Source organism: Dreissena polymorpha, chromosome 1 (genome assembly GCF_020536995.1).
Source record: "Dreissena polymorpha isolate Duluth1 chromosome 1, UMN_Dpol_1.0, whole genome shotgun sequence".
NCBI lineage: Eukaryota > Metazoa > Mollusca > Bivalvia > Myida > Dreissenidae > Dreissena > Dreissena polymorpha.
This window is the reverse complement of record NC_068355.1, coordinates 127161967-127306145: the sequence shown is the minus strand read 5'-3', so window position 1 is coordinate 127306145 and position 144179 is coordinate 127161967. Positions and strand designations below refer to the sequence as shown.

General features: G+C 34.6%; 5 protein-coding genes and 1 non-coding gene across 7 annotated transcripts; 2 read left to right on the top strand and 4 right to left on the bottom strand.

Annotated features, from left to right (window-relative positions):
• Positions 1-3670: 3670 nt before the first annotated feature.
• On the bottom strand, positions 3671-11277 carry LOC127867032 (C-type lectin domain family 4 member E-like). The gene is made up of 5 exons (XM_052407962.1): positions 11175-11277; positions 10911-10999; positions 6983-7085; positions 4541-4680; positions 3671-4105 (listed from the first exon to the last, which is right to left on the bottom strand). The coding sequence occupies exons 1-5, from the start codon at positions 11215-11217 to the stop codon at positions 4022-4024; spliced, it is 459 nt and encodes a 152-aa protein (XP_052263922.1). The 5' UTR covers positions 11218-11277; the 3' UTR covers positions 3671-4021.
• A 23923-nt stretch (positions 11278-35200) lies between these two features.
• LOC127867025 (perlucin-like) lies at positions 35201-41550 on the bottom strand. The gene is made up of 6 exons (XM_052407959.1): positions 41417-41550; positions 40330-40418; positions 39873-39969; positions 37643-37785; positions 37059-37135; positions 35201-35317 (listed from the first exon to the last, which is right to left on the bottom strand). The coding sequence occupies exons 1-6, from the start codon at positions 41457-41459 to the stop codon at positions 35293-35295; spliced, it is 474 nt and encodes a 157-aa protein (XP_052263919.1). The 5' UTR covers positions 41460-41550; the 3' UTR covers positions 35201-35292.
• A 5169-nt stretch (positions 41551-46719) lies between these two features.
• Positions 46720-104152, bottom strand: LOC127850433 (phospholipase D1-like). The gene is made up of 21 exons (XM_052383497.1): positions 104033-104152; positions 93946-93956; positions 92010-92162; positions 87827-87910; positions 87457-87538; positions 86356-86466; positions 84206-84351; positions 80450-80620; positions 79254-79543; positions 78486-78731; positions 72832-72998; positions 66882-67113; positions 66018-66136; positions 64643-64864; positions 63579-63670; positions 61924-62087; positions 59767-59834; positions 57750-57967; positions 57325-57445; positions 51257-54313; positions 46720-50584 (listed from the first exon to the last, which is right to left on the bottom strand). Exons 1-20 carry the CDS (start codon positions 104150-104152, stop codon positions 54086-54088), a joined length of 3045 nt encoding a protein of 1014 aa, XP_052239457.1. The 3' UTR covers positions 46720-50584; positions 51257-54085.
• LOC127850493 (putative proline-rich protein 21) lies at positions 49977-51344 on the top strand. Its single transcript, XM_052383617.1, has one exon. It carries the CDS (start codon positions 49977-49979, stop codon positions 51342-51344), a length of 1368 nt encoding a protein of 455 aa, XP_052239577.1.
• Positions 104153-112410: 8258 nt separating the features above from the next.
• Positions 112411-112492, top strand: Trnaf-aaa (transfer RNA phenylalanine (anticodon AAA)). The gene has a single exon. It is a non-coding gene; the product is annotated as a tRNA-Phe (tRNA).
• Positions 112493-122178: 9686 nt separating this feature from the next.
• On the bottom strand, positions 122179-128350 carry LOC127867017 (C-type lectin domain family 6 member A-like). Of its 2 annotated transcripts, none has more exons than XM_052407946.1 (5): positions 128316-128350; positions 127971-128059; positions 125961-126063; positions 124169-124311; positions 122179-123103 (listed from the first exon to the last, which is right to left on the bottom strand). In XM_052407946.1, the coding sequence occupies exons 1-5, from the start codon at positions 128344-128346 to the stop codon at positions 123020-123022; spliced, it is 450 nt and encodes a 149-aa protein (XP_052263906.1). In that variant the 5' UTR covers positions 128347-128350; the 3' UTR covers positions 122179-123019. The 2 variants fall into 2 exon arrangements, with proteins under 2 accessions (XP_052263906.1, XP_052263898.1); XM_052407938.1 differs by having other exon boundaries at positions 128221-128317.
• Between the last annotated feature and the right edge of the window lie 15829 nt (positions 128351-144179).

Sequence of the window (144179 nt, the reverse complement as noted above, 5' to 3'; positions counted from 1 at the left end):
ATTTTTCAAAATCAATCGCAAGTTTGAAATGAACACACGCCATTCAACTTAATAAAGTGTGTGGCATAGCGCACGGGTCGATTTTTGTGTGCACTTTTAATCATCCTGAATATTTCATAGAAATAACTTAGACAAAATAAAAACAACATGATTTTTGGACGTTCTGAAAGCATAGAAAGTATGATGAAAATGGTAATGAGAACTTAATATAAAGAAAATTTGCAGTCACCATCATATTAAAGGAATATTTTTTCTAATATCAAATAACTATCTCACCAAAAATATAAATTCATAATGAAAGCTCCGTGTACAAAACTTTTGATTTTTGACACCATATACAAATTCAAAATATACAATAATCTTCATATCTTGTATACGGAGGAATAAAAGTATATAAACATTGCTGTTTATGCTTTAACTTGTTACCCGAGTAGTTCACACGGTGTCAACAACGCTGACATAAACATAGGTATAGAGCACTAATGCGCTTTTAGGCGTAGCTGTTTTACTCAGTTTTCATCTTAGTGACTTTTACATAACGCCAACAGACACGCATGAATATTTTCAAATATTTAATAAGCTGATTCGAGATACAACCTGTAAATGTTTGCTACATCACTGCGTATGTGTTCAATTCAAAGGAAGTAGCACTGTTTAGTGTAAGGAATTCCGGACTACTCTGTGTATGCTCAAACGACACAAATTGTGGCCCTGTTACAATTACGCGTTAGAATCCATCTCGCAGAATTTCACTTTCGCCTCCAAGATGAGAAAACAATCATTAGCGAAATAGTATAGTGTCACGATAAGGGAACATCGTTTAATTATCATTCCACAATGTTTGCCGTACTTGGTCAGCATGTCTGGAAATCATTCCTTAATGTATGGTTAGGCTGCCATAATTAACAATTTTGCTATTTTGAATTCAATTTTGTATCAAAGGGCATTGTTCTTAAATGTGGCATTTTCAATTCGCAATGAGATTTGAAATGACCCTCGTAATGCGAAAATGGGTCTTATTCCATATGCGCCCATCATATAAATAGCCCACTCAGCTATCTCTCCTTCTGGTAAGGAGAAACATCACATATTGAGTGATTTTATAGCGAACAGCATCGCCTATGGCATGACTGCGCAAAAGCACATGTTGGGTTTAACAAACGCTTGCCGAAACGCATAAGACCCATTTTCGCATGAAGGCGCTATTGACGTGTGATTTAAATGTGTCGAAAGAAAACTGCGTTTAAATCAAATATCAGCATACGATATATTTCGATAGTGAAGAAAGATACTCATAACAAGGCATATGAGGACACATATGAAGTGCTCTCCCGTAGTATATTTTTTATCTACTCACACTAATGTGTGGTTTGACAATGCTTACACACATTTCATGCGGTGAATATGCAACTTACAAGTGAAAAACACAACACAAAACTTTAACTTTTGTTTAATTGTATTTATTTATTTAGAAAAGTAAATTGCAAACTTTATTTCAAAGTCAGCGTATACACCGACTACATTTTTAAAAGATATTTATTGTTATAAATATATTTAATATAATCTATTTGTTGTTTTCGGTTTTAAGGATTATAAAGCATTTTCGAGGTTTCCTATAGTATGCCTGTAGTAATTGATGAACTCATATCCAACTGTCTATGTATTGAAAACTGTGAATATAAACAAGCTAAACCTTCTACTAACCTTCTACTATTGCGTTGCTAGCACCCGTAAATACAAAAGATCGCCGCTATCTGTTGAGAACCAAAGAACGTTTTCCAGAAATACCCGCTGTAGTAGCATGAACGAGGTTACGAAACAGGTCATTCGTATTATTATTATACATTGTTTGTTATATTCGGGTTAAGCGATTATGAAACAGTTTTTTGGTTTTGTCTATCGTATCGCTGAAGTTATTGTTGAACTTATGTTTAACGTTTTATAAATTGAGAATAAAAATACGCGTTAACTTTTTCCCGAATCTATTAATAGCCTCAATTTACGACCTGTACTACGTCATTGAGGTGTATGTGAGAGCGTAACCTATTGTGTTGTTATCGCCCGTGGACTTTCCTTTGTTTATCGACAGGCGCATCTATAAATAGCCTCATATTATGAATGGACTGAGCAAAAATTCTACGTCATGAAGACGCTGCAGAAAGTAGACTATTTTATTCATTCATAAACAATCTCCTCCGCGACACGTACAATACGATCATTGTTTATTGATTCTTTTCTATAAAAGCACCGTTTGAAACTATTGCATTTAACACGATATTAATATCATGTTTCCATTTGTGAATGAATATAATTGGAGAACTCAAACCTCTTGCATAAATTATACAACTCTTTCTCGCGCGGAAACGCGTAGTAAGCGGGTATTGGGCTCCTAGTAGCTAAGGCGTATCGACCTGAACTTTAGACTAACCACCCTAGACGGTCGCTAAGCGACCATCTAAAAATCGCCTTAAGAGTTGGTTACAGTGGCGATAACAATGTTAGACTCGTAAGAAAACACTGGACCGTTAAATGATTTGGCGACACTTTCTGAAATCGGTCGTTTACACGTTTAGATTTGTAAAGATGTTTTTTTCGGGGCGATAGATTTTAATTAAACTTGTATTATACATTACCCATGTGTTTAAGTAAAGAACCTATTTTCATATACTTTAGTGTGAAAACATTCATACATTTAGTAAAATAAAATATTCGTCACACTAATCTTTTAACGCTTTGAAATTTGAAACATTCACATAATTTGTAATGCCATACACAAAAATCAACAAATAAATAACCTTATTACTGGGCTCCGATACAAACTTTATGCAATGTTTTCAACATGAAAATGGCATTACAGTAAAGAATTAAAGTGTTGAAGCCTGTTGAAGCTTGGTTCAGTTCCGATTTTATAGTAAACGGGCCATCAGTGTCGCCGAATTGATCGCTGCAGTTGGCTTTGATGTGTAAACGCCCTTGGCAGACGAAAGATTCTGGCTGCTATAATGCTTTTTTGTTTTTAATCACATTATTCGTAAAGATTAAGTTTTTAAAATATGTCTTAAAATATGAATACTGATTAAAGAGTAGATCTTTTAAATCTGTTGAACTATATGTAGAATTAAAGCAACCATTCACCTCAAGTAATATTACATGTTTAAAGAGAGAACTTGTTATACACACCTGTGGGTCTGTTTTAAATTTATTATCTGATTGCGAATACATAGCAGTAAAATACATACCGCTTAATGTAAATTATAACGTCAATGTGTTTATGTCTGATTATAAACAAAAGTGGTGCGTTTTTCGAATTTACAGGCAGTGAAATATCTGGAAAAAAACGTTTTTTTGAAACGTAAAATCGTGCGTTGATGCGTGTTTATATTCGCCACAAAGGATTTGATGTAAATCGTGGGTCTGTTACATGTATGTTCGTTCTCAAATCTAATCAAAATAGTCAGACATGCTAGTTGAGTATTAAAAGTACAATATATTTCACATGTTTGCTAAAATGCAACTTCCGCTGTTTAATCATCACTATACAACAACAAACACTGGATACATGCATTTAATATATATTGTGGTCAACAAACAAAAGTAAATTTAGAGGATGATTTTTATTTATATTGAAAAAAAGGAAAACAAATTTTTTTATGACAGTACATATCTCGTTTATATAATATAGCAAAGCAAATGTAATATAGTCTCCTTAAATGTCATCCTTATATCGAGCTGAAAATTCCGTTAAATTTCTTACATCCTTGCGTTATTTTTTGAAATGTATAAACATTATCATCAAAAGTATGTGCTCAAATTGTTTAGGACTCTTGATATAGTATGAAATATTTCGCTTAATTTGTATAATTATGTATCCATTGGATGAAACTGTGACATTATGTTATAAGTATATGAACACATGGTCTTCTAAAAGAATAAACAGAAATTAAGATTATAAAATAACACATGAACGTATGTTTCCTTGACGGAATCAGGTGTTGTCATACCGTGTATTTTAAACACTTGCTTAATTTGCTGGAGTCTCGCAGATAAAATAATAGAGACTGTTACAGGGTGCGTCGTTCCAACAATTTGATGTAGATACCCCTTGCTTAAAAATAAGAAAATAACCGATCTCATAAAACTAGAACAAACTTTATAACGATTCACCAATAGAAAGACTACAATTTGGGTCGCCAACCTCATTAAAGTCATGGTTACGCGAACACATCCCAAAAAGGGAAAAAAGAAGCTCTGCATACGTTATCATGTAATAGCTGACCGAATTTGATTCCATAAAACTCTAGGAAATATAACGGTATCACTGTCAAATTGTCAATTTTAAATCCTGTTTCCTAAATCGGCGTTTAAACAACAAACGCAAACGTTATAACAGATTACTAAAAGCTCTTAAAAACCTTGTTTCATGCTAACCTTTTATGATAATTTACTAGAGAATGTATCTTACGATAAGCTTTGAAAATTTGGCAATTTACAGTATAATCAAAATAATAACAAGGAAATATAAAACTCGCCAGATTTCTACCAGTATATTCATGCAGTGTTCCGGCCCTCGGCTAGGTTGTCCAGGTATCCAGTGACTACTAGAAGCGCTTACTACTTTTCCCGAGAGCCATCGGTACATTCCAGCAATCTGCAAGTCCGAGGCTCCTACCCAGTAATCTTCTGGAAGTATTTACATTCTACATGTACATAACAAATACTTTTTATAACCAATTCGACCCACACATCGGTATTAACTAATATTTAACACTTTTGGGTAGTGCACCTTTGTTTGTCATAGTTCTTGCAACAGTTTGACAAAATAATAGCAGCATATACTTTGCGATGTGTTGAAAGATATACAACGATCAATATTGCTTGTGATGCAGTTTGTGTTTTATAAATTGGAGGAAATGTAAAACATGTCTTTTACAATCAGAACGATAACCTTGTCCAAATCGAATAGCCAAATAACGTGTTATCACAAATACTGCTAACACATTTTTGAAATTATAACTATGTTTAATACTACCAATCGTTTAAAGAAAACTGTTGAATCATTTTACTGAATGTTAAAACGTAAAGATTGTACGCGTTGTTGGTTAGAAGATAATTTAAAATGATTTATTCAAGATTCAGTTGTGTATGCTTATATCAAGCCCGTTGGAGCAGTATTTAAACATTTATCAATCATCAATATGCTTTTAATAGCTAATAAACAAAGTGTGCGTAAGGCTCACAATGGCAATTGTGTTTTCTTTTTTGAACGGCCCACCTCAATTAGTAAAACATAGATGCTTAATCATAAACACGAAAACTGGTTAAAATTCATTTTTCGCTGACAAGTAATAGAACAAGATCACTGCCTACGCTGGGCTGCGGTTGCAGTTTTGAATATATAAAAGCTTGTCAGAAGAATATTAGAGGTCACCGTGACCTTGAACTTTGACCTTGTGACCCCAACATGGGTGTGGCGTGTAGAACTCATCAAGGGGCAGCTACATATTAAGTTTCAATGTTGTAGGTGGAAGCACTTTGATTTAAGAGCCAATGTTAAGGTTTTAGCACGACGCGGACGGTTGACTGCAGACGCCAGACGACGGACGCCGGACGGCAGACGACGAGCTTGCTATGACAATACCTCGGGTTTTCTCCGAAAACAGCCCAGCTAAAAATGAAATGTGTCATATCGAGTAGCACAAGTGATATTAACATATGTTAAGTACTGATTTGTAAACAGACGCTGACATTGATAAAAAAGTAAACAAATACAACATAATACGTATCGACAGTTAGGCTAACACAAAAACATACTTAAATACAGATATTTTCCTTTATTCAATGCTCATGTTTTTGTATGAAATAACGACATATATAAACATTGTTTTCAAGGAATTATTGTCCAGGTGTTAACCAGTGTTATTGTAATGTCAGTAGTATTTTCTGAAAGAAATATTCAGGAATTTCCACACAAAAAGGTTTCATATAAACATCCATGCAACTGTATGCTAAAGATTAACTTGCATGTTTTTTATGGTATTTTTTTTATATCTATTGATATAATCTGAGTAACTTTCTGTTCAGCCGTGCTGCCCTGTAGTCACTTAATTGCAGACTGTATTTTATTCTTTGTCCTTTTTATCGTCTGTTTCTATTTATAATTTTTAAAGAAGTTGTTTTGTTTACCTAGTTCAGTTTTTGTTGTTCTGAGAACATCCACAATCCGAACATAATTATTAAACATGTATGGTATTATTTACGTAAATGCCCATTTGTTTGGTCTTGCATGTGCATGGCTAATTAGATTTTAACGCTGTCGCCAGTCCAAACCTATGGGGAAGGAAAGCTCCAAACAAACTTCATAAAACGCGTTATTGGCAAAGCTAAGTCATGTCAATATTGGACAAAAGGGCGACATTTGTTGTTGGAAAACGGTTCAAAAGCACCAACACGCGTCAAAACGTAAGCGCACGTTAATGGATAACAACATTATAAAAAAAGATGGCCAATCTTGTATAAAGCTTTGATTCGGCTAACCAGTGATTAATTAACACTTTTGGAGTTAAGGATCTTTAACAAATCAAACAGACAGCATTTCAAGTAATTTAACATGAGTCGTTCAAGACGACATAGCTTTACAAATGATAAAAATGACATTCGACGTTGCATTTTTTTGGTTTTTAAAATAAATCTATCTAATAAGATTGACATCATTAAATTTGCCAAATAATGTTTTAAGACCGTTTTAGCAAACGTCCAAGAATATGGCGCTATTAATAAACAAAAACAATGTAATTAAAGGTGTGGTTTTTTGTATTTTATGTTATTTATTTAAGTAATTATATGTTCATTTAAGAAGTACGAATTAAAAAAAAACACTAAATAAACACAATATACAAAAAAATGCAGGGAATACAATTCAAAATTGTATGTTCGATAGCATTGTCGATCAAATGAAAAACCTTTTCCACATAACCCTCCTTACTTTGAGTTGCCTTAGCTTGTTGATACAGGAAATGGTTCTCTTCCTGGTCATTGATTTCCACAAGATTCGCTTTTGTTGGAAAAAATGCCTGGTTGCATGCTACCTGTAATATAGAGATGGAAGTTACCAGGTCGTTTAAGTTTTCATTGGTGACTTGGACATAAGCTGCTCGAAATGATTAGGCAAGTGTTTGTGTTCGCGGTTCACACGGGGCTATAGACTTTATACACTTCCACAATATTAACGTTATATTTGTACGGTATTTTTATTGACAAAATGCAGACTTACGAACTTGGCGACGGCGTCCGCGTAAAGCATATTTAAGCTTTAAGTGTAACATCACTGTTTTTAGTACAGGTAATCAATTGTAACGTCTTAAATGTGTTTTATGCACTTAGCACACTTTGTTTTATGCTCCCGAGCAACAACTCAATTTCTCTATATTTAGTACAGATATTGAAGTAAACGTTATCCACATGTTCAGACCCTTTTGTACATTCACTTACCAATGCCTCTAAAGATGACAATTTTTGCTGCATGATTTTATAGGGCATGCGTGACAGTTGAAAATAAGGATGAAGTTTGCCTTCAACAAGTACATATGTCTGTAACTTGGGAAAAATTAGTGAATAAAACCAATAGTTCGGATCTGTAAAAAGCATAATTATGCCCTTTTGTAATTGGAAAAGGCCTGTTTATATTTGCGTGCATCAATTTCATATCCATATGTGTACTACAGATATTGGAATAAATTAAATAAATGTATATATTTGTTCAGGGTCTTTATAAACAATCACAGACCAAGATCTATATCTTTGACCAGCATTTCAGCATTATATCCCGCTTTATGCTTAATTAAGTTATGTTACATTTGCGGGCAAGTAAAAATTCAAGTTTGTGTTTGTAACCATATATATATACTAAATTGAACTTGTCTTTGGTAAGATCATGTGAGGTCATCGACGAAGGAAGATAAGTCTGAGCTGCATTTAAGCTGATTTATACCCATTTTCGTACTGTTGTACTTTAAAAATTAAGTCACCGCTTGCGAGCAAAAATTCCTATCTCTAACGACCATGCAGACCTATCATGGTGTTGTACTGTGGGAGAGTTGGGTTTCTATATACAAAGTTTTCGTTATATACATTCAGTTAGGATGGCAGTTTCAAGAAACTTTCACAAAGACCAGTCAGCCCAAGGCAGACGCTGACAGGAACCACCTCACCGAGATTGCTGCAGTCCTGAACAGGTTGACTAAACAACTGCAGTCACCTCTACAACTATCCCATTACACCAGACCCAAGTCCCCTTCAGAATGATCCCAGACCAGAAGATGACAACGAAATTTCGTCCATTCTATAGGGAGCGCTGCGGGAGGCAATGTGCAGTCTGAAAACAGGAAAATCTCCAGGAGTAGACAACGTCTCTTCTTAAGTGATTAAACACGGAGGAAATGCAACGACGGCACTATGCCAGAAGATCTGGGAGTAGCAGACGTTGCCCAATGAGTGGACCCAATGTCTGGTCACCCCCTACATAAAAAAGGTAACTTCAAGCTGTCCGAAAATTACCTCAACATCAGCCTCATCATCCATCCCAGCAAAGTAATGCAACGCATCATCCTCAAACGAAAGAAAAGAGAGGCCGAGAAACTGCTTGCAGAAGAGCAGGATGGATTAATAAGAATGGCGGGGCACAGTGGAACAGATTGTCAACTGCAGAGTAATCATTGAGAAACACCTGCAACACCAACTTCAGCTCCTCCACAACTTGATCTTCTTCAAGAAAGCTTTCGACCGCGTGTGGCATGATGGTTAATGGCGGGTTCTGAGAGGGTTCAACATTGACGAAGGGCCGGTGCAAGTCATTCAATAACTCTACGGAAACGCCAGCTACTCAGAACATCTAAATGAAGGGATGGATGACTTTGTTATGACATTAGTATGCGTCGGTCAGAACTGTCACCTCTCCCCCGTCCTGTTTAATCATTTAATTGAGAGGATTATGGGGGGGAGACTCTCCAGAACCACCACACCTCCATCTCCACCGGTGAACCATACGGACGCATCTCCAACTGTAAATTTGGTGATGACATTGGCCCCATGGGTAGTACCAGCAGTGAACTGCAAGGCCTCGCCACCAAGCTCCACGAAAGATCAGGAGCATACGGGATTGAGATTAACACGGAGCAGTCGAATAACACCACAAGCGCAGACATCACTATGAAACTTCAAGTACTAAATAAAAGAGCAACCCTATCCAAGGATGGTAACAGGACCGCCGAGGGCAGCGATTGCAAGACTAAGCAGATATTTAACAAGCAACTCCGTCATCTTCCCCACCAAGTACAGGATCCAAAAGTCCTTAAAAGTGTAAATTTTACTATACGGCTGCGACACCTAAAGGCTTCACGCGGTCACAGAACGCAGGATACGAACATTTTAACACGAGTGCATGCGAAGATTGCTCCCCATATACTACCTGAAGCACATGACAAACAAGTACGTACGAAAAGACCGAAGCACTTATTGGCCCACAATCACCCCTATGAGAGACTCTCAAACGACGAAAGCTTGCTTGGATTTTACACATCATCAGAAACGACTCACTGTGCAAGACTATGTTAAATGGAATCCTAGAAGGAGGTCGCTATCGAGGCCGTAGGAAGAAAAGCTGGATGGAAAATGTAAAAGATTAGACTTTCCTTCCCATGTATGAGCTACCCATAGCAGCCCACAAATGTTCTGACTGGCAGAGGATCTCTGTGTCGTCGTCTCTCATTTCCACCCCACGGCAAGACCAGTCTAGGGATGATGATGATGAGGAGTGTGGAGATCACATACTGAAATTGTGTGTGTTGTTAGCTTAAAGATTGATCTAGTAAATGATTGCGTTTAAGATCAGTTGGATAATATTTTCTCTCTCTAAAAGTAAAATAGGTACCGCTTAATTAATTTAGTTATGATTGAGCTGTATTCTGTTATTGTGTTTGTAGTAAGTTTTAATGCAGACGTATGTTGTGATTGCATTTAAGACCAGAGAAAGCATTGTCACCCTTACAACAAAAATCCGCTGTATAACTTTATATTGGATGAAGTTTTGTTAAAAGGTGTGACTTAAAATAGTCAAATTGGTCAATTACTTAAGGTTTGATGGAGGAAGGGAGTTGTTATTATGTGTGCATGTTGTTTACATGTAGACCTTGTGTCAAACTTAATTCAAATCTACTGAAACATTTTGTAATCATACTAACACAGTGGAAGAATGGTCGAGCGCGCTGTTTTAAGACAGCTCTTGTTTGTCAATGAAATGTATTGACATTATAACATTTGTAATATATTAACCGCATAATTGATGGTTATTTGATATATAGAGAGTAACAGGTCACTGCCCCATCGTTTTTGAATATATCAGGCAAGGCTTAGAATAATATAACGGCAAGAACCGTTTTTTATTCGTGCCGAAACTGATATATTACAAAAAGATCAGGCAGTAACCTGTTTTTCTCCTTATCATACCTCTACGTCCACGATTTAAAAGAAATAATGAAAAAATCGCTAAAAACCTAAAAAGTTTTATCGGGAAAGAATATGACTTTTGTCGTTTGACTTGTTAATAATGACGTCTTGATCACGCGCGCTTAATATATGTAAAAAAAATGTTTTTCTAATGTTTCATGTTGTGTTTAAAAATATTACATCTTTGTATCAAATTGTTTGTTTGTTGAATTTGATTCGATTTTACTTAAAAGTATTACTTTATATTGATTCCGAGTAATATGACCTACCATCGACTGATTTAAGAACTTCATGTTGACCGTGATATAAAAAAATATCAGGCAACGTTATATCAGGCAGATATCAATGTGGTGGTATGATATCAATTCAAAATTGTACTTTCAATACTGAACGAATTAATCACAACTTACCTGCGAGCCTATCCAGGTTCCAACGTCGTGGCTAAAGTAGTAACAGGATAGCCCGAACGTCACAAAGCCGTCTGGACAACGGCCACTTGCTGCAAACATAGAAACTGTATTGCATATCGGATAGCGTATCCGTTTTATTATTAATATTTTATTAAATGAAGTTCGAATACACACAGTCTTATGCATATTTCAACATTTGTTTCTTATTTGACAATACAATTTTCTTAAATTTCGCTATTCCAACTTGTAAACATATCAACATACCGCTCGAAAACAAAAGACACCCAATTAATAAAATAAAATTCATTTTAAAAGGTCCATAATGTGTGAAATGTTGCAAACTATGAGCACTCACGATGTTTATATATTCTTGCAACCACAATCTTATACTCTTGACAAACAGGCGTGTTACACGAAGCAGTGATTGGTTCAACGTTTCTTACATTTAAGCTGTCCCGTGATATCACGCCATTTAAAAATAGGTATCATATTTTAGGATGAAGGAAATATTTAGCAAATTTACAATTCTGTTTACCTAAATTACGCAATTAATGTGGATTTTTTTCCTTATATCAAACTTTTTATCAACGGGAACATCAATTAAATCCCACATTCTAATACCAAATGATTCAAGCGTAAATGTGCTGGTACTGAAAAATATTATTTTGCCTACGGCTGAAATATGTTTGTTTCTTTTCAAATGAAACTCATGTATAATTAGACAAGTGGTAATGCTTTAAGATGGGGAAGTTTACTAATGCTTTCATGGTTCATATATCTATGACAAATATATGTGTCGAAAAACATCTACCGACATCGATTAAACATTTCATCAAAGCGTTGGTTTAAATTAGAAAAAAAAATACAAAATCAGATTTCATACAATTATGAAAGACAGTACACACTATATTTAAACAATCGGAATGGCACTCGTGACTTAAACAATATATTAAATATCGCTTATTCCATGAATAATCACAAATCGAAAAAGATGAATTGCACAGCGTTTGTAACTCTTTTCATCAGTAATTCTGGATATTTGTTTTTAAACATATACACTACGATGTTCAATTCCCTCATCAGCTGTGGCTTCAAAATTCCACCTTGGTTCGAATCCCATTAAATTGTGTTCTTGGTATAATAATTCAAATGGTGTTTATAATGAATTATAAAGTTTTATCACTCTAGCATGTATACTTTTCGAGATATATGCCGCTAGTTATTTTGACTGCGCTTTAGACAAACACATAAATTTCATCAAAAGAACTGTCTTCAATTTTTCGAGAGTCTAGCCTTTTGGACTTGATGAAACGATGCTGCTTCGTGTAATAAATGGGTTTGTGCGTTTAGTTACAAGAGGGATTACGCAAGAAAATATGCAAGTTCAAAACAACAGGTACTCACGTGTATGGAGTTTGCATGTCAAAATAAATTGTACATAATAATGACAATTACATATGCTATTGTTCAATCACATCATTTAGCAACAATTAAAATTACAACAGTTATCACAGTTGGTTTAATATGTTCATATTAGAATAGGGAATGAGTATTTAACGTTTAAAATGAACGTATGTGAACGAGTCCTGATATATCAGAGGAAGATTGACTTACATATATATCTATGTATTTCTCTTACGAAACACTTGTGTATTCAGAAACAGAATAACAACGCATTTTGAAAGAACAGGCCAAGACACTCATTTTCATGAAAAAAATAGGACAACAGAGCAAAGACAAAAAGCACTCAATTTGGAGATCCGTAAACGTCAATGCCGCTGAAATCCAGACAAAACATTAAACGATAAAGAAAGTATTCCATATACGATTTATTACAAATAACTTCCCACTGTTTTATATACCAATGACAAACTATTGCGACGTTTCAGAATAAAAAAAAACTATTTTCTATTTTATGAGTAAATATTTTCCTTTATTTATGCTGAGATAGTTGTTTGTCTATAAACAAAGGATAAGGAAGTCAATCAAAATAAAACATGAAAAAAGACCTAGCAAATGCATGTGTATGTACATGTCTGTTGTTCAACAAGAATGACAGACATAAAAAAGGACGATTTTATGTGGACGAAAATGTCAATTTATGCTGTTGTATTAAATGCAAAAAGTGAGCATTAATTGTAACAAGTTTACGATTGTTTGTTGTGGTCGAAGAGGTTATAAAAGATCCAAACAGTAGTCAAACAAGAGCACGTAGATTAATGTTTGCTCGCTAAATTTGGTTAATCGCTTTCAATGTTATTGACGCTACGTTTCCTATTTTGACAAATTAACTTAATCGTCATCCAAAAAACGTGTATGGATGATATATTGTTTTAACATTTTATTTAATAATCAATAAATCAGGTATTACAAGCGTAATATTTACAAGTAAAGAGTTAACATGAAAATGATATTAAATTAGCCTTTTACATGCAACTTATATATGAAAAAAAAATGGTTTAACTTTGACGATGTTGATGTACTTTCTCTATTACATACGCTTTGGTCAGATATATTCACTTGAATATATTTTATAATCGATTATATAATTGTTTGTATTAGTCCCTGTCTGCATTAATATAAACGTACTAGTTCTCCTTGAGTATCATCTTTTTCTCTTTTGAAAATATGGTTTGAAATGATTCTCTACAAAGTTTATGCAGTATATGAAATGTTTCTTTGAATATAACACAATGTAGTTCAACTGCTGTTAATAAACGGTGCACATGCATGAACTATACTTTCCTTTAAACTACTGGAAGATTTGATAACTGTTATCCGCATTTCTGATTTTTTTACCCTTATACACTTACAAAACTGTCATCTTTAGAATTAAAAAAAATGACAAGGACAAAGACAAAGACAGCAGATAAATTGAATTTCGCGCTAACATTTAATGACGGACAGACTTCGAACGGTAGTACAATTTTATGACAGGGAATATCCGCCAGTCCATTCATGTTGTCAAATGACAATTACATATTGCTAAATGACAAGTGCATTTTGCTTTATTTTATTTGTTACAAAATAACTGCGTTTTCCTTGCGTCTTTATGATTGTTTTTATCAGTTAGTGAAATATTGCTTGCATACTTCGTTTAAATGTTTACTCGATGTATGTAAATCAAGTATTATTTCGAGTAAATGACAAATAAATTATTTTGTAAAAATGTTCATGTGGTTATCTTCTTGTTGCTGAACTATTATCATTTCAATACTTAGTAATGCTAGGAAAGGCATATTTAGTTTAAATTCTACTAAGCGAAATGAATAAGCAAAAGGCATCAGCTCACATGAAGCAAGCCGAATGCCGAATGCATTTAGACGAATGCATCAGTAATACTGAATTCATAAACGACGGAGAACCAGAGTTTTCTGTAGTTTTCGGTAGTTTTCGTAAAAGGTTAACATTAAGAACGGTGTTGTATTATATATCTACCAGATAAATTACCCTACCGCGTTGTTTCGAACGTATTTTCCACTGTTCTTATTCAGGTAAAGTGTACTTGTTTATTAGGTAAATTGCATACGATTTTATTCCCCATTTCGAACGTTGAGTTGTCATTTGGTTTGTGATTAAGGTCTATTTGAAGTTCATGGACGTAATCTTGTTTTCATTCACACGTCAAACGTACCACTGTCAAAACGTCCCATAGTATAATTGTGACGAAGGTGAGTTACGATGATCAAAACGTCTATCTGTTGGCTTGTTTAAATTGAACTATTAATTCTATACTGTTTTCATCGCCTGTTTTCGTAACACTGTCTTTATCTAATCAAATCGTACCTAGGTTGGTAACATCGTATCTTTATCAAATTATTCATTTAATTGTTTAACTAGTTTATCATCAATACGGCATAGACATTCATATATAATTAAAATGGAAAGCAATGTGAGAAAATAAGTATGCGCAGTTTCCTCATTTACGAACAAAATTAAGTTGGTTTCTCGGAATTTAATGGTTTCTCTTTGTCATTTCAAATGTTTAATATTTCTGATACTGTTTTATACTATTATCAATGTATGTTGACCATTTTACACCTATTTCTGTATATTGGGTACGAGATGACGTTGGATAGGTACCAGTTGACCAAAAAAAGGACTGGTATAAATTGACCAATATGGGTTAGAGATGACAACAGTACGGGTTAAACAGTCACCTAGCAGATGCCTTCAAACAGACACATTGTGATGAAGATTTCTCTTTTATAGACTTAAATGATAGATCGATCTTGTTTGTCTTCGCCTTTATAGACCCTTTCATTTATTCACATTTACTAGTGTAAGAGTTGTGTCCCTTAGCAGGATGTGACGTAATAAGATGATACAAAATCCGCTAGAGAGAAAAGTGTACAGTGTTGCTGATAATATCAACGTTTCTTGCACTATATTTGCTTAAAATGCACAAATATTTCATTTTGTAATATATTGATGCATATTAAAGCTATCGCGTTTCGCATATTTCATTTTAGTACGTTGAAGCGTGAAAATACATAAAACATTCCGTTCAATAACCCTGTGTGTCGCAAGACAAATCCCGTAATGTTACAACTAAACTTTAAACGTAAATATTGAATTAAAATGCCAAATATTGAAAAAAAAGCGCCGAACTTTTATATTTTAATGGTATTGGTCATTGGAATATGATATGAGCTCTTGTTTACCACTTGGGAACATGACCGTTACCATTGAAAATGGGAATTGAAGTGTCAATTCACCCCACCTGCAAAGTTTAGACGCCGCCCATTGGTTGGCAAAAAGAGATGGAATTCATATAAGCGCATATAGGGAAGGTTGACAAAATCATAGTTTTTAATGTTAATCATGCAAAATATCAAATACAATTTTACTAATTATGTCTGAATAAAAAATTTGCATCAAGGAAATGCATTTTTGAAATGATTATATTGTTGTAATTATTTGTTTTTACTAACAACGTACGCGGAAGGAGAACACAATGCAAGAGTATGTGGTTACGACAAAAATCTCCATACTTGGCACTTCTTCGCGACCATTTTTTGGTGATTTTTTTTCCATAAATTGAGCTTATTTCAGAATAAATTGAATTTAACGAACGAAAACAAAAAATGATAACAACAACAAATAGATCGATTTTATGTACCAGAGGGGGTTATCACGTGATGATCTAAACGGAATCAAGATGGCGACGACCACGCCGAAATATGTATTTTTTGCTGTTTTCTGCCCTTTGTTGACGGATTTTATTTTTTTAAGGCTACCCACTTTCCAGCCACATTGCTAAGAAGGGTATTAGCGTTTATTTTGCGTTGAAAATCGATCTAAAACTCGACTTTACTCGGTGCATAATTTTTAAGCGAGGACTGTTCGCCGTTTGTTTTGTGATCTTTGCTGGGTTTCACAATAGAAAATTCGCCCTCGTGATGAAAATATAGCAATTGCAATATAAAAATCTTGTTTCGAGTGTTTAGTAAATGTTAATTTATGCGTATGGTTAGTTAGGGGCATTTTAACATCGTTTGCACGCTAACAATAATGTATGATCTAAAGGGGTCCCGCATTTTTCATGATCTAAGAGGGGTCCCGTTTTATGTTAAAAACAGAATCTCCACGGAAAACGTAAACAAAGTTAAACAATTGTCGTTTCACGTAAGCACACAAAAACAGCTACCAATTATGTTTTATTTCATAGCAGATAATATAGATAATACACTTTTTAGAGTCATTTTTGTCACAATATATATAGTTACCGTTTATGCATATTCGTGTGTTTTCAATGCTACTATGCAATATGACACTGTTGTGAAACGTGTTCGTTCAAATGTTAATAATATGCCATATATTAATCATCGACTGAAAATTTTAAAAGTATCGAACATAAATATGAAATTATACAACATATATTTGTTATGCAATACATATATCGGATATATATATTTATGAATTTATACAACATTAATATGCAATTATACCACACAAAAATGGAAATATACAACAAATATATACAAATATACCACATACATATGGAAACATTGAATTTTGCAACGTTTGACACGCCATATATTCGATTGATAATTTCTTTCTTATTAAATTCTATTTTGTTTAATGAAATTGATACTCGCCTTTATTTTTTGTTTGTAAACTGTATCGTCATCGTTTGTTTTGGGCGGTAATGGTTTGGCAATTTTTTTTACCTATCTAAAACACTTGTACGTATGGATAGTTATCGTATGTGGTTACTGCTTAAGCAACCGGGTTTATCTTTGTACGTCACAAATTAAAGCTCAAACAAAATACTTTTCGGTTTAATGTTGTGGTCAATTTGTTACATTAAAGACAATCTACTGCTACGTAACGTCGGATTATTACGTCATTGATTTTTATTGTACACTGCTTCGTTAACAACAGTTTTTAGCAGTACTTAGACAATAGCACACGGCAAAACTGGGCCGGACGGCTTAATCGTCCCGAGGGCCATTATGCGGCTAGGGCCGATTTTAGACGTCCGGCCCAGCTCTGCCGTGTGTTATCGTTTATCGTTTATATCACATATACTATTTTGGTTCTGCACTAAAATGTATACAGAACCAGCTTTCCGTACTCTTATTTTTATTCAATTGATTGCGCAATTTATGACGTACCTCATGTTACGTAATTTCAATGACGAAACTACCTAGACTCTCTGGATTTTAGGACAACAATTCGGACGTGAAGGGTTTTTATTTAAAAGTTAAATATTTTTTAAGCATCGAACGATTCCAAAACGTGCATAATTGGGAGCTTCGATTGAAATAAAATTATTGTAATCGCTTCGACATTCGATTTCGTAAATCGTGTTTATGGTGATAGTGTTAAGCATTCGATTCAATCGTTTAAAAAGTGTGATTTAAAATCAAAATAGATAAACGGATTGAATAACAGAAAACAGAATAACAAATCTTTGTTATTTTATTATTATAAGAACCGGATTTAAGTTGTCATCGAGGTATGTGTGTCTTTTTCTATAAATTTTGCTGTTTCAGTGTTTGGCGAATCTTGTTATCTTAAAGCACAAATAGAAGCATCAATGTTATGTACAGATGAGTTTCAGTTTGAATCGATATAATTGTATTATCCAAATTGTGTGCAACGTGTCATGATAATTATGTTCGATTCTTTCGTTGAGGTGTGGCTTAATTTTATTGATCACCGTTGGCTAAGACTGAATGTGGACGCCATTTTGTTCAGTATAACGAGTATAAGCCGCGCGATCCCATTCTTTTCTGACATGAAAAATCGGCCCGGCTAGATACGAATAACGGCCCGCTCGCGTCGTCATTTTGTTACTATTTATAGTAACGATATGTGATTTATAAGATACAAGTATTTTACGTCATGTAGTGGTGTAGAAGAGTATGCCATAATAATGTGATCATTGTAAACACAGTATAACTTATAAGACATAAAACGCTTGTTTGTTTCTACAAACTAGTTTTTGCGCATGAACTTGTTTGTCATTCAGAACAAACAAATCTGTTATTGTCGATTCCTCTCGGTACACTTAGTGAGCTTGACAACTTTAATATGCAGAAAAGGAATAAGGTACTTCTAAAGAAGTTTTTTTTATATAGAGTTCCCTTGATGAAGCCGTAAATAACTTGTATATATTGCAGTGAAAGAAGTTAAATGTACAAACATTAGCCCACCTACATACCGACATTTTGTTCGCTTAATTTGGTTTACAAAAGGGCTGTCAGCGGAATTTTACAATCAACCATTTTGATGTTAACGAAATTATTGTTAACAGGTTTGAAGTCCAAGGTATCTGTAGTGTTAAAAATGAGACGAAATACACAATGTACGAATTACAAGGTACTTTATTAAACATGTAAACAATTACACGTGTTCTCATCAGTCGCTGTTCTAGGTATTCTAATTTTTTTACTGGTGACGAGTTGATACATAGTATTGCATATTTCTAACATATACCTTTGGTAGTATTACGGTTATATTTAACATGTTAAGTATTGTTTATATCTCTTTGAAAAAAATAAACATCGTACAGAGCAACCGAAAAACAGCAGAATGTTTTGTACAGAGTTGCTTAAAATCAGACGGGCGATAGGAACAAACAAATTAATAAGCAACCCTAAAGTATTTTTTACTCCTTAATAAACAGTTAGATGTCCTAGATAAAGCATAGGCACGCATCAAATATTCGTTTTACATGCAAGCTATACATTTCACCAATAGCTTTTTATGTAACAAAACCACAATTGATATTCTTAAATAAAATAATGATCGATCAAATTGCTTCTAAATATAATAACATGGAAGCAGTATATAAGTAATAGGCCAACCTTATTATCAAGACTTTCAATCAGAATTAAATAATATACTGTCCAGAACGTTGCTACTGAATGCCCATTCGTTTGGTTGGTAGCATTTTGCTTTTTCCCACCGCACCCCAAGCGCCCCTTTCTGTTCAGCATTTCTTTCCGTCGCGACGTGGTCAACCTTCTTTCGGCCTGTCAGTCGCCTCCTTCCAGGCAAATCGAAAGCGTGGTCGCTGTAAAATTAAGTAAAGATTTGATAAATGGAGGGGAACAATCAATGAATGTCGATAGAAACTGCATGGCTTTAATCACTGAATGTTTTGAACGATAAATGATCAAGATATCACAAAAAGTGTGTTTGTTTTAATCAAATCCTGAACATTTGCCCATTATCATCATGGTTTCAACAACTGGTCCGTATATGGTATGCAAATTTAGCCGTTTTGGTACCTTATTCAATTCCGCTTATGTTCGACTTATAAAAACGGGACCACTCTTAGATCATGAAAAATGTGGGACCCCTTTAGATCATAAATTATTTTAAGCGTGCATACATTAAAACGATTTTCAAATGCTCCTTACTAACTATACGCATAAAAACATTCACTTAACACTTGAAACAAGATTTTTATTTTGCAATTGCTATATTTTCATCACGAGGGCAAATTTTCCATTCTGAAACCCAGCAAAGATCACAAACTTAACTAAGAACAGTCCTCGCTTGAAAATTTTGCACCAAGTAAAGTCAAGTTTTAGATCGATTTTCAACACAAAATAAACGCTAATACCCTTCTTCGCATTGTGGCTGGAAAGTGGGCAGCTTTAAAAAGTTAAATTCTGTCAACAAAGGGTAGAAAACAGCAACAAATACCTATTTCGGCATGGTCGTCGCCATCTTGATTCCGTTTAGATCATCACGTGATTACCCCCTCTGTGCACGCAACATATTGTACCTACTTTGAACCTATATTTGTCTGAAAAAAAAACTTACCTCGTTAAACATAAAATAAATTCTCTTGATTAATGTAATTGTTTGATTTAATTGTTCACACCAATATTGACACTCTTTGTTGCAGCATTTTTATCACGGTGTTTTATTGCACCTTTGTTCATCACAACCCGATTATCTCGTTATGATCTGATACTGTCCAGACATTTAAAAAAAAACAAGTTGTCATAAACCGGTCCTATACTTGGGTTCCTGCATAAACCACATGTTGCAGCCTAGTGTCTGGTAATTAAACACAATTTATGATACCCCCATGTCATCCTTCCTTGGCATATTAAGCAGTCTCTGGTGGAAAGTGTTGTCCCTGATAAGCCTGTGCTGACGGTACAGGCTAATCTGAGACAACATTTTGAGCACATGCATTAAGTCCAAGTTTCCTAGAGCCACAAAAAAACAAGATGCAAGTATGTTTCCAAAACAACAACACAATTCGAGGTTCATGTAAAGGCTATACACACTAGATGATAAATTAAACTGGTATTTAATATAAACAATACCAAACTAAAAAAGCATATACAGTTCTCACTATTCCATTCATAGCAATTCATATTTGACTTAACAACAACTAACATAAACAACATTCCCATTTATATCTTTTGAAAGGTATATGTATTTCAAAATGCTTTTTCAAAACACAACATATCACGGAAATAATTGACTTTTGCATTGTAGCGGGCACTGCCATGTAAAGCTCTGTCTTAAATTACACGATTTTTGGTAATCAAGATAGAAAATTACGGTACCTCTTTGACTCCTTTAAAATATTTTGATACATACAAAATAAACACAAACTCATACTGATGTAACAACCGGTGACGCACAGTCTGATGTCTGGTTATCTGCTGAAACACCCTTCTTATTGTGTGAAAATTACATCAAAATATTATTTTATCTTAAGACATTTCTGGTTGAACATAAGCTTGTTATAACACAAACAAAACATATTCCACCAGGTAAATATCAACAATAATATTTTAAGTTATATCTAAAAAAAGGTTGGGTTTGTTTTACAAAATAATTACCTCAAGTATAAAAAATCTTGTATAATTTATATAAAAATTCATTTTAAAATCATTTATCAAATTTCTTGAAGCATAAATTTACAATAGTTTGCTTATAAGCGTTCATTCGTGTATTCACATGATTTTTAGAATATACATTTAGGAAATAATAATAGTACAAAATGATGTTATTTATCATGTATTCTGCTTGTTCTAATCTTGCAATAATTTACAAGCAGACGAAAAGTATTTTCCACCAAACCCGTGATTAGTTATGATGCGGTAAATCTGATGAGAAAGAGACCCATATGGTGTCGGTGACTTCACTGCCCGTACTGCGTTTTGTCGTGCGAAATGGGTCTTATAATCTAACTTCAACAGATGCGACCAGAAAAGCTGCCGACCAGCCTGCGCATATGCCTACCTGTCTGCCATAAAGTCACGCAAGGTTTCGTGGTCACATAAGCGGACATTATGACTCCTTATCAGAGTGTGCGGATGGCAGAGGCATATCTGCAGCAATTCGCTGATATGACATAAGACACATTTTTGCATGAGCTTCTAAAGTACGATTACACAGGTGACCAGAGATCTTCACACAATGCCGCATTGTCATAATAAAACCCCATAAACTTTAAAAACAAACACAGATTCAAGATATGAACTCAAATTTGTCATAAAGGGTGTCCCGAATTTACCATTGTTGTGATTGCTGGATGGAGCCCTCTAAACGACACCGGGGCATTGGTGTAACATTTCAGAAGATCAGCATCTTCCTGAACGCATGTTTAGAACCTTGGCAAGCAACATTGGATACAGCCCGGACCTGCAATAACACATCAGATATATGTTTTTGATGGCATTCAAACTTAAGCGAGAAAATAAATAATTTACTCATCTCTTCAAAGTCTTTTAGTCATGTTAAAGGGACAAAGAAACAATACTTGACTGGTTTACTCACTTTATCTACCTGTTCAAATTTAAACATGTGGTATAGTTCCTCGTTTTTTCAATCTAAAATAGCAAATGAACTGAGTATACTCCACACAATAGGAACCATAAGCTTATTATGTATGCTTCTTGACAGTTTGAATACTTATGTAGAATCAGGAATTAGCCATAGATCATTTTATTTCACATGATTAGCCAGCTTATTTATTAATTTTGACATAAGTTATCCAACCTTATACTAATAAATCTCTGTTTTGCCACCTGGAAACCTAACCAGTAGGCCCTGGTTAGGTATCCAGGTGCAGTCTGTGCTACATGGCTGCCTTTCATACTGGAAATCGGGTTTTGCAGTTAGCAGAGATGAAGATGTTGTCCCGCTCATCACGGATTTTGAACCAAAAACTTTCGTTTCCCGAGGCAGCGATAATTTCCTTGGACCATCGTTTTACCCAAGTAATTGATCTTAGACTAGTTGTATAATGATAAGGATCTGCCTCCATCACCAATGAGCGGATTGCAATATAACTGAACTACACTTTACAATAAAATTTCTTTAGCTTGAGGCAATAAATCCATCGTCCTTTGGTTTTCTATGCATTGTGCTTTATGCAGCAACCTACGGCGACACAGATCTTTTATTTGCATTACTTGCTCCTCCTCGTCACTGAAAAGAAAATGATAAAGATAGAATGTTACAAAAACATCATACAGCTACAATTCTATACTTGTATGGAGATGTTAGGTTATTTTCGACATTTATGTTCAGTAATATTGCTGCATTAGTTTATTTAGTCCCGATCTCTGAATTGCCAACCACTACAAGGCTAGGGAAGTGTTTCTGCCCGGGAACATTCCGTTAAAACCACACTTCTATGCAATACAAAATATGGTAACTCAAACACATACCATTTATGCAAACAAAGTGATGTGAGAATAAATAAATGAGCCTCATTCTGAGGAAAACACGGCTTAATGCATGTGTGTAATGTGTTCCCAGATAAGCCTGTGTAGTCTGCACAGGCTTATTAGGGTGACACTTTCCGCTTTTATGTTTTTCTCGTTTAAAGAAAGTATTTTCTTACAAAAATTCATTAGGCGGAAAGTGTCGTTCCTGCTTAGCCTCATTAATTTACGCATTTGACCAAGTTTTCTCATAACAATATCAATATGGCCACAACAAAGTGATATGTTACTGCATAATCAAATGTTGAATATTGCATTTGTATATTTACTTTTTGACTATTAACTATGGAAATTATTATAAATTAATATCAATTGGTATGTACTTAAAAACCAAAGTAGAGAAATGATAAAGGATATCATTCATTAAATAGGGTGTGTCAAATTGTGAAATAAATTATCCATCTTTATACTATCACTCTCTATTCTGCCACCTGGATACCTAACCAGTAGGCCTACTTGTGTCTGATGTTTATTTACGCATTGTATGTCAGTGATGTTACGATTGAACCACCAATCCAAATGTCTAAGAATCGATTTCCGGTCAGGGCATTGGGTTTATCAGAGACAATTTCCATGTTTCCAACCCAACTAGAGGTGAACTTGTATGAAAACCAGAGGGTAGCCCATGAATCTGTGCTTTACACAGAGCATGATAAAGAACAAAGAAAGTTCATTTCATAGAAAGAGCTAGGGTATCGCACCCTGATATCCATTTGTGACTCTAATCTATATATGCCATTTTATGTTGATCTTAAAATATATCTGTGCTACATACCGGTAGCTGTCTGAAATAATTGAAAAAAGGTGATGGCAGTAATAAGAGATAAATAGGCTGCCCCAATCTTAACGGGGCTCGAACCAAAAACTTTCGTATCTTGAGGCTATATCCCTGGACTACCGTCCTACCCAAGTAATTGTTTTGGTTGTTCAGGCTTGGGGCCTTCCTCTATCACTAATGAGCCGGACATCGCAATATAAATGAACTACTGACGCGATGTAAAATTCAAACCAAATCAAATCCCATTCGATACATGTTACAACAGAGACACGTTCGTCTTTAAAGTTCCTGTTATATCGTAAAAAAATCACAAAAAAATAGAACTTACCTTGGCATCATTGTTCTCAAAGCGATAACAACAGGAATAAGGTGTCGAGAGTGTGATTTTAAAAACATTCCAAGCAAAACAATAGGCATGATTACGATGGGTAAGTTTGTTACTCCCTCTCCGCCTTTTACGGAGGATTCCAGAGATAGTCGATATATCACGATTGATACCGGAGAATTTGATTTGATGTTTATAGTGATATCCCGGCAATAGTAATTTACGCTAGAATTTGCGATGGAATTGGGTTTTTAATTACTGGTTCCCCTTTTTGCAACGTGTACTATTTATAATGGCGGTGTATGCAAAGCCGAAGACTTATTCTAAATCAGAGACGCACTAGCAATCGGCTTAAGAAGTAATATAGGTCCACAAAGATATTAACAGCTAGTTAAATTCGGTGGCATCATAGCGAAATGCACACTGTAAAACAAAGAACGCCGTTAGAATAAGCATTAATACAAATTCCAAAAGTTTAACTGCAGTTATCAATAACACACACGCAGTAAAGATATATATGAAGAAATGATAAACTTATCATTATGCGAGAATTGGATGAAATACTTGCACAGCAAAATGTAACTATGCAAAATGCAACTGCAATGTATCAGAAAGCATATTACATTAGTCAAGATAAGAATGTCATTTAACAGCATGCATGCACTGGCAGAAATTCCCTTCCACACAATGTTTGGCTGAATTTACAGTGAAAATCGTTACAAATAATGTATTATTGTCCAGTGAAAAAAACGCACATACATTTTTGTTTCAAATATGTAGTGAGCAATGTTATATTTCTTTATTGAAAATGATGTACACATTCTTTTTACATCTATAAATAATTATTTTGAAAATTGTCATTTTACCAAACAGCTAACAATTAAAAATAATTTGTTTAACTATTATTCACAATAAAACAACAACAAAATTACTAGTATCATATTTATTCCTTCAGATAAATTACTAAAAACTTTCAAAAGATTCAAGTTATATTTTTCGCCTGAGCTCTACGCTCGAAATACTTTTGTAAATAATATTTATTTTACATGTATTTATGTTTTGTTAAAACTATTTTACAAACTTCGTTAACATTTGAAACATGATTCGTTTAGTAAAAACAAGTAATCCGAAAGAAATATGCGTATTTTAAAATTTGACTCATTTTGCTAACGACCGAAACATGGGCACGGATCGCGCTTTAAATATGATAACTGTTTATGTAAGACAAAAAAGAGCACGCCTTTCTGTGTGACGGATTTTGGTTGAATCAATTGGCCGAACAAGTGTTCAGGTAACATATAAAAAAAACATATACTTATAAATGTAATCCGCCATGTAAGACGTCATTCACAGTCAGTGAAAATGATGCATTTTAATGTTTTATTTTAATTGACTCTCGTATCGTTTCTTTTTCGACAAACAACTATCGCCGCATAAATCAGGAACAAAAAATACGTCATCTTGAAACGTCAGAATACATGTAGTTTTCACTGTGTCTTCGGGTATTTTGATCATACATGAGAAAATAATTTTGCACAAAACGTCCGGAATATTTTCCGTATTGTTTTGTCACATGTTCACGAAGTTATTGTGTGTTTAATACATGTGCAATGGTAAATTTAGTAATTAAGCAGAATAACAATAAAAAAAGTCCTACATCAACATCATTTAGGACGTGTATAGGCTAACATGGCCAGCTCAAACGAACACGTTGCAGGTTTAGTGGTCTGAGTGAACAGTATTATATCAGTCAATATTTAAACGCAGCAAATTTTATGTTGATCGTGGCGCAAATGGTAACGTTTCATATTAAAATTCTGGCAAGGTAAACGCTTAGTATGGAAAATAGCTGAAACTTATAAGAGTCAATGTCCTGCATTTCAATAAATTCAACAATATGTGATTTTGATTCCGGTTTTTTTGTCATACGGGCTAGATTGAAAATTCTTGATAAACATGCCTTTTTGCATGTGCGATCGAGGTTCATTTGATTTATTTTATAGTTTAAAGTAAATGCATATATTTTCAAAAAAAATATCATTTTGGCCTTATATGACTCTAAATGTATACATGCTTCAGTGTTAACACATTGTATTCATATTAAAAAACATGGGGATTATTATAATGCAGATAATAAAACAAATAAAAGTAATATAAACTAAATTGATTATTTAATAAAATGTTGACCCAATATATCATAATTAAACTATTTTTATGGATGATTATTAAGTTAATTTGTCACAATAGAACACGAAGCGTCGATAACATTTAAGTTTTAACGTGATTAACCAAATTTAGCGTGCGTACATTAGTCTACGTGCTCTTGTTTGACTACTGTTTCGATCTTGTAAAACTTCTTCTACCACAGTTAAATTGGGAACAAACAACTGTAAACTTGTATCAACTAATGCTCATTTTTGGACTTTGGTGTGGTATTTCATATAACAAAGAAAAACAACTGTCGTATCAGATGTTCGAATGACATTTTCGTCCTCATAAAAGCGTATTTTTATGTCAGCGATTCTCTTTGACCAACAGACATGTACATACAAAAGCATTTGCTACGTTTTTTTAATGTTTTATTTCAATTGATTTCCTTATCTTTTGTTGATAGCCAAACAACTATCTCAGCATAAATAAGGAAAATATTTACTCATAGGAAAGATTGTTTTCAAACAGTGGGAAATTATTTTAAATAAAACGAATAGGGAATAATTTCCGTATCGTTTAATACATGTCACGAATATGTTGAGAGTTTAAAGCATTGTAATACACTAAATAACTTATGAAACTTATACACGTCTTAGATCACCATCATGTAGTACGTGCATGGACCTGTACATAATTAGACAATTTCCATTATGTATTCACGTATTAGTTGTATTGCTATGGTCCGTATTACAAAAACACCGTACAAGAAAACTGGTTGTTTAGACCACACAATATCTACATTCAAGAAGAGTTCAAAAGTCAAATGTTTACTTCTTAACAATTATCAATTAAACCAGACGCATTAAGTCTTTCTCTTTTTATGTCCATTGCTTTCGAACGAAAAGACAAATGGTCGAGGCATGTTTCTTTTCATTACGAGCTAAATTGACCAGCTGAAAATAACAAAATACAGATTAAGTGCTTTCAGTTACAAGTAAAATCTTATTTAATATTTACCTCAGTAATCTAATGGTTATCGTGGCTTATCTGGGAACGTGTTGGATTACAATTCAGGCAAGGAAAACACTTATTTAAGATAACAGCTGGCTCTTACAAGAGATACGTTCTTACATTTTATTTTTACAGTTGGTTAACTTTTAGTATCATTTTAGAGAAATGTTGAGTGATTCCGTATTGGGTAAGCAAACATATAAAACGAATGCGCTTGAATTTTAAACTGAACACTCGACATGCGCAGCTTTGTGGGAATCGAACTTATGAATAATGTACATTTGCATAAGAGGTATGTTTTCTAACAATGTAACTGTTTAAGAGAGCTGAGTACAATTGTTCGAGCTATATTTTAAGCCATCTCAAACAATCAGCTTTATATCAATTTTTACTAATGAAATAAGACAAAACTATTTTAGATTTCAAAGAGTCATGTTCATGCTAAAAAAGGGAGTTATTTTATGATCAGTAAATAAACATACTTTAAATAATCGCCACAGAAGAACGTGTTTCGTTCGTTTTAAGCCTCATGCTTTTTTCCATCGAAGCAAGTTATTTGTACAACAAAATTGTAGTTCTTTATAATTGATTTTCACTGGGAGTAAGATTATTTATGCTAAAATGACTAACTTACTAGTACGGATGTAATAAGCATTAAAACACCAATATGAAAGTTATACTCATCAGCATTAAATTAATTGATAAACTGCCACGGGCTTTATTGACCATTAAATGTTTGGTTTATTAACTTACCTAAGCATGAGTCAGAGTAATGTTAAATTGTAAATACAATAAACATGTGCTACCAAGTACTTACTGAAATGATATCTTACTGTTCGTTGTAATATACAAATCTGGGAATCGTATGATTTCCCAACAATAAACACGAAATTCCGAGCACTAGAAACCTAAGGGAGTTAAATAGGACTTGTTTGTAATTGTTGCTTGGGCGTGTTACTGTTCGCTTATTTATTATATGTTTAGTTACCACAGTATAGACACGTAAGAACACAAACGAATAAACGTTACGCATAGAGGACAAATATAAAATATGTATCATGTTATTACATACGATTATTATCAGTGTTAAATGATAAATGGGTTTGATAGTTTGGTATACACTATAAAAAAATACCGAAAACAAAGGTAATACCTTGTTATGTTTGGCTTTTTGTCCATTTTAACATCTCCGGATATCGTTCCACTTTTGAAAAAGCCAGCGATCACGACAACACTTAGGATACATAGAGCCTTGGATAATATGACTATTTCCAATAAATATTGTGCAAAGAAACGCAGTTGAGCGCACAGCCCCGAAAGAAGACGTATTCACTCGACCACACTAAATGAAGACTAACGTTGGAGTTTATATGAAGAACACTTCCTTTTAAACAGATGACCTTACCTTCTCTGAAACGGGTTTATATTTTGTTTCCATTTACGTCTTTCTATTTCTTGCTGATGACAATTCAGTATTTTCGGGACTCCCTTTTTTTCTTTCTTTTATTTCGTTACTCTGTTCTTCTATTTTCTTTTTCATGAAAATGAGTGTTTCGGCCTGTTCTTTTAAAATGCGCTGAAAATCTGTTTTTGAATACACAAGTGTTTTGTAATAGAAATAGATAGATATATTTGTCAGTCAATCTTCCTCTGATATATCAAGGACTCGTTCACATATGTTTTTTAGCAATGTCATTATACATATCGATGATGTCTTGTACTAATGTTTTAAACTCAAAAATATTGCAAAGTGTTTGGTCGAAGCGTTCAAACTTAGAGGTGAGAGTTTAAATAGTATTGCAGTTGTATAAGTACATGCTAACAAACATAATTGTATTTGATAGTCACAAATATAATTTGTTATGATTGTCATATTTGGTCATCTTTAATGTGTATTATTACACGTAGGAATCATTATTCATAATTACAAGTATTAGAAGTATCATAACTTTAAATCGAGCAGTAAAATAAGTTTATCACAGATCGTGCAAAATAGAACTTGTTTTGCAATTATGTATTTCCAATCAAAATATATTTAAGTTAGACTTTAGTTACTAGTATGATATAGTTTAGAAGTCGTTTTCTTATTTTTTTATTGTATAATTTACGCCCAGGATTGTCTTAATTCAATGAGATAATTACATTTAGAGAAGGACTTGGTTTAATTGTTTTAAATCATTACACCAGGTAGTAGCTAAATATTTCGCCTGTTGTCTTCTGGTTCATTATGGAGGCCCACAAGCTGACTTCAAGTTTGGCAGAATAAGGTCCGTTTTCATATTTATAATATTCAGAGTAAGCTTAGTGTTCAGGTGTAAACATGTTTTTACTACAAGTTATATTCGCGCGTCTGTTTGCGTGTATCGATTTAATATTTTTCCCCATGTATATGTTTTTTTGAACGATTTCATCAATAAAACATTGTTATCAGATACAAAGCTGCTTAAAAATTGGAACTATGCATTTTTATAAATATATATTATATTTACATAAGATGTCATCGATCTCCTTTATGCCAGTTTGTTCTTCTAAATGTTATGAACAACGATTGCTATCTCTTCATTTTGTGCTTTTCAGAGGCATTTCGGATTACAGTGGTAAAAGAAAATTCAATATCAGTAAAACAATTACATTTAATATATTTTTGACTGCGATGAAAGTCAATGAATATATCAATTATATATATCTACCAGCGTCTCATACTTTTCCATTCCCATGGCCATTCTTTTATATTAATTATGTGTTTTCTGTAGATATTGCAACAAAACAATACTAAAACATCTACAACAACGCACATATAAGATCACTATTTCGAACCTATTCCCTTTCGATGTTTCAAGCACACATTTTGTTGATATCACAAACATATCACAATTACGCCTTTTTCGCGTTGTTTTTGTTTTACTTTATTGTACTAACGCTTACAATGAAAAATGTGTTTTTTATGATGCAATTCTTAAACAAATAAGCCGTCGATGTTTTCATGTGAAGGTAGTTCTTAGATGTATTGAGCTTTTATCTGTACATACGTACACCTCAACTTTTACTTAACTTCAATTGAGCATTTTTATAACTGCATTTATGCACCTTGTGGCTAAGGAAGTTGTAACTGAAACATATTTCGTAAGCAAGCTCAGTTGGTAAAACGCTGGGTTACAAAATTCAAGGATCGCGCGTGCGTTCCAAGGATCCCCATCTCTGATTCAAGTAAATTGTCAGGTTTTGCATATTACTGAACTACTCTTAAAAACGGCGGAATACCAAACTTAACAAACAAACAAACAACAAACAAACAAATTGTAAGCCATGATGACGAATGAATGAAAATAACTAAGTTTCTCTTTCCACTCTCCACCCTCTTAAACATGTAGCTATTTAATGTTAACAAAATGCCGTTACTGAAGAAATTACAACAACCTCGCAATCGTGTGCATCAGGAGTTGTAATTCCTCGATCAAATTTACTGTATTTGCCCTAAAAATCGGTTACGCATACTCAGATTACTTTCAGAACATATCTCTTTCGATCAGCTCGTTGCAAATTTCATTACCTTAAGCAGCACTTGTGAAGTGATAAAGGTAAACAGTTATATCATGCCTTATACTTTGTTACTTGCGCTACAATAGAAACCATTCAAAGCCACCTGTTGATGCTTTGCATCCATGGCTTTATGTAGTGGTCTTTGATTAACTGTAAACTTTTAGTTCGTTCAAAAATTGCAGTAATTATTTGTGATCTGTGAAGAAATTTACAAAATTGAATATTGTAAGTGCGCTTATTTTTTTAGTACTTCCATCTACAAATTAACAGCCACATAATAAAATGATCTGTTTTTTTCTCGAAACACACAGAGACTTTGACAAGACATGTAAAGTTAATAACACAACTAAGCTAATATGTATTTATGTTCTATTTATTAATTCAGGTAAGAAAACATGGTATGTGACAAGACGAAAATCAGTAAAACTTGAAAAAAGTTAACATTATCAATGAATAAATCCCTCTGTGTGATGAAGCAGTTGGACGATTACTTAGACATGTTTATGCCACTTAGAGAGATCAAAATAAATTTTGTTTCACCTCTTTTTCCGGTAGTAAAAGCAACTTTTATTGAAAAAACATCGATATAAACAGTTACAAGCATCAGTATCATAAAAGTCTTAGACGGTGTATGTATTTTTCTTTTCACCGCGTCTCTTAATGTTTGATGCAGCAACGTTCTAACTTGCACTTCCACGAGAAAAGTGTTTTGGATATTTATTTTCATGGCGGAAGAGAACAACGTAGAAATCGAGAACAGCTTGACGGTTGAAACTGAATTAAGATTTAGTAGTTTTCTTTTTCCTGAGCGTTTTAACAGCGTGCGTTCATGGCATTTATGATGGAGCGGCATCTGTCGTTCGCGCTTATGTTGGGCGGGAGAACCGTCACTAATTTTTCATTAGTATCCAGGACAATAATGTCTTTACGATTTGTCGTCACAGTGAGTACACAGTTTAGTGCGAAATTGACTAGAGTGTCAAAATTGCAAATTTCAGGATACTGTATTTGCAGATCGTGTTCGTCATTGTAGTTTTCCGCTTTGTAGTCAGTAGACCATGCTTTAAATAAATAAATAAACAAATAAATAAATAAATAAAAATAAATAAACAAATATAAATGAATAAATACAGAAATACATAGATAAATTAATAAAATCATTAATCGATCGTCACTTGATGAATACATTTATCAATTAATTAATTTATTAGTGTATTCATTATTAAAATAAATATTTAAATACATAAATAAACTAATTAATTAATTATTTTTTATTTATTGTTAATTTATTTATAAAAAGGTGAATGATTAATAAATAGAGGAATACTTAAATAAGTCAATGAATACATTAAGAAATGTATGATTGAATGAATGAATATTTGAAGCAATAAAAGAATAAACAAAAACGTATTTTATGTATCACTCGTACAAATTAAAACTGAACATTTTACAGAATATTTTGAGGAAAATTGTAAAATATTTTTCACTAACCTTCGGTCCACGAAAAAAGCAGGTTCACGGTCACGAAAAGCATTACAGACTTGTTCATGTTTGGAGACTTTACAAAATCAATGTGAAAATACGAACCCTTTCACCTCTTATATATATCCAGCCTATGCAGTCACGATAAATTTACTGCGATAAACATCTTATGTTGTGATTTATCTCGTTTAATTAGTGTTTATCTTTAAACAACACCATATCTGTGAACAAGGATATGTCCAGGACAAGAAGTTAAGCCGGTCATCACACTTATTTTATCTTTGACCATCCACTCATGAGGCTCAATACCCCCAATGCTTTACATTTAATTACCCAAGGCGTGACTTCAATTGCTTTGTGTGTTTGTGTCCTGTTGTTGTTTTAGTGTGTCCAGTGCTTATTGGCAATTCGCCCACTTGCCATAATTAACGGACGACATACTATAAAAAATATATATCTTGTTGGTGCTGCTGAAGTTTCACTTGGTTTATTATATCATAATAAGAAAATTTCGAACCTGTTAAAATATCCCATTCTGCTCTATACAAGTTGGTTATGAATTGAACTGAATATAACGATATAGGAATATTGTCACACAAATGGCAAATACAGCAGAGAAACCATTTTTGTCATCCGAAAAAGCTTCAATTCGAGCAAGTGAACAATTTTCTGTACGAGATTGACAATTTAACAATCTGCCAGAGTAAAAGAGTAATGATTAAAACTCAGAAACGTTGTCAGAAAAGTAGTTCTTATTAACGTCATTTAGTATAAAACGATAGAACAAGATTTTTGTAAAGAAGAACATTCTGACAAAGATAGTCGAAATCGCTTGAGATTTGGCCCTTAAGGTCGAAAATAATGTATATTGGGATACCTTACTTCAAATTATACCTATATAAAGATGGGGATAATATTATGTTTTATCAGCTTTAGCATTGTATCTCAACTAGACCTATCGTCCATCATCATCATCACCACTGTTACCATCATAATTGGATATTATATTTTACCCTTATTTCTAATAGTTGATGAATTCTTTATGCATGTCAATGCGTCATATATGTACAACGGAAACGATTCTGGGCCATGACTGTTTATATGCTAAACATATCGTTCACAATATTCCAAATATTTAAAGAAGATCCGAATCAAATAATGGAGGGTTGCAAGGTCACATGTTTGTTTATATGTTTGTAAGGCGTCATTCATCTAGCCGAAATACTTTTGGAGATACACGCGTGCGTGTTTGTGTGTGTGCTAGAACTAAAGAAGAATATCATGCGAAGAACAATTTGTGTGATCTAGAGGCAAGCGGTGATGTGGCCGAAAGGTTATAGTAATCAATTACATAGTTGGGATTTGAAGGAAACTAGTTTGAATGTTTTAATTACAGAATCGTTTGTTCAAATAAAGGAAGAACTTATATTGTTTTCAGATAATAAGAATAATCGTTAAAACATAAAGAATACTGCAACTCCAAAAACATGACCGGGATATAATATCCTGTAATATTTTTTTAAACGCAGTGTGATTCCAAAATTATTCAATTTTCGGTTAGTTTGATACCTTCAAACAGTTTACTGATTCTAACGACACAATTAAACATCACCATTGTTGTGTTGCCATATGTTTTAAATGGGAAACTGGGCAATTTCTGTATATAAACAATCCGATAGTGACAAGACATGCTCTCCAAGTGGCGTGTCTGGACTTTTATTAAAGTCTGCTTTTATTAACTGCGTCTCACTTAACCACTTTCATTTTATGCATAACATTTGTATTTATGATATAAGAAAAAATTGCACTTGTAAAGCGACTTTGAGACTTAAAATAGTTGGCTTTTATTTACAGAGAGCAGAAAGTAAATAGAATGTTTAGATAATTAATTTATGTTTATAGCAAAACCGGACATTTAATAAACAGTAATTTTTACAAATACTTTTTGTTGTAGTTTGATTTATGATCTGTTATGCTAAAATTCTAATAAGTATTTGCATGACAATGTTTTAGGAAAGAATCTGTGCCAGATTCTAGATTTGCGCCACCTTAAACTGGTTAAAACCCCATATGATATGCTTTTCATTGACTCGATTTTTATTTAATATATTATTTGTGACCCCAGTTTCTGTCATTGGTGTTTGTTTCCGCCGTATGTTTGTGTCCTTCGTCTAATTGTATTGACATTTGTCAACTAACTTCAATAAAAGATCCCAAAAAAATTCGCCGTGGCGTTTTGGATATGGTGTCTAGCGCCTAGCGATCGGGAGGTCACAGGTTCGATCCCTACTAGGGGAGCGTTCTCTAGATCTTCCCCACGGACACCAAGTACTGGTTACAAGCCCAGAAAACGGACTCGAGAGCGTTTCTATAAGCCTGAGGCTTTCGATGCTATCGAGCTAAAATAAATAGGTTAAAACTAAAAGACCCCGACGTTGTCTTTATAACGATTTCTAGCGGATGCAACTGGGGTTTCACTTTGTTTATATTTATATATCAATCCAAATCAATCCTGTTTTTGCGCTGTGGCTTGGTTCAAGCATTCTTTGTCCATACATTGGTATCATAATTGACTCTTTAAAATATATGCGTTGTTATATATTGTCACGTTAAAATTCTTAATATGAGATTATGTTACGTATTTAGTGTATACGTATATCAACCTCCGCTTGGAGATAAGACTGGGACCAGAATATTGTATTCGAGAGCAAAGACCGACAACTCTGTGTGCAGATTGTATTTATATGAGTATTATATGTTCAGAATATTTTCATACGACTGCACGTAGTGTTTTATGTATATTAACCTAGTTAGTAACATATGAAAATGTACGATAAATCCAAAAGCACAATGCTGTGATGACTCTGCATCGCATTCTCAGCCAACAATTTCAGGGTTGGAACTGCAAAACGAATACATGTAGTCAACATACATGTGTAGTTTGTAAAGTTTATTTTCATATGAAATACTTAGTTTGTCAACCTTATCACATCACCGTTAATTAAATATATATGACACATGCAAGGACAGTTAAATGGGTTTAAATAGCGCTGTAATGTCAAAAATCTATTTAAACAATGTCGAGGGGTTTGACAATGCAGTTACTCACAACACACAATACACTTCAGTTTATATATACCTTGTCATTGCCGTATACATTATGAAACAGTTACGATTTGTAAGACTAGAATATTTCCAAGACTTACCAACTTTGTATTTTCTCACAAGATATCAAATCCTTTTTGTAATACTTAATAATGATTCTTAATGTGCTATGGGATTTACATAAGACCTTCAAATTAACCAGAATACAAAATTCTATTGATAATTAGATTATGCCAACCACAGGTGGTTAGCGTGTTGCTATGATATTAAATAGTGAAAACATCATTTTGAATTATAAATAATCATATTATAACGAAAAATTATCTTTTTTGAAAAAAAATCACTATCAAATATATAGATCTATATAACATTCTTTATGAATGAAATCTCCAGTTGTAAAGACACACCTCCGCATTGGACCAATGAAATCACTCGTTTGTTTAAAATGTCAGTTAGTTGAAATGTATGTAAACAAAGGTTTCAAACGGCGCTGAACAGTTAGTCTTGATGCATAATGTAACGACAAGAACGGTAATAATATTTTTTCATACGTTTTATTGAATTATGGTATCGAGGTACATGAACTTTGTAGGGAAGATGCCCTTTACTCCGTGAAGATTTCAGTCTTAAAGACTGCATGATCATTGTCAACTGGGTCATGCGAGTTGTGTATCGTGTTATTTCTTAAAAGTTGACCCAGCATTTGTAAAAATATTGCAAGACATATACATTTCCAGAAAGAAAATTCATTTCTGCGTTGAATAAGACCGAGATCGTGAAAATCTCTGCACAATTGATGAAGATATGGCTGTTCAAAGCGATGCACCCCGTTTTGGGGTGATTTTGAGTTGCATACCTTGTTATATATATATATATATATTTGATAGTGAATTTTTTTTCATAAAATTTAATTTTTCGTTATAATATGATTATTTATCATTCAAAATGATGTTTTCACTAATTAATATCATAGCCACACGCTAACCACCTGTGATGCCAACATGTGCTAGCGTTACCTACTTAAATATACACCAATGGTTGGTCAACCGAATCGATATTTGACAAGAACACCTTGATGAGATGTGCATAACTCTTTCAGCATTTTGTGCTAAGGCACAGTTTTATAACAGAATAACGATAACTATGACGTTCTGAATATCTTGTCAAATGTTCTATCACCACTCCTGAAATGTTCTCAAGATAACAACATATTAAATAGGGTAAAACCTAAGTGAAATTGCGCATTATAAAGACATACATTACGATGTCATATGATCTTAGAAACCGTAACTTAATGCATGTGCGTAAAGTGTCGTCCCAGATTAGCCTGTACAGTTCGCACAGGCTAATTAGGGCCAAACCTGTCCTCTTTAACTGGATTTTTTGCTAAGAGGAGACTGCCTTTAAACGCGAATATACCATAACAGCGGAAAGTGACGTCCCTGAATAATTAGCCCGTGTGGAAGCAAAGGCTAATCTGGGACGATGCATTTCGCACATGCATTAAGCCCCGTTTTCCTTAAATGCGGCTCACTTACTCCTCGATCTCACAGACATAGTTCTGGTAGTCGTGGCACGTCTGATCGTTCCAATACCCAATGTGATCAAGCTCGATCTTCAGGAAACATAAACATACACTCAGTCACACGTTTAACGTAATTTTAACCGCGTTCTGTGAGCAGTGGGCTTAAGGCATGGACGTAAAGTTTAGTCTCAGATTAGCGTGTATAGTCTAAACAGGCTCATCAGGGACGACACTTTCCGCCTAAAGGAGGATTTTTGTTAAGACCAGTATTTCTGTAAACGTTCTATTCTACAAAAGCGGACTATGAACATGCATTAAGCCCAGTTTTCCAAGAACTCTTTTTAACACTTGGCTCATCATATCAATCTTGTTACATTTGATCTGTTTTATATCTTAACTAATAATATATACATCCATAAAACGGGGTTATATACACTTTTTCAATCTTAAAATATTTAACAAATGTTATAAAACATAATGCTTAGTCATACTGTCATACTGTGAACGTATCGTTATCGGACTGTCAGTAAAGTTCGTTGGCCACAGGATCATATTTGTCCTTGAAGTTTTTCAGAACACATATTTTCTAAACCCTACCACAATTTCCATGCAGTTTTCTGGTCCCCCACTTGGGTTTCCAGGCGACCAGGACCGGAAGTTCGTCCCTACAACTTCCTGCGAGTGTTGCCATCGAAACGTGCAGTCCACCTGAAGGTCTGTAGCACCAAGCCAGTAATCAGCTGTAACAAAGTGAGGGCGTTTTGTTCTTATCAGTAGCTGTTTGAAATTTTCTGAACACATGTAATTCGATTGTCAATATTGATTAAGGTACTGAATATTTCATATTTATAGGTAGCTTTTGTTGGTAATTATAGTAGACATCTGTAAACTATGCAATAAAGTTTAGTTTTAGTTTTGAAACGTTGTGCTTTTATATGCATGTTTGTAAAACGGCCCTGTTAAAGAAACGTTATGTCGAGCGGGCGGATTCATCCTTATAAGTACAGAGGGGGTAATCACGTGATAGTCAAGATGGCGACGTCCATACCGAGACGGTTATTTTTTGTCGTTTTATACCTTTTATTACTTCTGTTTATTTATTTAATGACGCTCACTTTCCAGCCATATCAGTAAACAGGTGATTAGCGTTGATTTCGTATTTAAATTCGCTGTATATCTCGACTTTACTCTCCGCAAATGTTCTTAGTGGAGCCCTAATTAGGTCAACCCGCTAAGAAATTTCGCACCGAGTAAAGTTGAGATATAGAGCGAATATTACTGTGCAATAAAAGCCAGTAACTTTCTTCCTAATATGGCTGGAAAGTGAGCGGATTAAAAAAAACTTCAAGTAATACAGCTTATAAAACGACGAAAAATACTTATCTCGGCATGGACGTCGCCATCTTGTTTGTCACGTGATTACCCCCTCTGAGTATACTTGGAAGAAATATCAAGCAAGACAAAATCTAAGTTTCCCTGTTTATGGAAGTTTTCGTTTAATGGAAGTCTCTTCTTGCAAACATCCAGTCTAGATGGAAAGTTTTCCCCTTATTAGCCTGTTCTGTATTTTTCCGTCAATGTGTGTAAAGAACGTGCCATCGTTTTCCCAGAGCAAGGCTCATTGTTTGTAATTAGGGATGGCAAATCTATTCGAATATTCGATTGAGTCGTCAGTTTTCGAAAGGCATAGTTGGCATCGAATATTCGCAAGTTTACTATTTCAATCGATTTTGTGCTTTTAAATTAATTTCCCGCAAGTTGCTTACTAGTTACAGCAACAATAACAATTAATTGCCAACCGAAATGAAAAGGTATTTACATGTTTGGTAAGACGCTCTTCGTGTCAAACTGATAACGTGCTCTTATCAGCGTCGATTGTGAAGTCGCAATATACACACCCAAAGAAAGGGCCTCAACTTGTGTTTGTCAATTTGCTGCCAATTAAGACCTAAAATTGACTAGCGAACGTAAGTTAAAATGGTGTGATCACAGTTTGAACAGCTGTTTTTTGTGCACAGGATATTTTGATAAGAACTGCATCAACTGTGAAAATTCTCTGTGTATTTTAAAACAAATTGAAAGTAGGTCACGTCGCAAAACGAGATTACACATTGCAGAAAAAACGAAACAATTATTATTATTAAACTTAAACGCAAAGTGAACTCCTTAAGAGGTATCGAAATAAGACTATAATGCAAATTAAATCGATTTAAATCCCATGCATATTCTAGTCGTATCGTATAAAACTTGATTATTTTTATTAAAAAATCGTCCATTTTTTTCAGAATATTATAAATACATTTTCGGAAAACGCTTCTAAAATTAAATACGCTTGTAGATTGGCCGTTAATTTTTAACAATAAGCAGTGCCCGATGCGCGCACATCCCGGAATGTGATTTACGCATGTTCAATTGTATTACACCTGACTCGATTGGACGTCTATTGCATCATAACTTTAAATAGAAACATATCCGGATGTTTACTCGACATTTTAGAAAAAAGGCGTCTGAATGTGTTTATGCAATTCTTAAACATTTTAATCGTTATTTTAAGCAAGGCTTTGATCTTGAAAATGGGAGTCGTGATTATACGGGATAATGAGGTTTAAATAAATATCGATAGAGTCGTTAAAATTCGTATGCATTCGGTAATCGATATAGCAGTGATATGTATGGGGGAATCGATATAGTTGGGATTATTTGTATCTATTTGGAAAAGGGTTTTAATGCAAATATTCGATTGATAGCATTTGCGAGCATTCGAATACCGATATAGGTATTCGATGCCATCCTATTTGTAATGGAACGGCTAATACGACATAATTACTTCTGGCGTTGGCCGCATAGTGGAGGAGAAACTGGTTTTCAGCCTGAGAGTCAATCTCCGCAAGATATGCCTTGTTGAAAACTGTTTGACAAGCCAACTGCAGATATAAAAGAAAGTATTCACAAATATGACAGTTTGAAAGAGTGATGCAGAGAACAGGCAAACAATATTGTTCATTTTAAATTTTAATGGAGCAATATTTTAGTAACTTGGGCAATCCGTTAAATGTTCGCAGACACTAAAAAACGTGTTCATTGGTGTCCAAAAACGTCACGTTTTTCTTATGCGATCTGTTAAATGCATTCGAAACTAACATTATATCTAGCAAACCTATTTCATTCGCGATAAGAGACCCAATCCCACGAGATAGTTAATGCTCTTGTTTCAAATCTAACTTTAGATATGGTAGTGTTTACTATATAGGAAATTAATAGTTCTTATATCAATCAAAGTTTACCGCCGCATCAAACCACGTTTCTTGATCATGACTGAAGTGGTAGCACGACTGCTGAAACTTCACAAACCCATCTGGGCACGCATTGCTCTCTGGAAGACACACATGCACGTATATTTTAGTTTCATACGCCACAAATTGTACTGCCTGCGATCCTGTCGGTCGCCAGTTTAAGCTAACTTGCTCACAATTGGTAATTGTCGGCTCGGGTATTACTTAGATGTACCCCGGGTACTCTTAAGTTAATTTAAATGATCCCCGGGAACGTACAATATACTAATACGTAACCGGAAATTCTAACGATTAATTGGTCGTTGTCGGCTTATTTCAAATTAATTATGTTCATATTTATGTCTATATTGTGTGAAATGGCCTCTTTATTATCGAAACTCATACTAAAAAAGAATGTTAAGGCAGGTTTTGTGCAAGGAGAATTTTGTTTCGTATTCCGTAGCGCCTGTTACGGCATCGGATTTTTGCTGGAATAAAACTCGGGAACAGTCCAAATAAGCCGGGTACGTTTTAAATTTTCCGTTCTCGGGGTACATTTAAGTATACTTAAGAGTACCCGGAGTAAATGTAAGTAGTACCCGAGCCGACAATGACCAATCGAGCCTTACTTGCTTGCCTGCCATCAAATTGGTCAGTCTGCCTCTCTGCCTTTCTAAGCTTATTTGTGCTGATTTATTTATGCTGACGAACTCAATAAACTAATTGTCTATTTTTTATTTAAGTAAGTCAACATGAACACAAATAAATGAATACTTAAAAAGAACATCCCAAAAACGAAATATCAATTGTTTGTTTTAAAACGAATATCTACATGTAGTACACATACGCAGTGAACTTGCATTCGAGATCACTAGAACGAGCAACGTTTGTTCATATATTTATAGTTCGAACTCAAGATGTAAAATAATAATATGCAGAAAACAAAGATGATCTGTTCTTCCGTTTAACTTCTAAATGACGTTTACAGACCATTTAAATGTATCAATAATCTAAGTGATCAAAATCATACTTAATAATGTTATTTTTTGTCATATGTGTAAATTATCTTGTATAGTATATTGAACAGTATGTTTCTTACCCAGTGAAAGCCAAATGAGTGATAGTGCCAGACTTAAAATCATTGTTAAAGTAAAATTGAGTTGACATATGTCCTTTCCTTATCATTTACTACAGATAAACCCACTCTGCGTCATGTATACATGAGGCCACGACAAGATGTTATGTGAACGTTAACGGGTTGGGTCCACGATCAGTGGATAACGTCTTGAGCTTTGGTAAAAATGACGAATTTTATTACTGCACTTTTATTCAAACAATGCAAAAAGAATGTTAGCTACTATCAGAACAGACCATGTTTAGGAGCTATGCTCTCCAAGTCCCTTTTCCGTAAATACAGGTACACATTTTCATTGCCGTGATTGTAACAAATCAATAAAGCACTGCCAGCACGCTTTTCATAAGGCATGTCATATTTAGGTTCTAATAAATAATTATTCAGTTATATTAAATATTACTCACATATGTGTTATCTATCTAAACATATTCTGTTTAGGTAAGGCATATTCTTCAATGGCGTAACATAATAGTGTTAAGTCTACAACTGCCACACTTCTACACACAATTGATCATCTCATAGATTCACGTCCAATCAAAAGTCAAATTAACAGTTCTTCCCATTGTTTTTCGAGTAGGTCATAAGCATTCCGCCCTATATATCTCATCTATGTAAACGGGCATATACAATATTGAATTACGGATTTGTTTAGAGATGATTTGAAACGTCCTCTTTATAGGCTTGGTTCTGAAACTCCATTTGTATGTAAACTACCGGTATAAGGGATTAACACAGGTTTGTGTCAACCCGGAGACTTGTATTATAACCGGGTGCTATCTTGATTTGTTTATGTATCAGTGCTATTGATTATCATGCCTTGTTTTATATGGCTCAGACAGTGACTTTTGAGACTTGTTCATGTTCATTAACAGAGGTGATAAGCACGTGGCAAACAAGATGGCGACATCATTGTTGAGGCAGGAATTGTTGTTGTATACAATATATTGCTTGAATTTATTGTTTAAATGCCGCTCATTTTCCAACCAGTGACTAACACGAATTGTATGTGTAACAACCAGTGACTACCGTGAATTGAATGTGTTACAACCAGTGACTATCATGCATTGTATATGTAACACCCAGTGACTACCATGGATTGTATGTGTTACAACCGGTTTCCAACACAACTTGTAAAAGTGTCAGAATCAATGACTACCATAACTTGTTTATGCGTCACAAACAGTGACTATCGTTACTTGTATATGCGTCACTACCATGAATGTAGAATGGCTTTATACGGCTGGTCAGTCATGGTTTAGTCTTATTCACAATCCTCACCATTGCCATTGACGGCGTTGAGGGCCTCGTCATACCAATGGATGGCATGCTCCCTTGACACCTCCCTGCAGTAAAGAGCGGGGAATATTAATAGTGTTATCATAATATGGTAATCTGGAACGATTTTTTTCGATTACAAAGTGAAGTATCGTGCCTTTTATATGGATCATTTATCTATTTTTTTATACTAACAAGAGGATCATTGTTGCTCTATATTGCTCACCGGATTCAACTCCATCAAGCTACAGTATTATTTTTAAATGGCAGTCGTACAAAATTCATTTACTAAAGTGTCTTTATCTTGGATAAATGTCTGAATCATAATTACCAAGCAAATAAGCTGAATTAATATCCCACGCGGAATAAATTTTGCTTATTGAATGATGCAGAACTAAAAGAAAAGGTAATTAGAACGATTGTGCGTTTTCTCAGTTATTTGTAGTAACATCATACGAAAAAACAACGGGCAATAACTCTTATTTCAGAAAGAGTTGGGGTATGATTCTTGCGTATTGCACTCCTCCTCATTGATTTCTATATACCCATCAAGGCTCATCAAGGCTCATTTTGAAATATTGTATTATATCTGAGATATAGCCCTGAAAGTTACATCATACAAAAACAGCAAAAGGCAATACCTCTTTTTTTTAAAGTGTAGGGTTGTGGTTTTTGCCCATGATATTTCTCCTATGTTGAAATCTTGTATCGTATCTGATATATAGCTCTGAAAAATCACATCAATCAAAAACAACCGAGGACAATAACTACTATCATAGTAGTGCATTGTTATGGTTCTCTTTTATGGCATTCTCCGCATATATATATATATTTAATTATACACTAATGATTAATTGAAGTTTAATGTTAAAATATAGTACGGTGTCTGAGATATCACGGACCTTTTAGAAGGTGGACCTCCAAATGGACGACACCGGACGGGGAAAGCAAGTCTCTATTGGAAGCCGTCAAGCCGAAGACCATCATCTCCATCAGGACCACAACCACCGTTGGTACATGAAATGTCCAAACCATGTACGAGACCAGGCAGACAGCAAAAAGTGGCCGTAGAGATCAGGAAGTTCAATCTCACCATCTGAGGAATCAGTGAATCAAGATGGACTTGCTTTGGGCAGAAACAACTGTCTTTCAGTAAGATACTCCTGTTTTCGGGGCACGAGCAGGATGATACAGCACATACCTAGGGAGTAGCCCTGGTGCTTTCCTAGTCGGCACAGACAGCGCATATCGGGTGAGAGGCTCATGGATCATGACGGCTTCGGTCTATACAAAGAAAAATATGGTCAACGCATGCTACGCCCCCGACGAACGACGGTGAAGAAGACGAGAAGAGCAACTTTTACAACATACTGTCAACCATCATACAATACAGGCCAAAGAAAAGCATCGTTAATCTAATGGATAACTTCAATGCGAAGATCGGCAATGACAACCGAAGATATGAGGCAATCCTGGGGAAGCCATGATAAGAGGAGATGAACGACAACGGTTAGTGTCGACCCGTGCGTCACAATTGTTTTGGTTATCTAAGAAAGTGTTTTCCATCATAGAAGGAAACACAAGGCAAATTTGGTGTCACCAGACCTGTCTACGGTGAACCAGATCAACCATCTGTGAATCGCGAAGTAGTTTCGTCGCATTCTTCAAGATTACTTGTCTGTCAAGCGAGGAGCAGATGTGGCTTCTGACCATCATATACTTTTAGCCCGTTTGAAACGGAAGCTGAAGAAGAATTGGACAGGGAGCCCAGCCGACGCCAGCGTACAACACCGCTACGTGGAAAGACACCTGGAAGCGAAACTTCAATATCAAACTCACCAACAAGCCCCATGTCCTAGAAGAGCTGCTTGAAAAAGAGATGATTGAGCAGAAGTAGCAGACTGTGAACGTTGCGGAGACCTTAACATGAAAGAAATAACTGGGCTCCAGGCCGTACACCCACAAGACGTGGATATCAGCAGAGTTGCCTCAGAAAGTTAAAGAAAGACGTGAAAAGAAGGCTTGTGTCTACAACAGCAGAACACGTGCCACAAAAGTGCAGCCTATCAAGAAAGAACTAAGGACCTGTACTCCATAACCAATAGTTTGCCAAGCCAGAGACCCCAGGAACAATAATGAAGGAGTGGTAACAGATGCCGAAGGGCAAAATAATAAGTTGATTCAGCACTTCCAAGAGCTTCACTACAGGCTACCTCCTGTAAACCCACCAGATTCCATCTGCTACAAGCGATCTGCTAATCAAGTGCAGCGCTCCCACGAAGGAAGAGATCAGCGGCGCAAGCAAGCAGTTGACGAACGGCAAATCTGCAGGACCTGACAGCATACCAGCTGAGGCGCTTAAAGCTGACGTTGAGCCCAGTGTGGAGGTACGCTACCTTCTATTCAGCAGGAAGAAGAAAGTCCAACAAAGTGAAAAGAGGGATACCTCATCCAGATGCCCAATAAAGGCGACCTCAGTTTAAGCTTCAATTACCGAGGAAACACGTGTTCATCCCAGTATGGGTGTTTAATATTATTCTGCTGAACCGAATGAAAGACGCAGTAGACCCGCATCTCCGTGACCAAGAAGTCGGCTTTCGGAGGAGTGATCGTGCGCGGCTCAGAAGGCAACACAGCGCATCATTTTGGAACAAGCCCTGGAGAGAAATTAGCCCCTGTTGACCGGGAGACCCTCTGAAGACTAATGCGACACTACGGAGTGCAAGGAAAGATCACCATTATCATCAGGTACAGATGGCCATCAGAAACGTTCATGTCAGACAGCTCACCGACGTCTTTGGAGTGAGAACAGCAGTGAGGCAAGGCTGCTCACTTTTACCTTTACTGTCCCTTCTGGCCATAGACCTCAACGGATCAGAAGCGGAACGGAATCCAGTGGACAGTCTTGAAACAGTTGGACCACCTCGACTTTGCCGACGATCTGACTCTCTCCCACACCCAACAACAGATTAAGGAAAAGACAAATGTGGTAGCGGACTAGAGAAGGTGGCTTGTTTCACCTATTTCGGCAGCATCCTGGACAACTATGGAGAAACGGACACAAACGTCAGAACCCGCACCGGTAAAGCACAAACACATTGCATATGCTGAAGGGCATCTAGGGAATTGGCATCGCTCCCAATATAAGGCTTTTCAATACTATCGTGAAGCCAATAACAGTTAGGAGCAGAGATCTGGAGAACCACTCTATAAAAAAGAAAATGCAGGTCTTCATTCACATCTGCCTCGGGAAGATCCTCTAGCCACACAAGATCTCCAACGAAGAATTCTGGAGAAGAACAAAGCAGCACCCTGTTGAAAAAGACATCCTTTAGAAACGTTGGCAAGGGATAGGCAACCCCCTTCGCAATCCTGCATCATATACAAGGCAATCTCTTACCTGGAAACCGCAATGGAAAAGAGATGGTGCCGCGCCCTGGAAGCAAATGCTAAGTTAAACATGGACACAGCTGGAGAGACTCGCCAAGAACAAAGACGCCTAAACCACAGGCGAAGATGGTCATGAATGTATGTGTCACAACCAATGATTACAGTGATTTGTTTCCATATATACACCGTTGACTTTTGTATCTTGTTTATGTGTCGAAACAAGTCACTGTCATGTCTTGTTTTGCCAATTATTAATTGGCCGGACCTTGAAAAGCTGCCTGGATCTCTCTTCAGCTGATATAGCTGGAGCTCCACTTGCTATAGCTATGATTTTAGCCTAGTTCATGGAAAACAGGGTTTCATGTATGCGCATAAAGTGTCGTGTCAGATTATCCTATGCAGTCCGCTAAGGCTAATCAGGTAAGACATTTTCTGCTTTTAAAATACTTTTTGTTTAAAGGAAGTCTACCTTATGAAGACTCGTTTATTATTGACATGACGTTAATCATTTCTAATAATCATTAAATGTAGACATAGTTGAGGAAGAAGGGGCAATTTCAAGTGAATCTAACAGGAGTAAATCTATAACAAATGTACTTAAGAATTTTCATGATTTGATGTATTTGTAATAATGAATATATTAACAATTTATCATATGCAACAAAAAACATTTGTATATAAAATATGCAATTCAAACATTTATGACAAGAATACACATCATGTGATAGCTCTCTTCCCTATAGACTATACAATACTATACAGAACCTTATTATAAATGCTTGTAAGCATTAAAATAATCATAAAAATACCCGCCAAAAGTTGTAATGGTTGGGTTGCAATTATAGATTTTAATTATTCTGTGACATGATCAAACCAATAGAGAAAAGTGCTATATATTTATTTACAAAATATGAAAACATCAACTCCAAAATGAAACTCAAAATTATAATGACTTTATAGTTATCATGTTATTCAGGACATAAACTTGACAATCACATGCTTTATGTTCAGAACAGTTTACACTATATGTCCTTTTTATAATGAGCTTTGTGCTGGGGAAATATGGGTAACTGTGTATGCGTAAAAGTGTCGTCCCAGATTAGCCTATGAAATCCTTATAGGCTTGTCTGGTATGACATTTTCCACCTAATTTGCTTAGAAGAGACTTTCTGTAAGCCATAATAGCATTAAAACGGAAGAAGTCGTCCCTAGTTATAAATATGTGGATTGCACAGGATAATCTGGGACAATACTTTATACACATTAATTAAGCCCCCTATTCCCGGAACAAGGCCAAATTGCAAAATAGTTATGGCTTCAATAAACTGCTTCATATTTTATTTGCAGTACTTGGACATGAAATTTCTGCACTATGATTGTATACAGCAAAATACTGGGCAGTAAGACATGACCACAATCATGTAACAATAATTGAGATAATGCATGGTATAGGTAACAAACATATGCCAACAAAAATATACCCTAAACATGCCTCAAAATACTTTATGGCATTTACTTTCATAAAATATTATGACATAAAAGTTCCATTTCGTCAGATTCAGATCAGATTAAATCTATCTAATGGCACAGATTATTCAATAAATATTGCTTAGTGTGTTTTTGACACGCAAACACAAAAATATAGGTATAAGCATTCATACATGTTTTCACAAATATACAGTTTCTTAAACAACAGACAATAAAAGATAACAACTTACGCACATTGCATGTAAGGTTTGCTGTTTTAGTCACCAACATACATGTCAATTAACAAGCTTGCTAAACAATTTTAAAATCATTCAATGTACAAGAATATTGAATACTTCACACAACATTTTTTTATGTCCTCTTAGCAGTGTTATGACTTAAATTCCTAAGGTATTATTAAAAATTCGTCTCATGCCTAAAGTACAGTATAGGAATGCAATAAAAGCTTTTCTAGTGATGCTGCTAAAGAATTTATAATCGCATTATATACCATTCATTCAAAAATACACCCTTGTCAAAGGGTTACTCTACCAACAATTATATAAGCAATGTTGAGCAAAAATGGATATTATGCCATATGCCACCAGGGTAGCTCCAGACCAGTCTGTGCTCTGCACAGTCTGGACATTATAACTCCTCATCAGAGTATACAGATGCAGAGGTTTATCTGTATATGTCCAAAGAACCATTTTCCCACAAATTGGTTCATATTTCCCACTTGGTGAAAAATGGTGACATGTACCATTGAAATAAAATGTCACATGGTACTATACTGTTTTTCACCAATCGGGCAATATGTAAATGGCCTTCTTTTATTACCTACAATATCATTTGAATACAAATTCACACTTTATACGAGTTGATTTTGGCACATAAAATAACATTATGCCCATTTGAGTTTTTGAGACTTTTGTGAAATAACAGAAATGGAATGTATCAAACAAAGTTTAAAAGTATTCTCAACAACATGACATCAATTAAAATAAAGCAACCGAGAGATGATGTCATTCATAAAGATCAAGACATTCATAGCCATTTAAGGAGTAGCCACACTGCAGATAAACAAAATGGACACATAAGTGCAATACATTCATGAAACATGAACTGTTCTCAAATATGATAGGTCTATCTTTACCAGGTTGCAGGATCAATGTGACTTTGTGGATTTCACAATTGAACGTTAATGGATGTAAACACATAGGTATGTGGTGCTTTTCTTCAAATAACTTTTTAAAACAATTTTTTTTCAAGAGTTACAACTAGTGCATAAGACATGTTTTTATGCTGCTTATGGCAATGTAAAATACATCAGAATTACTTTATTCAGTGAGCCTGTGATATAGGGCAAAAATTTGATGTGTAACACAATCATGTACACTCTAATGCTGAATGCAATGTGAAATTGTGGCACCTATTTCAGACGTATTCAATGATTTATTCTTAAATCTTAAGCTATCGCAAAAATTGTTATTTTTTTTTATATGCTTAAAATTTTTCAAATGTATTCCAATAATTTGAGATATTTGCATAAATAAGTTCTTAATGATGTGTTTTCATTCTGTTCAGCCCATGGTGAACCCCTGTAAACCAAATTGATCCTGCATCCTGTTTACCATTCCTTATAATAACATTACAATAACAAGCTGTCATTTATGTCTTTGGTCATTTATTTAACTCAGATTTACTGTGTAAATACCTTCATTTTGACAATATTATTTTGAATAAATGTAATTCTCTTCAAATCATCAAAAAAACCAAACTTAAGTCAAACCAATAGGACATCAATTTGAATAAAATCAAACACACTTGCATATACTGCACAAAATCAAAATAACAAACCTCAAACATTCATACGGAAAAAAACAATTCAATTTAAAAGGCAAAGATTTTGAGGTCTTCATTAAAACATGTAGTTCTAAAACAAAACTGTCAAAAACAAAACTGAAAGACTTCATAAATTGGAACAGATATATGAAGTATGGAATGCTATTTTTTTAACAGGATAACAAAGATCAAAACAATACAAACAAGACTATTGCCAAGCAATAAAAGTCCCCTACCGGCTACACCATTGCCAGAAATTTCACCATTGTCAGAATATTTTTTTTATTTGTTTCCATAGCAACCACAATTTTTGACGTAGGAACAAAATGAAATGACGTGCATAATGTCCACATTGCCATCTATCCATATTCCAAGTTTCATGAAAAAAATATTAAGAACATTTAAAGTTACCGCAGGATCCAGAAAAGTGTGACGGACTGACGGACGAACGGAGACAAAACCATAAGTACCCTCCGGTGAAACCGGTAGGGGACTAATAACACATTAAGGTCTCTTTGTAAAAGATACATCATTCAAAAAGGCTCTTATGCTACAGCTGGCCAGAATAGCTTCAGACAAGCCTGCGCATTCACCCAGTCTGTTACCAAATTGCTCATTCACCCAGTCTGTTACAAGCCAGCTCATTCACAGTCTGTTACCAACCTGCTCATTCACCCAGTCTGCTCATTCACACAGTTTGTTACCAACCTGCTCATTCACCCAGTCTGTTACCAACCTGCTCATTCACCCAGTCTGTTACCTGCCTGCTCATTCACCCAGTCTGTTACCCACCTGCTCATTCACCCAGTCTGTTACCAGCCTGCTCATTTGCCCAGTCTGTTACCAGCCTGTTCATTCACCCAGTCTGTTACAAGCCTGCTCATTCACCCAGTCTGTTACCAGCCTCATCATTCATCCAGTCTGTTACCAGCCTGCAAATTCACCAGTATGTTACCAGCCTGCATATTCACCCAGTCTGTTACCAGCCTGCTCATTCACCCAGTCTGTTACCAACCTGCTCATTCACCCAGTCTGTTACCAACCTGCTCATTCACCCAGTCTGTTACCAGCCTGCTCATTCACCCAGTATGTTACCAGCCTGCTCATTCACCCAGTCTGTTACCAGCCTGCTCATTCACCCAGTCTGTTACCAGCCTGCACGTTCACCCAGTCTGTTACCAGTCTGCTCATTCACCCTGTCCGTTACCATTCTGCTCATTCACCCAGTCCGTCACCAGCCTGCTCATTCACCCAGTCCGTTACCAGCCTGCTCATTCACCCAGACCGTTACCAGCCTGCTCATTCACCCAGTCTGTTACCAGTTTGCTCATTCACCCAGTCCGTTACCAGCCTGCTCATTCACCCAGTCTGTTACCAGCCTGCTCATTCACCCAGTTTGTTACAAGCCTGCTCATTCACCCAGTTTGTTACCAACCGGCTCATTCACCCAGTCTGCTACCAGCCTGCTCATTCACCCAGTATGTTACCAGCCTGCTCATTCACCCAGTCTGTTACCAGCCTGCTCATTCACCCAGTCTGTTACCAGCCTGCACATTCACCGAGTCTGTTACCAGTCTGCTCATTCACCCAGTCCGTTACCAGCCTGCTCATTCACCCAGTCCGTTACCAGCCTGCTCATTCACCCAGTCTGTTACCAGCCTGCTCATTCACCCAGACCGTTACCAGCCTGCTCATTCACCCAGTCTGTTACCAGTTTGCTCATTCACCCAGTCCGTTACCAGCCTGCTCATTCACCCAGTCTGTTACCAGCCTGCTCATTCACCCAGTTTGTTACAAGCCTGCTCATTCACCCAGTTTGTTACCAACCGGCTCATTCACCCAGTCTGTTACCAGCCTGCACATTCACCCAGTCTGTTACCAGCCTGCACATTCACCCAGTCTGCCCAGTCAGTGAATGAGATCACAAAACCTTACGTGACTGCAAAGCATACATTAAGGTAGCACCAAACCAGACGCGCAAAACTAAAGGCTAGTCTGAGGATACACTGGATGAAAATAGCATAAGACCCATTTTTGCATGTTGCAGTTCAAGTCATGTAACGTTCTGGTCAATTCTGAGAAACTCTATTTTTCTGCCAACACAGCCTGTTAGATGCTTGGTCTAAATACTGTTTAAAACATGCTAAAACTAAAAGTAATCATAGTTAATGTATATGTATGATGTACATTGACTTCCCCAGCTCAAAATATAGTAATGTCTGTTAGATACACATATAATGTTGATCACATAATTTGCATAGCAAACATGTTTAATTTACCAAGTTTAATAAACTTTTTGGCACGGAACAGAAAATCAGTCAATGTGTTTCCTTTCTGACTAAATTTAAGACTTAACCATTTTTATGTAATAAAACACATATATAAATACTGTCATACGTAAATATTAAAGATTGCTAAAATATATGGGCCAATTTTCAGAGATCCCTAATGTCACCAGTATGTTTGATGACTAGAAAAGTATTAAAATATTTACATGTTAAACATAATGTCTACATTTTCTGGTAACTACACAACTAGATAAAATATGAAACTACTAAACAGTGATTCTGACTTTTTGCACTCAAAATCTTATACAAATTGGGATTAATATTAAAATCATACCAGTCTTATACAAATTGGGAATAATATTAAAATCATACCAGACATGCACAAGTTACAGAGTAGAAACCCAAATTCATAACCTCTGACCATGAACTGTGATCTTCAACTTTCACAAAGGATTATTAGATTTGCATGCAATACATTGTCTGGTCATTGTAAATAATTATCTGACATATATACAAGTTGTCGGCCATGGCATGAAAGTCACAAAGCAGAAACACACATATGTGACCTTTGACCTTGCATTATGACCTTATCCTTCCACTAAGGAGAAAATTATTTGTATGTAACACATGGTTATTAATAATCCTAAGTTCTAGTAAAATTGTTAAGTCAAATAAAACTTACCACCCACCATTTTTTTGTGAGATAACAATATACTTTTCTTATGGAGAATAATAAAAACAAGACCAAGCAATAAAAATCCCCTACCGGCTCCTCCATTGTCAGAAATTCCACCATTGTCAGATTTTGTTTGTTTGTTGCCATAGCAACCAGAATTTTTGACGTAGGAATAAAATGAAATGACGTGCATAATCTATCCATGTTGGAAGTTTTATTAAAAAAATATGAAGAACTTTTAAAGTTATCGCAGGATTCAGAAAACCACCATTTTCAGCAGTATTTCTAGTCTATTTGTTGCCATAGCAACCAGAATTTTTGACGTAGGAACAAAATGAAATGACGTGCATAATGTCAATATTGCCATCTATCCATGTTTCAAGTTTCATGAAAAAATATTAAGAACTTTAAAAGAGCGCAAACCATGGTGACTAATAAACCACAAAAGTCTAGATATTGGTATAGCATTGTATGAAAATAATATTCTTTTTTAATCATACCGCTAATAATAATCATAATTATATTATTTTAACACTACTGTATAATAATATTGTAATGATTTGAGCAGTGAATATTCATGTGAAAATTAAAACTTGACTTCAAACAACATTAAGCCTACTGGTACATTAATGAAGTAGATACTGGCTTAGCAAAATGCTTTGCAATTCAGGCCTGGCTCCAGACATGCCTATTGGATGGGACCATTCCCAAGGGATTTTCTATTGTGCATTTTTGAGCAGAGATATATTTAACAATTATACTTTCTCAAACAAAACAGCATTTCGGAATGTTTTTTAATATCAACCATTTGAAATTTCATACATTTAAAAAGCTTTTGAGGACTTAAATAACGTAAATATTTCATATAATAATGTTTTTTTTACACATAATAACACATTTGGAGGCTAGATTGAACTTTACCGGTACGCAGTTGTCTACCACTATAGACAAAGAGGGGGTTAAGGGATACTAAGGTAATATATAGAATAGAAAGGATTATTAGGTGTTTAGTTAGGTGTTAGGTGTTGCGCGCTTAGCAACGATAAAATGATAAGCTTTTCCATTCTTGTTTACGTACCAGTAAAGTTCAATCGTCCCCATTTGGAATGTTAAATACTGTACATATTTAAAAAACAATACAGCCCTAAAATGATGTGCAACATTCATTTCAGTTGAATATATGGTTTTGAAATAAACTGTTTCATGAAAAATACAGTCCTCATGTACATTAATTCTATTTTTTTTAAATGTCAAAATCTAAAACAGTCTGAATCAATAACTAGATAATGTCCTTTGCCCCTTCCCCCCACAAATCAAGGGTAACAATTTCTCTAGAACTCAAGACTTGTTTTTAGAATCTTTTGTTAATAAGTATATGAGCGCACCTTTAGGAAAACCTGGGCTTTCTGCATGTGCAAAGTGTTTTAAAAGATTAGCCTGTGCTGTCTGTTAATCAGAGACGACACTCTGCTTTGATGGGATTTTCTGTTAATAAAAAGTCTCTTCTAAACACAAATTCACTTTAAACCCATGTTTTAGTTGCAGTTTTCCCAGGAAAGCTCATATAAAAGTACATTATCAATACATTGAGTGTGGTTGTAAAAGTTATCACTAGCAGATGTTTATCATTAACATTTAATTTGAAACAAATAAACTATAATTCCATGCAAACAAACAGTAAAACCCCAAATCTCAGAGCCACAGTTTCATTGGCAGCATAGACTCTTTGTTAGCGCCAGTTGCCATTATTGAATCCTCGTGCTCCAAGAAATACAGAGGCAGGAACACGATGCGACCTTTGACCTTCTGCAGATCAATTCTCGCTAGCTCAAGATCGGATTCAGAAAGGGGCATCACTCCTGCAGTCTGCTTTATCTCGCTGAAAGACTTGATGCAATCATCTGGAATGCATTTGAACACCTGAAAAATACATCACAGCTTGTATTAAAATTCATGAAGATTTGAAATCGACACATCTTCAAGGCCAGGGTTTCTCAAACGCTGCATCATGTCAGTGTCAGGACACAGAAATGTCCAAAGTCTCACGTCATATGTCAAACCCCAGGATGAGGAGAAATGAACCATAAGCAATGCCCTCGCTTATAAAGGAGCATCGAGTGAGCCAGCTCTCTCTTAACCACTGGAAATTTACACTTGCAGTGCATCTTCTGACACTAACATCCATGCCTGGAATGAATCTGACCAATTAACATCATCAACTGCATCTAATCTCAACCAGCTGAACACTTTTTCTCCATCCAAGCAGTGGTCCATCTTCGCAGGTCCCTTTTTAATTCCAGCACAATAAATATAAACATCAATAAATAAATCCAAAGATGAACAAGACTATTGCCAAGCAATATATGTCCCCTACCGGCTCCACCATTGTCAGAAATTCCAGCATTGTCAGAATTTTTTTTATTTTATTTTTATATTTGTTTCCATTGCAAGCAGAATTTTTTACATAGGAACAAAATGAAATGACGTGCATAATGTCCATATTGCCATCTATCCATGTTTCAAATTTCATGAAAAAATATGAAGAACTTTTAAAGTTATTGTAGGATCCAGAAAAGTGTTACAGACAGACTCACAGACGCACAGAGCGAAAACCATAAGTCCCCTCCAGTGAAACCGGTAGGGGACAAAAACACACTTCCTGTTCACAGACAGAGAAACACGAATAACAGATGAAGATGACACGTTGAGTAAACACTATTTGTGATATGTTCTGTACAGTATCGTTAATTTATTCCAATTTATTGTAACATATACAGTATTGTGAACGTTGTAGCTGTAACTCTCTTGCGTTAATTAAAAGTGTACAATGTAAACATGTATTTACACAAGTTGTTGTTGTTCTTATTTAAGCAAACGGGAGAAATGACACGTTTTTCTTCCATCCAGTTTGGCTGTGATAGAGGGCGGAGATCTGATCCACAGAACAGCCGAAAGTTATTTTTATGGGTGGAACTTCACATAAAATAGTACACAAGAAAAATAAGATGCATTGTATTAATCTTTAGTAAAAACCGTGTTATAATCAAAATAATTTGTGTACATTATAGTTTGTTGTCGAATAACCTACGGCCGGAAGTTTGGATGCGTGGTTTCATATCACTCGTGCCTCGCACTCATGATTTAATCCCTTTGCATCTAAATTAAACGTGGGTTATTCGACGACAAACTATAACGTACACGAATTAGTTCTTAAATAAACGTATCTGTCCAAAGAGTTTCAAATCATACCTTAAAAAAAGTCTACGATTTTCTGATCAAACAAATATAACCATTTTACCAATTAATGAATCCAAGATAACTTATTATAATTTGTTCTGTCAGATAATGATCAACACTTGGGCTTCATGATGTTTTTTTTTCTCTTTAAATGCTTGTATTCATTTCATAATATATGTATATACACACAATTTACAGAGACAGGCACATTCATATACTTAAAGCCTCTATAACACTCAAAATCAACAAAAATTTCATAAAGTATTTCGTAAAATAAAGTTAAATTTAAACACCTAAATAATCAGTGCTCCTTATAGCAATAGCCACAATTTCAACGCTGGATGTCATATGATTACAAAGATTTTTGTAGATACAAAATGCTCGTTTTTATTTATTTGTGACAAAATAAATTCCATTTTAATTTCTTGCGAATATACCTATTCATACAACACACATACACTAAACTGGTACCATGTTAGTGTTCATGTGTCGTATGAAAATATATCATTGCAGGAAATTAAAATGGAATTAAATATGAAAAACAATAATAAAAAGGAGCATTTTGTATCTACAAACATCTATTTTACCAGACAACATCTGGCGTTGAAATTTTGGCAATTGCCATATGGAACACTGATTTTTAATTGTTTAACTTTATTTTACGAAGTATTGTACAAAATGTTCGTTGATTTTGAGTAGTAATGGGTCTTTAATTTACCATGTGTTATGTGTTTTTACTATATTATTACAATCATTACACAATTTGAATTAATATCATACATCCTTCAACCTTTTTACACTTTTTTTACTTTACTTAAATAATTATTCATGCATAACGCAATTATATTAGGTGATACTTGAACGAAAAAAGATTAAGGTTTACAACAACAATTTAACTATTGTTACAGTGTACAAACAAGATAAAACCCAATCATGTAACATGTGCTACTGTCATTAAAAATGGACATTATTAACAAAGTTTGGTTTTACACTATACGTTCAGATTACAACACTATCAATTTAAACTTTATGATCAGTATGCAAACAACAAAGTAAGATTAGACCAAGTTAATCAATTTTGCATGTTTCATATATAATGAGAGTTAACAACAGCTATTTTTGTTATTCATGCATTTATAAATTACATTTTACTCATTAACTCTTACTGTCCAAAAAATTCCTTTATTTCATTGTGTTTGCATAAAATTTAAAGCTAATCTTAGCCTTTAATCCCTGAAAATTTGGAATAAGTTCTTCCTTTTTGCATTCAAAAATGTACTTTTTAACTTCCATGAAAAGAATAAAGCAGTTGTCATTTACATTTGTATTTCCAAGAAGGAACTTTTTGCAGTTTATTACTGTTTGTACATTTGCGTTTCATGTTAAGTATTGTTTTACATTAACATGTTTAAAACAAGTAAATATTGCTATCATTCTCTTAAAGCATAAAACTTTTGGTTTTTATTTGCTAATTAATGAATAAATATACATATTATACCTTGTGGTAGATGGTTGTGTTGATAGAGGCCAGAGTGGCAATATTATACCTTATGGTAGATGGTTGTGTTGAAAGAGGCCAGGGTGGCAATATCATACCTTGTGGTAGATGGTTGTGTTGATAGAGGCCAGGGTGGCAATATTACACCTTATGGTAGATGGTTGTGTTGAAAGAGGCCAGGGTGGCAATATTATACCTTATGGTAGATGGTTGTGTTGATAGAGGCCTGGGCGATCCATACATTCTTGTAGAAGCTATCACAGACTGGGTCACTGAGATCTATTTCCTTGTTCCCTTCAACAATCCCAAGATGCTCTCTGAAAATGCAGTTGCCATGGTTACTTAACCTTTTACCACTCAGATATGCACTTTAAGTGTTTGCAGTCCATACAAAAATCCAATTCAATTAAAGTACGCACAGGCTCATTAGGGACAACACTTTTCACTTTTATGGGATTTGTGTATATTTATATGAAGCCTCTTCAAAACAAAAGTCCATTTTAGGCAAAAAGTCTAGTCCCTGATTAGCTTGTGTGGACTGCACATTCTAATCTGGGACAATACTTAATGCACATGCATTATGCCCACTTTTCTCAGAACGCTGCTCAAATTAACCCATACCTGAACAGCGTCCGTCTCAAGGAGGCTGCAAAACTGCCTGCCATGTGTTCCTTGCCGTTCATATTCACGGGAAAATTCTTGTTATCCTGCACAAGGATGGCAATCTCACTGTCCCTGGTCCCGAGCATACTGCGGTCGTTGATGTTGGCCGAGCCTATGATCACCGTATCGTCGTCCACGATCATCAGTTTGCTGTGCACGTACACCAGCTCTGTAACCTGGCAACAAAATCACCAGTTGCATTTAATTATTTTTGAATTAAAATTCGTGTAAATTTGAATCATGGTCTTTCAACTGTATTGATGAATAGGAAATTGCATTTTTTTAAACAACCATTCACATTTAAGCCTTGCTCTTGAAAAATGGGGCTGAATGCATGTGCGTAGAGTGTATCCCTAGATAAGCCTGTGAAGGCTGATCAGAGACCACACTGTCTGCTTTTATGGAATTGTATGCCTACAGAAAGTCTATTCTAAACAAAAATCAATTCTATGGCAAATGTGTTGTCCCTGATTACATTTTACATTTTTACAGGGCCAACATTTTACACACATGCATTTAGCCCAGTTTTCCTAGAGCATGGCTCTTCTTTTTTTAAGTAATTTAAATTCTTAAAAAAACTGAATCATAATATTCCAACTGTTTTATTTTACTGAAAACCAAATTGCATGTATGTACACAACATGGCAAGTCAGTTAAAATCTAGAGGGAATTGTATGAGTTGCCATACCAACAAAAATATGACAAGAGGACCCTGAGGACTCTTGAAAGCTCAGAAGCATGATAGGAACAAATTTTTTAGTGAACTTCTAGATACTGCTGCATAACATATGTGAAGGCAATAGGCCCTGCATTGAAACAAACGATTTTTAGAGATTTTCCATATATAAGTTTATATAAAACTGGTGACCCCCCAATGAGACCTCTTTTGAACCCAGGGGCATAATTTTAATACAGTCTGTAATGTACTACTAGATAATACTATATAATACTATATATTAAACACATTGTGCTCAGGTAAGCTAATAACTGGTAATGATAAATCATAAAATATATGGGTTTAGTTTTCACTCATAACAGTTTCTGTGCAAGTGGACTAACCCTGTTGCAGGGTACAATAACTGATCTTATTTTATGTTTGTTGTATTTAATTTCTTGCACATTCAGATTTTTTTGTATCAAACTTCTTCATTTAAGTAAATTTCACACTGGAAATTCTAATGTTTAAAAGCATAATTATCATGAGTGCCGCATCATACATGAGCCGATTGTCAACATACATGACCTTATACCGCCCTTGATACTTATAACAAAAACATCAGGCAGATAAAGAAAACCCATATTTTATTGACATCCACGTCACAATTCTCCCAAGTAGTACATTTTTTTTTTATTTTCAATTCTCTGACACCCTAGGTAGACTGAATGCCTGATAATGAGCATGTGCATGTGTGTAAATTGTCATCACATTAAAGCCTATGCAGTTCAAACAGGCTAATCAGTGACAGCACATAACACCTAAACTGGATTTTCATTAAGCTGAGAACTCCTTAAAACCAATAATTCTAGAAAACCCTGCACGGGCTAAAATGGGAAGACACTTTTCACACATGCATAAAGCCCTCTTTTCCCAGAGTGAGACTCATAATATGATTAAAGTAGAGCTTTGTCACAGACGTGACGAATACCCTCACATGCCACATTGACACATAATATTTTGAATGTTGTCTTCACAAAAAACAGCGGACAACATGCTGAATGTTTAAAACGCACTAAGTGACCCCGTGACCTAGTTGTTGATCCGGCATGACCCATATTCAAACTTGACCTAGACATCATTTAGATACAACTTCTGACCAGGTTTGGTGAAGATCGGATCAAAACAACTTGAATTAGAGAGCGGACACTTAATACGGATCGACCGACAGACCGATCAACAAGCTCACTCCTATATACCCCCCTAAACTTCGTTTGTGGGGGTATAATAAAACATGCAAATCATAGCCATGTAACATACCAGTTTCCCTTTTAGTTCATCATGTGCCCGCAATCCACAGAAAACTATGTACTTTTTGGGATCGTCAACTGAAATAAAATCAATTTCATTATAGATTTATTTATATAATTTAATCAGCTGTCACAATTCTTTAAATTTATGTGAGCATCTAATATTTATTATATTAGACACGCATGCGTTCCATATATATATATATTATTGGACAGTCTGAGTTTACGCAAACAGTTCTGATTATTTCAATGTCAACTCTAAACGTATCCTTCTCAAACAATCAATATTATCTAAATCACATGAAAACTAGACTTATTTCACGTGCTAAGAGGCGGAAAAAATAATACAAATTAAGTCCTACATTTAAAATCTACTTGACATTACTTTCCTAATATTCCCCGAAGGCTTTTCTCCACCTCACAACCTCATTCAATAATGTAATCATGCTAGCTTTTTTTCGGACTTGACATTTCATTATATTAATGTAAACAAGGGCTTGTCACAGTAGTGCCAAATCCCCACCGATATGTGTTTGCTTGTATAACAACATTTGTTTTAGAGAGTAGAATAATATTTGTAAAACATGGCACCTGTGTCATCTATTTATATTTCAAGTATCAATATAGTTACATAGTGTTGGAGTTATGCTGTAGGTAATAACATATATGGAAATGAAAGAAAGGGAGGTAATTAAAAAAGAAGACTATAAACAGTTGTATAAATATATACATGTTATAAATGTTCTTGGTCACTGTATTTTTCCTTAAACTCATCTATTCATTTTTCATTGAATACTTCAGTGTACAAATTAAAATATTATTGTAAAATTATATAAAGGGAAATATTTAAAATTGAAAAGCAAAAATATTAACTATGAAATTAAATTAAATATAATTGAAAATTATAAATAAAAATATATATATAAAAAAATAAAGGGAGATAATTAAAAAACTATGTCTGAAAGAGTTATAGTTCATGTTCACTGCACTTCTTCTAGTTGCCAGCTGTTAATATTTCTAGTTTCAAGTAAATCCCTTAAGTAGATTGAGAGTTTTGCTCCGGACAAAAATTTACTTTGAAATTAAATAAAGGGAGATAATTCCACAACTAAGGTAAATAGAGTTATGGTTCTTAGTCACTGCACTTCTCCTACTTGCCATCTGTTTATATTTCAAGTTTCAAGTAAATCCCTTCAGTAGATTTAGAGTTATGCTCCGGACAAAAATTTAATTTTAAATTAAATAAAGGGAGATAATTCAAAAACTTAGGTAGATAAAGTTATGGTTTTTAGTCACTGCACTTCTCCTACTTGCCATCTGTTTATATTTTAAGTTTCAAGAAAATCCCTTCAGTAGATTAAGAGATAAGCTCCGGACTAAAATTTACTTTGAAATTATGTAAAAGGGAGAGATAATTAAAAAATTAAGGTAGATAGAGTTATGGTTTTTGGTCACTGCACTTCTCCTAGTTGCCATCTGTTTATATTTTAAGTTTAAAGTAAATCCATGGAATAGATTTGGAGTTATGCTCTGGACAAATTTTGGAACGGAAGGACAGATGAACAGACAGATGGACAGACGGACGGACGGAGACTATTACTACATCCCCTCCGAATTTTTTTTCAGCGGGGATAATAAGAGAAACATATGAAAGGTATATAATAAAATTACTTTTATCAGTGTAATGTACAATTCTGTTATATATTTGTACTCGTAAAGAACTGACATATTTACATCAAACTTTCCTATTGGTTTGTCCAAAATTGTGTGAATATATAACCCTATTATACAAAACTCTGTTAAACAACCTACACAACACAGAAAACAGTTTTGTGATAAAATTAAGCCTCCCTCTGAAAAAACTGCACTAAATGCATGTGCGTATAATATTGTCTCATATAAGCCTGTGCAGTCTACGAAGGATAATCAGGGACGACAATTTCCGCTTGTATGATATTTTTTGTTAAAAGGAAGTCTTTTAAAAACAAAAATCAAGTCTAGATAGAAAGTGTAGTCTCTGATAAGCCTGTGCATACTGTACAGGCTAATCTGGAACAACAATTAATACACATGCATTTAAGAACTTATTCTAAATCTGTAGAGCTCTGCAGCTTCAACTAGACACTTATATTTGCATAAATTGCGTGCTTGAATTGTTTCCTCTCACCTCTTTTCAGAAGATTTGCCCAGAGTGAATTCTCTCCCTTGGACACAGACTTGTAGTTCCAGTGTAGGACAGCCTGTATGGAGTACTCCCCGTTTGCTCCAATCTCCCCCTCGAAGGCTGGCAGCAAGGGCATGATCACATATACACGGAATGTCTCTCCTGACCTGAGAACAGGGTGTACAAGAGAAGTTTAATTGTGAACAGTGTGTACAAGAGAAGTTTAATTGTGAACAGTGTACAATATAATTTTTATTGTGAACAGTGTGTTCAAGAGAAGTTAATTTGTGAACAGTGTGTACAAGAGAAGTTTTATTGTTAAAAGTGTGTACAAGAGAAGTTTTATTGTGATCAGTGTGTACAAGGGAAGTGTTCTTGTGAACCATGTGTACAAGGGAAGTATTATTGTGAACAGTGTGTACAAGGGAAGCATAATTGTGAACAGTGTGAGCAAGGAATGTATTATTGTGAACAGTGTGAACAACGGGGGTATTGTTGTGAACAGAGTACACAAGGGAAGTATTATTGTGAACAGTGTGTACAAGGGAAGTATTAATGTGAACAGTTTGAGCTAGGGAAGTATTATTGTGAACAGTGTGTACAAGATAAGCATCATTCGGAACAGTGTGTACAAGGGAAGTATTATTGTGTTCAGTGTGTACAAGGGAAGTATTATTGTGAACAGTGTATACCAGGGAAGTATTATTGCGAACAGTGTTTAAAAGAAGCATTATTGGGAACAGTGTACAAGGAAAGCATTATTATAAACAGTGTGTATAAGAGAAGTAATTTTGGAAACAGTAAAAACAAGGGAAGCATTATTTGTGACAGTATGTATAAGAGAAGTATTATTGTGAACAGTGTGTACAAGGGAAGTATTATTGTGTACAAGGGAAGTATTGTAAACAGTGTGTACAAGGGAAGCATTATTGGGACTAGTGTGTACAAAGGAAGCATTATTGTGAACAGTGTGTATAAGAGAAGTAATTTCGGAACAGATTGAACAAGGAGAGTTTTATTGTGATTTGGTTAACTATCTTATCCAATAAAAGAAAAAATTCAGTTAAGAGAGAATCAAAATACAACAAACAGCAAATTTGTAGGTTTTATACTGAACATTTTCAAACATCACCAATAAATAGGATAAATAAGCATTTGTTTTGGGGTCTCTGTAAACACATATATTCTTATTTAACATAAGCAAGGTTTTTTAATTAAATTATAACAAAGTTAAAAATCACCGTTAAAATGCAGTTACAAAACTTTTAATCACTCTCAGCCCAATATAGTGATGTTGTTTTACAAGATGCTATTTGATCTTTTTGTGTTGTGTGCAGCATTTGTTGTTGTTTTATTTGGATATGGAGACATAAAATCCAAAAATATTGTAATAAATAGAACACCAGATTAAGGTTAAAAAAAGGAAAATCAAACCCAGTCTAGCCTGAAAGTGTCGTCTCTGATTAGCCTGTTCTGACTGTACAGGCTCATCTGGGAGAACACTTTAAGCACATTCACTTTTCCCAGTTTTCCCAGATTGAGGCTCATTGCCTGGCAACAGTTTCTCTTAATGCTATCTCTGTGGTTCCAATACTTAATAAACGGGACATTGAAGTTTTTAATACTTCAAAATTAACATTAAAATTGCCCATTCTTACTGGTAAGCCCGGGTAATTCTCTCCACTAAAGCCTCTGCAATCTGATTCCTCACCATAGAGTGGTCCCCCACCGTGCTAATGAAAAACTGGTTCTGAAATCACACAACAAACAATAGAAGCCACGTTATGGGAAATATGGTCTTAATCATTGTGCATAATGTGTCGCGAAAGATGAGCATGTAGGGTATGCACAGGCTAATTTGGGACAACACATTTTGCGTTTATGGAATTTTCTGTTTAAATGAAGTCTTCTTAACAACAAGATAAGTGTTTGTCAGAAACACTATGTCCCCTTCTGCGCCGCTTTAAGGCTATATATTTGACCTTTGACCATGAAGGATGACCTTGACCTTTCACCACTCAAAATGTGCAGCTCCATGAGATACACATGCATGCTAAATATGAAGATGCTATCTTCAATATTGCAAAAGTTATGGCAAAATGTTAAAGTAAGGAGCAAACAAACACACAAACCAACCAACCAACAGACAGGACAAAAACAATATGTCCCCCACTATAGTGGTGGGGGACATAATAATCCAGCCTAGTCTTAAGGTGTTGCCCCTGATTAGCATGTGAAGATCAGGTATGACACTTTGCACCCATGTATTAAGCTTAGTTTTTCCAGTATATGGACCATATTATCATAGATTATCTGTTAAAATGAAAGTGAATTGTAATATTCATGCAATTCAAGAAATAATTTGAATGTTAATTGTTTAATAATTGGTCACCAATAACCATCAAAGTAAGCTTTTTTTATTTCCAGGAATTTAAAAACTATTATCTATCTTTTATTTGCAATATTTAATGACAGTTATTAAAATAATTTAAATGGCTTTTCCATGAAGTAAAGCCTATACGCTCCCACAGAAACCCTAGCAAACCAACAGCTTTCAATGTGTCAAAGTTTTCAGATTATTTTCATTAGTTGACATAGAGTTTAACCTCTCAACCTTCCCAAGACTATGTGAAAGTTTATGGTTTTGAAGAGAAATAGAATACTGATGTATAGCAGAAACAACTCTTTCAAACTAAACCCTCGCATCAAAATGTCCACCCACCTCAATGTAGATGAAATGCTTGGCGTTCTTGATACAGTCCAGGTAGGCGTTATGGATGGACTGCTCCACCTTGTTGATTCCCGCCGACCAGCCACTCACGCTGCGCAGGATCTGGGTTGTGCAGCCGTACGTGATGTCCTGGATACGGCTTGACACCTTGCACTTCCCATAGGACTTAGGCATCAGGATTGGGTAGCGTTTGTTGGCTTTGAATTTCTCCATCTGCAAAAAGTGAACTTCACAGATCTACCCCATGTCTAACCAACCATAATTGGAGTGGCATTATGGTAATTCTGGACTTAAGACAAGTAAAGTGTCGTCCCAGATATATTTAGCTTAATTTTTCTAGAACAAAGCTCATTTAATTTGCAATATAAATGAACTATTGATCTTGACGATTTAAACCCAAACTTTGCATATAGTAAAGCTTTGTTCCGCTTTTTTTAGTATCTTTCTGAATATTTTATATCATAACTTATTATACCCTCATAACATCAAATGGCCTGTAGAAACAATGATACAATTTTACCATAATGAGTTTATATTTCAGCAACCAATAATAATAGAACATAGTTGCATTATCTTATCTTTATAATTTTATATGTACTTTCAAGTCCTGGAAAAAACCTAGGCCAGACAGACACACAGACAAATCTATTTTCTGTTTACTTGATTCGTTTAAGCCTATTCATTTTAGCTTAATTTCCTAAAAAGCCAAAGACTTGTTGAAACTTGTTCAAGTCTGTTTAGTGGGTAGAATCAGTACTTTGTGTAAGTGAAATCTACCTGACAAACCCTCTTATATTGGGGATCAAAGCAGTCACCTCCTAGTAGTTAGGCAAACACCATAACACACTACGCCATGGCAACCAACTGAATTGTGTATCATACTTTACTGAAATTCCAGTGCAGTCTGCATAAGCTAATCCGAGACAAAACTTTGAGCCTACACTGGATTTTTATTTAGAAAAAAATCCTTAAAACAAAAATTCCAAAAATTGGAAAGTACCGCCATTATAAGCCTGTGCAAATGTAAAGGTTAATTTGGGACCACACTTTACGAATATGCATCACACAACACACCATGGCAATTTACTGAAAGGTGCATCGTACCTTACAGAAGTTCGAGCACTGTACGAAGTGTCGGGCCATATCATCATGGCAATCTTCTGAATTGTGCATTAATGCATGTGCATAAAGTGTTGTTCCAGATTAGCCTGTGCAGTCCACACACGACATCAAGGACAAAACTTTCCGCTCAAATGGAATATTTGTTTAAACAAAACCTCTTCTAACCAAAAATTCAGTTTTGGCGGCCTGCATTAAGCAAATGCATTAAGCCCAGTTTTTCAGAGCTAGGATAACATGATGATACCTTACAGAAGTTCCAGCGCTGTATGAAGTGCCTGGCCACATCCCGCGCGGCCTCCCCGTAGACTACAGCCCCAATGTCATGCCAAGGCATACGAGGGGTCTTATCACGTGCTATGAAATCTGAAACATTTCGGTCCACTTTGGTTTTTACACTCACACAGGAGCAGAAATTAACAATTTTCCACTCAGATACGTATTTTGAGGTGTTTGTAGTCCTTCAGAAAATTAAACTTTAATACCTTTTTCACTAAACTCAAGTTTTTAAGGCTACATTTCAAACCCTAAGACAGTGATGAACAGCTAACAGCATAAAACCTGAACAAACTGCAAGTAATTAGCAGGCTGTTCGTATTTATTCTGTTCTTCTGAGCGGGAAAGGTTAAATGAGCAGCATTTTTTTCTTATTATCAAAACTATGCAGACTTCTGAATTAAGTTTAGTAGGACTTGTTAAGGTGAGTATAAAGCCTGGGAAATGTTCACTGAATCAAGCAACATATTGCTCAGCAGTATCAAAAAAAAGAAAACAATATCATGTAGGAGACAAAACATTTATTAATTTGGTTTAAATTTGCTTTGAATATCATTAAGATATCCTTATTTTGAACTGGCGTGTTCAAGCAGATTTGGATTTTTGTTTTATTGTTCCTGGAACACTGCTTAAAATGTAACTTTTTGACAAAAACGATGACAAAACCAAGTCAGAACACAAAAAACAAGACACTTTCTGTGTTTAATGCATTTTTGTTTACTAGAAGCTTACTTTAAACAAAAAACTCTATAACAGCAAAATTCTAATCTCAGACAACACTTTACGCACTTGCAATGCCCCTAGTTTTCCAGAGCGCAGCTCAAATTAATCAAACCTTCAAAAGGGTTATGTAGGTCAACAGGGTCCTTATGTATAAAGTTAATGTAGTCTTTGCCGATCCACAGTTTGGAGCTCCCCTCCAATGTCTCATATGTGTCCACCTCTCCCGTCTTCATCACAGATCTCACGGTGACTGGGGAGTCTTCAAACCGAAACAGCCGTTTCCACGGATACAGGATGTTGTTCATGGAGTCCTCATCACTGTCCTGTTTTGTGAACGTCTTGCGCTGTGGTGATAAGGCAAAAAGCAAAACATATAAGGAAAATATGCATAATTCTATACAGGGTGTCAGATAATTTCAGATAATTTGTACAATGTATGTGTTTCCTTCAAATGCAAAAAAGGATAATTTGTCACACTGTTTGAATTTGATAATATAATCTTGAGACATAACTACAGGGCCAGGTTGACCCTTTATCATTAACTTAACTTGATAAAGCTGCTTTTCTATAATTTATAAACAACTGTTGATCACCTTTTTTTAAATTTTAATAGTAAGTTTATTTAGCATAGCCTAGAAAATCTAAACCACAAGATTTTGCAAGCAATTCAGATTTTTCATGACTAGCAAATAACTTAACATGTATTGACCACTAAAGTATTATTTTATTTATCCCATCATTTTAATATTTCTCTGCATTAATATCAATGGCAAACAAAGCACATAGCTGAAAACTGCACTAAAAATCAAATTACATCATGTAAATGAACAGTCAAAATGACATAAAATAACCTAGTTATTTAAAATAAGAGGGCCTGAAAGGCCCAAAGTCACTCACCTGAGATAAAAAGAAATGACCTGTTCTTTGCAGCCCAAGATGTCAATATAACAAATGTTCTAACCAAGTTTCATGAAGAATGAACAACAAATGGCCCCCTGGCGACCATGTTTTCAACAGACTGGAACCATTTTTGAACTCGTCCAAGATATAATTGGGACAAATCTTTTGACAAAGTTTCATGAAGATCCAACAATAAATGTGGCCTCTACAGTGTTAACAAGGCAAATATTCATGACGCACAACGGAAGACAGACAATTGACAACAGGTGATCACAAAAGTTCACCATGAGCAAAAAATACTATGCTCATAAAGATTGTCACCATCTATGAAGATCAGCAAGTGTCATTCAGATTGAACTAAAATTGTGACTAAAAGTATTCACAATGTTTCACTATAAACAACTGTGGTAGTGCGGTCTCATCCGCTTACACAAGTGAACCGGCCACAGGACGGTTACGAGTTATGTAACTTTGTCAGCACTTATGTAATACGGAAATATGTATCGAGTCTAATTAAAGAACGCTTATTTCCGGTCAGGATGACACCACTGACTGGTTGCAATTCAATTAACTAAAGGCGTCCAGTCAGATACGCCTGAATACACTCAAAGATTTAATCTATAAGTGAAAACCAAAGCAGCTTTAACGAAAATAACTAACTTTTATTCTAAGAACTAGAAAAATGAAGAACAATGACAGAGAATTAAGGACAGGTACAAGCCAAGTCTAAAGAATCTAAGCATTGTTAAAAATGAACAAATACAGCAAATACCTTAATGTATGTAAAAAGAAGCCTGTTTAAACTATTACTCTTATATAAAAGAAGGTGTATTTTCTCAAACTGTCATTGTTATGAATATTAGACCGGTTATATTTACCATTTTTATACCTTTTCTGTACATATTATATCATATAACAGAAGGGAATGGTAACATTATATACTGTGAACTCATTACAATCCAATATTGAGTAAGGAGATTATTCATATCCATTCCTATTCATATTTATGTTTTCAGTAAAATAAACTCATATCTATGTTTTCAGTAAAAGATAAATATAAACTGGATAAGTGATTTCTTTTTAAATCTCTTTATTAATTAATTAATACTGTTATTTTTCAGTCAGATTCAAATTTTATGCTTTATTCATAAATAAATTTGCATACAATTATCATAATCTAAAACTGCAAATATGTATTCTGTTATTGATTATTAATTCATATGTAGCTAAATTGTAATTTACAAAATAAAAAGAATTATGACCTGATTTCTTTCTTAAGAATATATAGTGAATGATTCAACATTTTGTGCAAGTAGATTATCCTTTAACATGTAATTTGTTTCATCATCATCTGATTATTTCAAATGAATATCATGATCTCAGAAAATTAAAACACTGAACAGCACATTTCATCTTTCTTATCAGTTATAATCTTCACACACAGTGCTGTTTGGTCACAAGCAGATACCAAATTACTCTGCTCCCCAGTGTTTTATTGCCAAGCAATTAATTATGGATTTCTCCCTTCATGATAAGGTGTTTGGTGAAAATGCTGCCTTACCCTTGTCCTATTACTCTGTGGAGCTCTGTAGGGGTTTTCTCAAAGATGGCTTATCAGTAATAGTTCCCATTATATATTAATTTGCTACAAACTGATAACAAATGTGACAAAACAATAAGTACAGATTTACACAAGAAATTACAACATAGCCACAAATGTCATTATACTAGAAAAATATGCAAATTGAAGTATTTACCCTCTAAGTGTTTTAAAAACCAAGGGGTTTAACAAATTCCAAAGGTAAACTAAATGAGTCAGCAGGTTAAACAAGGGAGTTAACTATTAGAAAGTATGTACAGAAAGTATGTACAGGTTATCTTTCTTTAACATTATGGCTTATCACAACTAGACTGTTTTCATGTTTTCACTATATACATATAGAGAAAACTTCCCCACCCTCTGGCGGCCATGTTTTTTCACCCATCATGGCCATTTTCGAACTCGTCCGAGATATCTATAAAATTGATGTTTAGAAAAAACATTATTATGATAAGGCAAAAAATGTGACTTCTAGAGTGTTCACAAGTTTTTTTTTACTTTAAAAATATAAGGAAAATGACCCCCCCCCCCTGGTGGCCATGCTTTTTTACCGATCCGAACCATTTTCGAACTTAACCGTCATATCCAGAAAACACATGTTCCAACCAAATTTCATGAAGATTGGACCAAAAATGTGACTTAAGAGTGTTCACATGTTTTCATTATATACATATAGAGAAAACTGCCGCACCCCCTGGCGGCCATGTTCTTTCACAGATCTGGACCATTTTCGAACTCGTCCGAGATACATGTATCAAGGAAACCAATGTTTTGACCAAGTTTCATGATGATTGGGCAAAAATTGTGACTTCTAGAGTGTTCACAAGATTTGTCTATAGCCATCTAAGGAATACTGCCCCGCCCTCTGGCGGCCATGTCTTTTAAGGGACCGGAACCATTTTTGAACTCAACCAACATATTATTTAGACAAACATTTTGACAAAGTTACATGAAGATTGGGCATCAAATGTGACTTCTACAGTGTACACAAGGTTTTTCTTTTTACTTGACCTAGTTTTTGACCCAGCATGACCCAGTTTCGAACTCAGTCGAGGTATCAACGGGACCAATGTTCTGTCGAAGTTTCATGAAGATCTGACAATAAATGTGGCCTCTAGAGTGTTCACAAGGCAAATGTTGAAGACGGACGACGGACAAAAGGCGATCACAAAAGCTCACCATGAGCACGTTGTGCTCAGGTGAGCTAACAAAATGTATCAGATAGGGTGTTATATAGATATTCCTGGTATGAAGATGGGATAAAATGAGCTTTGTTATGTAAAAACTGGGCTTTATCTATGTCTGCACAGGCCAATCAGTGACAACACTTCCATTCAGACTGTATTTTAGATTCGAATAGACTTCATTTATACTAAATATTTGATACAAGCTGATAGTGTCGTCGCTGAGTAGCCTGTGTGGACTGCACAGGCATATCTGGGACAACAGTTGGTGCACAATCATTTAAGCCAGTTTTCCTAAAACAAGGCCTAAATAGGAATTTCCCGCTCATACACGTAGAGTACTTACCAACCAGGAGGTCAGTAAATGATGTAGGCACTGCAGGTTGCAGACTGTACTTACTATTCTGGAGGTCAATGAGTGTTGTGGTGACTGAAGGTCGAAGGCCTACTTTCTCATCAAATCTCACAGGGACTGTACTTACTATTTGTGAGGACAGTGAGTGGTGTGGTGACTGAAGGTCGAAGGCCTACTTTCTCATCCACTCACACAGGGACTGTACTTACTATTTTAGAGGACAGTGATTGGTGTGGTGACTGAAGGTCGAAGGCCTACTTTCTCATCCACTCACACAGGGACTGTACTTACTATTCTGGAGGTCAATGAGTGGTGTGGTGACTGAAGGTCGAAGGCCTACTTTCTCATCCACTCTCACAGGGACTGTACTTACTATTTGTGAGGACAGTGATTGGTGTGGTGACTGAAGGTCAAAGGCCTACTTTCTCATTAACTCACACAGGGACTGTACTTACTATTCTGGAGGTCAATGAGTGGTGTGGTGACTGAAGGTCGAAGGCCTACTTTCTCATCCACTCTCACAGGGACTGTACTTACTATTTGTGAGGACAGTGATTGGTGTGGTGACTGAAGGTCGAAGGCCTACTTTCTCATCCACTCACACAGGGACTGTACTTACTATTCTGGAGGACAGTGATTGGTGTGGTGACTGAAGGTCAAAGGCCTACTTTCTCATCCACTCACACAGGGACTGTACTTACTATTCTGGAGGACAGTGAGTGGTCTGGTGACTTTAGGTGAAGGCCTACTTTCTCATCCACTCTCACAGGGACTGTACTTACTATTATGGAGGACAGTGAGTGGTGTGGTGACTGAAGGTCGAAGGCCTACTTTCTCATCCACTCACACAGGGACTGTACTTACCATTCTGGAGATCAATGAGTGTTGTGGTGACTGAAGGTCGAAGGCCTACTTTCTCATCCATTCACACAGGGACTGTACTTACAATTTGTAAGGACAGTGTGTGTTGTGGTGACTGAAGGTCGAATGCCTACTTTCTCATCAACTCACACAGGGACTGTACTTACTATTCTAGAGGACAGTGAGTGGTGTGTTGACTGAAGGTCGAAGGCCTACTTTCTCATAAACTCTCACAGGGACTGTACTTACAATTTGTGAGGACAGTGAGTGGTGTAGTGACTGAAGGTGGAACCCCTACTTTCTCATCCACTCACACAGGGACTGTACTTACAATTTGTGAGGACAGTGAGTGGTGTAGTGACTGAAGGTTGAAGGCCTACTTTCTCATCCACTCACACAGGGACGGTACTTACAAATTGTGTGGACAGTGAGTGGTGTAGTGACTGAAGGTTGAAGGCCTACTTTCTCATCCACTCACACAGGGACTGTACTTACAATTTGTGAGGACAGTGAGTGGTGTAGTGACTGAAGGTTGAAGGCCTACTTTCTCATCCACTCACACAGGGACTGTACTTACAATTTAAGAGGACAGTGAGTGGTGTAGTGACTGAAGGTCAAAGGCCTACTTTTTCATTCATTCATACAGGGACTGTACTTACAATTTGTGAGGACGGTGTATGTTGTGGTGACTGAAGGTCAATGGCTTACTTTCTCATCCACTTACACAGGGACTGTACTTACAATTTGTGAAGACAGTGTGTGTTGTGGTGACTGAGGTTGAAGGCCTACTTTCTCATCCACTCACACAGGGACTGTACTTACAATTTGTCTTACAATTTGTGGAGACAGTGTGTGTTGTGGTGACTGAAGGCCGAAGGCCTACTTTCTCATGAAGTCACACAGGGACTGTACTTACTATTCTGGAGATCAATGAGTGTTGTAGTGACTGAAGGTCGAAGGCCTACTTTCTCATCCATTCACACATGGACTGTACTTACCATTCTGGAGGTCAATGAGTGGTGTGGTGACTGAATGTTGATGGCCTACTTTCTCATCCACTCACACAGGGACTGTACTTACCATTCTGGAGATCAATGAGTGTTGTGGTGACTGAAGGTCGAAGGCCTACTTTCTCATCCACTCACACAGGGACTGTACTTACTATTCTGGAGGTAAATGAGTGGTGTGGAGACTGAAGGTTGCGGGCGTAGGGGCTCCTAGGTGATATGGTCTCCTCCTCATCTGGCCGCAAGACGTTCTGCTCTAGCTTCTTGATGTTGAGCACCATGCGCCACTTGTTGCGCAGCCGGCTGTGGTTCGAGTCCGAGCCTTCATCGCCAGAATCACTCTTGTCACTCTTATCCGTGAGCAAGTTAATCTCGTATTTTTAATAAATAACTCCGAGCTCAACACAGTAAGGCTTGTGGTTTGACATAACTTTTCTAAATCGGTCCTGTCCCTCTTAACTATATGAAGTTAATCTCGTACAGGGATTGTACAAGATTTTTAATAAATAACTCTGAGCTTGATACAGTAAGTGTCGTCGTTTGACACAACTTTTCTAAATCGGTCCTGTCACTCTATATTCACGTTAATTGAGTATAGGGATTGCAAGAGATTTTCATAAATAAATCTGAGCTTGAAACTGTATAAGGGATGTGGTTTGACCTCTCTTTTTTTCAAATCACTCATGTCACCCCTTTCTATATACAAGTTAATCTAGTACACAAAATGCCAATGATTTTTAGCCTTTCCTGTACAGATACGCATTTGGACACATTTGTTGTCCCTTAAAAATCTAATTAAATTAAAGACTTTTCATAATAGAATAAAGTTTTAAAGGCTTTATTTCAAACTGCATATGAAGTGAAAGACTGGTATAGTTTTATACTGGTTGCAAATAGCTATTTTCAATTTGAGGGTCAATAAATAACTCTGAGTTCGATACTGTAAGGGTTGAGGAATAAACTCTCTTTTTCAAAATCACTTTAGTCGTTCTTATCTTGGAATCAATATTTCCAAACAGTTTTGTGACTTGATTTAGTAGAGAGCTTTAAATATATTAAAAACTTATTAAACATTGCTTCAAAAATTTGAGGATTGAACATTATTTTTCAGGGAAGTCAGTATAATATACAATTCTATTTGTATGTACTGTTGACATTGGATCATGGTTCAGAACAAATCACTTGCACTGGGAATTTAACAAAATGTTGAGTTGCAAATTGTTTACATAACAATTGGCTTATTTACTAAAATGTCAAAATTTGGACCAGGTGTCCTTTTTGTCAGCCAGTTTTTAACCAAAATGTGGTCAAGGTAACATTCTGACTAAAGTTTATTTAATTAGGTCACACATGGTGCTTTGTGAGTCTTTGTAAAGTATTAGAGCCTGTCTCTGAGTAAAATAGAGCCTACTGCACATGCTTAAAGTGGCGTCTCCAAAATAAGCCTGTGCAGTCTTCACAGGCTAATAAGAAAGACTCATTACACTTGTATGGTATTTTTTGTTTCTAGGAGCCTCTAAACCAGTTTACGAAGAAAGTGCCATCCCTGATAAGCCTTTGCGGACTGCACAGGCTAATCTGGAACAACACTTTATGCACATGCATTAAGCCCCATTTTCTAAGAGCAAGGCTAATTTGTTTTCCTTTTTTGAATAGTATATATGCTAATGTATTTGCATTATTCAACTTTCACATTAACTTTCCATAATATGGGCTTCATATGAAATTATTACTAAGTAATAAACTTAAAATTGTGTCATACATGCATATGTATAATTGTTCATTCCAGAACCAAACTTTCTAAATATTATTGTGCACATATCAGAAACACAAACTTTTCATAAATCAATTGCACAGGTATTTTGTGTAAACCTTGTAAACCATGGTATGTGCAAATGGCACAATGTCATGTCATATGTGATGCATCGAGAGTGTGGATGTATTGCATGCTGAATGAAAACTTTATAACTATGGTACATAAACTTTTCTATAAAAGTTTGTAAGTACATAACAATTAAAAAATAAGAATATATAGCGCTTATAATGTGCAGTTAATATTTACCTTTAAGAAAGAAACCTTTAAACATAAGGGATAATGTTAATGCTCAGATGTTGAACTCTGACATACAGTTACAGCCAGAGCTCCAGATAAGGATTTAGTCTTAAGGGTACAAAAATGAGATCACTTAAAATTATTCTAACAATTTTTTAAGCATCATAAGATTTATCACTATTGGCATATTGTTATACATGTATACAGTTACTTCTTGCAGGAGCTGCTGTTCGCTTGAAACGTCCCTTTACCCAAATAAGAACACGATGGGCCGCCATTTTGATTACAAGGTTCTTTTAATTGACTTTCTTTTGATTCCAAGTTTAACTTACACTTGACACTCAACTGGATTATTGGTTAGACTGATTACACACTTTAATTGATCAACAATACGTACCAAGATTTCTATTGCGTAATGTTACGTACTGGGACGATTTTTAAATTGTTTTGTTTAATTTTTCAATGCGTAAATGCGCAGATACGCATCTTATCTGGAGCTCTGGTTACAGCTATGGTATGAAAGCATTCCGATCGCCAAATTGCCATTAGGTAATGAAATTTAAAATTGGTTACTGAAATAAAGATTTCATTAGAAACTGGTGAATGTAATGCCAAAAATGTGAAAAACTCAAGAAATGTTACAATGTTTTCTTCTTAAAATGAGCAATTGGTACTTAACCTACAAAAGTTTTAACTTGCTAAAAGTTGATGATACACACTGCATAAAACACATCTTGCCCTTTTTACAATAGCCCTGTTTACAATAGCTAAATTTTAAGCAATATGTGCTCAAGAGAGCTACAAAAATGAGAATTTTTATTAGTATTTTATTCATTTAAAGTTCTGGGATAACATACATAAAGGGCTTGTTTTCATCATTTTGGGAATATGAGCTGTACATATGAAATTTGAAATTTTAGCATCCATTTATTTTAAAAAGGGAAAAATAATGTAATGCTTAATTTATGACTTTGCAATAATTATCAATAAACTTATAATGAACAAAAACAAGAGCACCGCATAACGGGTGCCACGCTCGGCTGCGGGTGCAGTTTTGAATAAATGAAAGCTTGTCAGATATGGTTTTTTTTAGAGGTCACAGTGACCTTGACCTTTGACCTAGTGACCCAAAAATGGGTGTGGCATGTAGAACTCATCAAGGTGCAGCTTCATATGAAGTTTCAGAAATGTAGGTTGAAGCACTTTGATTTTAGAGCCAATGTTCAAAACCTTAACAAACCTTGACATGGACAACGGACACGACGAGCTGGCTATGACAATACCTCGGGTTTTCTCCGAAAACAGCCAAGCTAAAAAACACTCAACATAAAGACATCAGAAAAATGGATACTACTACTTCAAATATACAACTTTTGTTATTAAAGGTTTTCACTTATAAAAAAAAATATTTTTATGTTTTAGATATCATTGTTTTGGGGAAAATCTCTGTAAGAGGGAAAAAAACGTCTAAGAAAAGGGCCAATAATCAGCGCGTTTTAAAGAAGGAAAAAAAACTGCTACACATAATATCATCTTTTTCCATATATCTGGTAGTCAAACTATTAATTGGGCATCATGGGACTGGTTTTGAGAAAAAAAAACTTTTTGCTATTGGAAATATGACCAAATAACTGCTACAAAATTGGCATAAAGAAGCTGTCATACAATTTAAAAATGTTTAATATTTTTCTGCAAATAACAAAAGGTCAAGCTGTTATTGCAGCCTTGCATTTTGAGGAATAATTAACTAAAAACAAATACGGGGAAGATATTTTCCAAGGCAAACTGGAAATTTTGATACATTTCAACATTTTAAGGAAATGTTTAAAGAACATGCTAATAAAAGGCCTTAGTCCATATAAACGGACTGCCAGAGCCTTTGATAATTTTTTCTATGGCGGCTCTGGCAGTCCATATGCACCCCTTCATAAACATGGGTGCAGTTCAGCGCAGAGAATCCGTGCGCTTCACTAAACAGACGTCTTTCGAGACAAATTGAGGAAAATAATGAATAAACTTCATAAACATGTTAAATTTACCTGAATGGCAACCTACGGATGTTATCCTTTGCATGCACCCTATAAAAACAACGACGATGTTTCAACACACTTTCCTCGCTGACATGTTTTATGTTTAAATTTGAAACAGTGTATTCTGTATCGAATAACACATCGTTTTCGACTTTGTAGGCTCCAACACATAACCAAACGTGCAACATATTGGTGTACTGCGACCTAACCAATATTGGGTCAATTTTCCAATATGGCGGATACAGCATACGAAAGTAAAACTAAGTCAATAAAAAGCAATTATTTATTGTTTTAATGGTACCATTAGTATGAGTTTGTGGTTTAGACAGGTAAACGTTGATAAGATCTTGCAGTGTCAGTGTTCCTTAACAATTGCATTGTTTATTAAATTTTGCACCCATTGGCAAGAGCCGGCGCATTGCAACTATCAGCTAACCATTGGGTTATAAAGCTGAGAGTTGAATTATTGCAACTAAAAGGCCTCTGCCTTTTGATGGGAAAAAAGCCCTGTAGTTGGTAAATCAAACTAAACCACTCTACCTGGAGCCTCATTCCAGGCTTGATGTATGCACATAAAGTGTTGTTGCAGATTTGCCTGTGCAGTCTGCACAGGCTAATTTGGGACAACACTTTTTGCTTTCATCAGTGATTTTAGCTTAAATTCTCTTCTAAATGAAAACTTGGTGGAAAGGTGTCATCCCTGATTAGCCTGTGTGGACTGCACAAGCTATAATCTACTGTAAAACCATTAAATTTCGTGTGGTACAAATTTTCGTGGATTTCGTTGGTCCACTGAACCACAAATTCAAGTACCAACGATTATTTATACATTCTTTTAGCCGGAATCGGTAATTTCTGAATGTCATTTTCGACATTTTCTTTTGTTTTCGGTTATCCAAGATATTTGTTTTTTGTAATAATTACTTCACTTCAGTAGGTCACATTACACAATTTCTTGATTAATTAAAATAATTCCGAATTGAAAATGTTTTCTTCCACTGAATCGTTAGCGACCTGTGTCAATATTGCTTCAGTCGTAGACTGAGCCTTTGCAAGGTCGGGCAATCCTGCTATAGAAGGGGAACGTGTCTGTTTCCGTTTTCAACCATTTTGAAAGAGACATTGTTTGATTGAGATATGCTAGTTAATACAATATGTTGTTTTCTTGATAAGTGTCTGGGTAATAATACTTTTTTACGTGACGTCGTCAAATTAACAGTTTGCAGATTTATCACATATGTTAATTAGTTATAATTAAAGTAAAAAAGAGATATAACGGTTTTCACACGTGTATTTTGGGGACCTTATTACTTAATTGTTACTACTAAGAGACCGATTGCGCTGAGATTTGCACATATTGTCAACACAACATAGATGGCAATTAGCGAGCAGGGACCCACATGTGCGCCGCATTATCGATCTTTTCGACAATTATTGGCATTCGGCAACACTTTCATGCTTCAGTGCACATTAACCCCAAGTCTTGCTGTCAACACAGATTAGCAGATTATGCTTTGTTATTACTCTGGTTGTTTTAATAAAAGTTTAATTATTATGACGGTCAGTATTCCCAAAAAATTTGAAATCCACGAAATTACGTGTCAACGAATTTGTTGATTTTTATTTAACCACGAAATTTCATACCGACGAATTTCTATACGTTTACAGTATTTGATAACACTTGATGCATATGCATTCAGCTAGGTTTTTCCAGAGCCCGGTTTACCTTTCTCATCAGGCTGGTCCTCATCCTCATTCCTCTCTCTTAGGAACGGAAACCTCTGCTTCAGTTTCCGGGACACCCACCTCTCTGATTTGATCGCTCTTGGGGCCCCCTCTACAGGAACAGCCTGCTCTGGGTTGATGAGTTCCTCCTGAATCTCCCCATCCTCGAGTTCTTTGAACCGCACCGTACCTTTTGTCTCATTCCTGTTAACATCTTCACTATTTGCAGTGTTCCTTTTTATTGGCCCTGCATCAACCCTATCTTGATTCTCTTTATTTATTTGTTCATCTATTTTTATGTTTACCTTTACACCACTTTTGTTAATTGACTCACGGACTTGTTCAATAGTGATGTCTTTTCCTTTTTCCACATGTTTTAAAATTGTTTGCCTGACAAAATCATCACTTACTAACTCATTTGATGTTTTTTTTTGTCTGCATCATCACAGATAATCTGAGCCTCAATATGCTGCAAATCAACAGAATCCTGCCTGAACAAGTTCTGGGTATCTTCACCTGCTTCCCTGTGTAACACATGATTTGTTTCACCTTCTTTCACTGATATCACGTCTTACATTTTCACAATAATCACCATCACTTCCCATATGTGCAGCACATTTTCCCTGATTAGGAACACCTTTACTATTTCCAGAGTCAGTTGTCATATTTACACTATTATGAAAACAAATATTGCACTTTTCTTTGGTTTCAGTTTGAGCACTGTCTTGAGCACAAGTCACACTCTGAGAATCCTTTGCCAGATCATTACAGGTTCCAGTGATTGGTTTCTGACCTTTCCTGGCATCACAAACACTATTATTTGTCTCCTCTGACTGCACATGCACATCTGCTACGATGTTGTGATAAGCAATCTTATCCCCATTTTGGAGACTGTCATTATCAGTTAACAGGTCAGCCGAACCAAAGTTGCCTTCAGAGCTCATGGAATGGCCTAAACTATCATTGGACGAGTCTTTATTCCCATCTTCCTCCAGACTAAGAGATGTGGGCTGAGAGATATCAGAGCTAGTCTTAGCTTGACTGTTCTCAAATATACCACTAAAAAAGAAAAGATTTGTGTTAAGGCATTATAGTTTTTGGTGGAATTAAACTGCATTTCACTCATATCACAGTGGGCATTAATTTACTCACTTTTTTGGTTAAGTTTTTTCACAAGTTCTATGTTCAGGTAATTATGCCAATAATTGGCAATTGCATTAGTTGAATCAGGGGCATGGGATGTATCGCCATACAAATAATTTAATGACCAACACCATAAAATTAAGAAATTGAACCCACAATCCATGGAACTCTTCTAAATGAGTTACAGACAGTCCATAAAGTAAATGGTTCATTTACTATTGAAATTATTGTAAACATAAACTTGGACACGTCTAGATAAGAGGTACCAATCAAGAGGAATAGTTGACATGAATTCTTACAAGACAAAAACAGACATAAACATGAAATAGTTTTACCATGTTTCAAGTAAGAAAAGTGTGCTCATTTGATCTCATGATCTTTTTTAATAGTAACTATTTGATTTAAATAAAATATATTTTAATTTATTCAACAATTTTATTTATTTATTTATTTGTATTTGTTGTGTGAATTGAATCTTTTTTTCTATAACATAATAACTTTTATATTGATGTCAGAAAAATCAGTTGTTTTTTTTGTTTACATTGATATAAAAAAAATCAGTTTTTTTATGTTCATTGATTTATTCATTTATCCATTTAAATGCATTTTTGTATGTACAAATTATTGTTTAGAAATTAATACTTATCACTAAATCAGAATAAGAAACCTAACTGCAAATTCATGATGCAGAACAAACGATTTAATGCATACACTAACTCTAATTTGAACACAATTGTATACTGGTCAAACCCTAGTCCTCAAAAAAAAAATTTATTAGGATAAATTGCAAGTCAACATGATTTTGACAAAGCTCAAGCCTACCTGTCTGACGTCAGAGCCGCGGGTGATTCCAATATTGTTGTTGGGGGTCGCACTATGCTGTTCAAGGTCTTGAACTTGTTGACCGATCCATTCTTGTGTACGGGTAGAGAGTCTTGCACCTTGGGTAGATCTGGTAACGGAGCAAAACTCACCGAGCCAAGATCAGTCATTCTGGCGGAAAATTGTAAAAAGCACACTCATTTTGGTATTATAATACCAGTCCCGCTCTGGGAAAATGGACGTTAATGCATCCATGTGCGTAAAGTGTCATCCCAGATTACCATGTGCAGTCTGCACAGGCTGATCAGGGACGACTCTTTCCGTCTGAATTTTCATAAATAAGGGACTTCCTTTAAATAAAAAATAATATCAAACAAGAAATGTGTTTGTCAGAAACACTATGTCCCCTTCTGCGCCGCTTTGATTTATTATAAAAAAAGTATCATTTGGCAGGTTCAGATAATTATCTCCCTTTATGGCTTATTACTTCCCTTTTATTTGTTTTTTGGGCCTTTGACCTTGAAAGATGACCTTGAAATTTCACCACGCAAAATGTGCAGCTCCATGAGATACACATGCATGCCAAAGATGAAGTTGCTATCTTCAATATTGCACAAGTTATGGCATAATGTTAAAGTTGAAGCAAACAAACAAACCAACCAACCAACAGATAGGGCAAAAACAATATGTCCCCCACTATAGTGGTGGAGGACATAACAAGCAAATTCATTGAATTGATATCCCCGCCAATATGCTTCTGGACACAAAAGTGTTATATTTGACACTCAAAAAAGCATTTTCTCAAGATACAAAGGGCCATAACTCCGTTATTAACAGATGGTGTACAATGCCATTTGGCGTGCATCATCCTCTTATCCATATATATACTCATACCGAGTTTCAATGAAATCGGCCAGAACACATTCAAGCTATGGCTCCGGACACACAAAAAAAACATTTTTTCAAGATAAAAAAGGCCATAACTCTGTTATTAACAGATGGTGTACGATGCCATTTGGCGTGCATCATCCTCTTATCCATATATATACTCATACCAAGTTTCAATGAAATCTGCCAAAGCACTTCCAAGATATGGCTCCGGACGGATGGTAGGACGGAAAGACGGAGGGACGTAAGGACGGACGGACAACGCCAAAACAATATTCCTATAAAAAGAAAGTGTGGTACTAAATTTTACTGTGCATACTGCACAGGCTGATTTGGAATGACACATGATATACATGCATTAAGCCCCATTTTCAAAGAGTGAGGATCATTATGTTTGTAGACTCTTTGTGGAAGAGCAGTGGAAAAGACATAACTTTCTGCCCATATGCCTGACATTTGATGCATGAGAATGCAAGTTTTCAGAATAGTTACCTATGACACAATTATTAAGGTACTTAAATAAATGTAATTTTGAACAAATGTTCAGGTAAGGACAAGGCTTTAATAAACCACAGGTAAATTTAAGGGACTTAAATAAACAAGAAGGCATGAAAGGCCCAGTCGCTCACCTGAGATAACAAGATATTATTGGGACAAATCTTCTGACCAAGTTTCACGAAGATCAGAAAATAAATGTGGCCTCTAGAGTGTTAACAAGGTTTTACTATAGCCATATAAGGAAAAATGTCCTGCCCCCTGGCAGCCATGTTTTTCAACAAACCGGCATCATTTTTTAACTCATTAAAGATATTATCGGGATGAATTTTCTGACCAAGTTTCATGAAGATCGGACAGTAAATGTGGCCTCTAGAGTGTCAACAAGATTTTACAATAACCATATCAAAAAAAATGCCCCGCCCCTTGGAAGCCATTTTTTTCAAGCAAACATAATTATTTTCGAACTCATCCAAGATATCATTGCGACCAATCTTCTGACCAAATTTCATGAAGATTGGACAATAAATGTGGCCTCAAGAGGTAACAAGGTTTTACTATAGTCATATATAGTCATATAGGGAAAAATGCCCCGCCCCTGGTGGCCATGTTTTTAAACAACAAAAACCAATTTCGAACTCATTCAAGATATCAATGGGACAAATCTTCTGACCAAGTTTCATGATGATCGGAAAATAAATGTGACATCTAGAGTGTTAACAAGGTTTTACTATACATGTAGCCATATTAGGAAAATAGCCCCGCCCCCGTGGTGGCCATGTTTTTCAACCAACCTGTATCATTTTTGAACTCGTCCAAGATATTATTGGGTAAATCTTCTGACCGAGTTTCATGAAGATCGGACTATAAATGTGGCCTCTATAGTGTCACAAGATTTTACTATCGCCTTATATAGTCATATAAGGAAAAATGCCCCGCCCCTTGGCGGCCATGTTTTTCAAGCAAACGTAACCATTTTCGAACTCATCCAAGATATCATTAAGACAAATCTTCTGACCATATTTCATCAAGATTGGACAATAAATGTGGCCTCTAGAGTGTTAACAAGGTTTTACTATAGCCATATAAGGAAAAATGCCCCGCCCCCTGGCGGCCATGTTTTTTAACCAACCGGCATCATTTTCGAACTCGTCTAAGATATTATTGGGATGAATCTTCTAATCTAGTTTCATGAAGATTGGACAATAAATGTGGCCTCTAGACTGTTAACAAGATTTTACTATAGCCATATATAGCCATATAAGGAAAAATGCCCCGCCCCTTGGCAGCCATGTTTTTCAAGCAAAGGTTTCCATTTTTGAACTCATCCAAGATATCAGTGGGAAAAATCTTCTGACCAAGTTTCATGAAGATCGGAAAATAAATGTGGCCTCTAAAGTGTTAACAAGGTTTTAATATAGCCATTTAAGGAAAAATGCCCCGCCCCCTGGCGGCCATGTTTTTCAACCAACCGGCATCATTTTCGAACTTGTCCAAGATATTATTGGGATGAATCTTCTGACCAAGTTTTATGAAAATCAGACAATAAATGTGGCCTCTAGAGTGTTTAAAAGATTTTACTATAGCCATATATAGTCATATAAGGAAAAATGCCCCGCCCCTTGGCAGCCATGTTTTTCAAGCAAACGTAACCATTTTCCAACTCATCCAAGATATCATTGAAACCAATCTTCCGACCAAGTTTCATGAAGGTTGGACAATAAATGTGGCCTCTAGAGAGTTAACAAGGCAAATGTTGACGCCGCACAACGGACAACGGACAAAAAGCGATCACAAAAGCTCACCATGAGCACGTTGTGCTCAGGTGAACTAAAAACTAAATTGAACACCTTCAAGATCTTTGTTAATGTAAAACTCAAGGTCTCAAGCCTTCATTATCAATAAGAAGTAATTTTTAAACACTTATAATGACAAATTTAGTCACAGTTACAATTTTGTTTAAACTTTCATTCAAAAACAGAAAACAACTAAGATGGAACATTATTCACATAAAAAACAACCAAACATACACACACACACAAACACACACACCAGTGTTTTTTAACCATTTTAAGAATAGAACTTTTGCTTATGGGAAATACATGTAACATCATTTTACAAAAAAAGGGAAATAGGTGTAGTTTTTTTGCTGACAAAACATTTTTAATGAGTATTTTCAAATTTTTATTCAATATGGTTCAACTAATACTGCTAGAAAGGGTGATGACCTTACAGTTGTTTTTTAATAGTTTTTAACCTTCCATTGGTAATTTTAAACAGTCATTTGGGTAAAAATATCAACTTTTTAAGAATGGGCAAGGGGCCAAATATCAGCCCAAAATTTGACCCTCAAAAACCCCACTACACACACACCTGTGTTGTTCATCATCCCAGCGTCCATAGCACATGTCAAAGCCACCTAAGAACGCAGTCTTCTGGTCTATTACTACGACCTTCTCATGGTGGGCCCACAAAATCACACGGTTGCTCGTGGCTACATGGTCTGGGTGGCTAATTACCTGAAATGTTAGTGGCAAATAACCTGAAATGTGAGTGGAAAATAACCTGAAATGTGAGTGGCAAATAACCCGAAGTGTGAGTGGCGAATAACCTGAAATATGAGTTGGGAATAACCGGACACATGAGTCAATGACCAATATTGGATATAAAGCAGTTTGAATAACCTTAAATATGAGTCAATGACTAATATTGGATATATAGGGTAGTTAATAACCTGCAATATGAGTAAATGACCAAATTTGAATATAAAAGGTAGCAAATAATTTGAAATATGAGTCTATGAATAAAATTTGATAAAAAGGATAAATGGCCAAAACTGGATATGAAGGAGTTCAGATCCTTATGATTTCAAATAGTAAATTGAGACAAACATGAACCATTGTACCTAATCAATAACTGTTTAAACTCACTTTTAGCGGTAAGTCAAGTAAAATCATGAAATTACTATGAACGCTGTTGGTTCGAGTTTGAAACATGACATCTATTGATAAATTCTGCATTATTCATATAAGCCAGTCTCTTGGTAAACAAGACTTAATGCTGATGCAAAAATATTAGCATGTACAGTATGTCAGGAACTACACTTGCCATTTGTATGTAATTGTTTGTTAAGAAAGTCCTATCTAAACAAAGTCAGCATAGGTGGAAAGCGTCTTCCCTGATAAGCCTCTGCATAAGCTTATCTGGGCCAATACTTTACACACATACATTAAGTACAGTCTTCCCTGATAAGCCTCTGCATAAGCTTATCTGGGACAATACTTGACACACATACATTAAGTACAGTCTTCCCTGATAAGTCTCTGCATAAGCTTATCTGGGACAATACTTTACACACATACATTAAGTACAGTCTTCCCTGATAAGTCTCTGCATAAGCTTATCTGGGACAATACTTGACACACATACATTAAGTACAGTCTTCCCTGATAAGTCTCTGCATAAGCTTATCTGGGACAATACATTACACATAAATTAAGTACAGTCTTCCCTGATAAGTCTCTGCATAAGCTTATCTGGGACAATACTTGACACACATACATTAAGTACAGTCTTCCCTGATAAGCCTCTGCATAAGCTTATCTGGGACAATACTTGACACACATACATTAAGTACAGTCTTCCCTGATAAGTCTCTGCATAAGCTTATCTGGGACAATACTTGACACACATACATTAAGTACAGTCTTCCCTGATAAGTCTCTGCATAAGCTTATCTGGGACAATACTCTGCACACATACATTAAGTACAGTATTCCCTGATTTTTTTTTAATGAATATTCCTGGCCTTTATTGACAAAAAACCTAAGTAAAAACTTTAAGAATGTCCATATATCCACGGAGAACTTAATAGTTTTGACAGTTTGATGTGTAGCTGAATTACATTTGCACCCCTCTCTGGGGAAACTGGTCTTAATGCATGTGTGCTAATTATCCTCCCAGATCAGCCTATACAGTCTGCACTGTCTTCTCACGGACCACACTTTGTGCCTACACTGTATGTATGTTTTGAAAGAACTTTCTTGAAACAAAGAATTCCATGGAAGCGGTATGCTGCCTAGTCACTCTGTGTGGCCTGCAAAGATTAATCTGAGACAACACTTTACGCACAGCCAGGTTCTTACAGAGAGTTTCTCATCTAAATGTTTTAAAATCACGAGTTGTTAAAAAATTTAACATGATGTAAAGAAAAAACAACTGGGTTTCAAATAGAAACTCTTTCTCACTCTGAAGGGAAATGCAAATGGCATATAGGCAACCACCATACAACCTGAACAGCCTGTGAATAACTTGCAGTCTGTTTAGATGTTATGCTGATTGCTGCTCGTCAGTAACTTGGGCTTGGAAATGAAACCTTTTAACCTTAAATCTAGTAAGAAAGGTCTTTAATTTAATTTGGTAGTCTAAGTTACTACAAACTTGTCAAAATGCGTATCAGAGTGATAAAAGGTTAATGAATACCTTGCCGGGACAGGACACTGGCGCCCTTGTTATGTTCTTACCACAATATTCGGTGACTCCTTCATGAGTGTGCGTTTGCTGTAGTAACTGTTGATGGTGAGCGAGGCCTCAATCTCCTTGTACAAAATGATGAACACCTTCACACCCTCTTTCTGAAATACAGAGAACAAATTGATAGATAAAGATTAAACCTATTTAATTCAGGTTAATAACATCAAAAGCCTTGAAAACTTATTTTAACTTGGTTTCCTATGTACATAATGTAGAACAAGGGTGTCTCCCCGTCATTTGCAGACTCCATATCCACCATGCCATGGAAATTGATTCTCAATAAATGGTGTGTGATTTGGATACATTTTAATGGAGATTTTTTTTCCCCACACCCATTTTTCACCAAATCGTTTCTTTCTCTAAATAATTTAAATATCTGTTTTTAAGCAATTTTGACACTAAATACTGTTTGAAAGTCTTCCCATTAATAAGGAGGAACTAAACTGAAAAAAAGTAATTATCTGAGCTTTTACCAAGTTGAAGGCTTGTTAACAGGTTTGTTGAAAGAAACACTTACCGGTAAGTTGTCTGCATACCAAAATAATGTTTTCAGAATATATGATTTCTTGAAATTGAATCAGAGCTTAAATTGTTGGTGCATCAAACTGTATATATGGTAGACCTTTTTTAGTTACTGTCATGATGCTATTAAATTGCAATACATGTTTAGTAAATTGCAGAAAATATGTACCATATCTGTGTTAACAAAAATATGCACAAATAAGTTTAATTAATAATTTTCACATTTATTAAATACACCCTGAATTTAAACTGTCTTTAAATATAATAGAGACTTTTTAAGGAGGACTAGCAAATTATTGCAATGTACTTGTAACAGAACTATAAAGTAAGAGCCATGTCATAATAAAGTGAGTCTCATGCCAAATAAAGCCAACATAGTTCCTGACCAGCCTGCGTAATCGCGCAGTCTGATCAGATTCTACTCTGCCCGCTAGTAAAGTCACACAAAGTTTCGTGGTCTCATAAGCAGACAGGGTATTCCCTGACCAGACAGTGCATGAGACCCATTTTAACATGACGCTCCACATTTGTGCTGCTTCACCCCTCCTAGTACCAGCCAAGATACAGACCGCTTTCCTGGCCAGCACCTTGTCCAGCCTCCATCGTTCCCTGTCAGTCACGTGACGCTTCAGGTAGATCTCTGGACTCAACCTAAAGAACAATGTTGAATATTAGACATGAGTCGCACTTGGTGAAAACTGGGTAAAGTGAATTGGCGTAAAGTGTCGTCCCATATTAGCCTGTGAAGTCCACACAGGCTAATCAGGGATGACAATTTATGCTTATATTAATATTTTTAGCTTAAAGAAAGTGAAAAACATCAAGTAAAGGTGAAAAAATGTTGTCCTTGATTAGCCTGTGCAGTTTGCACAGGCTTATCTGAGATGAACTTTATACTAAAATACTAAATACTTAAATCCATTTGAAAAAGGAACATACCACCAGTCAGTTATAAATATTTCCTCTCTTGCTTTCTCCAGGGCCTCTGCAACAGCTTCAAAGTACGATGAGCCATCCACAAACCTGAAAGATAATTTAGAGGCAGTTTCTCATTTGAGTCATATCACATATATCCAATTATACAAACATCAATTTGAAATTTGTTTAGATATTTGGAAGCAATAAAAATAGATCTTCATCATTAAAGTGACTAATACCACCACAACTTGTCAGCTATATTCCAGTGCAAATACATCAGAAATTAGTGGATGATTGGGCATGAAAAAAGGTGTTGACAAATTGTAAGTTTAACTTATATGCTAGAGAAATGTGGAAACAGTGTACTCCACTAACTTAACAAGAGCACCGCCTTGCGGGTGCAGACCGCTCATCTATTTTCTTTTTAAAGGTGAAGGGACTCTCAATTTCAATCACAAAGGAGGGAGGGGTGGAGTGAAGAGGGGTGTATAGTGTGGGGGTGTGGACATTTATTATATTATCTTCCAAAAATGCAAAAAAAAAAATGCAAAAAAATGTAAAAACAATTCAGGGTGGGGGGGGGGGGTGGGTGGGGGGGAGGGGATTCTTGGGTGCGATGGTTGGACAGTATTTCAAAAATAAAATAATAAAAATAAATATTTGTGTTTTTTAACCGTTTCAAAAAAAAATTGGGGGTGGGTGGGGTGGGTAAAGCGTGAGGGTGTGGTGGTCATTTGTGAATTGATCTTAAAAAAAAGGGGGGGGGAGGATTCGGGGGGGGCACGGGGGATGGTTTGGGTGGAGTCTATTGTGGTATGTCAGGTAAAAGTAGTTTTGTCAAAGTATCAATCAAATCTAATCATAAATAAAGAAGTTATGGCAATTTTAGCAAAATTTAATAATTTGAACTTGAGAGTCAAGGTCATTCAAAGGTCAAGGTAAAATTCAACTTGCCAGGTACAGTAACCTCATGATAGCATGAAAGTATTTGAAGTTTGAAAGCAATAGCCTTGATACTTTAGAAGTAAAGTGGATCGAAACACAAAATTTAACCATATATTCAAAGTTACTAAGTCAAAAAGGGCCATAATTCCGTAAAAATGACAACCAAAGTTATGCAACTTGTCCTTTTACTGTACCCTTATGATAGTTTGCGAGTGTTCCAAGTATGAAAGCAATATCTATGATAATTTAGGGGTAAAGTGGACCAAAACACAAAACTTAACCAAATTTTCAATTTTCTAAGTATAAAGGGCCCATAATTCCGTCCAAAATCCAGTCAGAGTTACATAAGTTTGCCTGCACAGTCCCCTTATGATAGTCAATAAGTGTTGCAAGTATGAAAGCAATAGCTTTGATACTGTAGGAATAAAGTGGACCTAAACACTAAACTTAACCAAATTTTCAATTTTCTAAGAATAAAAAGGGCACATAATTCTGTCAAAATGCCAGTCAGAGTTACATAACTTTGCCTGCACCGTCCCCTTATGATAGTTAGTAAGTGTTGCAAGTATGAAAGCAATAGCTTTGATACTTAAGGAATAAAATGGACCTAAACACAAAACTTAACCAAAATTTTCAATTTTCTAAGTATAAAAAGGGCACATAATTCTGTCAAAATGCACGCCAGAGTTATCTTACTTTGCCTGCCCAGTCTCCTTATGATAGTAGGTAAGTGTATTAAGTTTGAATGCAATAGCATTAATACTTTCTGAGAAAAGTGGACCTAAACGCAAAACTTAAACGGACGCCAACGCCGACGCCGACGCCAAGGTGATGACAATAGCTCATAATTTTTTTTCAAAAAATAGATGAGCTAAAAATTACCCTTACTCTGGGTAAATGGGGCTTTACGCATGTGCACAAAACACAGTCCCAGATTAGCCTGTGCAGTCTCTGAAGGCTAATCAGGGACACGCCACTAAAACTGGATGTACTCTAAAAAGAGACTTTATTGAACAAAAAAATACCATACAAGCGAAAAATGATCCCCGTATTTAACCTGCATTAAGCCCTCTTTTCCTAAAGCAAATTATACAAGAGCACCTTCTATTTTTCTTTTAAAGGTAAAGGGACCTATCTCAAGACTTCAATCACAAAGGAGGGAGGGGTGGGGTGGAGAGGGGTGTATAGTTAGTAAGTGTTGCAAGTATGAAAGCAATAGCTTTCATACTTAAGGAATAAAATGGACCTTAACACAAAACTTAACTAAATTTTTCAATTTTCTAAGTATAAAAAGGGCACATAATTCTGTAAAAATGCAAGCCAGAGTTATCTAACTCTGCCTGCCCAGTCCCCTCATGATAGTAAGTAAGTGTACCAAGTTTGAATGCAATAGCATTGATACTTTCTGAGAAAACCGAACGCCGACGCCAAGGTGATGACAATTAAGCTCATAATTCTTTTTCAAAAAATAGATGAGCTAAAAATGCTATGCCAAATGACTGCTTGACTGACAATCCACTGACAGAGTTACTCAAACATAGCTCTCTCATACTTTGTGTGAGGGCTATATAATAACAAGGTTTTACTTTTAAGCATTTGTATCAAAACTAACTTTGGGACATTTAAAAATTATCCCATAATTATGCTCAATCGAAATTTTGTATTAATTATGGTATAATATTGAGTTCTTAGTGTATCATACGTCTTGAACATTTAGTAATGGAAAACAAGGGCTTTTTGTAAAACATGCATGCCCCCCATATGTTGTAGTGGCAGCCATTGTGTGAATACGTTTTTTGTCACTGTTACCTAGACCTTTGACCAAGTGACCTGAAAAGCAATAGGGGTCATCTGCGAGTCATGATCAATGTACCTATGAAGTTTCATGATACTAGGCATAAGCGTTCTTGAGTTATCATCCGGAAACCATTCGGTGGACGGACGGACTGACTGACCGACATGTGCAAAACAATATACCCCCTCTTCTTAAAAGGGGGGCATAAACATGTGTTTATCATTTCTTAAAAATATTTTTACATAAAATACAATTTATTTAATGCATTTTTAAGTTGATTTTGATACATTGGATGTGACAATAGCTTCGACATTTGTTGTTTTTTCCCCAACATTAATTACACTGGTATGCTTATTATTAATTAGAAGCATTTGCAACAAGTAACAGTGAAGCCCAATAAACAATATGTACCAAAATGTATCCTGCATAGATTAAATTTTATTTATGTACAACAAACTATTTTAACTTCTTTTTACATTTCCTAATACAATGCTTCAGACAATATGCTGCAAACTGGGGACTAATGTCTTTCAATTAATGAAGTATGACTATGGCCATTTTAGTTAGAGTATCATGAAAACAACCATTCAAGTCAAATAATTCTGATAGTTATCATTGCGATAACAGAATAATGAAAATATTGTATCATTTTGATAATAATGAAAGAAATGGATCTGAGCAACAGCTATATAATTATCCCAGTATTGTTGGTTATAGACAACCAGTACAATGTGGTTATCCTGATACAGATGGGATTATGGACTGAAGGACAAAGGCTGATACAGACAGGATAGCAGACGCACAAAAGCTTTAAGCTCCCAGTTTTAGTAAACTGGTTCCAAGATTAGCATAAGCAGTTTGCACAAGATAATTAGGGACAACCCTTTCTTCCCATTTATGCAACCCTTTTATTGTATTTTACAATTAAAGTAAGTCAATTCTTAGCAAAAATTCACTTAAGGCGGAAAGTGCCGTCCCTGATGAGCCTGTGGGGACTGCACAGGCTAATCTGGGTGGACATTGTACACATATGCATTAAAGACAGTTTTAAAACAAGAGCAACGCATAACGGGTGCCACGCTCGGCTCGGGTGCCACGCTCGGCTGCGGGTGCAGTTTTGCATAGATGAAAGCTTGTCAGAATTTTTTATTTTAGAGGTCACAGTGACCTTGACCTTTGACCTAGTGACCCAAAAATGGGTGTGGCATGTAGAACTCATCAAGGTGCACCTACATATGAAGTTTCAAAAGTGTAGGTTGAAGCACTTTGATTTTAGAGCCAATGTTCAAAACCTTGACAAAATGTTAAGGTTTTAGCACGACGCGGATGGCGGACGACACAATGACAGACACGACGACGGACAAGACACAACACGAAGAGCTGGCTATGACAATACCTCGGGTTTTCTCAAAAAACAGCCGAGCTAAAAACAAGGCCCAAATACAGAAATGTCTTCCAGCTTACCATCTTGCATAGGAGTTTTCTCTGACAGGGGCGTAGGAGTCATAACGGATGTTTTTGCTTGTGAAGTCTTTCCCAGTCTTCTCTGCAGCCTCAGTGATACATGCCTGCCACTCGTCTGCCTTCCGACTGGTCCATGCCTTGGCAAGTAAGTGCCTGTAGGCGGATACAAGAAAGATTGTGTGTCTGTGGCTTGGGGTGGGGATGGGGAAGAGAGATGCAATTGTCTGTGAGGGAGGGGGGAGGAGATTCAAGTTTCTGTGGCTTGGGGAAAAGAAATATTCATTTAGGGAGAAAAGAAAGATGCAAATTTTATTAAAGCCTTGTCCTTATAAAACTGGGCTTAGTTATTGTGTTAAGTGTCATCCCAGATTAGCCTTGCGGTATGTACAGGCTTATCACGGTCAACACTTTCCAATTTTATGGAATTTTTAATTTAGCATCCTTGCTCTCATTCATGTACAATAAATGACCTTAAACTTTCAACTTTAACTTTGACCTTTCACTGAGGAGCATGGGGAACACATCATATTTTCATTAGGAAAACAAATCAAAAGTTAAATAAAATCTCCGACACAGTTCAAAGTTACAGAGCAAAAAAGAAATTTAGTATAATGCCTCTGACATTAAACTTTATTATGTTTTCATAATGCCAAAAAACGCATCAATAGACATGTTGCTGAATTTAATACAAGCTCAATATTATTTTGATACATAGATAATAACAGAGTATGGAAGTAATTTTTGAGACATGAAGACTAAACAAATCTCCAGTGTACATTCATAAGAGCCCAAACTACCAGTAGATCTAAAATATAACTGGTTTCAGAAGAACTCCAGATGCAGATTATCAGTATTAGATCCACACATAAAATATATCCCCTTAGACCTATAAGATTTAATTACAATAACAGACCAGATAAACAACAAGCTTTGGCAACTTAGTATTACCAGAGCTCATTCGTGATACCATACATTTTTAGTATGAAACAGATGTGATAAATTGAATAAAGCACAGACAATTGCAATGTACATGTACTGAAAACGCAGTATAATGCATTCCTATCGCTTTAAGGTTAAGAGCCTGAAAACATTATTACTGTCCTAAAGACAATAACAATTCAGATGTTCAATCTTAAACTGCTCTTCAAATATTGACTAATAAGAACAGTTGTTATACTTAAAACTTTGCCTTCACCTGCATGGTTAATATTGGGAAACCATATATTTTTGTCGCCATGAAAAAATGACTTGTTTGTGGATTTGCAAAAAACAAATATTGGAATTTGTAATGGTCATTTTCGGATTTGCTTGAAAAATTAGACCCATCTAAATATTCTCTAACATGTCTTTTTGGTAAAATGTTAATGTCAGTATTTAAACAAAAATTCAGACAACAAATGGGAATTTTATAAATTTTCATCAACTGGGAAAGTGACTTAAAAAGTAATTTTATAAAGAAGTAAAGAAATCGCTTGATTAGCACTAATCTTTACTATTTTACTTGAACAAAGTCAATGCTATCGATGACAGTATAACTATTATGTCACTTTCATGTATGCCCCTATGTGTATTGTATGGATTAATGTGTATTGTTAAAAAGACACAGGATGTATGTGTGGATTAAGTTGTATATGAATGTTTCTCATGCCTCAGGGAATTGTGTCTTAAGTGATTTTTTAAACATAAGACATAATTATTAGTTTTAAACTAAAATTCCTCGATTGGACTAATAACGAAATACAATAAAATAAATGGGCAACAAATTATAATGGTTTTACAGTATTGGAATTAAAAACTATGAATCCTCATACAAAGGAAAACAAAAATGTTTGTAAAAACTGTCACCTAATAAAGTGACTGATACCTAGTGAGGTTCTGAACCCAATAAAGTAACTGATACATAGTGATGTTCTGTACCCAATAAAGTAACTGATACCTAGTGAGGTTCTGTACCCAATAAAGTGACTGAAACCTAGTGAGGTTCTGTACCCAATAAAAAAACTGATAGCTAGTGAGGTTCTGTACCCAATTAGGTGACTGATACATAGTGAGGTTCTGTACACTATAAAGTAACTGATACCTAGTGAGGTTCTGTACCCAATAAAGTAACTGATACCTAGTGAGGTTCTGTACCGAATAAAATAACTGATACCTAGTGAGGTTTTGTACCAAATAAAGTGACTGATACCTAGTGAGGTTCTGTACCCAATAAAGTGACTGATACCTAGTGAGGTTCTGTACACAATAAAGTGACTGATACATAGTGAGGTTCTGTACCCAATAACGTGACTGATACCTAGTGAGGTTCTGTACCCAATAAAGTAACTGATACCTAGTGTGGTTCTGTACCCAATAAAATGACTGATACCTCGTGAGGTTCTGTACCGAATAAAGTGAGTGATACCTAGTGAGGTTCTGTACCCAATAAAGTAACTGATACCTAGTGAGGTTCTGTACCCAATAAAGTAAATAATACCTAGTGAGGTTCTGTACCCAATAAAGTAACTGATACCTAGTGAGGTTCTGTACCCAATAAAGTGACTGATACCTAGTGAGGTTCTGTACCCAATAAAGTAACTGATACATAGTGAGGTTCCGTACCCAATAAAGTAACTGATACCTAGTGAGGTTCTGTACCCAATAACGTGACTGATACCTAGTGAGGTTCTGTACCCAATAAAGTGACTGAAACTTAGTGATGTTCTGTACCCAATAAAGTAACTGATACCTAGTGAGGTTCTGTGCCCAATTAAGTGACTGATACCTAGTGAGGTTCTGTACCCAATAAAGTGACTGATACCTAGTGAGGATCTGTACCCAATAAAGTGACTGATACCTAGTGAGGTTCTGTACCCAATAAAGTAACTGATACCTAATGAGGTTCTGTACCCAATAAAGTGACTGATACAACAGACGAAATAACTTTTTTAATCCTGTTTGCGATTGTTTTGGTCGCTATTTTATAGCCTACATTTAATAAACTTAATGGTCTCCAATTATCCAGTCTATCTAGATTTTTTCCTGGTTTTGGAATAAGTGTAAGAATACTTTGTTTTTGAAGTTGGGTTAATTGTCCATTAACAAATGAATGGTTAATTGAATTAATATAATGTGTTTTAATAACTTCCCAAAATACCTTGTAAAATTCTGCGGATAAAACGTCTGAACCGGGACTTTTATTAGTATCCATCTCTTTTAAAGCGTATAAACATTCATATTCTGTGAGTAAGCCTTCGCATGATTGTTTCTCATTTTCTGATAGCCTTTTTATATTTAAGTTAAAAAAAATGTGAATTATTAAGAGTATTCGTGTCAATAGCTTTTTTATTGCTATAAAGGTTTGAGTAAAAGCTTCTTTGTTCATTCATTATAGTCTTAATGTCTGAGAATTTAATGTTATTTATTTTTAACTTGTGAATGGTTTTACTTTCGTAATGTCTTTTTTCAAGATTTGCAAAGTATTTGGTATTTTTTTTCATAATGTTCAATGTGTTTGGCTCTTGCTCTTACTATAATGCCATTTATTTTCTCTTCTATGATATTATCGTACTCTATTTTAGTTTCTTTAAACAATTTGAATATATTTTCGATGTTATCACTGTTTGTATTGATTTGTTGCTCTAGTGACTCTAGTTTGTCAATGATAATTTGCTCTTTTTCCTGGTTTCGTTTTTTTATCATTGTTTAGAATTTTATACTAATGTCCCTTACCGTTCCTTTTATAAGTTCCCACAGTGTATTTGGATTACAGTTAGTGTTATGTTCCACTATGCTATGAATTTCTTGTTTAATTTTATTTGATACTCTTCATTTAAAAGCACAGTATTATTTATTTTAAAATAACCAGACCCTTTTTGTTGTATTTTATTGTCAATAATTATTTCAATCAGAGAGTGGTCTGTTTTGTATCCCGGTTTTATTTTTTGCTTTATTAATTATATTACATATATTTTGGGAAAAAAGGTAATAATCCAATCTACAAAAACTTACCGGTTTTCCACTTGAATGCCATGTATATCGTTTTAGTTCTGGATGAAGAGCTCGCCAAATGTCTATCAAATTGCATGAATCGAGTATGGAATTTATTTTGTTCCTGCTGTTTATGTGTGTATCCTTTTTGCCGTTCTTTTTGTTTAGATTTGGGTTAAGTATTGTATTAAAATTGCCTCCTATTATGTAATTTTTATCGATATTTTGTAGAAGATGTATTTCCAGTTTTTCAAAAAAACATGTTTCATCTTTGTTTGGACCATATATATTTATTAAGGTGATTTCTTAATTAATAATAATAACATCTATTGTGCATTATCTACCGGGTACTAATTCTTTAAAATCGCCTATGCTTACATTATCTTCATTTTTTATTAAAATTTCTAAACCTTCACTATTTGATTTGTTCCCACTGTAAAAACTTATTCCACTCCATTCTGATTGCCATTTGTTTTTTGTTAGCTCACAAACATGTGTTTCTTGAAGTAAACACACTGTGTAATTATTTTCTTCAAACCATTTGAATATACTTTTCCTTTTATTATCATTGTTGAGACATCTTACATATAAAGAGCATATTTTTTCATACATTTTTTTCTCCAAAAGATTTTATTTTTATGGCTAAATTGTAGCTTACTGAATCTTGCCTATAAATTTTATAATAGTACATATTTATATCCTGTTTTATTGACATGTGTTGGGAATTTGTGTTTATTTCTACTGGTTTAAAATAAAATGTTATTAACGATAGTGTAGATATGAAAATGTGTACAAAAACATCACAACAATAAACACGCAGACGATAAGCACATGAATGCATATGAAAATCAAATCAGGCATTAACATTACCAATGCAGAAAAAAACACACAAAAAACATAAACATTCAACTAAGTTAAACAGATGTGATCCGTAATTATTTAAGTTTCCTAAATGTGATAAAGCGCCATTTAAAATATAATAAAACAGATGTATTTAAAATAAGCACATGAATGCTTATGAAAATCAAAACAAGCGTTAACATTACCAATGGAGAAGAAAAACAAATATTAAACTAAGTTAACATATATGATCTTTAATTATTTAAGTTCCCTACATGTGCTAAAGCGCCATTTTAAAATATACATTGTTTTATAATATCAACCTGGATTTTGATTCCTGTGTATATAAAGAAAGCTATTGTATGTACATGTAAATACTGACAAATATACCTACAACATAGCTATGTTATTAATAATAAAATAGATATGAATTTGTGTTTATTTCTACTGGCTTAAAAGAAAAGTTTTTATGTTAATAACTGTAGTGTAAATATGAATATGTGTACACAAGCATCACAACAATAAACATACAGACGGTAATGAATGCATATGAGAATCAAAACAGGCATTAACATTACCATTGCAAAAGAAAAAAAATTCTACTAATTTAAACAGATGTGATCCGTAATTATTTAAGTTCCCTAAATGTGATAACGCGCCATTTAAAATATAATAATACATATGTATTTAAAATAAGCATATGAATGCATATGGAAATCAAAACAAGCGTTAACATTACCAATGCGGAAGAAAAACAAATATTCAAAAAGTCAGCTATTGTATGTACATTTAAATACTATCGAATATACCTACAACATAGCTATATTATTAATAATAAGGTAGTTATTAATATGTGTACAAAAACATCAACACATTACAAATGCAGGCAAGTAGCACATGAATACATGTCAAAGTCACATAAAATGTACACTGTTTTCTAATAACCAACTGGATTTTGATTCTTGAATATATAAAAGCAGAGCTATTGTATGTACATGTAAATTCTGTCAAATATACTTGCAACCTAGTTATACAAAGTTTAGTTAAAATGAACAATAATTTATTATTTTATCCTTTATATTGTTTAACCAACAGCTGGTGATTGTGTATCAGCAAATTATGTTAACTCACACTTACAACACCACTATGTTCTTACATGAACTGTATTAAAGCTGCTTAGCTGTTGGGTTCCATTTTTTATTTCTATAAACATTTTGTTTTAACAGTGTTATTGTAGCTTATTTTAACATATATGACATAATTTATATGATATATTATTAACAGATTTAACATGTTTTCAAACATGTGTCAAATATATTTGTTACCTATTCGGCGCAATTAATATGAACATGTGTACATCAAATTATACTGCTAAGACGTGCTTAGACACGTTACACACGTAAACATGGAAAAATTGCATACTCATAAAAATTGTTAGTACAAAACTCGGTTACGCACATTCGCGCGCGACATGGAAAAAGTCTTAGGATGCAATCATCGTCATATAATAGTGTAAAAGGAACATAAAATAGGAGAATAAACGTCACAGAAGAGCATTTAGGGACACACCTACAGGCAGTTGTATGTGCAAACTACAGCTAAATCCTTTCACTGCACACACAAAAAACTAACACGCATTAGCAATATTTCTTATAAAATATGTATCAGTATATGTGTGTAAAATGTTTAAATAATTATATATTACGGATGAATAATGTTGTTTTAATTAGTTTTGCACACAACGCAATTAAGACTTATTATAAGTACAATTACTGACACAAATGCTATATATTTAAATTATTGATTTTATAAGACAAGGTTTACAAGCTTGTTGTTAGAACGATAGTAAACATAACTATTTTACTCTTGACAGCAATTCTGTAAGACAGAATGCACAACGCGATGTGATCGATCATCTATCGCTTTTAATGCGGTCAAAAACGCCCATCAAGACGGAATTGTACTTGAAAATATTGTTTAGAATGATATTCGCGGTTAACACTTTCATCATGGAGTTTTAAAAGATCCTGTTCGCGGTGTGTACGTGTTCACAATACCGTTTCTACATCCAACTAACAAAGCACACATTTGACTTCGAGTAATTCACAATGAGATCCTCATTAATGCGATAGCATTTGTGTTTCATTACACTCGGCAACAGAGCTCATCCACTGTCATCCTCAACCTAGCCGCTGGGGATAAGGTTTGGGGTTAAACATTTATATCTTTAACAAAAAGCGTCCAGGGCGAAGGCTATTGTTTTTTATCATGTGTTCTCTTTTATCAAATTTACATTGCGCAACAAGTTAAACATTCAAACTTATCAACCTGTTCTTCATATCATCCTGGAGTATTGCTCATTTCATAATTTACTATCCTACCTCTAACTAAAATATGATTGATAATTCAATGAAATGTGTAAATACCATTCTTTCTCAAAACGAAACATGCCCTAGTAGTAAAGCATTTACGTTGAAAAACAATCAAATCCTCGGTTGCAGTGGAAGCAGTATAATCAAATATATACCAGATAACCAAAAACGAGCGGAACGGATTTTCCCCAATCATGATTGAAGTACATGATTAGGGATAAAATAGAACCTAACGAGGTACAACACACTACAATTGAGTAGTTTGACCATATTGCAATACTGATCACCCGCGTTTCTTCCTTTGAGTACGCATCGTTCAACATCATTTAAATCACAATCTTGTTCTCTTGTTGCAGCAATGCATGGATAGTTATAACAATAAATTTATATTGTTTTAAAAAGAGATTATAAAAATTGATTTACATGTACAGAGCATTCACAGTTTACCGTGTTTTATAAAGTAATACGATCTTCGACCATTCGTTTGTGTATCATTGTACGTATCCACGTGAGCACTCTTTGACAAAGCTTTCGGTATCCTAGCGTTTATTCCTTTTGGAAAAGAAAACATTTTGGATTAATTGTAACTGTAATATATTGTATTTATTGATGAAAAAAAAACACAAAGATTTCTCAAACTGTTCATATGTATATTCAAAACTTGTATAAATACAATTGTAAAAGGTAAGGACACTCGTAGTTCCTACGATACATCAGACATTTACAATTAATTCATGGGATATTACAGGCAAACGGTAGATAAATCAAAACATATGAAAAAAATAACACACACTTGTAACATCTCATATTATGCCATTTTTAATATGGTATCATGAACATTAACTATGATATACGTTACATGTTTCTGTAATTAATCGATTTAAATGAATTCAAAGCTTTTAAAGCTGACCTAAATGTCGTCAACAACGAATATTTTTATCATTATCAATAAGGCTGGGATAAACCAATACACCATAAATGTGTCCATAACAAACTACTGTATGTTGATCGAAATCTGTGTTGACTTAGAGATCATCTCCAGCCACTATATCCGAGCCAAATTATATTTCGCTTAGTGTAAATGATACTCTTTTCTCGGTTTGCATGTAGTAAATATATTTAATGTCATTCAGTGCTTATCATTGACGTCTCTATTGCCTCCATGGCATTTACGATTATCCTTGTCAGATTGTCAGAATGTAGAAAATTCAGTCATTTTCCACGAATTAACAATTACAAAGGTGCACATTCCTAAAGCAAATATGTTTTTCAATATAAATATTTTTTACTCCGGCATGAAACGGATTTGAAAATAAGAAAGTGCGCATTGTCCACGGCTTAATATAGCGGCTGTTCTATTTTTCAATATACATCGGTATTTTGTCATTTGAGTCAATCGACTTATAATAAACTGTGTACGATCAGAATTGTCAAGCCTACTTCTCAGTCAAGCTTAACAATAGTAACAATATCAATAGTGACAAGCATTAAGGTACCAAGACGCTAATAACATAACAGTTACAGACTGATGTTATCACGTAATGCTAATTTTTCGGAGTGGCTTAAGGGAATTCATTAAAATTATATATTGCTTATATTTAAACGACTTAACAGGCCAGGTTTGGTAATTCAAGCTTTAAAATATTAAGTTTAAAAATTGAAACAATGCAACGACTGAACTCGCGCAGCATTCGTTAAGGTAACAAGCATTGCAAGCTTCATAGTTAAGTCCTTTAACTTTAAGTGTTTTACTGGTTAAAGTTTTCTCAAATATTTAAGCACAGGTTGAACATCACATATAGCTGTATATTTTGGTTTAGGTGGCTTCAAAGTGATAATTCCTTCCATGTATCGTATTATAACAGGATGTGATCCGATTCTGAATCCTTCATAATTAATACCAAGAGAAGACAATGCACCTCTGGCTGTGTTTAAACTGTCAGTTAAAAATTCAATCACTTCTGCCACTTTTGGAGAAAATTTATTGATTTGCCTTTCAATATAGTAACAAAACCGTCTTGATATGGAAGTTGAAGTAGGTGAGCCGTTTCAAGATTATAATTGGTATATCCACCAGAATTTCCATCAAACGTGGGAACCATGTCTGAGTTGGCCATGACGGTTTGATCACAATGCCTGTTGCCTGATCCTGTCTCACTTTCTGGATGCATAGTCTCAACAAACTGAAAGGAGGAAATAAATGAACACAATTCCATGTGTTCCAATTACAAGAAAATGCATCTATGAGTTGTGCTTCTGGACCAGGTTTCCAGGAACAGTAACAAGATATTTGAGCATTTAACCTGGTTGCGAACGGGTCAATGTCTGGTTTTCCCCATATATTACATATATTTGCAAACATTTTGGAATGTAATTTCCATTCCAATTTACCATTAAAATTTTTGGAAGCTTTGTCTGCTTCATAATTTAATGACCCTGCAACATGGGAACATGTTAACCACATGTTGTTTACTATACACCAATTCCAAATTTGAACAGCTAATTGCATTCTTAAGATTTAATACCACCCATATTGGTGATGTAGCTTACTGCTGTGGAATTATCAGGAAAAAAACTTTAACACTTTTATCTTTAAAATGCAGTCTAAACGACTTGAAACCAAACATAATTGCTTTTAACTCCAGGCTGTTTATGTGAAACAGCCTTTCTCTGTCTGACCATCTACCGCCAATATGTACACCTTCGCAAACTGCACCTCAGCCTTCTAGAGATGCATCAGTATAGAGACTTATATCCGAACTTTCTCTAAAGATTGTTCGTTTTTGTTTATGTAATTCCTGTATCCACCACATTATATCCTGTTTCATACAGTCTGATATGAACATTAAAGCATTGCAATTACCCTGGTTTTGTTTCAGTGATAGTATTTTGGCTTTTTCTAAGCTTCTATAATGCAACTTAATATATTCAACAGCTGAACAACTGGCAACCATTATTCCAATGACTTGAAACTTGACTAATAGTTGTTTGTGAGGGACATACCAATTCTTAACATGCTTTTATAATATTGTTGTGTCTTTCCTCTGTCAATGTAACAGTAATTGATAATGAATCAATTATATTACATACGAAAACGATCTTTGTAGATGGATCAAACACAGATTTGTCTTTATTTATCACGAAACCCACATTTGACATAAGATTTACAGTATCTGATATATTTTTCTTACACTCATCTTGTGTATCACCACATAGTAAGATATCATCTATGAATCCTGAGTTTACATGTCCGATGTTTCGTAATTTAGCATAACATGGTTTTAGAAGTTTTTTAAACAATCTATGGCCGTTTGATATGCCATTGGTTGGGAAGGCATGTATATTGATATATATTATTGTTCAATTGGAAACAAAATTATTTTTGCTGTTTCTTGTCAATTGTTACTAAATAATATGCATGACGCAAATCAACTGATGCCATAAAAGTACCAGGGTGTATCAAGGTCGAAGCCTTTTCAAAGGTATCCATTTTAAAATGTTTATTTATTTATGGAATGTGCTTATTTAATTTCTTTAAATTAATTCTATATTCTCCATTTTTCTTAGGCCGAACAACAAATTGGTGATAAAATTTGACCATTTTCTGGCTCAACTTACAAAACCCCTAGATGGAGCAATTTATTAATTTCAATGTTGAAAGCAATATTTTCTCTTTCATTAAATTTGTATTGATAGTTCTGATGGAACAATTCTGATAACATATCTGTTTTAATATCAAAATGGCAATTTTCAACAATATCAATAATATGTGGGTCATCAGTCAATTTGCGCCATTCTGAAACATATTTTTTAATCTACCGGCAACAACACATGTACTTACATTGATCATTGCCTGGCCGATCCCCTGGATGATCCCCTGGGAATGAAGTTTTTTGAATCTGCACTTGCTTGCATGTCAAAGTAAAAATGACCTCTTCCACGGGAGGCGCGTGCTTTGTCACCTCTAAAACCGTAACGTGGAACAGGTCCGGCTCTTCTGCGCATAAATCCACCTCTGTATGATCTACCAGAATTAAACATTTTGTTGTTTATTTTAGCAGAATCTTCTAATTCTCTGGCAGATTCAGAGACATCTTCACCAAACAGATATGATATCACAGGTCTACTGTGATTACACAGGTGTCTGTACTCCGCATTCAGTTCAGGCCTCAAAAAAATCTTTACGAGTCAAATTGATCTGTCTGTTAGCGTGACAAAGCAAAGCCAGTGAGTCATTACACACATCAATTATTGTGCCAAATTTTTTATTTCTTTCCTTTTCGATGCTTGCTAATTTGTTGACTACTTTTGTCACGATAACAGCTGATTTGATCACGGACGTTTCAATGTTTTGCATCTTCTTGTCTCATGTTCTGGCCATATCGCATACCATATCATTTGCTTCAACTTAACCACAACAAGACCATCACAATTTTCAGGACGCGCATTTATCTCATCCTTTATCAATTCCGCGTATCGGCCATCATCGATGCCCTGAACAAAAAGTTCATTAATGTTTTCAGCAAAAACTCCGTCAACATTGACTAAACATTCCCCATGCGCTTTGAATCGTTTTGACATTGTCTGAAACCGACTTTCGGTAGTGGAATTGTTATTGTTACGGTCAGGATCGTCTGAACTTGATCTTTTTGTACTTGCATTTGCCGAATCAGAAGGGCCGTCACCCTCTGTTACCATCATATACGATGGATCATCGCATTCCATTTCATCACAGTATTCCTTCGTGCTGTTCCATGTTAATTAATCTCGTGTTGAACTCAGTCAACTTTAATGATTGTCTTTATAACGAACCTAGCGCCATTAATGTTCTAAAGCCTGAACTTCGGAAGACTCATTAGTTTTGTACACTGTTTTTGTCACAGGCTGCTTTCCTTTTGCTTTTTCATCACATATCTCTCCAGGCTGTGCCTCCACAGCCGATTTTGCATTGGCGTCGGCCATTTTGAAATTTCAACACCGCAGGTTGATACGATTTTTTAATTTTATCTGACACTAAATGCACTGGTTTATCCGTCTTTCGGTGTAAATATGTAGATTTGTATGTGCACTAATGTTTATCGTATTTAATACGTGTTCTTCGATCTACGATCGATTTTTACACTCTCAATATTTACCTGCTTGGTCGGATGCGATCGCAAGAAAAACTGCTTTGCGCATGCGCAACATATCTCATTTAAGAACGACAAAAATTCTTTAGACGAAATAGAATTGTGATACTGTGTTGTTCTCTAGAGTGACTATAGGAATTGTATTCAAACTTTAAACATGTATTCCTCATAATTTAAAGACACCAAAAGCAAAATGTTGGTACTCTTTTTTTATTCATAAATAGTATGGACCCTGATACTTAACACAATCGCTAATATACTATATAAGAATATTTAAGTGTTGCGGAAATCTTCCTCGAAATTGATGAAGGGTATCATTTAAAATAAACCATTTATTCCAACCATAAAATTGACGCAAAAAAGCGCATTTTGTTTAACTAGTTAGAAATAATTTGTGAAAATTAAGGGCCTTCCTACACCGAAATATAACCTGTAACCTATATAGACTGGTTTCCTTTTTACATGTTCAAATATGTTGATGAAACTTCAAAAATAGCTTACCTTGTATCGAGACCCGCTCTCCGAGATAGCAAATGCATTAAAAAACATACGATATAATCCACTTAATTTTTCAACTTTAACAAGAGGTTAATAATGGCTTTTGTTTACGTTTGTACATGTGTTGCACTGAACTTATCAAAAGATTCGATAATACAGTGATGCAACTTTACATATCTTACACATAATAACAAACATAAGAACTTTAACGTTTGGTTTGTTTGTTCGTTTGTACAACAAATTGTAACATGTTCAGTCAAAACTGGAATTTGGGTTGTCCGTGGAGTGAAAAAAATGCTGAGTTAAATGCAGCAAAATAAGCAAAACGGTACCTCTCCCGTGTTGGCCATGTTTTTCGTGAAATATAATGTAATCAAAATGCATTTTGGAACTTGGAATAATGTCAACAATGAAAAAAGGAATTTGGTGGGTCCCAAGATAAACAATATTTTTCAATACGATCATCGGTCTCGGACAAAAATATTCTTTAAGTTTTCTACATAGCTATATTAGCAAATCTCCCTGACAACCCTGATTTGTACGATACCGTATTATTTGGAAAACGGTCACCAGGTAATATTTCTGTGAAATCTGTTTAAATTTTAATTATCGAATTCGAAGCTTTTCACGTCTTCTACATAGCCTCATAAGAACCACTTTCACGTCCCATGCGGTCATGTTTTTTAACGGAACAAAATAATGTTAAGGACTTACAGAGAATGTCACACACCTTAGACACAGTTTTCTGGTATCTGATTTTTTTAAAGTTTATTTTAAGAAATTGTTATTGACATGGAAACTTTAATTTGAAGGAAACGTGGATGCAAGTTAAACACCGTAAATGTGGTGAGGCGCACTGGTCGAGCACTTGGCTGGTGTTCACACTTGTGTTACATAATATTTGTGTTAAGGTGATTGTCTTTTCTAGCATCACGTGCATTACCCAGCAATTGAGAGAAATTAAAAATAGTCCTTTGGTATATTTTTATACCCCACAAACGAAGTTTAGGGGGATATATAGGAGTGAGCTTGTTGGTCTGTCAGTCTGTCGGTCGGTCCGTATTAAGTGTCCGCTAATTCAAGTTGTTTTCATCCGATCTTCACCAAACATGGTGAGATGATGTATAAAGATGATGTCTAGGTCAAGTTCGAATATGGGTCATGCCGGGTCAAAAACTCGGTCACGGGGTCACTTAGTGCGTTTTAAACAATATGCAACATACTCTGTGTCAATGCGTCATGTGTGGGTATTCGTCACGTTTGGGACAAAGCTCTTGTTTTGCTGAAATTAGATGCTTTCCGGATATACTTTCTTTTTACTTGTTTGACTGCCATTTATTTTAAAGTGCGCGCCAATATTAAAAAAATCTATAACCTGTATTTTAATCAAAATGCAGAAGGGACTCAACTCATGTTCATGACTTTAGTTTAGTTGTGCAATTATCTCGCTTGGGTAATCATAGAATGTTTAAGATTGGAGCACTTGTTTAAAAGGACTTGCAAATCTATCTTTAACTATTCCCAACTTGAATTGTGAATTGAAGCAATGCCTGTTCTCACTATGTTTGTCTGACGACCCCAATTGTGATAACTCTTGTTTGTTGTTTTTTCGGCTATTTAACGTTTTAGACCTTAGTTTAAAATATTTATTGTACATCACAATTTCTTTACGATTTTAGTATAGAAATACTATTATGCAAACATATCATATAACTTTTTAACAAAAGTTTACAAAGATGTCATATATTAATATAAATATAAACTGATTGTATCCTTACTATTTAATACATACGTTATAATGTTTTTATTGATGTTTAAAATTACTTGACTGTCATTTAGTTTGCGCGCCAATATTAAAATATCAATAACAGGTACCTTCATCACCATGCACAAGGGACTCAACTTATGTTCACGCCTTATGTTTTGTTTTGCAATTATCTCGCTTGTGACATCATAGGGCGTTTAAGATTGGAGCACTTGCAAATTTGTTTTTAACTATTCCCAACATGTGTTGTTAATTGAAGCAATAGCTATTCTCACTATGTGTGTCTCAAAACCCCAGCTGTGATTACTCTTGTTAATTTTTATTTAGGCTTTTTGACGTTTGAGACCGAAGTTTAAAATATGTATTGTACATCACATTTTAACTACACTTTTACGATATAAAACATATTATACAAAAATATCATCTTACTATTAACAGATGTGTACTAAGATTTCAGATATTACTATAAATAAACGCGATGTATCCTTACTAGTTAATACATACGTTATAATGTTTTATTGTAGTTTTAAATTGATAATGTGCTTATTAAGATTGAAACAAAATAAAAAAGGGAAATATTTAGCCTGATTGTTCAAATTGGATTCAAATATATAAACATTAAGATATTGTTTCAATTAAATAATGCTTACATTATTCACAGTTTATATCACATTAAAATCAGCAAACAAGCAGTTGTGCCATTGTGTGCGCACAAGATATTTGGTTATAAATATAGCGCCCTTTTTAAGGTCGTAGTAGACTTGGTGTGTAAACCTCAATGCACAGTAACGTTCACCTACCTTATCTCCCAAAAGCTTACACGATTCACCAATCCTCGCCGTGTAAACTTTTCTTCAATTCATCGGATAAAATTCATAAATAAACTAAACTTATATTATGTATGTACTAGCCCACGCCCAGAACTTACGAGCGCAAATGCAACTCAGTCCGTTTGCAAAGTGTTCCAAATCGGGAAAGGGTGTTAAGACCATGCTTTACTTTGACCTTTGTGTGCGACCTTAATCTAGAGGGCCACTGACACGGGTATTGCGTGAGACAAGTTGTATCAAAATGGTTATAATTTGTGTCAAGTTTGTTCACAATTGTCTGCTAGTAACTGTCCAAACAAGATACCGAGTAGACGGATATTTGTATGAAAAGAGCATTGCTTTATACCTTAACTTTGTTCTTATTTAAGTGAGCGTGTATTACTAATTACAGTCATCAAAGAGCTTACATAATGTGTTTCTGCATTTTCATTTATTCATACCCTTACTATACAAATCTTACAAAATAAAACATACCCTGAAATACCGATGACTTAAACTGATTTATTCAGACACTCATGCATCGTTCATATAAGTGGTTATTTCACTTAAATGAGCTATATTATGATCGTATGTAAATTTATTGAAATGAACAGCACATGTAAGGCTTCAAAACACCTACGTAAAATAAATATGAAAAGACAAAAAATCATTATATCTTTCCTTTCCACAAACCGACCTACCCCGAAACCAATTAAAATGTCGTTAAGTGAAGTGATTTTCGCTATTAAAATTGTATAATCAGATCTGCTAAATTACAGTTACAAAGCGATTTTAATTTTGTGAATCTAGTAAACGTGGGAATATTAAGTTTGATTTAAAGAGACATAGCCTATGGAATATATAATGTATATTTATTTAACACTTAACACAAAAAAACTACCCTTACCCGGATGAAGAAATCTCACAAAACTAGACAACTTAAAAATACCCGGTATAAATGATACTTCATCATTTCTATTAAAATTATGTCCATGATGAATTATTATTACTTGCAAAATGACGCACTATTAATATAAAAAAGTGTATGGTTCATAACCATCATGCAAATGTCTCACCAATCTCTTGCACGACGGTTACATTACATTCACCTCTGTGTTGGGCTCAAAACGGACTATTGTTATGAAAGCGTCTCATTCATGGCATGATCATACCAAGCGTTCATCATTGAGGTTACAGTAATCTAAACAATCTCTTGCACGACGGTTACATGGCATTCACTGCATTAAAGAAAACCATCTCATACCATGATATCTTATATCAGTCTTAATTCATTATTATAAAATTGATATGGTTTTTTGATGTTAAAAAACCAACATACATACACACGTCGAAGCAATTCCTAACGTCACTCAATAAACATTATGTTCAATTGTTTACATTTGTAAAGTGCGTGGAATGATTCCATCTGCGTAAATGGGCAATAAAATAGTTCCAAAGAGTTGCATTAAAACTAGCAAGTTTTTGCACGATTTATCGTACATTTAAAAGTCATATGTCTTAATTTAATGCATGCGATCTTAAATATCCAATCAAATATACGTTGAATGCGTTTGTTCGGTTTTAGCTATTTGGTAGACAAAATGGCACCCTGAGCCTTTCGCAGAGTTGCATGCGAGAGCAAGGAACGACAACTTTACCTTGAGATTGATGTCTCACGAGAGAGGGTTTATTTTCGAATATATATAAAACCAAGCTACTTTTGTCGAAAATGAGGACTACATGTATATGGCCCAGTGGATCATGAAACATCCCTTAGAAAGTAGGGTAAAACGTTAAGTTTTAACGACTTTTAGCGAGGTACCACTCTGGAGGCCACATTTTACATGCAATATTGAAACATCGTGGAAATAATGTTTATTTTACCATTAACAAGACCAAGTTCGAATCTGAGTTGCGTTCGACCAAAAGCTTAGTCAAAGGTCAAATCTTAGAACAAAATTACCACTCTAGAAGCCATATTTATTGTTCAATTTCGATGAAACCTGATCTGAAACTATATTTTGGCAATATATAGAACAATATTGAACCTGTGTCACATGCGACCAAAAACTAGGTCACCATTAGAAAGAATGACTTCCACTCAAGAAGCTACATTTACGACTAAATATCAATGAAACTTTATCACACTGTTTGTTTGACAATGTCTAGCCCAAGGTCGATTCTGGACAATATCACGGTCATTGTTATAATATGGGCCCAGTGTAGTACAATCTAGGCCACCAGCAGCCAAAAGTATAAACGCTTTCACCACACAGTAACCGCAAGATCTCGTTAACCGTTTTGGTTACCACATATCTATGGCTTGTATATAAACCGACGTTGCCAGTAACCAACTTGTTAACGTGGTTACGCTTAATCCATCGCTTAGTGCTGGTTATGCGATGGGTACCACAACGGATCGACTGACTGAAATGGTAGACTTTCTTTATTTGAGAAAAAGACAACAGCGACGATTTCAGCGAATTAACTTACGATTTCTTCTGAGTTCAAGGGTTGGATGCATAGATGCAACCCACGCCCGAATTGTATCACTCGGGCAACCCGATGAGGCGCCATACCGTAAACGGAGGAATTTCCATTCGATCAACGTTCAGGCAACATGTGACAGAAATGGTATGTAGCAACGTTAAATGACGCGACGCCGTAATATGTCGCAAGCTACGAGATTTGTCGCAACGTTGACGATAAATGTCGCAAGGAACGATAAATGTCACAAATCCTACTGACGATATATGTCGCAACTTTAACGATAAATGTCGGAAACACGCCAACTGCCAACATATGTCACAACATTTACGATAAATGTCGCACATCTTTGTAAGTCATGTAAAAATGAAAAGTTGCAGTAAATTCACTAAAACTTTAAGGTTAGATATAGATTACCCGACGAGGTTCCACCAGAATGGTCAGTTTTTAGTAAGTATTGTCCGAAATGGTCAGTTGTGGTCAGTATTTTCCATAAATGTCAGTTGCGGTCAGTATTGTCTGAAATGGTTAGTTGTGGTCGATATTGACCAAATCAATTCTTATAATTCTTGGCTCAAGTAGCCAGTTGTTGATTTCCCTGTGCTAAATGGACTGCTGTGATCAAGATTGGCCAAGGTTTTAAGATGAAATAGAACTGTAACATTATTACAGCAACACAAATTACGATAAAATTGTATTCAATATTGTATGTTAGTTACATGACTGTAGTACATGTATCATTATCTTAGTTAAAAATATATTACTATTTTGCAGACGTACTGGCATATGCCGTAGTTTGTACTAGCATACTGATGAACTGACTAAAGACTGATATGCTCTTTTTATTTTTTTAATATCGTTGCCTTCAATTAATATAGGCAGCGGTATTCTATGTCGCCGATTCACTGACTCGCTGCAGAGTATCAATCTAGTGAAAAATAACTCATCACCGTTTATCAGTGAACTTAGCCTTCTGTTAGTTAATTCTTTTACTTTCGTGAATAAAAAAGTATTTGGTGAGTAACAGTGTTAAAGATCATCCTCCGTACACAGTAATTTTGTTTTATTAGATTCCCGATCCTTTTGGAATTTGAACACGTTCGCGTCACGAGATTAAACCCTTTAGTAGAATTGCCATTCTTTCGCTTTGATCTGTATGTTTAATCTTGACCATAGGAGCTTAAGGCACGGGTGTTTTTTGCGACAAGTTGTCTCCACACGGTAATCATTTTGTCAAGTTATTTTAAAATCGCAAATACATCATTAACAGTCCTGAAAAAAATATCGGGTGATAAGGACATGCATGTACATATAGGAGCAGTAATAAACACTGTTACATGTTCTATTAACTTCTAAGTAGGATTCACTGAAAATTCACATTTGCTAAAAGGCAATGCAAAAATGTGTTTTCTTTCCCGTAGTCGTTTTACCCAAAGAACATATTAAACATGCAAGAAAATGCATACATTACATTTTGATGACCTGAATTATTGCTGATTTTAAAACTGATTAATTCAGACACGCATGAATCATTCCTATAAGCTTCAAATAAACATGGTTAATGTGTGGTTATTTTATTACATGGGCCGCATTTAAAGATGCTATCATAATTATATTGACAAGCTCAGAGCTTTAAAGGTTACAAAATACCTGAAATCCGAACATAGCAACTGAAAAAACATACTATTAAACATTCCCACGTAACAAATCCACCTATCCCAAACCAATTAACATGCAATAAAGTGAAGTGCTTTGTGCAATTTGTGTTTTATAAGCAGATATAATTACTGACTAGTGAGACTAAAGGAAAATATAATTTTCGCGAGATCAATCATGTTTTACCCTTTTTGTGTTAAGCCATTAGTTGCACAGTCCAAGTAATTTTTATTCTACAGATAAAAACCAGTAATCGACTGAATAGAGAATACATGCATGCACTAATCACGCCGTTTGAATGATATCCAACACACTCTTTACAGGTATTCATAACTTACCATGAAGTGTTTCTTTTGCAAACTCAGCATTTTGGACAAAATCATGTGAGCAAATGTTCGTTGATCGGGCCTTAATTGTGTTAAACACGTAATCAAAAACTTTAGTTTTACCACTCGGTAATTGCAACCTGTCCCGAGATTTCTCGATAATATGAATGTTGATTTACATGCAGAAGTACTACTTTGGTATAAACAATTAAGTAGGGTAATGTAGATTTACAGTTATAGATTTCATTAAAAAAATACATTTTTCATAGCTAATTTTTCGAGATTTGTTTAGGTTATACAACATCAACGATTATGCCAATATAATATTACATTTATAATTTGTTATCACATTTATGCAAATTGTTATATTCAGAGTCTATCACTTGTTGATTATATGTTGATTATAATGAAACAATAATAACATTCACCAAAGAATGCATAATCTGTAACACATTTAAAAAAATGATACTGATTTACATTTTAGTATTTAAGGTAGCGCACCCGTAATGATTTCCCGCGATTTCTTTAATGATTGAAGAGCCTTTGTGAAGTTGTCTTAGCCTAGTGGTTAAGGCGATAGACTAAATATCTTTTGGGATCTTCCCGCGCAGGTTCGAATCCTGCCGACAACGAATACTTTTTGCGACGCGTTTTATTTCTTTCCTAACGTAATTTGATTTAATATAGCATATAAGCTATGTTTTTGTTAAATAGTAGTCCGGTTTTCCAGCAATAACACAAAAATTGCAATAACTACCTGTATAAACCAAGCTTTTGGTGAGTTACTGCTGAAAATACGAATCACGCATGTTGCATTTTTATTTTTATTTCAAAAAGTAAACGGTAAATCTGTCTATATCTTGGTATTTTTGCTTTATATAGTGTATCTATAAAAATAAGTTCAATATATTACTTAAATGATACTATTTTGAACTTTATGACACTTTGTTTTTGACCAACCCAATGTCTACTTGGCTGAAACCACTTACATTTCATGGCGCTCTTCCTAGATAACAAGTTATACAAAATAAATGTCTTTAAAATAATACTTATTTAATCTTGTTTAAACTTTAAACAAATTTACTGCATCTGTACACACCAACTGCATGCTCATATTTGGAAATCTAGATGAATTATGGAACTTGCATATACCCCAGGGGTGCAAATAAATTGGAGAAAAGCCGAGCGTGGGGGTGGTTTTGAAAAAATCAGTATATATATTTTTTAAAGCACGGACAGCCTACCTTAAAATTTGCGTGCAGTTCAGTGAAATGATGCTGATTAAGAAAATAATACATTAGATTATATTTGGAAAGGTGCCCATTACGGGTGCGCCACCTTAAGTGATATGCTCAAGCAAGTAAGACTTATTTGAATTCATAATGAACGTATACCGACACCTATTATTTTATGTGTGCAAAATTCTTAAAATGCGTTATTTAGTGTAGGACGTGGTTTGCAAAAATGCAAATAGTATGCCGTGGTTGTTAACGATGTAAAAATATATTTTTCACGTGATAGACCGTATTAAACTTAATGACATGAACATTATATATATATTTGCCACTTCAAAACAAACTGCAGATAATGTGATGGTTAATGCATATTATTTCGTTCCAATGAATAACTTTATGTGTAGTTTACAGATGTTATCTATCAAATGTAGAATCTAATTTGCAAAACGCGGTGTTGCAAAACGCATAACTTTATGACATGAACTTTATATATATATATATATATATATATATATATATATATATATATATATATATATATATATATATATATATTTGCTACTGCAAAACAAACTGCAGATTATTTGATGGTTAATGCATATTATTTTGTTCCAATTAATAACTTTATGTGTATTTTACAGATTTTATCTATCAAATGTAGTATCTAATTTGCAAAACGCGGTGTTGCAAAACGCATAACTTTATGACATGAACATAATAGATATATATATGTATTTGCTACTTCAAAACAAACTGCAGATAATTTGATGGTTAATGCATATCATTTCGTTCCAATGAATAACTTTATGTGTATTTAACAGATTTTATCTATCAAGTGTAGAATCTAATTTGCAAAACGCGGTGTTGCAAAACGCGCACTTGCATTGCTTAAAATTTGTACAACCGCGGATTCGATAATAAATTTTGTGAAATTATGGAAAACAAGTGTTAATGGTTCATGTTTATTGCTGTAAAAAGTTAACTGTCAATTTATAAAACTGTATATAACCTAGCTTCGATTATAAATCTTCAATATATTTTTATGAGTATGTTTCTGTTTCGTGGTATTGCTACATTTTATTATACGTAGGTCCCCATCAATTAACATGTCGCTTATGTCGGCTAACCAAAAAACATCACGATAAATAAATGAATTTTTCGTTTTAATGTGTACATATCATAACCTGACATTAATGTTTAATTGTTTGATAGTTGGATATTTTGGGCTATTTTAAACCTTATATGTTATTAAATTTATTAGCAAAGCTATATATTATATTTATAATAATAATCTATAAATGATAGACACAAATAATGCATAGATAATGTTGACCTCTGCTGGATTTAAACGGAGCACCATTGGGGGTTCATTTCAATGCATTACAACTTTGTCATTCAGGCTTAAAAACCCGTGTTAAACAATTTGTCCCTTTAAAAGTTTATTTAAACATTGTCACATGGATGTCGTAACTATAAAGTTACACAGATGTGGCATGTTTATGTAAAAATATATGTCGTTAACACGATTTTGTAACTCAAACTGCGTTATTTTGATTTATCGATTACGGCGTTGCCTCGCATTAGTTATCTCGTTCCAATGCATTATTAAATTTATATATAATAATAGCTGCAACGATTTAATAAGTCATTACCACGACTTAGTTATCTCGTTCCCACAGGTAAATAAGTCGATACCGCGAGTCGATTATATCGTAATCACGAGTTAATACATCGTTAGCACAAGTAATTTATCTATAATCACACCAAAAAAAGTAAAGTTTTGTTTATTAAAGTGTTAACCCTGTCAGATGAGGGCCATTTTGTTTAAGATAGTGTTGATGGCAAGCCATTTTAGACTCATGAGACTAATGAAAAATTGTCCTCACGATTCCAATCCGTAATACTAGGGATGGGACCGAATATCCAAATATTCGAATATTCGAAAATCGGCCGAATATTCGAATCCAAAATTCATATTCGAATATTCTATTTTTATGCAAAGACACTTCCAAAAAAAGTGCATGTACAAAGTCGCAATTTTGGTTTCCATTATAAGTAATTGCTTTGATAACAACAATGAACAAGATGATAATTGGAAAACGGGAGGGTATAAGGAGAGGGACCAATCGTCCATTTACTCTCAATTCAGAGTTATGCAATATGTACGAATTATTTTCTGAAAATTAGTCAAATATGAAAGTCAATTTATGTGAAACATTAACGTTTATTGATAAATATTAAAAAATCTGTGTTTTTACAGGTTAATTTACCTCAGCGGTCAATTGTATAAACAGTGGTTAATATTAGCTGTAGCTACTTGATTAGCGCAGTTATTTACATGGATATGTTACCGCCATATATTTGTATTTGTATAAACGATGGTTACTCCGTTATAACATAACCATTACAATTTGTTAACTTAACACTGTAAAATTACCAACAACGCAATCCTGAAAATGACGTCGTTTTCGCGCAATTTGTCAGAAGAACATTGTCCAATACAGCATTTGACTCTGTCACAAAAGAAATAAGCGAACAACGGGCTTAAACCTTTAGTGACCGAGAGGTGGACGTTTTTAAGAACTTATTGAAAGAAAATCTTCATAAAATCAAAGCAAATAAAAGCTGTCACTTGTTACCTAATAAGTAATGGAAACCATGCTCGTTGTAGTCAGAAACTTGGTACAAGACATTATTTAAAGCCCCATTAACACTCAAAATGAACGAATATTTGGTAAACTATTTCATAACATAAAGTTAACCCATAGAAAATCAGTGTTCCTTAAAGCAATAGCCAAAATTTGAAAGCTGGATGTGGTCTGGTAACATAGATTTAACAAGATACAATGTTACCAGACCACATCTGTCGTTGAAATTTTGGCTATTATAAGTAACACTGATTTTTTATGGGTACACTTTATTTTACGAAATAATTAAGTTACGAAATATTTGTTGATTTGAGTGTTAATGGGGCTTGAAAAGGATCTGTCTGGTTATGATGTTTACGCATTAAAACGTAAAACTCATTAATTTATCGTGATGATATAACTATTTTGGTAAATTTACATTAGCGACACGGATTCAACTCACATGGACCGAAGTATGGTGCAACGTAGCAATAAGACGAAACGAACACATAATGTTTAATATATGTTGTCACAAGATTAATTATCGATTTTTTTTTACATAATTTCACGAAATTTATTATCGAATCCCGCCTGTTTAAAGTTTTAAGCAATATAAGTGTGCGTTTTGCAACACTGCGTTTTGCAAGATAGATTCTATATTTGAAATATGAAATGAGTAAAATACACATAAAATAATTCTTTGGAACGAAATCACTTGCATTGAACATCAAATTAAGTGCAGTTTGTATTTTAGAAGCTAATATGTATTTAATGTTCATGCCATTGAGCATTAAATATTGGGGACTTAAAATGATAACTACAATCGTTTCAAGTTACCGAATTAATATACGTACCATCACTAAAATTATGTTTCAGTTAAGCTTTATTTAATTTAATTCTTGCAAAGTTGATAAGTCTTATTATTGTTTTATTCATTTAGCTTACCGTACCTTATATATTTTTTTGTGAACTTATAGACGGTTTATACGAATATCGGCTCAAATTTTCTTATATCGGGATGCCGTGACAATCACCCAAATCGCGGTCCCGTCGAGATCTGGCATGTATGTTTTAATTCCGTTATCCAAATATCAAACCAATACCAAGTATATCGCCGTGGTTCTTAATTTCAGAAAAAATAGCGAAACCAAAAGCATACATATGATCGACGGAAAGTAATCCAAATCAATTAGAAGTATTGTAATAAATTAGAATTACGGTCATGTGTTTTCCTGAAATATCTTACATCTCATGAAACTAAACAGTATTTTATTTAAAAAGAAGGGCATAATAATCAACAATCTTAAACAAATAAATATTACTCTATCCAACCTTTCAAAGCTGCACATTAGATACGATTTATAGTGGCATTTGTGGCAATCAGGAATAGTAATTTGCTCCGGACGGTCATTGGTTCGGACATTTTTATATAAGGTTTATAAATCATTTCCAGTATTCGTTCCCGTCCCTACTTAATACCTTGCGCTTGGCAGCAAGGCAATCGGAGCCCCTCAAGCTAGCTACTGTGTAGGAAACCGGTCATGCCAGAACGTGCCCCGATCTAACCTTAGAAATTCCACTCCAAAAGCGAACGACCCTATCACTAAGAGGACGTTGATGTTTTTACTTGCCTTTATTTGTTTAATACGCCGGACGTGATACGTCGTTACCACGAGATATGCATCTCGTTCACACAACTTAATAAATCGTTTACAAAGGGTAATTTCCTTGTACAAATGACCAAATGACGTAGAAAGTACTCTCTGTAATATCTCTGTGTGTGATTCATGAAAAATAAACATCGACGATTTTGACAATCGAGGAAACACCGTTGCATACGGTAAACGAGAGCGCCGATGCTGTTGAAAGTATATTTGCAAGATACAGAAAAGTTGCTGCTGAAGTAAATGTTAAGGGATAGTAGACTGAATGAAAATCTAAAAGGCTATCAAGAAGAAAAGATTTTTTTAAGATTACGTAGAAATCAATTAAACAAGAAGTGATGAAATATTGCAAAAACATCCTATATCAATCGGAAAATTGGAAACAACCGAGGAAACATGTATCAAGCGAGTTTGGTATTTTGCGAGCGAGTTAATGCCCGGATTTAAATGTTATTTCTGATTTGCCGGACGTTTATTAATGCACTTGTTTTAAATTGGAGAAGAATAGTTCCCTACAGATCTGTCCGTTGTTTGTTTATTAAAAAGATGAAGTAACTCATATAACTATTACATGCTTCTTTGAGATATTTGTTGTAAGCGAAATATGTAAACAACTCGACAGCCGTTCGAGAAATGTTTGAATTAACGAAGAAAATGTGTATTGATGTAAGTTTATTGAAGAAATGTACAGGAAATATATTAAACAAGGGCTGTTTGAAATTCATGCATGCCCCTCATATGGGCTGTCAGTTGTAGTGGCAGCCATTGTGTGAATACGTTTTTTGTCACTGTGACCTTGACCTTTGACCTAGTGACCTGAAAATCAAGAGGGGTCATCTGCCAGTCATGATCAATGTCCCTATGAAATTTCATGATCCTAGGCGTAAGCATTCTTGAGTAATCATCCGGAAACCATTTTACTGTTTCGAGTCACTGTGACCTTGACCTTTGACCTAGTGACCTGAAAATTAATAGGGGTCATCTGCCAGTCATGATCAATGTACCTATGAAGTTTCGTGATCCTATGCGTAAGCATTCGTGAGCTATCATCCGGAAACCATTTAACTATTTCGAGTCACTGTGACCTTGACCTTTGACCTAAAGACCTGAAAATCAAAAGGGTTCATCTGCCAGTTATGATCAATGTACCTTTGAAGTTTCATGATCGTAGGCATAAGTATTGTTGAGTAATCATCCGGAAACCATTTTACTATTTCGAGTCACTGTGACCTTGACTTCTGACCTAGTGACCTGAAAATCAACAGGGGTCATCTGCCAGTCATGATCAATGTACCTATAAAGTTTCATGAACCTAGGCGTAAGCATTCTTGAGTTATCATCCGGAAACCATTTTACTGTTTCGAATCACTGTGACCTTGACCTTTGACCTAGTGACCTGAAAATCAATAGGAATCATCTGCCATTTATGATCAATGCACCTATGAAGTTTCATTATCCTAGGACTAGGCGTTCTTGAGTTATCATCCGGAAACCATCTGGTGGACGGACCGACCGACAGACCGACGGACCGACATGTGCAAAACAATATACCCCCTCTTCTTCGAAGGGGGGCATAACAAGTTGATAGTACATGTATATATAATTATTTCCAAAACAGTTTTCGCTCACCGAAAAACAAAAAACCGGCTGGCTCAAAGAAATTTTGGGACAGCGCTAGCCCTGGTAGATAGACCCCACGACACCAGTACATAATATAATCTGCAAATGTGGTCCTTTGAAAGCAAAAACTGCATTAAAGAACGAGTAACTGTGGCCTTGAACTTTGACCTAGTGACCTCAAATATTCAACAGGGGTCATCTGCCAGTCATGATCAATGTACCTCTGAAGTTTCATGATCCTAGGCGTAAGCGTTCTTGAGTTTTCATCCGGAAACTATCTGGTGGACGGACGGACGGACCGACCTACCGACGGACCGACATGTGCAATACAATTTACCCCCTTTTCTTCGAAGGGGGGGGGGGCATAATAAGCAATAGCGATATTTTTCTCAGCCACATAAGTGTTAATAGTTTGATGATAATGAATATCACAAAATGAAAGTGAAAGTAGAACTGCCAAAAATGACAACCTGTCAAGGTGTTGTTTTTGCTGGCACGAGAGGGCGATTATACTCTGACAATGTATTCACATTTCTACCATAGGCTTTGTCAATAACCTTTATAGTATGAGCGGCTTTGTTATTTTTAATTGCTATCATGTAACTGCCAACGAATCCCCATTATCTCCGCCTAATAGCTTATAATAGGCCAAACTATTATCTCTGAAAGTTTAGACAATACATAGTAAGATATACCACCAATACTTTCAAAATTTAGCGATGATAATTCCGAGTGATCGGTAACCGACTGGGCTATTTGTTTTGCCGACACGTTTTACTAAAGAGTGTCAATTAACATTATTTTGAGTTAACATTCGATGACACAAACATGAGAATGTCATTTTCTCGTTCGAAAGTAGTAAAACATGCATGATTTTCGTATTTACTTTCATGTCATTTTTGTCGCACCACGGCGATCACAAATTAAAAATATATTGAAGTTTGACCTCATTTTCCGCAATTAAAGTTAAGCCTCCAATTAAAATTTCATTAAGATCATAAAGTTATGTCTGGCTGTTTTTGTTTAAAGTTGTCGAAGTTTTTATTGAATTATTTTGATATGTTAAACCTTAAGTAAATTATTTTGGTTAGATTCGGTGGCAGATTCAAATAGTCAGTTTCTCTTGCCTTGTTGGTGCTAAAGTTTCTTAGCGAAAATGACCATTGACGGAACACATGTGAAAAACGTTCAACAATATGATGTTTTATATCGATAATTGAAATAAGTCTCAACGGTATGGTATAGTGCTTGTATCAACGTTAGCAAATTAAGTATATCTGCGTGACTCTAGACACACATTACTTCTGCATATCTGTATTTGTTGCGACGGTCTATATTTGAATGAACAACACACGGTGTCACTGAACTCGATGTTTTCTTTTCATCCTGAACACGCAACGCAGAGGACATCTTTCACGTTGAATTCTTTAATTTAAATATCACAAGCGGACAACGGTATTTTTAATGACTTCCTTGTGATTTGTTGTGCATCGATCCGTAATTGACATCAAATGGAGAATAACAGGATTGTGCTGTCAAATATTTGCCAACTTCTTAGATATGTTGTGTATCTTGAAACTTTCCTCAGTAAATTTACAGATGTAGGGTTAACTCTACCTATGTCGTATGCGCTTTGTCACATTTAGTTAAGAGCATCTATATGTTTTGTTTTGACTTTAGTAAAATTATATCCGTTGCGAACAAATAAATATTAATGAGGTAAAATGCTCTGCGCGACTGATATATGTTTGTAAATGTGATACGTTAATATTTTCTTTACGATGATTTAGTTCGTTTAGTTGATATTTGATAGTTAGCTCACTATCAAAACGATAATATTATCGTCAATATTCTATGTACAACAACTATGTATTGTACGCTTATGTTTGTAATGTTCATTGTGAAACAAATCCGGAAATATTCTTATCAAGTCTCATCAAAATTATATTGGACTACAAAGTATATGTTTAAAGGCAGTCGCATAAATGGCATTTTAATCATACGTGCTGACAAGTGTAAAAGCGATTTAGCCATGAGTAACACACCGAATTCAGCTCGTTCATCGTTCAAGTTAAAATTTGAATTAGTTATTTTATGAACAGACTGTTGAAGATCGTCCTAATAGCCTTAAGTAAAAAATCATATCTGATTAAAATTACTTTTACGATAGTGTAACATGCAAGCAAACCGATTGTGAATCTGAAATTCGTTCGTTGATGCGTGTTAATATTCGCTACCAACGATTTGCAACAAGCAAGCTACTGATATTATTCACTGAGCTGTCAGTGTTTCTGTCTGTTGGTTGCTCACCTTTGTTGGTATTGTTGCGTGAGTGTCTGGAAGAAACATGGAAATTTATAAACTGATAGTGCAGCGTATATATTTGTCCATAGTACATACTTTTGACTAGGAAGTACATATTAACATACGTTTTTATGAGCACAAATAGCCATGAATTCAAAATTGTTGAATTTATGAAACGTTACATAGCGTGTGTATACTGCTTTGTCCCTTAACTTTTAAGTTGAAAGATAGGCTTTACTTGGCATAGCATTAACAAAGCATAACATCCATTTTGATGAACACAAATAGATGTTACCAATCTGGTTTAACTAATTACATTCTTCATAGCGTCTGTATACTGCATTGTCCCTTAAATTTTAAAGCGATTTGAAAGAAAACGCTTATCCGTTCATATTGTGTAGCTAAACCGGAGGTAATATTGTCATATTACATTCCACAATATCATGCCTATTTTATCTGAGTGTTACTGAAGTGCAAATTATGTATTTAGCTTAATGTTTGGTGTGGCCGTTAATATAGATCGACCATTTTTATGTCTGAAAATAGTAACTTTTAACAAATATTATTGGTAAGTTGTTCCACAAGAGTGGAATAAATTTTAAATAATTATTCGCGATAATTAAAAGTTACTGCACACACTCCCATTATTGTGTATCGCATGAAACGCACATATGCTTCGTGACGATGAAACAAATAAAAACAAAAACAGCGCATATATGTTTTCTAAAATGTAAATTCGCACTATTTAATTAACATTATGCTACAACAAACCAATAGTTCCCTTACACAGGCTTAACGTGCTTTTTTTCTACTATGAACTAAATATTAGCAAGTATAATAAAGGAACAAAATACATTTTTTTATCAGGATGTTTTTATTGGACAAAGAAAACTCAAGTTATAAGGTAATCATCGTATTTTATAATAGTACATATCTACTTACTATTTAAATACCCAAGTAAAGTTATGATGATCTTCTTGAATGTAATTTTTTATGTCGATTTTGAAAAACTCGTTTATCTGCGTTCAAAGTGAAGTAAAAAATTAATAAGAATTGAGTCAAAATATCATAATGTCTTTTCGACATTACGAAAATTATTAAAATACGTGTAACATTTAATTTGTTTTCAAGTAACATGTATTGGTGAATAAGGAAACCTCACATAAATTCCACATTAATAATCGATTCACGATGACAATATTTTATAACAATCATCTTTAATAACTGTTTGCATGCAAAAAAGAGAATGCACTTGGAATAGCGTTAATTTGCCGTGTTAAAGGTTTGTTTAGATATCTTTTCAAAACGTAAAAATGTTCGTTTCATCATTAATTTGTAAACACAATGTGCTGTTATTTTGTTAAATAACTAAAAGTATTGTTCGATATGTTCTGTTAAAAAGACACGCTATTTGATAAAAACCTATCAAAAAGTTTGTTACAATGATTGACATTGTTTTTGCAATATTTTATATCAATTGTGCTATAACATGTTATAGCATCTTGATATAGTATTTGATAGGGCGCAATTTTGAAATTTACATATTATTGCGTGCATCTTAGACAATATAATAACTATATAAGATGATGGTCTTTTGAAAGAAATAACGGAAAAAAAGCTTATAAAATAAGAAATAAAAGTAATGGTGCTTGGTTGTATCATATTTTGCCATGACCGTAAAAAATATCATGGACTTGAAACACTCGAGCTTATTTCGCCGGAGTTTCGCAGATGAAATTAAGCTGATGGTTACAGGAGATGTCGATCCAACAATTCGATGTACCCCTGTCGTGCTTAAATGTAAGGAAAATACATGTTACATAAAATTCGAAAATAAATAATTACGCTTCGCCAATAAATTGGGTTATTAATCTTAATATAGGAATGTATGCGTGTACATATCCAAATAAAGGAACACAAGAAGCTCTGCACAAGTAACCGTATAGTAGCGGAAATAAGCCATATACTGTAAACGTATAGAAATTTGTCTGTATGAAATTTCGTGGTTTAATAAAAAAACAACTGATTCGTTGAGACGTAATTTCGTGGGTTTCACATTTTCGGGGAAGACTGACCGTCATAATAATTAAACTTTTATTAAAATAGCCAGAATAATAACGAAGCATAATATGCTTATCTGTGTTGACAGCAAGACTTGAGGTTAATGTGCACTTAAGCTTGAAAGTGTTGCCGATAATTGTCGATAAGAGCGATACAGCGGCGCACTTGTGGGTCCCTGCTCGCAAATTGCCATCAATGTTGTTTTGACAATATTTGCAATTCTCAGCGCAATCGGTCCCCGAGTAGTAACAATTGAGTAATAAGGTCCCCAAAATACACATGTGATAACCGTTATGTCTCTTTTAACTAAATTGGCACTCATTGACATATGCAATAAATCTGCAAACTGTAAATTTGACGACGTCACGTAAAAGAGAACAATCGTTGACGTACAGTTTAAATACCGTGCTTGATTTAAAAAGTATTATTACCCAAACACGTATCAAGAAAACAACATATTGTATTAACTAGCATATCTAAATCAAACAATCTCTCTTTCAAAATACTACTTAAGTGAAGTAATTATTACACAAAACAAATATATCAGATAACCAACAACAAAAGAAAATGTCGGTAATGACATTCGGAAATGACGGATTTTGGATTAAAATTGTATAAATAATCGTTGGTACTTGAATTCGTGGTTTATCGGACCAACGAAATCCACGAAAATTCGTACCACGCGAAATTTAATGATATTTACAGTATAAGCATTGACAATTCGTCACTTACTTAATCAAACATTTTACAGAATAGTGAAAACAATTATAAGGACACACAGTTTGACTGATTTATACCACAATTGCCATGCAGTGTTCGCTTCCTCCTTGAGGTTCGGTTGGTGCCCAGAAAATAGCAGGGGCGGCCACTACTTTTCCCGAGTTGAGCCAACGGTACATCCCTGTAATCTGCAAGTCCGAGGCTCCAACCCAGTAATATTCTGTAAATATATATTTTCTAAATGTAAATAACGTTTTTTGTATTAACCAATTTGTTCCACAAATCGTTATTAACTTATGTTTACAGTACAGTCAGTATTTTTTATGATTTTGAAAAGATGTTTAAAATAATCCGTTACTTTTACAATCTGAAATAATGACCATTGTCAAAATCGAATTGGCGAATTTTATTATAGCTCAAATGCTTATAACGGAACCTTAAAATGTTACCAATCTTTGAAACCGCTGATCACGAGCAGAATGCTGTTTTGAATCATGAATGAAAAGTTAAACGTAAACGTTTGTCGTTAAACACTGCTTTAACTCGAATATTTTTTTCATAACAATTTTTTTTTAAGTTTCAGTGGTGTAGGCCAATGGTCATTTAACATATTGATCATTGATCAATATGATTAATATAGCAACCAGTGTTTGTAAAACCCAATTATGTAAGCCAGTTCTGTTTGTTTCATTTTTGTGAAAACAATCAACTTCATTTAGTCAAACTCAGGTATTTTATTAAAAAACACGCAATCGGGTTTTCATAACTTCTTAGTAATCAAAATAAGTGTCATATTGAAAAGCGAATAAACTTGCTATGAAAATATTTCTAGAATAAATTTCTCAATAGACTACAATATTGACGGAGATAGTAAATACATACAACAAAATACATATCAACACTTAGTTTACAAGGTTATATTGTCAAGTTGTAGCACATTGTTATTGTAATGGCAGAGGCACTTTCTGCGAGAAATAGTTATAAATTAACACTATCAATTATTCACAAACAAATACATGCAATTTCCTATGTGTTCTTAATATTAACTTTCACTTTTGTTCATCTCTGTTTTATTATCAAATGACAATCATCTGAGTAACTATCTGTTTCGATGTGTAGCACTGCAGTCACTTCTAGTCCTCTGTTATATGTCCTATTTTATCGTCTGTTTGGTCATACATGTTTCTATAACGAGTCTTGAATGTGTCTGACTAATTTCATATTACCGCTGTATCAAGACCAAACACATGAGGCAGGCATAAATGCTCGACAAAACCTCGTTAAAAGTTGTATTGTCGAAGCGAAGTCATGGCGTTATTGGAACAAAGGGGCGAAAACTAGTGTTGTAAAACGGTTCAATAACCCCAATACTAGTAATGCCAATTACTATTATGACGAGCGATTTATGAGACTGTAATTCGGATAACCTGTTTAGTGTTACAGATGTGTAAAAATAAAACCGAGCGTATTATAATTAATTTTATAGTGAATGTTGATGACGGCATTAAATTAAAACGGGTTAAGAGGACCATCGACGTTTAATTTTGATGCATTTCAAATACATTTATTCAATTAGATGATTGTCATAAAAAGTGTGATAAACTATGGTTGCAGAACGTTTTAGGCAACTTAAAAGCAACAAGTTTAAGGACATTGGACTATGCACGTCAACATGCACAATACGAATCAAGTAATGCGATTTATTATGTTCATATACATCACGTATTCATATGATGAGTTAGATATAACGAATTAAAAGAAACTCAATAAACAAAATGCACTACACATGTTTACAAATTACAATACAAAATTGTATGTTCATATTGAATTGTCCTTTAAATGAAACCATTTCCACATAACTCTCCTTACTTCTATTTTCCCGAGCTCGTTGATACAGGAACTCATTCTCTGTCTGGCTATTTATTTCCACAAGATTCGCTTTTGTTGGAAAGAATGCCTGGCTGCATACAACCTGTAGCAATATACATAGAAGTAGAAGTAACTTGATCGATAATGTTTTCTTTGTTACGTGTACATAAGCTGTTTGAAAATGAATGAGAAAGTGTTTGTGTTCACGGTTCATACGGAGCTACATACACTATAGCTTGACACACTATAAACTTCTGTTAATAGGGATTAGCATTTTTCACTGAAAAAATACCAACTTAAGAAATTAACCCATTTTTTGGCGTCTGCGTCCGAGCAAACTTATGGTTCAGGTAAATCTGCAGCATAACTGTTTATTCTACAGGTATTATTGGCTATTATATGAGGTCATTGACCAATTTCCTAATCTCTGATCTGCAATTGTGCAGACTTCTGCTACTTTTTGTACTTCGAAATATGGATAACGTAAAGATGGAATCCCCATACCACAACAGGTATTCAATTGAAACTTGACACATGCGTTCATAGCCATAGCTTAAGGTCGCCGGCTAAGTTTCAGAACTTGACATGCAATTAAGCACATTTGTATCCCATTTTGCACTTAGAAATTTGGTTAAGATAAACGTGCAAAATCTTTATATCACTGTTTGAACTACATATATTTACTCTTACATGCAATTTAGCAGAATTGTGCTCATGTTCATTACAAAATTAAGGTGAATGTTTGTGAGCATTAACTCTAATGTCTTTAGTTAGTACATACATTTGAATCAAAACGTTTCATATATATTCAAAGTATTAATGAACATTCACGGACCAAGACCTATAACTTTTATCAACTTTTTAGGATGATCTTTTTATGTCAAAATATACATGCGAATTGAAATTCGGGTGGAATTTTCTGACAACAAGTTCAGATTTCTGTAACAACTACATATATTTAAATAAAACTTCATAAATGATGTGGGGATTATCTCCGTCCAAGGCTCATAAGGCTGGCATGCAATTAGCAAAAATGTGTCCACTTTGTACTGAGAAAAGTCCTTTCCATATTTGCGTGCAAAGACTCCATATTACTTTGTCTACTATATTTATTCACAGGAGGGAAGCCCATAGTATTATTATTTTTGTTTTATATATGCTATAATAGAAACAAGGAGTGCAACTTGCCAAAAAACTAAACCATCTTTACTGTAAACCATTTAACTCGAACAATTGTTAACGAATCAAGTACACACCGGTTGTTTTCGAAAGCTAATAAAATAATATATCAGGAAAAATTAACATCAGTACCATTATAGCATATATATATATATATATATATATATATATATATATATATGGGCTTCCCTCCTGTGTATTTATTAAAATAAATCTTAAATTATATGTCGATGATCTTAATACACAAAGTCGACCAAGATCTATAAGTTTGACCAGCTTTTAATAATGATTATTTCCCGTTCTTTCTTAATCAATTCAGGTCAAAGTTTCCGTGAAGTAGAAAAGCAATTCAAAGTAAGAATGCAACAAGGACATCTCTTTGTAAAGAATACATATATTAAATTAAAACCTCACAAATCTGATCGGGCTCATAATGTGAGGTCAACGACCAAAGAAGATAACTATGAGATCCAATTTATCAGAATTATGCCCCTTATTGTTGGTAATTATAAAATTGAGTTAAGCGTTTGCGTGCTACAACTTCGATATCTAACGAAAATACAAACTTAGCATGAGTTTATTTATACTATACAACTACTAAAGATATTCAGCTTCAAATATGTCTTTATTGTCATTATTTCAGACAACCGATAGATAATGTACATTAAAAAGTCGAAGAATGGTCTAGCGCGCTGCCTTGTGGTAGCTCTAGTTTGCAAATGAATTTAATTCCAATTATAAAACGTTGCATATTATAACTGCATAAGTTATTGCTATTTGATATATATTCCATTTGATGCTAAACGTACTGAATAAATTACTAAAACTAACCTGCGAACCTGTCCAAGTTCCAACGTCGTTGCTAAAGTAGTAACACGATGCCCCGAACTTTACAAAGCCATCTGGGCAGCGGCCACTTGCTGCAAACATAGCTAATTTATTGCATATCGGATAGCGAAACAGTATATGTATGTCTAAATAAATGATGTTTTAACGTACACAATCATCCGGTAAGTTCAACAGGTGTATCGTATCGAACACTATTTATATTTTGCATTTCGATATTATAATATTTACATACCGCTCGAAAACACAACACAACCAATAAATAAAATAAATATCATTTTAGAAGTCTGAAGTGTTGCAAACTGTGAGCACAATATTCACAATATTTACCCATGCCGAATACCTCAATGTTATGCTTCATACCCAAGCGGAGTGGGCGAGGCCAAAGCATCTTGTGATTGGTTCACGTATCATGTAGGCTGTACCATGATATCCTTTCATAAATTGATTGGTATCGTATTTAAGGATGTAGAAAATAGTAACATATAGCATGCATGCAGAGGGCCAAGTTAACTCGCATTAATATGTTAACACTTTACTTGTTAATAATTTGCTCGTAATACTTGGTAATCTATCGGTAATATAATACAGTGTTAACACAGTCTTCTTTAAAACAAGATTACGAATGTTTTTGAAGAATAACACGTCACAATAAGACGAGTGGCGTCCAAAACTTCGATTTATCAAATTTAGCATGCGTATATTTGGACATTTTATACCTTTTACTACCACTGTTTATCTGAAAAAAAACTTGAAAAAATATTTATGCACACGTCTGATCTTCTCTAAAAAAAAATTTTAATCAACATCTGTATCGTTTATTTATTGACACTCTCAGCCCAAATAAGGAAAATATTCACATCAAACTTAAACATCAGAATACTTCTTCTTTGTTTTCGGGTATTTTGTTAAAATAGTGGGAAGTTATTTTTCACGAAATATATCTGAAATAATGTCCTTATAGTTTTGTCACAAGTTCACAAAAGGTTTGTGTGTTTATTTAATTGGTACATGTTAAATAAGTAATGACACGGATAAACAACAAAACGTGTTCTAGATTACAAGACGTGCGTAGACGCTTATATAATAATAAGTTGAAATTTCGTTTGTGTAATCAGTTATAAGTTTTGTTGATATCGTTTGTATTAAACCAACAACGTACAATCACACTGATTGTTCAGACGACAAATATTATTTTATGAAAACATTAACAAATTGATGTCAGTGGACGCCTTCTAAATAATTAATTTTATGTCACCATTATACTTTTTTAAACCTTATATTTAATAATTTGTGTATAACAAGTGTTGTACCACATGGGCTCTTTTGGCCAATCGAATTTGACCTTGGCCATGATCGCCCTTTGTTCTTTAAAGACGTTGGAATCTAGTGTCACAGTGATCAAAATTAACAATTACGCATTTAAGCGATAACTATTCATAACATATGACTCCGTTTCATTCCGTTTGTGGGATGGATTATATTTCGTTATACGAAGACAGACGCCAAATTTTTTTATTGAGTGTGATAGATTTAATAATGTAAAGGTATTTTCTACGAGTACACACGGTTAAATCAGTAAAAGGTCGGTTCTACGATTACACTTGCTTTCAGTGCCGTATGTAAAGAACTTTTGCGACATTCATCACGCAGTCTACCGTAAAGGGATCCAAGATGGCGGCATCCATATCGATTAAAGTGCATATCTTCGGACACTCTTTCATTAGGGTTGACACCTTTCACCTCGAGTTTCATTGACCATATTATCACGTTAACAAGTATGTTAATAAATGAATTACTATACGTAATTGTTTACGTTTAAAAAAGCTTTATTTGTATAAATATCATGACATTTTTGCAAATAATAAACAACACACGTGAATCTTTACCAATTAAACAAGCACTCTCTTGAGGGTTTATTTGCATTAAAATTATTATCGCTAGTTAAAGTACCATTTGTGTGTCCTTATACACGGCAGTTACTACATTGTTCTTGAAGGGCTGTTAATTGAAAATTAACTTTTGTACTTTTTCGCCACTTTTGAACATATGTCTTATCGTTCGAATAACATTTTCACAAATATGCTTAATTATACATGAGTTTAGTTAGTTTTTCAGCGTACTGTTGATATTATATTTATGCACGTTTTTAATTATCGTTTTAGGCCATGCTTACCTCCCACCACCCTAATACAGAGGACGTATCCACTGACCGGCAGTTCCTGTACAACAACTACATGTTGGTGATAACGCACATGTCCGGCCTTTCCAATTGAACACTACCTTAAGCCACTAAGGACCTAAACGTACAATTACGGTTAGCAACATGAAGCTACACTCATTAGAACATTGGTTATTATCAAGTGTACTTCAGAGTTTACTTTTCATTTTAAGCTATGCCTTATGTTTTAAATATTATGTTCAAAACATTGCTTACGTATGTGTTTGCTTCTAACTTTCAGATTTTCCCGCGTAATTTCTCGTGTAATTAAACGGACAAGCACATGTTATTACACAAACGAGCACCTATTCAACACAACGAAAAAGCTATCCTCCTTAAAAGAAAATATCGTTCTTTAGATTTGTGTATTGGTGGTCTTAAGCGTAGTAAAAAATAGCATGTTAGCCGCTTTTGTTTCGAAATGTACAAATGCTACAACGATAACACTATTTAATAATATCAAAACCAGGATAATTATTATACCAAAAAAGAATAAAGCACATTTGAAACCCAGCAGCAATCTTGAAGCCCCATCCGACTAGGGAGTTGAACATCTTAGTGCATAAGGTTTTAAAAACCAATTTAAATCTAATTCGTTTGGTGATTATTCATCGACTAATCGATATGTTATTATGTTATATAGTCATGTGGCTTAATTCGGTTGTTTTAATATAGCGTATTCTTTCTTTTTGAAATCTATGAAATCTTACATTGTATATGTGTCTTCAAATTATGAATTGGTAACATTAAACCAACGCGCTGATGAAACATGCAATCGATATTAGTAGATGGGTTTCGATTTATGTATTTGTAAAAGAAATATCAAGCATAGCAGCATTTTGAACGTTTCCATCTTAAAGCATTAATACTTGTATAATTATACGTGTATGCATTTGAAACTTAGACGAAATTGAACAAAAGAAACAACACGTTTCGTCTTAAGGAACATAATATAAATCATCCTTAGCACATACATGATTGAGTTGTTATGTATTAACATGAGACTGTTGATTTTTGCTCCAGTTGATGAATAGTCTAATAAAACACTCCCCATTTTAATCGCTAATTTACGATTTACAAAATATAAATTTTGCTTTAAATTTCCTTCATCATGAAATAAGTTTACAATACATTTATAAAAGGATATTATGGGACAGCCTACATGAATCGTTGAACTAATCATAAAAATGCTTCACTCATCCGCATGAGTGTTGAAATTAGCATGAGTATGTTCGAACATCATTTATTATCAAATAAAAATACTGATACTTTATCCGATATGCAATAAATCACTTATGTTTGTAGCAAGTAGACATGTTTGTCCAGACGGTTTTGTAAAGTTTGGACTCTCCTGTTACTACTTCAACAACGACGTTGAAACCTGGACAGGCTCGCAAGTCAGTTGTGATTAATTTGTTTAGTACGCATAACAACAATTTAAATATTATCAAATAGCAACCATTATACAGATATGATATGCTAAATTGTATAACTTTAATTAATTTTATTTACAAGCAAGAGCTATCCCAAGACAGCGTGCTCGACCATTCCTCCGCTGTGATAGCATAATGTACATATTGTATCAGATGCTACAAATGAACACAATGACATAGTTGAAGTTGAATATTTGTAGAAGTTATTTAGTTTATGTAAATTTATGCAGGTAAGTGAAAGATGGGACTTGTTGTGCGAAAACGCTGACCTAAATTCCCAAGTACAATAAGAGGCATAATTCTGCCAAATTGCAGTTCAGAGTTATCTGCTTTGGCCGATGACCTCACATCATAATGCTGAATACATATGTGCAGTTTAAATTCATTATCTTTAGTCCTCACAACAGTATGTACCTGTGACATGCACACTTTAAAATGAAGTTCAACTTGCACGCACACTTAATTTAATCGAAATTACTGGTCAGGGTTTTGAAACTTCGACAATGACCTTAAATAATGGTCAAAACCTATTTAAAAAGTTTCAGTTGAATATCTGTCGTAAAAACAGTGATTGCGCACTTTAACCTTAATCAGAGCTTTCCACGGACGCCGACGCAGACATTTGGTTTATTTCTTATGTTGGCATTGTGACACTTAAAGAGGAATTCTATACGTCCATAAAGTTAGTATTGCGGCAGTCTATAAAGTCTGTACCTTCATTTGAACCGTGAACACAAACACTTTATTGTTCATTTTCGAACAGCCTATATACAGGTTACACAAGTAAACAGTACCGGCAATCTTACTTTTATTTTAGTGCATATTGCGTACAGGTAGCATGCAGTCAGGCATTTTTTCCAACTAAGGCAAATCTTGTGGAAATCAATGACCAGGCAGAGAACAACTTCCTGTTTCAACACGCTCTGACAACTAAAAGTGAGGGGAGTTTTGTAGAAAAGGTTTGATTTGATGGACTATACTATACACACATGCAATGTTGTATTATAAATTGTAAATTTTTGGTAGTGGTTTTTGTGTATTGAAATTATTTTCAATCGCATAATTTAACTCGTCATATGATTAATCGATAATTAATACATACTCTTAAATTAACAAAAGTCCATTACTTCACTCGATTCTTCTATGTTAAACTGCATAGTCGAATATTTTTAAATAGTTGCTAATAAGTTTCCCAAAACGTTCCGATGACAATCTCATCAGATAAATCTATTTTATAAACAACAAAATGCAACGTCGATGGTGCTTTTTACCAATTTTAAGGCAATTTCGTCTTCAATACCCGTCAATAAATTACTTATAATGCAATAAATTTCATTGTTACACATCCATTATTCTAATTGTTTAAACTAATTTCGGATCACCGAATTAAATCGGACGATTTATTCCATGAAAAAACAAACATTAAAAACAATGTTCCAGGTTAAATTCTACCAAAAATGTATACGGGTAACTGATCGTACGTTCGATTGCATCGAAAGCCTAATGCTTAGTGAAAATGATATCGAGTCCGTTTCCTGGGTAGAACCAGTAATGGGTGTCTTCAGGAAAGATCTTAAGAACGCTCCCATAGTTGGAATTGAATCAGTAAACTACGGCATAACTGATGATACATCTAAGCATTGTGTTGAATTTGTTTATTCTCTTTATCAATATCAAAGGCTTTTAAAACGAATAAAAGCTTGAAATAAGTTAATTTTACATGTTTGTGTTTTTCAATATGAAACATATTATTTTCCTATTACTATGCATTGCCTAATTAAGGATATTTTTTAACCCTTGTATATGTTTTATGAATTTGTAGCTAAGTTTTACTTCATGGAAATGACGGTAAACAAAAACACTGAATGACCTTAAATTATTGGGCTTAATACAAAATAACACAGTTGATTCCATACATAAATTATATTGATCATTGATAAATGTTTTAAATATTTGCTCCAATCCTTGAATAAGTCTACACCACTAAACCTTATTTTACACACGACAACGTGTTTTACGACACACGGTTTACGTTTTACTGTTAATATATTTATTCTTAAAAGCTTTGTCTTATTTTATTGACCAATGGTATCATACATCGTTACAATGTTAAGGTTTCTTTATTGGTCAATGTGTTTATGATAAATCTAAATTCGGCGATTTGATTAGGCCAATTTCATTTTCAGATTATAAAAGACATGTATTATTTGAAAAATGTATCGAATTAATAAATAAACACACTGTATGTCTAGCATTTTTGAACTTCTCAGTTCCTTGTGAAACCGTAAATATTTCAACAAATTGCAATGTACATATTGTTGATGTTTTGTCAAGCAGGCAAGAAAGGTGATTTAACAAACACATAAACATTAGTTTTTAAAAATGTGTAGGTCAAATCGATTACTCAAACCTTCATGTGTACATTTATAATCATACATTAACAGGACGATACTATGTTAGAGCCTCGGACTTGCAGATAACAGGGATGTTCCGTTGGCTAAACTCGGGAAAAGAAGTGGGCGCTCCTGTCAGTTATTGGGTACCGGGCAACCCAAATGGCGGGGATCAACACTGCATGGCAATTTGGGTAAAACATTTACTATACTATTAAGTTTTGTATTATGTTATTGCCGAAATTTCAATGCATGTATTCGGCTATGATACGGATTAGTTCAGCAAGTATACGTTTACGGATGCAGAGCTTCTTGTGTTCATCGTTTGTATGTGTACAATCCACCACGCCTATAATGAGGCTGGCGCCTCAAGTTGACTGTCTTATTTTTGGCGATTCGTAATGATATATGTTTCATCCGAACGGGGTATTTTTTTAAAGGACCTGGCCACAACCTCAAATTGTAAGATCGACACACCCTGTAACAATCACAATTATTTCACATGCGAAACTCGAGCGGATTAAATGTGTTTACAATCGATGATATTGTTTACGATGGCAAACAAGTCTTATACTGTCAATGATAATTATTTTCTTTTGTTATTTTGTTAAGTTCATATCTGTTAATTCTTTTAGAAAACAATGAATTTATGTAATTATATCTGAATGTCTAAGATGCATATATTAACGTTATAATTCTACACGATTTATTTTTTATCTAGTACTACGTAAACATTGCTTTACCATCCAAATAACAGTCGATGAAATATTTTGCATTCCAAAACGTGCTAATCTTATAAAAAAAATCTTGTATATAGGTTCCGTCAAATCAAGTTTCTGTACAGAGCACAGAGCAAAAATTTCACTTATATTCCCTGTTCATTATAAAACCGACAAATTTACGAATACCATTGTATTCTCTCGGCTTGAAATCGTTTATAAAAACGGATCCTATACGAAGTTCGTTATTGTTATTCCAGTTGTGTTACCAATTTTGCATGCAACAAAATGCACACACGATTAAAGAAAATGTATACATAGTGCTTTGATTTTCTAAAATAAGGTGCTGTTTTTTTTCCACAAATATCTGTTACTAAGAAATAATTAGAAATTACATGTTCATATGTTATTAACACTTATGTCAAAAATACTTTTTATGAATAATTTCACTTATTTCCAAATAATTACATCACAATGTAAGGAATTGAACGAGATTTTCAAATTTAACATTAACATTACATTTAAGGCGATCATTTTAGCTTTTATTTTTATTTCATATGAGCGAGATATGTACTGTCACAAAGTATGATTTAACGAAATATGTAATACAATATGATGTTTACCTTTAAATATTAGTGTGCCCTCACAAATAAAAAGCGTCCTTTCAATGCGTTGTTTTCTTGATTACCACCATATATTACTGACTTTAGCAAATAAAGATGCACTATTTTATGGTGTGTTTTGTCTTATCTTAACAAAGCTATTGTGCGTGTTATGCGAGACACACAATGCTTTTGTGTGCGATTACTTTTTATTTACATATTTTTTTTCTCAAAATATATTCGTCAATTATGTTGAACAAATATTAACACGGATCAACGGACGATGTGTCGTTTCGTTGCAAAACCCTTTTTACAAATTATGATGGTTTAATAAATGTTTTGACAGTGAGCGGCTATAACGAACGTAGCCATACCAAACAAATATTTGACAGCATAATCTTGTTGTTTGCCTTGATATGTTAAAACGATTAAATTGCGGATCTATTAACAACATGACAAAAAAAGTCATTTAAAATACTAAAAAATCTATGGGATAGTTAAATTTGAGACAGTTCACGACATTAAAGGGGCCTTTTCACAGATTTTGGCATTTTTTTCATTAAATGCTTTATATTGATAAATGTAAACATTGGATCGTAAAAGCTCCAGTAAAAAATCAAGAATAAAATTTAAAAAAGGAAAAGAACATTGCCCGGACCAGGTTTCGAACCAGTGACCCCTGCAGCCCTGCCAGAGTCCTGAAGTAAAAACGCTTTAGCCTACTGAGCTATTCCGCCGTGTACATGTACATGATGTATTTTATACGTGATATAAGCAATCTTCGTAGTTTCACAAAATTTAACGACAAAAACAGAACTCTCCAAATTATTCAATCGTTTCGCGTTGCAACGCTTTATAATATTTAGGTTTTAAAATCGTCAAAAGATGCATATAATGGCTATATTTGACCATGGTAAATGTTCAGTATTACTGTTTCCTCACACATATCATAACTATAACGAAAATTTTGCGAATCTGAAACAACTTTTTTCAATTTTGTCAATTTACCAAAGCGTGAAAAGATCCCTTTAAATGTTGCCGATATCATCTGCTGTGCTTTTAAAAGTTAAGTGTTCATGATTAAAGGCAAAACATCGAGCTTTTCCATATCCTCAGTGGACTGTTCATTTAAAATTGTCCGTCGACAACAAAAGTACCATGAACCGTTCATACGTAATTATTAATATATGCAGAAAAAATGTATAGTCACTTACATATAGTTAGGTATACAGAGCACTTGTTGATACAGGAACATTATCCACCGAATTTATTCAAAGTATAATACGTAATGCGTAATACACCAAAGAAGTTCATTCACAATTCCAAAATATATCATCAAGTACATTTCGAAATCACTCGAATAGAAGTTAACAGAAATATACAAGAGTTAACTGGCGCATCTAGCTAGCAAGGATTTTTGTTAAATATTTTATTTGCTCAAATGAACAACCCAAGAGAGGTGACTGCTTGTCGTGTAGAAAAGAGTAAAAGAAGTTTTAAAAAGTATTGGTGGACATCTGACTTGACAACCTAATGGACCGTTTTATACGGATAAAATTCAGAAATAAATAATAAAAACACAGAATTTAACGATTGTATTACCACAAAAGAAAACTATTTGTTAATCGGTGCAGGAACGAAAACGAGCTCACTGGTGCGATCAACTACACAAACAGCCAACATAGTAAGAAAGCTCAACCAACGTCGAATTTCGGAAAGAAAATGGAAAATGTGTGAATAGGCGGTTATCCTTCAGAACAGTTTGCTGTCGTCTTAACAATACAATGTCATTGATAAATATAAAACCACGTTTCAAACACTTTCATAATATACCGCTTGTAAAAAGAAAAGAAATCTTAAACATACATACTTGAAATAGATTGTTGTATTTTGCTTTTTTACTTTTTCATCATGTGTATATAAATATTATTTGAGAAGTTTTTTCTACTCTAGCATAAGTATATGAAAAAAGTTTTACATAATTAAGTGTATAACAACATGCTTTAATCTTCTTAAATGTATGATTATGTATCACTCTTTTTGACACATTTTCATGAAAATGCTGTATTTTGGGCCAGTGGCCTATATTACCTAATAAACATGTCAATGTCTATGACAACAGACATTCGAAACCCAAGACAAAACAATAATTTCACAGTCAGATGACCAACATACTTTTAATAATAACATAGACATAGTTTAGGCAAAACAGATACAAAGTTAAGTCTCTAAAGACAAGCATATCAAACCCAGGACGGCATTGACTTGACATAATGATGGCTGATACATTGAACAAAATGTGGATTATTTAAAACTTACACAGTTTTTTAAACTGTTGCTTCATGTTGAAATCCGCAATCGTTTCACTATAGATTTATCATTCCGATTTTTAAGAACAATGAACGGTTGGGGAAGACTCAAGTAATAACATGGGCATATATACACCAGTATATACCAAAGGCTCCCAACGAATAGCACGCATTGGCATAGTTTATTTAAAGTTTTAACGCTGCTTTAAAGTTGCCAGTCATCATTATAATCATCAACATCATCATTCCTTCGACAGGGGTGGTCGTTGGGGGGGGGGGGGGGGTGAGGGACGACGACACAGAGATCATCCGCCAACCGGGTCTGTTATCGACTGCTTGGATTAAATTGTCCATGGGGAGGGGCTTCCTCTTTTTCACATTAAACAAAGCGTTTCATTTAATATTGAAGCATTTTTACCCAGTACATTTCCGTTATAGTATATTAAGTTAATAATAGTTTTGGCTTTATGATGATATTTGTCAATAATACACATAGTCCTTCTGCATTCGCTGATTTAAATTTGCCAGTCATCATAATAATCATCAACATCATCATTCCTTCGACAGGGGTGGTCGTTTGGGGGGGGGATGAGGGACGACGACACAGAGATCATCATCCGCCAGCCGGGTCTGTTATCGACAGCTTGGATTATATTGTCAATGGGGAGGGGCTTCCTCTTTTTCACATTAAACAAAGCGTTTCATTTAAGATTGAAGCATTTTTACCCAGTACATTTCCGTTATAGTTTATTAAGTTAATAATAGTTTTGGCATTATGATGATATTTTTCAATAATACACATAGGTTTGGAAGGCTTTTGTTTGTATTGTATCAATAAGGCTCGCGATCGGCTTACAGATTTCCTTTTTTTTCATATTGAATACGTTTATGTTCAGTCCTTCATTTTAAATAGTTGTCAATTTTTCTTGCATACTATTTTAACTCGTTTTCTATTTTTAGTTTATTTCGGCTGCGTGAATCGTGCCAAACACATAATTATTCTATGCATCAAAACATAGATGGCCGGATCAATTGAAAGCTGGGGAGTTAATTTAATACATTTTTCTTTAAAATGCGATACATCAAACAACGTGTTTTTTAGGTAGTATGTATAAACATGGCTTATATATGTTTAGCACTAATGAACTGTCTTTGAACATGTCTCTGTAAGGCTATTTAAATAGTAAGGGCCTTCCCGAAGTGCTGCCGGTTAACAAACTTATTTGGAATTGACTGACGATCAGTGTTTTTCAAAAACATAATTAAACATATCTGGAACTATAGTATTACATCAATAAAAGTTGTATTAAGTTTCTTTTCTTTTACACACAGCTGTTGGTGCGTATTCCTTTTGTCGAATGGTCGAGTGTAACGTTTTCATTGTTGCGTCGAATAACTTTGCATCAGCTGCAATCATATTGCGGCGTATCATAAGTTGAATACTAAACAGTATATATCGAATCGCGTTATTGTTTTCTTTATAGCAATACTTATAACAACTTCTTAAAAAACGTACTGCACTCTTAGCGTTGATGCACATAAAGAGCGTTTGCCTCGAATTACTCAAAAAACATTAAAAAAATCTGACACAAAATGCAAATACTGAACACGTAAAGGTTTTTCCCTTTGTTAACGTTTTTACTAAAATAATGAAGCTGAAACCAGATATTATTACAATAATTTAGAAGTTTTTAAACTATGTTTAATATTGGAAATGCATGTATAACGTTATATAAGAAATCGAATTAAATTCTTAATGAATGTCGCCCTGTCACGTGTTGACGCTTTGCTAAACACTGTAGATGAAAAGACGAATCACATCAACTGTTTACCGTATTGACATTGATAATACATAGATGCCGTTTTTACAATCGAAAAGCGACAAATAAACATACCTCTTTTATAATTGTATTAAATATCAAATTAAACATATAAAATAAAACATATTTATCAAACGTTTGCTGCAAGCAGTTCCAATGAATGAAAAATCCTTTGTAAAATAAGTTGATTATGGTGTACTCATTGATACACAACTTTTGTTTCAGCGTCTACAACTGCTGCTTATAGGTACATTGATGATATATCTTCAATCACTGAGTAAGAGCTAGCAAGTATTCAATCCTCTCTTTCCGCAATAATTACCTGCCAAGAGAAGCTCAAAATTCTACATTAGCAAATGTAATATGGAAACAATGCAAGTTTGAAGCATCCCTTCCTGTGAAAATTTACCCTTTACACATGATGTAATTGATGTGGGATCTTTCATTCAGCATATACCTTAGAGGGTTGGGAAGACATTCAGCGATATCTTCCGCAGTTACTATTGTTTTCTAAAACAGCAGTATAAAACCCACATCACAAATGTTTTTGTTCTTGGACACAGCTCTTCGCACGAAGAAAGACGTGTTTTAAAACAACCAAGATAATACACAGAGATTAATTAACTTGTTAGCTTAATGCTTAGGCAGTAAATGCATGGACGTTATACATGCACAAGTGGATGCAGATATCGTGATAGTGCAGACGGTCGTCCAGCTTGCAGAGAAAGGCCATTTCAACCCTACGCAGACTTTTTGGTTCTTCTGTTACATCACTATCCCATACCTGATTTAAATCCAATTTATTTCAGGTCAGATTCAAGATCAGCAGGGAAACTGTTAACCTATGGGATATTGGGAAAACAAGATAATTACAAGGAGATGTACTCTGCCACTATCTACCTTTGCTCCATGAGTTTACGGGCTGTAATAAGAAATAAATGACGTTTGGCATTGGAAAACCTGATGTTATTAAGATTTTCCAGAAAACACCATGCTTTTGTAAAATATGTAAGGATTTTCTTGCATCATCTAGCCATAAATCTAAGGGGAAACGGAGAATAATTGATTGCAATAATATAATTTTATGAGGGGCCAGCTTCTAAGACTTAAATGAATTTCGACACGGCAAAAGGTTCAAGGCCAAAGTTATTACAAGTTGCAGTTCAATTCAAGTCTAAGCTTGACCGCCGAAGTCTAAAGTAGCATCCTTTTACAGCCTGAAAGTGTTTTACCAAGCCCACGTCTGGATGTGCAACACAAGCCTCAACCCGCTTGATTATGGCTGGCAATAAAGTCCTCCTTCCTTTTAAACAACATTGTCGCCAGCACCTGAAAAACTACTTCAAGTAGTGAGATGCAGTTGTAAACCTAACTGTGATTCAAAAACTTGTTGCCGAACACATTTGTACTGGTTCTTATATGGAAAGACATTAACGGGCGGGTTAATATTACCTCAAAAGTTAGTCCTCGTAAGTACTATCCTGTGATATAAAAAAATTTCAATTGATTAAAATTCATGTTTACTATTATGTCATATTAAGTTCGTTGTGGATCATGATGCAAACTAAATATATGCGATAAATATAGCTGTTTAGGCGAACAAAAACTAAATCCACTGTATCGCCTGTTTTCCGATTTCAATATTTCAAAATCCGCAACTGCATTAGTTCAGTACTTTCTATTTGTACTTGTAGACGTATAGTAGTAACAAAAAACTAAATTTCAAAATTTTTGCAATTCGTTCTAGGTTGACCGCCATTTTGGGATAGAGTGACAATCCTAATAACGTTTTTATCTTTATATACAAAACTCGTGGTTTGACAAAAGTTATGTAATGTCTGTTACCCTGTACAGTCTTCTAGTGTTGCTGCTGTTTCCACGAGATAAATCATGCTTTTCTCCATGCGTTTACGGGCTGTGATACGGTTTACTTTTTTGTATTTAGCAATAAGAAACATAGTCCAAATTTTTTTAATCTGCAGATAAAAAGCAGTAATTGACTGAATTAAGAATACATTCATGCACTTTTCGCGCCGTTTGTACATGATGTCTAACACAATGTTAACAGTTATTCATAACTTACAAAATTGTTTTTTTTTGCAATGGCAGTATTTAGGATAATTTCATTTGAGCAAATGTTTGTTAAACGGGCCAAAAATATTGTTAACACTTAAAAAAAACTTGACCGCTCGTTAATCGCAATCTGTCCCGAGATTTATCGATTATATGAAGGTCGATTTACATGCAGAAGTACTGCCTTGTTATAAACAATTAAATAGGGTAATGTTTGTTCTAGATTCAGTACAAAAATATTTTTCATAACTACTGTTTCGAGCTTCGTTTGGGCAATAAAACATCAACGATTCTGTCAATGGAATGATAAAATTATAATTTATTATAACATGTATACAAATGGTCATATTTAGAGTCCATTATTATATCACTTTGTAAGACATTAATTAAAGAAAATTGATACTGATTTACCTTTTTGTAATATGTCAAAAAGTTATACCTATTTGAATTCATAATTAACGACAACCGAAAACTATTTCATGTGTTCAACATTCTTAAAATGCGTTATTAAGTGTAGGACGTGGTTTGCACAAATGTGAAGTGTATGTCGTGGTTTTTAACGATGTCAAATATTTCTTTTAAACGTTTTAGACCGTATGTAACTTAATTGCATGAACATTAAATATATATTTGCTACTGAATACCAAATTGTAGATAATTGTATGGTTAACGCATAGTCTTTCGTTTCAAAGCATTATCGTGTGAAATTCACAGATTTCATCTATCAAATGTTAAATGTAGCTTTCAAATCGCAGTGTAGCAACACGCGCACTTGCATCGCTTAAAATTTTGTACAACCGGGGATTCGAAAATAAATTTTGTTTAATTATCAAAAACATGTGTGTTAATGGATATTTATGCAAAACGTAAACTTCTATTATATACAACTGTATATAGCCGGCGTTAGTTATTTCGGTCCAACGCATCATTAAATTCATTATATAAAGAGTTATAACTTAACCGATTTAATAAGTCATTAACACGAGTTAGTTATCTCGTTCACACAGAAAAATTAGCAATACCGCGAGTTGATTATATCTTCATGACGACTAAATACGTCTTTAGCACGAGTAAGTTATCTATTATCACACCAAATAAAGTAAAGGTGTGTTTATTTTAGTGTTATCCATGTCGGTTGAGGGCCATTTTGTATAGTATAGTGTTGATGCCCAGCCAGTTTCGACTCTTTACCAATGAACAATTTTTCTCATGATTCCTATCCGTTATACCATATTCTTGACAGGAAGGCAAACTGAACCCCTCAATTTAGCAAGCTGCTAGGTAGGCAATCGGTCATGCCAGAACGAGCCCGGTCTACCCTTCGACATTCCACTCTTTATCACTAAGGATACGTTGACATCGAATCTTTTTACGTATCTGTTTTTGTTTCTTTTTCTCGCTGGACTTAATACGTCGTAACCACGAGATATGCATCTCGTTCATACAACTTAATAATCGTTTACAAAGGGTAATTTCCTCGTACAAATGACGTAGAAAGTACTCTCTGTAATGTCTTCATTTGGGATTCATGAAAATTAAACAACAACGATTTTTACAGTGAAATCGAGGAAACGCCGTTACAAGACGGTAAAATACGCAAGTCCGCATGCGTTATATGATCTCATCATCCGGCGTAAAACCTATGTAAATAGATCAATAAATATATTCAAAAAGTATTAATACTGAACATGCTGATCTTTTTGTAATGTTAGGCCTTCAAGCCATGACAAAGGACTTAAATGTGATGTAAGTTTATCCTACCGCTAAATGCTTTTATGTAACACAATACGACCCATTGGATACAGATAAGGCTTATACCACACCTTGCCTTTATCAAACGGCTAGTAGCTGTACATAGGGACTAATTTGTTGGCATTTTACCTCTGGTTAAATGTCAAACGCAGTGAAGACTTGTAGACGATTTACGTAGTAAAAATGAAGATATTTAATGAGTATTTTTTTACTAAATAAAAAAAGGAAAATGTATATTTTATGGTTATTTTATTAAATTGTTATCAATGACAATAATCATAACAATAAAATAAAATAAAAAAAATCACCATTGAACGTTTATTTTTCAAATCAATATACCGTATATAAATAAAAAAAATCGTAATTTAACAATCCAAATGCAGCGTTTCTTTTAAATTCGTTTCGCTAAAAAGAAAAATCTTTACCCAAACGGGAGATTGAACTAGCGTCTCCCGAGTGGTAGCCAGACACTTTTACCACAACGCTAAGAAGCTTACACACTTCCTCGTATGTTAAAAATAACTTATTTTACCGCACATCAAGACATTATTTTACTACACAGCTGACGGAATCACAAGACCACATAACAATTCAAAATATTCCAGTGACAACTAAATAGTTGGAAATTTCTCAGACTCTTCAAGACTCGTCCCAAAATTCGCTAAGTTTTGGAATCGTAAGCGGATTTTTTAATGGCGATTGTAGTAAACACGTGTTAACTTCTAGCAATCGCATAATTTAATGTTATGAATTTTAATTATAAACGCAATTTTATTTATATCAATTGTTCGTTTGAAAAAAATTAAATTTATAAGAAAGAAAGTCATTCAATCAGCTGTAATTTACTGAAAACCAAGCCGCATTGGCAATAC

What these genes read in the sequence shown, in the direction of transcription:
- LOC127867032 (XM_052407962.1), bottom strand. Translation starts at nt 11,217, where the DNA reads ATGAATTTTATTTTATTAATTGGGTGTCTTTTGTTTTCGAGCG. An exon ending in ACAAGCTAAGGCAACTCAAA is followed by an intron (nt 4,681 to 6,982) that starts GTAAGGAGGGTT and finishes AAATACTTCCAG; the next exon opens with AAGATTACTGGGTAGGAGCC. An exon ending in AACACTGCATGAATATACTG is followed by an intron (nt 4,106 to 4,540) that starts GTAGAAATCTGG and finishes CTTATTTTTAAG; the next exon opens with CAAGGGGTATCTACATCAAA.
- LOC127867025 (XM_052407959.1), bottom strand. Translation starts at nt 41,459, where the DNA reads ATGATTTTAAGTCTGGCACTATCACTCATTTGGCTTTCACTGG. An exon ending in AAAACTGCATGGAAATTGTG is followed by an intron (nt 37,136 to 37,642) that starts GTAGGGTTTAGA and finishes TGTTTCCTGAAG; the next exon opens with ATCGAGCTTGATCACATTGG. An exon ending in TATGTCTGTGAGATCGAGGA is followed by an intron (nt 35,318 to 37,058) that starts GTAAGTGAGCCG and finishes TTCGTTTTGCAG; the next exon opens with TTCCAACCCTGAAATTGTTG.
- LOC127850493 (XM_052383617.1), top strand. Translation starts at nt 49,977, where the DNA reads ATGCTACAGCTGGCCAGAATAGCTTCAGACAAGCCTGCGCATTCACCC.
- LOC127850433 (XM_052383497.1), bottom strand. Translation starts at nt 104,152, where the DNA reads ATGGCCGACGCCAATGCAAAATCGGCTGTGGAGGCACAGCCTGGAGAG. An exon ending in GAAAACTCCTATGCAAGATG is followed by an intron (nt 87,911 to 92,009) that starts GTAAGCTGGAAG and finishes ATTATCTTTCAG; the next exon opens with GTTTGTGGATGGCTCATCGT. An exon ending in ATATTTATAACTGACTGGTG is followed by an intron (nt 87,539 to 87,826) that starts GTATGTTCCTTT and finishes ATTGTTCTTTAG; the next exon opens with GTTGAGTCCAGAGATCTACC.
- LOC127867017 (XM_052407938.1), bottom strand. Translation starts at nt 128,263, where the DNA reads ATGATATTTATTTTATTTATTGGTTGTGTTGTGTTTTCGAGCG. An exon ending in TTGTGTTGTGTTTTCGAGCG is followed by an intron (nt 128,060 to 128,220) that starts GTATGTAAATAT and finishes CTATGTTTGCAG; the next exon opens with CAAGTGGCCGCTGCCCAGAT. An exon ending in GAACTTGGACAGGTTCGCAG is followed by an intron (nt 126,064 to 127,970) that starts GTTAGTTTTAGT and finishes ATATTGCTACAG; the next exon opens with GTTGTATGCAGCCAGGCATT.